At 42.1% G+C, this 144,179-nt stretch overlaps 3 protein-coding genes across 3 annotated transcripts in view; all 3 read right to left on the bottom strand.

Annotated features, from left to right (window-relative positions):
• FBN1 (fibrillin 1) overlaps positions 1-30,008 on the bottom strand; it is a 193,114-nt gene extending 163,106 nt beyond the window's left edge. Inside the window, 4 exon segments of the mRNA XM_070953865.1 lie at positions 6,219-6,317; positions 8,234-8,316; positions 29,688-29,716; positions 29,719-30,008. Coding sequence (XP_070809966.1) covers positions 6,219-6,317; positions 8,234-8,316; positions 29,688-29,716; positions 29,719-29,916 — 409 coding nt within the window. The 5' untranslated portion in view covers positions 29,917-30,008.
• A 17,424-nt stretch (positions 30,009-47,432) lies between these two features.
• CEP152 (centrosomal protein 152) lies at positions 47,433-89,375 on the bottom strand. Its single transcript, XM_070953413.1, has 28 exons — positions 89,338-89,375; positions 79,097-79,209; positions 76,511-76,602; positions 76,226-76,295; positions 74,965-75,294; positions 72,641-72,797; positions 71,658-71,798; positions 70,744-70,883; positions 69,236-69,436; positions 68,191-68,338; positions 67,628-67,719; positions 67,266-67,426; positions 65,971-66,160; positions 63,698-63,805; positions 62,207-62,337; positions 61,478-61,606; positions 61,232-61,367; positions 60,073-60,252; positions 58,545-58,790; positions 56,485-56,616; positions 54,729-55,370; positions 53,064-53,238; positions 51,711-51,890; positions 50,877-50,967; positions 50,659-50,762; positions 49,574-49,730; positions 48,998-49,101; positions 47,433-48,836 (listed from the first exon to the last, which is right to left on the bottom strand). The coding sequence occupies exons 2-28, from the start codon at positions 79,181-79,183 to the stop codon at positions 47,890-47,892; spliced, it is 5,271 nt and encodes a 1,756-aa protein (XP_070809514.1). The 5' UTR covers positions 79,184-79,209; positions 89,338-89,375; the 3' UTR covers positions 47,433-47,889.
• A 3,013-nt stretch (positions 89,376-92,388) lies between these two features.
• Positions 92,389-136,588, bottom strand: SHC4 (SHC adaptor protein 4). Its single transcript, XM_070953660.1, has 12 exons — positions 135,551-136,588; positions 120,687-120,757; positions 108,346-108,409; positions 107,410-107,529; positions 106,611-106,664; positions 105,442-105,493; positions 102,980-103,106; positions 100,992-101,169; positions 100,342-100,402; positions 97,398-97,517; positions 96,351-96,604; positions 92,389-94,186 (listed from the first exon to the last, which is right to left on the bottom strand). Exons 1-12 carry the CDS (start codon positions 136,136-136,138, stop codon positions 94,043-94,045), a joined length of 1,833 nt encoding a protein of 610 aa, XP_070809761.1. The 5' UTR covers positions 136,139-136,588; the 3' UTR covers positions 92,389-94,042.
• Positions 136,589-144,179: the final 7,591 nt, after the last annotated feature.

Here is a 144,179-nt window from a genome sequence, read left to right as displayed (position 1 = left end):
TAAACCACAAAGCATAACTAACCCAAAAAGTACGATGAACCCTTGGTATGTTTAAGTATCTTCCAAACTATGATTTAAGAAGATGCTGTGATTTTACTCACAGTTTAGGATTCAAGCATTGCAAAGATGAGATTAACTGAAAATGATTTGTTCCTTATTGCTTATCTCAGCTTTTCAAATGTACATAAGGGCCTTTCCTAATTTTAATCTTTCACAATAATAATTTTATATGCTAAATCAGATTAAATTCAAAAAAAAATCTGGTCTAAACTCTTGTAACCAATCCTATGGAAAGTTGGAACTTGATCTGGTACCTGCCAAAAGCAATACATACTTGGGATTTTATGGCAGGAGTGTCCAACCTTGGCAACTTAAAAACTTGTGGAACTTCAATTCCCAGAATTCCACAGCCGGCCATGTAGGAGTTGGACGTCCACGGGTCTTAAAATTGCCAAAGTTGGAGGTCTCTGCTTTACAGGTTGTCTTTGCAGAGAAAAGCAGAGAAATCCTCGCCAACCTATTCATTCACAGCATGCTAAAGGAAGATTCCCACCTTATGCTACGATTGGTCATAAGCTAAAAGTTCCCCTTGCACATATGTGTTAGTCGTTCCCAACTCTAGGGGGTGGTGCTCATCTCCGTTTCTAAGCCGAAGAGCCAGCGCTGTCCGAAGATGTCTCCGTGGTCATGTGGCCGGCATGACTCAATGCCAAAGGCGCACGGAACGCTGTTCCCTTCCCACCAAAGGTGGTCCCTATTTTTCTACTTGCATTTTTTTTTTGTGAGTTTTATTGGGTTTTAACAATGAAACAATTCTTACTCAACTCTTGTGCATGACTGTGACCATTTACATATCATCACACTAATGTTCTCCTCCACTCTATATAATTTTACGAAATCTACTCTCTGTTATTTCCCTTTTTTTCTATCTTCAATCCAATTATACCATTTCTCCCATATTACGTAAAAGTCCGAATCCATCATCCTTTCAGTTCCAATGTCATTTTATCCATCTCGGCGCAATCTAATATCTTTCTAATTATTAAATCTTCGGAGGGTATGTTTGAACTTCTCCAACATTGCGCAAATGCCAGTCTTGCCGCCGTTGTCATATGTAGAATAATATATGTTGTTGTTTTTCCATATTTCTTTTTTATTATTCCTAGAAGAAACAATTCTGGTGTATATTCTATCTGGAAGCCTGTTACTTCCTGTATCAAACTATGTATTTTCATCCAATATTTTTTTGTTTTGGAGCATAACCTACTTGCATTTTTTATGTGCTTTTGAACTGCTAGGTTGGCAGGAGCTGGGACAAGTAACGGGAGCTCACCCCGTTATGCGGCACTAGGGATTCGAACCGCTGAACTGCCGACCTTCTGATCGACAAACTCAGCGTCTTAGCCACTGAGCCATCGCGTTCCTCTGAATCTATGGTCAAGCCTGTCTATATGTTGTGAAATTAAAAGAGTTTACATTGGTCATAGCATGATATAAACCCAGCCATTGTGAAATCTGCAACACTCGGACAATTAAATCAATGGGACCTCAGGCCAAACTTTTCTCCTCTGTGCATCTACATATAGGTTTTTTTTTCTTAATGGCACTAATAGATTTTATGTTTCTCCAACAAGAAGCTTCAAAGGAGCTACTTTGGATCCAAACCACAAGCCCAAAAGCAGATTAAACATGTCCATTTTCTATTTGTTCTGATCCCAGCGATTAGAAGCCCACCCAGAAGTTGCTATCTACTTTTCTGAAAAATCGGCCTTTTTAATATTAAGCTACATATCATTCCACGTTGGTTCTTAGTAAGACTTAATTTTAGCTAGAGAAAAAAAAAACACAACCTTAAGAATAATTAGCTGGCAGACACCATCTATTCCATCCTAAGCTGATCAGGGGCAGGGGTAGTGATGGCCATAGCTTGAAAAAAGCTTCAATTAAGCTTTATAGCATTGTAGGAAAATAGGCCTGATTAGAAAACACATAGGAAATGATATCATCTGTCAGGCGGGGTAGAAACTTAAAACCACAAAACTGATTTCAATTAGAGGAGAGCGTGCCAAAAGCTAACTTCCATTCCCACATAATTATCAAAAAAGCCACTTAAATATTTTCAAATAAGCTTAGCAGTTGTTTCGATGCAGAGTCATAGATTCATCTATAGTCTGTGTATAGGTAGTCCTTAATTTACAACAGTTCGTTCAGTGACTATTCAAAGTTACAACACCGTCACTTAGCGGCCGTTTTGAATTTACAACGGTACGGGAAAACTGACTTGTGACCGTTTTTCACACTTATGAAGTTGCAGAATCCCCCAGGTCCCGTGGTCGAAATTCAGATGCTCAGCAACTGCCTTATATTTATGACGGCTGTAGTGTCTTGCAATCACGTGATCTCCTTCTGTGATCTCCTGACAAGCAAAGGCAATGGGGAAGCCAGATTCACTCAAAAGCCATGTTACTAACTTCACAACTGCAGTGCTTCTCTTAACAACTATCGTGTTTCCCCAAAAATAAGACCCTGTCTTATATTTTTTTGAACCCTGAAATAAGCGCTTGGCCTTATTACCATGCGCTCAAAAGCCCGGTTGGGCTTATTATCAGGGGATGTCATATTTTGGGAGAAACAGGGTAGGGCAAGAAAGGTCGAAATATGGGGCAAAACTCACTTAACAACTGTCTCGCTTAGCGACAGAAATTTTGAGCTCAGTTGTGCTTGTAAGTTGAGGACTACCTGTACATATATGTGAATAGCTAAAATGTTTTCCAGAGAGAAGGTTCGGAGTTTTCTTGATCTTTCCAAAGTGAGTAAGACTTCAGATCGTATCCTTTAACTATACTCAAATGCACGTTCCCACGCCAAAGAAAATTATTTCCTATGTATTCATTCACTGGCAAGTTAGATGCTGCACTTGAATCACCATTTTCAGTGGGATTGTTTGAAACTCCAATGGGTGGAGTTGTGATTGTACAATATGTTGAATCTTGTAAGTAAATGTTTACTTAATACTATTTTACGGTAAATGTTTTCTTTACTGTTACAGTAAAGTGGAAAGTATGGCATCTATTCAAATGAACTGTGTAAGTTTCACGGAAGGCCTCACGCCCCACAATCTCTCCGTGTTAGCCACTGGTAACACATCGCTAGTTTCAAGGATTTCAACATCAGCCTTCCTTGGAGGGCCTACAGAGTTTCCTGGGATGATGTTACCTAGTCTGGGTAATGAAACCGTCAACTTGCAAAGCTGCAAGAAAAGCACTAAGCTCAGAGACCACCAAGGCCTCTTCCTCCTCCCCTCCATCCTCCTCCTCCTCCTCCTCCTCCCTGCAAATCTCACTCCTTACTAGTGCTGATAATGTTACCTAGTTTGGGTAACGAAACGTCTACAAGAAAACCAGCAAGCTCATAGAGCACCAAGGACCCCCTCATTTCAACCCTGAGCTACAAATATTCTCCTTTATTGGAACAGACGCTGCTAGGAGGTCACAACAGGAGTGGGCTACGGGTTGGAAGCATCTGGCTGAACTAACAAGCTGGACTCTTGGCCAGGCTAGTGGAGCTGTTCTTCCATCTCATCCACAATCTCTTTGAAATCCATACGGAAGAACGGGATTGCGGGAAACATCTGTGAGGTCTAAGAGGATAAATGCAGAGGAGGATCCGGAAAAGGCATTCATGGCTGCCTTTGCCAGCCGTGTCTCAGCGCTGAGGTCCAGGCAAAGAACAGATGTAAAGTTTTAAGCATTTCAGGCTGTTGCTTAGTTGGGACAATGGTGGGGGGGAAAAAATCCTACGATGGTTAAAAATCTTATTTATCGACGAACCACTGGAAAAGTTTAAGGTTGAGCAAAGAGAGAGTTGAACATTTTCAAGTATCGCTTCCTCCAGTTGGTGTCTTCCAAATACAGGGTAGTCCTTGACTTGCAACAATTCGCTTAGTGGCCATTCAAAGTTACGACGCCGGTGAAAAAAAGTGACTTACGTGCCGTTTTGCACACTTAGGACTTGTTGCTTCATCCTCATGGTCAGGAGATCAAAATATGGACTCTTGGCAACTGACTCATACTTATGACGGTTGCAATGTCCTGGGATCATGTGATCACCTTTTTTGACCTTCCGACAAGCCAAGTCAATGGGGAAGCCAGATTCCCTTAGCAACCCAGTTACTAACTGAACTTCTGCAGTGATTCACTTAACAAGAAAGGTTGTAAAATGAGACAAAGCTCACTTAACAAATGTCTCCCTTAACAACAGAAATTTTGGGGTCAATTGTGGTCGTATCTCGAGGACTTCCTGTATGCTGGATTACAATTCCCCCTCATTCCTATGAGACTCAGGAAGATGGGAATTATAGTCTAAGAATCGGCAGGATATTTTCAGATCAAAAGCTTATATTTAGAGTGTTTTGATAACTAAACATTTTCCTGAAATTCCTTTTTTTTTTTTTCCTGGCATGTGATTAGTGAAGCAAAGGACCGAATTCGTTATATGGACCTAATTAAACGATGCACAAAAATAATTTAAAGGGAGCACCCCTGTAGTGCAAATAAACCCTCAAATAAAGAGAGATTAATTTATTAGATTTATGTCCTGTCTCTGGATCAAAAAGTACTGTATTCCACTGTGGCCAACAAAAAAACAAAAAAAAAAAAGGAAACAAAACCACAATTTAAAAAGAACGCAACTGTAAATACAAAACACTGGCCATCTAATAAAAGTAGAATTGGACTACTTATTTCACACAACACTGGGAAGTCAACCAATGTAAGCTCTAAACATTCATGCTGCTCGCAAGAGAAATTAGAACTTTCTATTTGCATGGTATTAATTTTATTCTACTTAATGTAAATGTTTACCCTACTTTTCGCTTTCTTGTGCTTTCGGCTCCTTTATGAAGCCATAAAACAGTTCCAGACAAGCATAATGCATTCTGAATGATAATTAATACCATTTACTGAAAAATTAGGTCACTGAACACCCCTATATATGCCTCTCGATTCTGCTTGGAGGCCTCTGGTAATGGATGACCAGATCTTACAGGGACTTTCATAAATTCTAGTTTGTTCATTCCTAAAACATATGTGTCAAGTGTGCTGAAGTAAAAAAAAAAAAAAAAGAAAAAGAAAAGAAAAAAATTAGAAGAAGGAATCAGAAACTGCCATGATAGGATATTGGTCATTATCTTTAACGTGGCCATAAGGAATGCTTGCAAGTAACTCAAACCTAGATCAGGGTTGTCCAACCTTGCCAATTTTTAAGACTTGTGGATTTCAACTCCTGGCTGGGGAGTTCTGGGAATTGAAGTCCACCTGGCTTAAAGTTGCCAAGGTTGAACAGCCCTGCATTAGATTCTCTTAGCTGTGGTAAACATACATCGCTGTTTAGTTATCTGAGCTACGAAGACAGGGATCTGCAATGTTAAACACTCAAGGAGCCATTTGGACCCATTTCCCACAGAAAAGAAAACACCGGGAGCCACAAAACCCTTCCCCGTGCCTGACTATTTCTTGAGCGGTCACAAAATTAGCCTATGTAGTTGAATTAAATGTTCTGTTTTCTTCTGAAACTTTTCTTTTCTTGGATTTATCCATGGTTGGCCTACAGAGGGTTGAACAGCTCAATAAATTGTGTGCCAGTGGGTGTTGCACATTGGCAGTTGTGACGCATATATTGAGTGACAGGGAGCCACAGCAGAGGCGTGAAAGAGCCACATGTGTGTTGTGTCCGAAGGTGCAAGTGCCTCTCCAGAGATTAGCTTTGTCCGTCACAGAGTCTGAATGGCCACCACACTCCCTTTTATAGCCTGTGGGGTGTGGTCCAGTGACTCAGCTTAATCTCTGGCATGCCTCCTTTTCTGCTGCTCACGCTTGTCTCTCTGATGCTGGTGTGGGTCCAACCACAATGTTTCTTCGTCACTATCTGACAGCTTGGAAACACCTGGCTCCTGGCCAATCTCTTCCCCTTCGGGAGACACCTGAGGCATTGCCAGAGAGGAGGGTCCTGGAGAGGGAGGCCTGGCCGTCTCCTCTCCTTCATGTTCGGAGCCTTCTTCCTCCGATAAGATAGGCTCGGAGGACAGAGCCACAACAATGTGGCTCCAGAGCCACAAGTTGCTGACCCCCGTACTAAGATATCAGGAAATAATGAACAAACTCGTCTACTAGTTTGACCATCCAAGCAGGGATGACCGATCCAAATAATTGAATGCATACCTGATTTTGAGCCGCAGGATGGAGAAATCTGGCCATTTGGACAGGTGCACATATTTGGCCTTGAGCAAAACCCATCTCCACAGGAATGTCTGCAAATCGCTGTAAATAAAAAAGGAAAGGATATCGCTTTCAGAGATACTGGCTGGATCTTCAGGACCCTTCATCAAAGTATCTTGATGCTATTATGCTATTGTGCTACTATCTTGTACATGTTTGACAAACTAATAAATAAATATTTACTAAGTCTGCACTACTATTAATCTTCTCATCGTTCCCACCACCCATCTCCTTCCACTTATGACTGTATGACTGTAATTTTGTTGCTTGGATCCTTACGATTTATATCGATATTGTTTCCTGATTGCTTATTTGTACCCTATGACTATCAGTAAGTGTTGTCCCTTATGATTCTTGACCAACGTATCTTTTCTTTTATGTACACTGAGAGCGAATGCACCAAGACAAATTCCTTGCGTGTCCAATCACACTTGGCCAATAAACAATTCTATTCTATTCTATTCTATAAATAAATAAATAAATAAATGATTTTGGACAAAAAAAACCCTTAAGAGTCAAAGTTCACATTATTTTTGTCATTGCTGCTGCTAAAGCCTATGCTTAAGAGAACTCAATCATAATATTTATTTATTTTATTTATTTAATTAAATTTCTATACCGCCCTTCTCCAAAAAGGACTCAGGGCGGTGCACAGCCAAAGTAAAAACAAAGCATACAAAATTTAAAAACAGTATTAAAATAATTAAATATTTTGGCCGTAAATTAAAACAACCCAATTTAAAATCAATTTAAAATTAAACTCAAGCCAGCCCAGCTAATTGAAATAAATAGGTTTTCAGGGCCCGATGAAAAATAGAGCTGGAAGGGACCTTGGAGGTCTTCTAGTCCAACCCCCTGCTCAAGAAGGAAACCCTATACCAGTGGTGGGTCGATCCCGGTTTTGTCCGGTTCTTGAGAACTGGGAGTAAAAGCGGCAGGAGGCTCCACCCACCCGCTTATACATCATAATGAACGATCTGCGCATGCACAGAAGCGCGAGCAAACGAAGCAAGCGCACATGTACACTCCTGTTGCAAACCGGTAGTAAAGTTAAGTAGAACCCACCCCTGCCTTATACCACCTCAGACAAGTTGACTGTCCAATCTCTTCTTAAAAACCTCCAGTGATGAAGCACCCACAACTTCTGGAGGCAAAGCTGTTCCACTGGTTAATTGTCCTCACTATTAGGAAGTTTCTCCTTAATTCCAAATTGCTTCTCTCCTTGATTCGTTTCCATCCATTGTTTCTTGTCCTTCTGGTGCTTTGGAAAAAATAAGTCGACCTCCTCCTCTTGGTGGCAACCTTTCAAATACTGGAATACTGCTATCATGTCCCCCTTAATCCTTCTTTTCTCTAGACTAGCCGATCCCAAATCCTGCGATCGTTCTTCATATTGTTTTTCTCTCCAGGCCTTTAATCATCTTAGTTGCTCTTCTTTGCACTTTCCCCCCCCCCCAAAGTCTCAACATCTTTTTTCTAATGTGAGCAAAACTGCAGTATTCCACGTGTGGGCTTAATAAGGCTTTATAAAGCGGTACTAATACTTCACGTGATTTTATATATACTGTCCGATGTCCTTCTTGACAAGCGATTGTCCAATCTCTACTTAAAAACCTCCAGTGTTGGTGCACCCACGACGTCTGGAGCAGTGGTGGGTTGCCCCTGGTTCGGACCGGTTCTATAGAACCGGTAATAAAACCAGAGGGAGGCTCCGCCCACCCATCCCGACATCATCAAAACGCTTCTATGTATGTGCTCGGCCCCGTTGCGAACCGGTAGTAAAGGTAAATAGATCCCTCCCCTGGTCTGGAGACAGATTTTTTTCACTGATTAACCATGCTTACTGTCAGGAGCTCCTTAATTTAACTGTATTTTAACTATTTTTGAATAAAAATAAAATTGAAAAAAGTAAACAAATGAGGAATTTCCTAATAAAATCAGCAGTAATAGCAACTTACGGACAATACATTGATTTCCACCGGGTAAAGTTTTCCACCCAGGACAACAATAGGCATTGTACCGTGATCCACAAACATTAGGTCTGTAAGAGAGAGAGAGAAAACGAAAGAAATTTTGTCATTCTTCAAATTCTATTTATGACTTCACAAAAACCATCATCATCTGGTCACTAAATTAACTTATTTTCCATGAAAATACACCATAAATAAGTTGGGTTCACGAAATATAGTAAGCTGCAAAATAACCAGTCATGGTTCACATCAACTTAGCGTGATACATGAACACGGATCTATAATATACATATTAAGCCATTATGAGAAATCTGCATTTTCCTTTGTAATTTCATTCACAGTTAACAATTACGCCGCATTTGTTAAAGAACTGTGAAGATTTATAGAAAACCATTATTTAGGATACCTATATAGGTCAATGATCAAATGTGCTTCGTAATGTCGCAAACATGTTTTGATACTTCCCATCATTTGTAGGTTACTTATTCATATCAAATGTCAGGTGCAAGTAGAGTAGAGTAGAGTAGAGTAGAGTAGAGTAGAGTAGAGTAGAGTAGAGTAGAGTAGAGTAGAGTACAGTAGAGTAGAGTTGAGTTGAGTTGAGTAGTGTAGGAAGGGTAGGGTAGGGTAGGGTAGGGTAGGGTAGGGTAGGGTAGAATGGAATAGAATAGAATAGAATAGAATAGAATAGAATAGAATAGAATAGAATAGAATAGAATAGAATAGAATAGAATAGAATAGAATAGAATAGAATAGAATAGAATAGAATAGAATAGAATAGAATTCTGTATTGGCCAAGTGTGATTAGACACACAAGGAATTTGTTTCCAGTGCACAAGCTCTATGGGGGTTATATACTTAAAATCAGATGTCAAGACACAAATACGTAACAGCAGAGTTTACATTATGATGTTACTGAATGTTTATCATCATTTGGATATAATCGTGGTTTGGGCTACAAGACATTTAGGGATAGCTAAACGTGTAGGTCCAGCAATTGAGCCCAAAACTTCCACTGCTAAGCAAGACAGTTGATAAGTGAGTTTTGCCACATTTTACGACCTTTCTTGCTGTTAAGTGAATCACTGAAATTGTTAAATTATTGAAAACATTCATTTAGTGACTATGAAGATTCTCAGTCCATCCAGGTTCATGGTTATCCCAAAGGTCCTTTTTTTTCAAGAGGCAACTGGACTTTCTGGTTTTTCTTGGAAGACGTTTTCGCTTCTCCTCCATGAAGCTTCCTTTAGTGACCGCTCAAAGTTACAACAGCACTTTAACCCTACCGATGCCGCATCCCCACAGTCACGTGATCAAAATCCAGGCGCTGGGCAACTGGCATGTGTTTATGACCTCCTGATCCGGTAATGATGGCGGCGGGTAGTTCGGAGAACCGGTAGCAAAAATTCCTGCCACCCCACAATGCCAGCTGAGCTGTGCAATCATCAGAGGCTTTTTTTTTTAATTTTTAAAAGCATTTTTTCTACAACCTCTTCGGCCGAAAAAATGCTTTTAAAAGTAAAAAAAAGCCTCTGATGATCACGCAGCTCAGCTGGGATCGTCAGAGACTTTTGAAAGCATTTTTTGTAGAAAAAATGCTTTTAAAAGCCTCTAACGATCCCAGCTGAGTTGCCTGATCGGCAGAGGCTTTTTTTCTTTTAAAAGCCTCTGACAATCCAAGCTGAGTTGCCTGATCGGCAGAGGCTTTTTTTCTTTTAAAAGCCTCTGACGATCCCAGCTGAGTTGCCTGATCGGCAGAGGCTTTTAAAAGAAAAAAAGCCTCTGCCGATCAGGCAACTCAGCTGGGATCGTCAGAGGCTTTTGAAAGCATTTTTTTTACAACCTCTTCACCGAAGAGGTTGTAGAAAAAATGGTTTAAAAAAAATTGGCCACGCCCACCCAGTCACATTACCCCCACCACCACCAAGCCACGCCCACAGAACCAGTAGTAACAAATTTTAGATTTCACCACTGGGAAGCCAGATTCATTTAACAACCGTATTACCGACTTGAAACTGAAGTGCTTCACTTAGCAACTGTGGAAAGAAAAGGTTGTAAAATGGGGCAGAATTCACTTAAGCTGTCTCACCCAGCAGCAGAAATGTTGGGGGTCAATTGTGGTCATAAGCCCAGCCCCACCTGTAGTTCATTTCAGACAAAGCTAATCCAGGCCATTGATGCATTCACCTATGAAAGATTCCATTGTGTTTCGATTTCACGCCTCTCCCCGTAGCTAGAACAGACCAAATTTGTTTGGAATTACCCTCTTATCGGTGCCAAACACGACTCCAGCGCTTCAGGGCAATAAGGTAAGCAAAGATATCAAACTCTGGTTTCCTGCCGAGGGGGGAAAACGAGATTTTTATCGCTAATAGGAAGTGGCTCTCGCTGCTGGATTCTGGGGAAAGCATACGATACACAATCGAATGCATGATGGAGTTGTTTTGGTCTAAAGCAGACTTGTAAATTCAGGGAAACGGCAGGGACCAAGGAAACCCGTTGTAAATCGACAAGGGACAACTGGGTTTCAGAAACAGGCCCTTCGAAAATCAGTTTGGCACTCTCTTTAGCTCGTCTATAATAAAATATATGCAACTTATGTGTATGTTGACATCGACAATGAATTTCACAAGAACGTCACCCAAAATGTTGTGGAATTTCATGCTCAAAGAGAAGAGGGTGCAATGGCTAGGAATCAGCCCGATTGTGCGTAATTTTTTTTTTAATTGTGAGAAGGATTACCAAATCAAGCGTTAGGAATCTTCCATTAATACAAAATGTACATCAGAATTCAGGAACTCCTCTGAATCTGTGCTCCTAAAAAAACCTGTTTCCCCTAAAATAAGACATCCCCTGATAATAAGCTCAATCGGGCTTTTGAGCGCATGCAATAAAATAAGCCCCCCCTCCCCGAAAATAAGCCCTCCCCGAAAATATTTAAACGCATGCGTGGCCAGTCCCCACCATTTCCTCTGGTTTCCTCCACGTGCCCCAAAATAATAAGACCTCCCCGAAAATAAGGCCAAGCACTTATTTTGGGGTTCAAAAAAATATAAGGCAGGGTCTTATTTTCAGGGAAACACAGTATTTCATCTGGTAATTTATATCTGAGCACTATTGAGGCGGCTTCGATTCCTCTTCTTGTGTTTGCTCCCTGTCCTGTTTTCTCTCCGGGTCTTTCCCCCTTGTTTGCTGGGTCCTCCGATAGCTGGAATCTCACCAAACTGAAGGGTTGTATCATAGAGAATCCTGCAGCAAGGCAGTGATGAAATACGCCATAAACTTTTAAGAGAGCAGGATGATCAGTAGACCAAATTCCACGGCTGTGCCAACTGTATCCTTTCTGCGCGATGGTTGGCTTTCGATCAGATGTCTTTATGACTTCCGCCTCCCTTAATCTGGCTGTCCCAGATTTTGTTTGTTTTTCCATTAACTAATTCTTCCCTTGCTTGTGGTTCTCGTCTGCACAATTTCCATTTTAAAAAAAGGGATACAGATACAGATTGACAGCCTTGGAAGGTATCTTGTAGGTCATCTAGTCTAACGCTCTGCCCAAGCAGGAGACCCTACACCATTTTTGACAAATGACAGTCCAGTCTTTTTTTGAAAGCCTCCAGTGATGAAGCTCCCACAACTTCCGAAGGCAACTTCTGTTCCATGGGTTGATTGCTCTCACTGTCAGAAAATTTCTCCTTATTTCCAGGTTGAATCTCTCCTTGTTCAGTTTCCATCCATTGTTCCTTGTCTTTGGGTGCTTTGGAAAACAGCTTGACCCCCTCCTCTCAGTAGCAGCCCCTCTAATATTGGAAAACTGCTATCATATCTCCCCTGGTCCTTCTCTTCACTAGACTAGCCGTGCCCAGTTCCTGTAACTGTTCATCATATGTTTTATTCTCCAGTCCTCTAATCATCCTGGTTGCTCTTCTCTGCACTTTTTCTAGAGTCTCAGCATCTTTTTTATAGTGTGGTGACCAAAACTGGATGCAGTACTCTAGGTGTGGTCTTACTAAGGCTTTATAGAGGGGTATTAGTACCTCACTTGATCTTGATTGTATCCCTCTGTTAATGTGAAAAGTGGTCATAAATCGCTTTTTTTCAGTGTCGTCGTAACTTCGAAGGGTCACTAAATGAATTGTTGCAGGTCGAGGACTACCTGTTTGTTCAATTTCAATAAACTTCTTGCCAAAAGCCAATTGGAAAGATGCAATAGTATTTAAGCAGCATTGCTTAACTTCCAGTACACCCGTTTTTCACCCTCCCCGAGCCTCCGCGTGTGCCTTGCTCTTACCTGCATCCAAAACGGGCTGTGTGGGGACTCCTGGGAGGGGCAGGGGGGTGGGCGGGGCCAGCAAGGAATGGGATTTGGTGGTTCTCCAAACTGCACAGAATCTTAGCTAGAGGTTCTCACGAACCCCTGCGAACTCCCAGCAGCCCACCCCTGCCTACTTGCGTCAAGATACTCCACTAGGAAAGAAAGGATCATCTATCCTACAACGACAATCTATCCAACCCAGCAAAATCCAAATTCTGAGCAAGAGACTTTGCTCGGCAGCTCCCAGAGAGAGAGAGAAAGAAAGAGCCAGACATAGGATGAACTATTACTAAGCAGATAGCTTTTTATTGCTACTACGCAAATCATATTTTTCGAGACTTGGCTGCAAAAGCCAGTCTTGGTGCAAACAAATTTCTGCCAGCTGCACCGGTTAATAACTTGAGCCTGCTTGCGTTTTTAGGATCTGCCTTTTCACCCTTTGGTGTCCAAGCAAAATTCTGCCAATTATAAACACGGGTGTCTCTTCTGGAGCTATTTGCTTTAGTCTAGAAGATTTAACACGAGCCAGAGCTGAAATTTACTACGTACAACAGCTGTTACAGAAGGCAGAATGCTTATGGGGGAAGTAAAAAAATAAACGGTGAATAGGTCTTAACATCACATTTCAAGGTGAAAGAAGAATAAACAAACAATGATGCTTATTTGTGCCTTTGCTGCTATCTTTCTACAAGGGTATCCATTTTCCTAGACCTGTGATGGCGAATCTATGGTACAGGTGCCACAGGTGGCATGCGGAGCCATATCGGTGGGCACGCGAGCTCAGCTCTGGCACGCATGCGTGCGCCAGCCAGCTGATTTTTGGGCCTTCTGGGCCCACCAGAAGTCAGGAAACATACTGTTTCTGGCCTCCGGAGGGCCTCTGGGTGGGGTGGGGAAGGCCGTTTTTGCCCTCCCCAGGCTCCTAGAAAGGCTCTGGAGCCTGGGGAGTGCAAAAAATGGGCCTACCGGGCCCACCATGCCATCGCGTTCCAAAAGCGGGGGGAGCACGGGTGGGCAGGGCGCATAGAATTATGGATGTGGGCACACGTGTGTGTGACCCTACCACGCTCGCCCCGCTTTTGGCATGCGATGGTAAAAGGGTTAGCCATTGCTATCCTAGACCATCAAAACACTTGCAAACCTTCCTTTCTTATCCTAGTGTTGTTTTTAACAGTCTGATTTACTGAAAAACCAAGAATCTGGAAAACAGACCCAGTGATGAAATCTGAACTGGTTTACTACCGGTTTGCTCTCTGCGCACCAAGCACGTGCTGTGCGCATGCATGCACAATACACACCAAATGAACGCTGCACGCGCACATGCACATTACACACCAAAAGGAAGCTTCGGAAGGTGAGTAGAACAGCTGGGGGGGGAATCAGCTGTGGTGCATGAGCTTGGGAACCTTTTTTTAGACTGTTTTAAAGCATTTTTTACTACCGGTTCTCCGGAAATGCTTAAAATGTAAAAAAAAAAAAAAAAAGTTCCAAAGATCAGCTAGTAGCATTTTTTACTAGCAGTTCGGTGAACCAGTAGCTTTTTTTACTACCAGTTCGGTGAACCAGTAGCTTTTTTTACTACCGGTTCGGTGAACCAGTAGCATTTTTTACTATCGGTTCAGCAAACCAATAGCATTTTTTACTACCAGTTCGGGAGAACTGGCCCAAACCAGTAGCATTTCACCCCTTAACAGGCCATCAGATTTGCAAGCCCCTCTCCCCAATTCCAAGTATGGAAAATAGCAATAGCACTTAGACTTATATACCGCTTCACTGTACTTTACAGGCCTCTCTAAGCGGTTTACAGAGTCCGCATATTGCCCCCCCAGCAATCTGGGTCCTCATTTTACTGACTTCGGAAGGATGGAAGGCTGAGTCAACCTTGAGCTGTTCAGAATCGAACGCCTGACTGTGGACGGAATGAGCCTGCGATATTGCATTCTAACCATTGCGCCACCATGGCTTCCTTCTTTTTCTTTCCCTTCCTTCCTTCCTTCCTTCCTTCCTTCCTTCCTTCCTTCCTTCCTTCCTTCCTTCCTAATAGCATTTAGACTTATATACTTCTTCACAAAACTTCACAGCCCTCTCTAAGCGGTTTACAGAATCAGCATCTTGCCCTCAACAATCTGGTTCCTCATTTTACCGAAGGACGGAAGGCTGGGTCAACCTTGAGCCTCTTGTGTTACCCTATGAAAAGGGCACTTGGTGCCCATGAACTCCCACGAATGCGTAGAATCTCCTCCCACCCGACTTTAGGTTTTGGTTCAAATTAATTAACAAACTTATACGTTTTTCCTACTCTGTGGGCAATCGGCACTTCTCATTGTAGGCGTGGATCTGACTTTGATGCCAAAGGATTTCAGTGTTTCAAGTTATTCCCTACCAAGGCATCAAAACTGCCATGTCTACAGCTGTGATTCCCCCCCCCTCCTTGCTTACATTTGAGGAAAAGCAAACTATACTTTTAATCAAAACAATTTGTCTCCCTGTCATCTTCTTTCTGTACACGGCAATAACTGTGAAACCAGTTGTTTTTATAATGACGCTAATTGCACTGTCATTATGCGATCAAATCCGTCTCTCAGATCATCATGTCTTGGAGAAATGCTATTCTAGAGAGCCTGAGAACCACTTAATTGCACAACATTACACACAAACCAACAATAACCACCTACATTTGAGATAGCATTGATCCTCTGGATAAGCAAAAACCAAGCTGTAGTGCCTGACCACAGTAAAACAAATATTTACCTCACAGAAAAACTTGGTGATTGCTTCTCTGGTCTCCTAAATCGTGACATATTTTTAAACACAAAACATTTATCGTGTGAAACGGATTTTTTCCTACTTTATCATTCCCTTTTATCTATCCCTGCTTTGCCTCTGCAAATTAGTTTGAAATTTCTACTCATAGTGTATCGATCTAGTACTTAAACTAACCATGAATCCAGGGCTAGTACTAGGGTTTTGTGGTTTGCCACATGTTATTAGTATGAGTGCATTGGTACTTTAATAGAATAGAATAACAGAGTTGGAAGGGACCTTGGAGGTCTTCTAGTCCAACCCCCTGCCCAGGCAGGAAACCCTACACCACTTCAGACAAATGGTTGTCCCATCTCTTCTTAAAAACCTCCATTGTTGGAGCATTCACAACTTCTGGAGGCAAGTTGTTCCACTGATTAATTGTTCTCACTGTCAGGAAATTTCTCCTTAGTTCTAAGTTGCTTCTCTCCTTGATTAGTTCCCACCCATTGCTTCTTGTCCTGCCCTCAGGTGCTTTGGAGAATAGCTTGACTCCCTCTTCTTTGTGGCAACCCCTGAGATAGTGGAACACTGCAATATAATTTCAAATATTTCAAATATTTTCCCTATATTCCATCATTCCAATCATAGATATTTAGTATTCAGCTGCCATTGCTACCGGTTCCGGCGATCCGGTAGTGATCCGGTCCGAAACGGGAGTATTTCACCCCTGCTCCGGAGTCTGGGGAGGCTGTTTTTGCCCTCCCGGAGGCTCAAGGAAAGCCTCCGGAGCCCGAGGAAGGCATAAATGCCTCCCCCCTCCCATTTTTGTTGATGCAGGAGGCCGACTAGGCCACACCCACCATGGCCACACCCAACCAGCATTTTCACCCTCCCAGAGGCTCGAGGAAAGCCTCTGGAGCCCGGGGAGGGCCAAAATGCCCCCTCCACCATAGTGCAAGAGGCTGACTAGGCCACACCCACCATGGCCACACCCACCCAGCAACCAGGCAGAGAACCCCTTGCTAAAATTTTTGAAGCCCACCCCTGCAAAGGCGTCTCCTTATTCCATTGCTTCTTGCAAATCCTTTCCCATACATATCCCATCCCACCATCCCTCCATCATTTGTAACCTCCGCTCATCCCTTTCTTGCTCCGTTCTTAACAGGTCCCAAAGGAAACACTTAGTCATTAATGAAGGAAAAGTTGTGAAAGGATTCCATTCAGGAGCAGAAGAGCTAAGCAGAGTCAAACAGTGGAGGTTTTTTTTTTCTCCTGCAGCTGTAAGGCCTGGATGAAAGTCAGGAATTCGGAATGACAGCTGGCATGGCCAAAGGCTTTACTGACCTCGGTTTCCATCACAGTGAGAGTAGCCAAATACGGTAACTGATATTACTCAACACGAGGGACCTCGACCTGTCACAGAAACTTCCTAGCAATGCTGGAATGTGAAGATTTCATTCAATCTGACAGAGGGGTGCCATTTTCACTGTCAAGGAAACAGGACAACAGTTCTTAAGGGCAGTTTTCCCTTGTCAGTATAAAAATCAGCCTTGTTTCTAAGAAAACGCTTCAGCTAGCACCGGCTAATAGAGGAAGCTTTACTTATTTAATCAATTTGAAGGGACACCCATCCCAAACAAGTGATTCTGGGCAGTGAACAATCATAGAATCCATTTAAAATTGTCTTGAAATGGTGTTGTGTCCCAGGCCCAAGTAGGTAATATTAGACGCAAACAGTTCCAAAAAAACCCCAGACTTTATTAGAACAGCTGAGAATTAACTCATTCTCAGTGTAGTCCAAACTAAATTAAAGCAAATTCTTCATAACACAAGTTCTTCAGTCTAATCACCAACCTTGGTATAATTAGGCAAACTGCCAAAGGCTTCTCTTGGCAAAAGTTCAGAAGCAGAAGACGCCGACAAGAGATAAGTGCAGCAAGACAAGAACAAGTCTATCAACGCTGTTTTCCGACAAAGAGCCCAAGAGCCGTTGCTGGTCTTTTAAGCCTTATGGGAGGGGCCAATCATCTCTTGGCCTTACTCCTGAGTTGTCCTCTCTGCTTTAGCTGCTCTTGCCTTCTGGCAGCTCTTCTCATACATGCACTAGGAACAAGCTCCTCCTGTTCCTCTGTCTCTCTACTGTCAGCCTCTGGAGGCTCCGGACTCCGCACATCACTCCCCAATGGCCCTGGCCCCATCTCTGCCTCCAATGCAGAGCCCTCATCCGGGCCTTCCCCAGCCTCCAAGACTGGCCCATTCTCCTTCAGCCTCATCGCTGTCTGACTCCGTTGCCAGCTCTGTGGACCACAACAAATGGTAGGATTTCCTGTCTGAACAGGGGGTTGGACTAAAAGACCTCCAAGGTCACTTCCAACTCCGCATTGTCCAAAAACATTTCCGTGGTCATGTGGCCAACATGATTATACACCATAGTGCACAGAATGCTGATACCTTCCCATCAAAGTGGTACCTATTTATTTACTCACATTTGCATGCTTTTGAACTGCAAGGTGGGCAGGAGCTGGGGCAAGAACGGGAACTCATTCTGTTGCACAGCACTCAGATCTCAAACCTGGGCTGTCAGCTTTCCAGCTTACAAGCTCAGCACCTTTAACTGCTAAGCCATCAAGCCACCCTTATTCATTTTAAACTTCTATCCAGCCATATATGAATATATAGAAACCAGTTCCATGTCAGGCTGGACAACCGCCACGTTGGATTCCTCACAACGCAACAAGCTAAAGGTGTGACTCTCCAAAAATGTGACCGATAACTCCCCATCTTCCTTATGACTCACTTACTAAACAGCTGACTGCAGAAGGGACATTCAATAAAGTCTTAAAGGTAAAGGTTAGGGTTAGGGTTAGGGTTCCCCTCGCACATATGTGCTAGTCGTTCCTGACTCTAGGGGGCAGTGCTCATCTCCATTTCAAAGCCGAAGAGCCAGCGCTGTCCGAAGACGTCTCCGTGGTCATGTGGCCAGCATAACTAAACCCCAAAAGCGCATGGAACGCTGTTACCTTCCCACCAAAGGTGGTCCCTCTTTTTCTACTTGCATTTTGTTTTACATGCTTTCGAACTGCTAGGTTGGCAGAAGCTGGGACGAGTACTTTTACTTTACTTTACTTTACTTTACTTTTATTTGATTTATATACCGCCCTACTCCCGAAGGACTCGGGGCGGTGAACAGCCAACAATAAAATACATATATACAAAATTTAAAAAGCAGAAATAAAATCGAATTAAATAGTTTGGCCCAGACAAATTAAAACCCCAATCAATTTAAAACAAATTTAAACTTTGAGTATTAAAAATATTAAAATTATTAAAATTGTTTAAAAAGAGGGAGAAAGTTAGGCCAGGCTCACCTGGTGGAATAAAAAGGTCTTTAGAGCACGGCGGAAGGCGCGCAGATCCGGGATCCTCCGTATCTCCGGGGGGAGCTCGTTCCAGATAGTAGGTGCCCCCACAGAGAAGGCTCTCTCCCTGGGGTCTCCCCCTGGGAGCAATTGTGAATGGGAGCAATTCACAAATTCTAGTTATCCAAAAACAACATGAACCTCTTATAGATATGTGATTATTAACTATCCGTCAGTCAGTTTAGGAGAGCATCTTTAAAAAACAAACAAACCCTGAGCTTTAACATTTGGATTTATTTATATTGTGCAGGTGGGGCTGAAATTCTTTGAAGTATCTGCAAGGACATGGCCTAACCCCAAACTGTTCGGTGACAAATAGCTGTTGAGCCAAAGATGGAACATTTTTCCATCTTTTCTTTAGACTTCTGTTTGTTGTTGTTGTTGCTTCCCAGCCAAAAAGCCAGCTTGCCATCTTGTTCTACTTGGGTACACAGCATGGCACTAAGTACGATGAAAGCTTCCAGTCAGGTGCACCAGCCAGAAGTAGCAAGGGGGGGGTGGAAAAAAATAACATTTGAGGTTTTCTCTCAGCCTAAACCAATATTTACCAGTATGGTAAGTCTGATCTTCGACAGCAGCCATTTAGTGGTAAGTAAGGGGTTGGAAATCGAAAAACCGTAAGCCTCAATTATAAATTGGAATATTAAAGTTACCGCTGAAGTATTCCAGACACCAACTTTCACCAAAGCGAGTGAGATTTGGACCGCAGGAGGCAAAGGCAGAGGAAGTTTTTAACTAAATGTTGTAGGCAATGGTAGGAGCTCTGCTCTATGTCAATTACAGCTTCTTAAAATGAGCAGAGTTTGTCCTACTTCAACTAATCGTAAAGGCAAGAAGCTACATTCGCCACGAATACAGAAAACACTCCTGAGATGTTGTCCAGCATCTTCTTTGGTTCTTGGTAGTACAGTGGTCTAAGGCACCCTGTTATTAATCTGGTTATTAAGACCAGCTGCCTGCAATTACTGCAGGTTCGAATCTCGCCAAGGCTCAAGGTTGACTCAGCCTTCCATCCTTTCTAAGGTAGGTAAATTGAGGACCCAGTTGTGGGGGCAATAAGCTGACTTTGTATAAATATACAAAAGGATGAAGGCTATTGCTGAGCACATTGTAAGCCGCCCTGAGTCTCCGGAGAAGGGCGGCATATAAATCAAATTAAAAAAATAAAAATAAAAAAAAAACGGATATCTTGCCTTTTCACCCACAGCGGAAGGTAACAAACAGGTAAATCAGTTCTCTGCAATTGTTTTCCCAACAACTCTGTGAGGTAAGGTAAAGGTAAAGGTTCCCCTCGCACATACGTGCTAGTCGTTCCCGACTCTAGGGGGCGGTGCTCATCTCCATTTCTAAGCCGAAGAGCCAGCGCTGTCCGAAGACGTCTCCATGGTCATGTGGCTGGCATGACTCAATGCCAAAGGTGCACAGAACACTGTTACCTTCCCACCAAAGGTGGTCCCTATTTTTCTACTTGCATGCTTTTGAACTGCTAGGTTGGCAGAAGCTGGGACAAGTAATGGGAGCTCATTCCATTACACGGCGCTAGGGATTCGAACCGCCAAACTGCCAACCTTTCTGATCGACAAGCTCAGCGTCTTAGTCACTGAGCCACCGCATCTCCCCCGTGAGGTAACTTGAGCTAAAACAGGATGGCTGGCCTAGAAAGCGGTCACGAAATTCCATGCCTGAGGTTAGACCTGAACTTGGAGCCTTGCTCCATCTTGAGTGCTCTAACCACTAAACCACATTGTTCCTATTCATTTAGGATTTGGGTCATGTTAGTTCAGCTGCCAGCCTTTCTCCACCCTCACGAACAAGTTATTTGCAGCAGTGGGGTCTTTTTTCATATGCTACCTTGATTGTAAAACCCCTGGCTCAAGGAGTTACGGGCAGACCTCGATATATGACCCACTGCTTAGGAAATGTTCGAAGTTACAACGGATCTCCCTAGAGCTACTTACGGTAGGACCTGGTTTCAAAGTTCCAATGTCCCCCATGATTGTGTGATCCCATTTTGGACACTGGACAACTGGTCCATATTTACGACCGTTTGCAGCATTCCCTAGTCATGTTACTACGATTGTTGGCATTTTTTTGCCCAAAAATTGGTGCTTATTTCCATTTCTGGCAAAAAAAAACCCCACCATTCTTTGGCTAAAATGGGTTCATTGAACGACTATCGCTTAACGACCGATACAAAAGGCTGCAAAATCAGGCACGCTCACATGGTGATCCACTTAACAACCGCTGTGACTTACAACCATAATTCCAGGTTCAATTAGGATCATAAGTCAAAGAGTACCTGTATTGGCCTCAGATTAACCTATTTTATTTACTCAGGTGTTTATTGCTTGGATCTTTAAAAAAAAATTACAATGTGCTAGCCGAGCATGTGGATATTTTAAACTGCCTTACTAGTATGTGTTTCATTTACACTACGCTATATTCCTAGGCAGCTCATTATTTAAACAATATATTTTTGCTTTGCTTTAATTATACTGTGAACTGCCCTGGGATAAATATTTTGGTGGGTGGTATATAAATATTTGAAAGTTTAAAAAAAAAATGCCAGCAGCTGCACCCATTCAGCGCCTGGTTCCTTTCAGCACTGATGTAATCAATAGGTAAGCCTATTTTGAGTACAAGGGAAGAGATTGATAAATGTGGAAGCCAACGGCCAAATTATGAAAACTGCTTAAGGGGACAGCTAATCTAATAGTTAAAAGAATAATCGAATAACAGAGTTGGAAGAGACCTTGTAGGTCAAGAGAAAATTATCTAATTTTTAGAATTTCTATCTTTCACTCTTGAATTTTCATCACACGTTGCTTACAGGATCAAAATTTTCATCCATTGTTTAATTGTTGTGGTTGGTATTGTTAGAGTTAAGAGGCAATGGGGTGCTACACTAATATAACCAGTAGTTCTACAGAGGAATTATTGAGTCTGCACCTCCATAACTATCTGGTTTGGTTCTGCAACCCAACAAGACAGACACAGACTTCAGAGGATAATTAGAACTGCAGAAAAAACAATGGCTACCAACCTGCCTTCCATTGAGGACCTGTATACTGCAAGAGTCAAAAAGAGGATTGTGAAAATATCTACAGACCCCTCGCATCCTGGACATAAACTGTTTCAACTCCTACCCTCAAAACGACGCTATAGAGCACTGCAGACCAGAACAACTAGACACAAGGACAATTTTTTCCCAAATGCCATCACTCTGCTAAACGAAGAATTCCCTCAACACTGTCAAACTATTCACTATGTCTGCATTACTATTACTATTAGTCTTCTCATCGTTCCTATCACCCATCTATCCTCTCACTTATGACTGTATGACTGTAATTTTGTTTCTTGTATCCTTACGATTTATATTGATATTGTTTCCTGATTGCTTATTTGTACCCTATGACTATCATTAATTGTACCTTATGATTCTTGATGAACGTATCTTGTCATTTATGGACACTGAGAGCATATGCACCAAGACGAATTCCTTGTGTGTCCAATCACACTTGGCCAATAGATATTCTATTCTATTCTAATTAATGTTCATGTCGCTGTTTTGATTTGCGTCTCTTGAACAACCTTTTGATTGGTTGTTCCTAATTTCTGATCATGTTTATCTGCGGTCTTCATAACACAAAAGCCTTATCTAGAAATTCATTCCATCTCTGGTTATGTGATCTGATTTTAACTAGAGACATCGGAGTTAGACCTGAAATTCTCTACCTACAAAATATATGTTCCACTATTGAATTATAACCTCTTGATCGATAAAACTTTAAAGTTACAGAGATTGCCCACGTATTGGTCTCTCCTGCCCAGTCCATAACTCTAATTTTTCTTCTTGTATAGTAAACGAACAAAAACTGAAGAATTATTCAGTACTTTTCATGATATCTCTGCCAGAACTGTCACAATCAGAATTAAAGGCTGAATTACAGGGCTCCTGAATTGATGTGTTAAAATGTCAGTCATGACTTAAAAACCCCAATGACTGGATTCACAAAATACTGTAAGTCCAGACAAGCCAAGAAACTAAATTATAACTCAGGGGGGTCTCCAAACTTGGCCACTTTTAAGACTTGTGGATTTCAACTCCCAGAATTTCCCATGGCTGGCTGAGGAATTCTGGGAGTCGAAATCCACAAGTCTTAAAGTGGCCAAGTTGGGAAACTCCTGTTATAGTTTAATGCAATGTGTGAATCTCATCAATGTATTTGACCCTGGTCCAGAAAAGAGGTTGGACGTTCCTATATTTGAACAAAGAATTCAGTTATTCTATCCTCCAGGAGGGGTTAAAAGAACAGTTGGGGAATCAGAAGTTTAAGACCACTTAACTCCTCTGAAAATTCTCAATAAACATCCATCACACATGTAAGAATCAAGTCAGATATTTTTTTAAAACCAGATGGATTTTTCTCTTCCACCACTACCCACCAGCCATTCTTTCTCTCAGAACTACAGTTACAAGAAAACAAAAGTCAACCAGCATCTGCTAATGATTTATACAATAATGCTTAGGTCTCCGAATATATTTGGAGAAGAATGAACTCTGAGAAAAAGGAGAAAGAATATGTATCTTCTTACAGAACTTGAGAATGTCGCCATCAATATTATTTTCCCCCAGTCGAGTGGAGAGTTAAGCAGATATTTAAAGAATTCCTTCACCTAAATGGATTGGATGTTTTAAAAAAAACAACACTATGTCTGTTTGTATCATGTGTTTTCCCATCTTGGTTAAATTTATCCAACATGCCGCATTCTCAATATTGAGTTGCAATATTTTCTGGACATTTTTCTATGGGGGAATAAAGTTGCATAAATCATTCAAACGCTGATCTTTTTAAAAAACAGACATCAATCTCAATTTGATGTATTCAAAATTATTCTCTGTCTTCAAAATAATTCGTTGTTTTAGGGATGGGAGTTAATCATAGAAACCTATTATGTTCACTTAATGATGTGAAGTGTTGACTTTCAAGAATACTAGGCTCAGAATTCCAATGCATTCCAAAATGTCAGAAAACTGCAATAATATCTAATGGAAACCCAAACTTGAAAACCTTGTTATGGAATCACAAAAGTGCTCACTTTTATGTGTCAGAAGACTCAAGTTCGCCTGCAAGTGCTAATTCACCTCTGAACACGAGTCCCAAATTCTCAGGCTATCTCAGAACAAACCCAGTGTTTGTTCAGTGTTTCCAGGAGCAGGAACATAGATTAAAAGATGAACTCTGTGTGTGTGTGTGTGTGTGTGTGTGTGTGTGTGTGCGTGTGTGTATGTGTGTAGGGAGAGACAGAGAGAAATGATCCAATATATTATTGTATACACTGTATACAGTATACAGGTGTCGCAGTGGTTAGAATGCAGTATTGCAGGCTAATTCTGCCGACTGCCAGCAGTTCAATTCTCATTGGCTCAAGGTTGACTCAGCCTTCCATCCTTCCGAGGTGGGTAAAATGAGGACCCAGATTGTTGGAGGCAAATAGGCTGACTCTGTAAACTGCTTAGAGAGGACTCTAAAGTATGTAAGTCTAAGTGTTATTGCTATACTGTATGGGGCTGGAGGCTAAAACATATGAAGAACGGTTGCAGGAATTGGGCATGTCTAGTTTAATGAAAAGAAGGACTAGAGTAGTGATGGCTAACCTTTTTGCCGTCACGTCCCAAAAGCGGGGGGAGCGGGGGAAGGTAGCGCACGTGCGTGCCCCACACCCATAATTTAATGCACCCCACCCCACCCCCTTGTGCCCGCCTCCCCGCACTCCCCCCGCTTTTTCGCGCGGTGGGCCCGGTAGGCCCATTTTTCGCCCTCCCCAGGCTCCAGAGGTTTTCTAGGAGCCTGGGGAGGGTGAAAACGGCCTTCCCCACTCCACCCCCAGGAAGCTGGAAACAGCCTGTTTCCCAACGTCTGGGAGGCCCAGAAGGCCCAAATATCAGCTGGCCGGTGCGCGCATGCACGCTGGAGCTGAGCTAGGGCAACGCTCGCGTGCCCACAGCTATGGCTCCACGTGCCACCTGTGGCACGCGTGCCATAGGTTTGCTATCACGGGACTAGAGGGTGACATGATAGCAATCTTCCAATATCTAAGGGTCCACCCAAAAGAAGAGTGGGGTCAACTTATTTTCCAAAACACCTGAAGGCAGAACAAGAAGCAGCAGATGGAAACTAACCAAGGAGAGAACCAACCTAGAATGAAGATATTTCCTGATAGTTAGAATAATTAATCAGTGGGACAGCTTGCCTCAATAAGCAGTGGGTGCTCCATCATTGGAGCTTTTTAAGAAGAAACTGGGCAACCACTTGTCTGAGATGGTATATACAGGGTTTCCTGCTTGAGCAGAGGGTTGGACTAGAAGATCTTCAAGGTCCCTTCCAACTCTGTTATTCTGTTATATCTAAACCCTTGTTTCTCAACTTTAATCAGCTGGGGAATTCTGGGGGTTGAAGTCCACCTATCTTAAAGGTACCAAGGTTGGAAAACGCTGCTCTAGGTAATGAAATAGCAGCCAGCATCCTTTCCTCTTAGTGTTTAGGAAAAAAGCTTTGACCCGTCTTTAAAAAGATGTTTAGAGTGAGTAAAAGGGCCAATGTGATGCCCGCCTGCAGCTCTTGAAAGCTGCTATGTCTTTTTCTTGGACGGCACAGCTCCCCTCTACAGCTTCCACGACCTGATGCCAGAAAAAGGGAGTGGCTGTTTTTTAAGACTGTAGATAAGGGCTCCCATTCATAACTCTTTTTTGGAATTAGGTCCAAGGCATTGCACAACCCTAAATCCTAGGCCTTGAAGATACTATAAAATATAGTTCACTTTATGTACACTTTGAATATCTTAAACAGCCTTGCAGTCTAGGGAAGGAAAGAAGGAAGGAAGGAAGGAAGAAAGGGGGAAGAAGGGAGGGAGGAAGGAAAGAAAGAAAGAAAGAATGAGGGAGGGAGGGAGGGAGGGTGGGAGGGAGGGAGGGAGGGAGGGAGGGAGGAAAGAAAGAAAGGGAGGGAGGGTTGGAGGAAGGAAGGAAATAAAGAGAGAGAGAGAAAGAAAGAAAGAAAGAAAGAAAGAAAGAAAGAAAGAAAGAGGGAGGGAGGGAGGGAGGGAGGGAGGAAGGAAAGAAAGAAAGAAAGAAAGAAAGAAAGAAAGAAAGAAAGAAAGAAAGAAAGAAAGAAAGAAAGAAAGAAAGAGGAGAGGGAGGGAGGAAAGGAAGGAAGGAAGAGGAGGAGAGGGAGGGAGGAAAGAAAGAAAGAAAGGAAGGGAGGAAGAGAGGAAGGAAGGGAGGAAAAAAGAAAGAGGAGGAGAGGGAGGGAGGAAAGAAAGAAAGGAAGGGAGGAAGGAAGGAAGGAAGAGGGAGGGAGGGAGGGAGGAAAGAAAGAAAAAAAAAAGAGAGAGAGAGAGAGAGAGAAAGAAAGAAAGAAAGAAAGAAAGAAAGAAAGAAAGAAAGAAAGAAAGAAAGAAAGAAAGAAAGAAAGAGTGAGAAAAAGGATTGGTGGAACTATAGACTTAGGGCCCCGTCAGAGGCGACAGTGGTATTTACTTCCTGGGCCCTTTTTCTCAGATAATCAATACAAGACTCTTAAGAAGTCCTAAATCATGTGCCCAGAAGAGTATAAACTATGCAAATATGCAAACAAGCAAATCCTCCCCTCAAACAAGGAAGACATAGCAATGTCACTTCAAAATGATGCATAGACTATAATTCATCTTTAAACGTTTCATTTAATCATTAAATGTAATTTTCAAAAAAGAAAAAAAGACAGACTTGAATTAAATCTACACAAGAGCTTATTCCAGTCTAGGACTGCAGAGTTTATTCTTTGCAAAGTAAACAACCACAATAAAGAATTTTTTAAAAAAAAAAACGTTCTGCTTTTGCTTCCTCTTAGCTACAGTCAAAGGAGGCTGGAAAGATTTTTTATTTTATTTTTTTCAACTTCTCTGAAAATTTGCTTTGCTCTTGGAAAAGTTTTGAACTTTCTGGAGCCTGAAGGATTGGGAAGGGGAAAGTAGTCAAAAGACCAGTGTGCAAAATATCACAAAATGGATCAGAGACCCATTTGATCTGCCCACAATCCAAAAACAAAAGGAAGTAAAAGTATGTAATTCTTGCAGCCCATCAGGAGCTTAATGTACTTCCCAAATGATGTTCTAGGATATACTAAAATGATGCCAAAAAAAAATTCAAATCACAACCTTATTTTTTTTTCCTCTTTGCATTACCAGTTCGAATCCGAGTAAGGGTATGGCTTGCTGATGAAAGCTAAAAAGCTTGAAATAGATCTATACTAGTCTCCCTTTATTTCTTTATCAGCAAAATATAAATATTTGATAGATAGATAGATAGATAGATAGATAGATAGATAGATAGATAGATAGATAGATAGGGATAGGGATAGGGATAGGGATAGGGATAGGGATAGGGATAGAGATAGAGATAGAGATAGAGATAGAGATAGAGATAGAGATAGAGATAGAGATAGAGATAGAGATAGAGATAGAGATAGAGATAGAGATAGAGATAGATAGATACATACATACATAAAGATATTCAGAATAACACAGCTGGAAGGGACCTTGGAGGTCTTCTAGTCCAGCCCAATATTCTCACACACACTTGGTCAATCTTCACCAAGTCACAAGAAGGGCCAGTGTAAAACAAGGCAACCACCAGCCCCATTTGTAACTATGCTCCTAAAATCTTCAAGAAAGGCCCACCAGAATCTCTAGATGCTTTGTAAAAAGGCATTTTTCCCCCCATTTTTTTTGGAACTGCCAGTAAAACTCCTGAACCTTGACCTTTCTGGTCCCATATTCAAATGCAAAATCCTGAAGGGAGCCCAAATTTGTCACTGCTGATGCATGGCCAAAAGAGAATGTTTCATATATAAGCCACTTAAAAGCAAAAATTGTATGAATGTGTTCTTTAGAAGAACATTCCCATAAATTCCACAGGACTTACCCTGACTTATTAAGTCTTAGCAGCTTTGTAGTTTAACCATAATACACAAGACCACAGCACAAAAAAGAAACAAAAACAAGATGCAACATTATAAACTCCAAATGAATCCACTTAGTGAAAGCAAACAGATATCCCAAGATTATTAACTGATTATCACAGAGAAGAGCCTGCCGAGCCTAAATATTCCTATTGTATTGTCTCAAGAAGAGACTAAGATATCCATTTGTCCTGAAGGGTACAAGGTCCCCTGCTTGGACAGGGGGGTGGACTAGATGACCTCCAAAGTCCCTTCCAACCCTACTATTCTATATTCTAAATAGGCACAATCCATAATTACCATAGTAGGATGGATCATTGCACATCAAAAACCAGGGAGAATGAATGAATGACCGGAGAATCTTTAGAACTTAAAAACAACATCTCTAGCAAACGGAACATAAACTTTAGTGATACAACAGTTTTGGCAATAACCCCCAATATTTATAGAGTAACAATAACTGGTGTTGAAATCAGATTTGTCTGCACTCCAAATGCATTATGGAAGCAAGCACAATACAGGGACATATGCACCTGTTTTAAATGTTTCTCTACGCCTCACTAAGTACCAAAAGATAACGCTAGATGTTGTCAGAGTTTAGCAGTTTATCTGTTCCTCGGAATTTAAGCAACTTAGCTCTGAAGGGCACCCAAAAAACTTCGCCAACTGATCTGACTATCCATTTCTCTCTTCTCCATGTTCACTACATACAAGAATCCCACATCTGGCAACTGTTTTCCAGGAATTTAGATTCACACATACAAGCACACACACACTTAAGCAGGGCAACCTCTTTTAGCAAGAATGCTGGCAAGTGAACTAGGAAATTCTGCATACAGAAATCCAGATTTTGCAATTCTAATTCAACTAAAATGTCTGATTTCATATGCATCCTGCCTGCAAACCATGTATTTCTTGAAATAAAAGGAAATGTAGTGCAATTTCTCAGCAGTCCCAGTCTGGAGACTTTTCCCCTCTTCTACCCCTTGAAATATTTCTAAGTTGAGCTTTAACCCCTTCCACGAATCCACGTAGCCCACAGCCTATCTGTCAAAACCAGGAAGGCAAATTGTACTTCATGACAACTGAACGAGATGGGCAGCAAATGAATTTGATCAATAAAGGGGGCCGTTGCAATAAAGGCGCATTCTCTAAGATGCTGCGGGATATCTTGGCGGAGGGAAGGCAAGTCGGGTTTTTTTTCACTAATTCAGGCCAGCTGACTGAGCCCCATTGGAAGCAAGCAAGGTTTCCTGGGACTACAGCTGTGCAAGTCTTGTCTTTGCCACCTCTGCATCCTTTTCCTAGCCACGTTGCCAGGGAGACAAGCCCAGGAACCTGCTCCCTTTTCCAGACAAACCCCCTTTCCCCCCGTTGCATCCTTCAGAAGCAGTTGAGCACTTCGGGTGCCTCTTCCATCCCTTTGGCAAGTCAGGTGGGGCAGAAAAATCTCCAGCCCTTAAGAAGCAAAGGGGGGGGAGGGAGGGATTTCTGGAAAGTTGGGTCCCGAGGATCAGCGGGTCCCCATTCCAGCCATCTCGAACCCTCCAGATGTGCAGGAGGAGAGGCAGAAGAGTAAAAACAGTAACAATTGTTGGAAGGGACTATTGGAGGTCATCCAGTCCAACCCCTTGCTCAGGCAAGAGACCTGCAGTAGGGATTCGAACCTCCCGACCTTTCTGATCGACAAGCTCAGCGTCTCAGCCACTGAGCCACCTTAGTCAGGCAGAAGAGCTCTTTGACAGCTTCCCATCTCCACATCTGGAGGCTGTACAAGCTGGATTGGGATTCTGAGCCTGGGAAAGCCACCAGAGAACCCCGCTGCGGGATTGGGGAGCAGGGCGGAGAGCTGTGTGTCCCCCACCCACCCACCCACTCCCACACTACAACGACGGCTGGTCCTGCCCTTCCCTGACGACCCCATCCCCTCCCCCTCCCAACCGGTCTCCCAAGCCCCCCATCCTTACCCTTTCAGCGCGTCGTGCCCCAGCGGCGCCTCCCCGCCTGCCCTCTTCTCTTGGCTCTGCTGGCCCGGCTGTTGGTCTCCTTGGCGGCGGAGGCGAAGGAGGAGGCGGCGGCGCCCTCCGCGGCTCTCAGGCTGCCCTCGGCGGCGATCCCATCGCCCGGGGAAGGCGAGGCGAGCAGCAGCCCGGAGAAACCCCAGGCGACGGTCACCAGCAATCTGCCCAGCCGCATCTCGGCGGGGGTTGGCGAGGATGCCGGGCTGCCTCCTTCTTCTCCTTCTCCTCCTCCGATCCTGCCTTGCACGGCTGCCCCTCTCGCCCTGGGATCGCGCCCGCGCTGCTGCAAAGGGCTCGCTCTTCGCCCGGCTCCTTCCTTCCTTCCTTCTTGTTCTTTCTTGCCTCCCTTCTTTCTTTCCTTCTTTCCTTCCTTCCTTGGCTAACCCGGGGACGCTCAGCTGAAGCTCTCCCTGCCGGACCTGGGGAGGGCGGAGAGGGAAAAAGAAGGGCGAGAGAGCCCCGTTAGACGTCCGCCTTGGCAAGAGAGCCCAACCCCCCCCACCCCCATCCGCGAAAGCAACGCCCCTTCCCCAAGCGGGCGCCCTCTGCAAAAAAAAAAAAAAAAAAGGATGTCCGCGCGCGCTGTCAGCAGCCTCGGGAAGAAGGAGAAGGAGAAGGAGAAGGAGAGAAGGAGAAGGAGAAGAGAAGGACGAGAAGAAGAAGAGGAAGAGGAGGAAGAAGAAGGAGAAGAAGAGGAGGAGGAGGAGGAAGAGAAAGAAGAAGAGGAAGAGGAAGAGAAAGAAGAAGAGGAGGATGAGGAAGGAGAAGGAAAAGAAGAGGAAGAGGAAGAGGAAGGAGAAGGAGCAGAAGAGGAGGAGGAGGAGGAGGAGGAGGAGGAGGAGGAGGAGGAAGAAGAAGAAGAAGAAGAAGAAGAAGAAGAAGAAGAAGAAGAAGAAGAAGAAGAAGAAGAAGAAGAAGAAGAAGAAGAAGAAGAAGAAGAAGAAGAAGAAGAAGAAGAAGAAGAAGAAGAGAAGAAGAAGAAGAAGAATAGGAGGAGGAGAAGCGGCTCCAGGCTGCGCTGCCCCGCCCGGCTCCTTTTTTTCCTCCTTCTTCTGCTTCTGCTTCTTTTGCCCCACCGTCCCGGGGAAAGAGCTGCTTGCACCCACGGGAGCCTCCGCCGCTGCCGTTGCCCGCTGCCTCTGCGCCTCTTGCAACGGGGTCCCGCCGCATCCAGCGCGCTCCAGCCCTTCGCCCGTCCGCCTCCCTCCGCTCGCTCGCTCTGCCCTTCGCCCCGCTTTTCCTCCGCCACCTCCACCTCCTTGTCCCCTCCCCTCTGCGCTCTCTCTCTCTCTCTTCCCTCCACCCCTCTCGGGCTCTTCTCTCCCCCCCCCCCCAAACACACACCTCCTCGACTCCCTCCCCCTCCCCACCTCTTCAAGTTATCGTCCGCGCCGAGCCCGTTTCTCTCGCGAGAGAGAGAGAAGAGGAGGACCAGAACACAGAGCAAGGGGGAAAAAAAGGAGGAGAAGGAGAAGAAGAAGAAGGAGGGGAAGGGAAAGGAGAAGAAGGAGGAGGAGGAGGAGGAGGAGGAGGAGGAGGAGAGGAGAAGAAGAAGAAGAAGAAGAAGAAGAAGAAGAAGGAAGAAGAAGAAGAAGAAGAAGAAGAAGAAGAAGAAGAAGAAGAAGAAGAAGAAGAAGAAGAAGAAGAAAGACCTATTCCAAAAAAATGGGAGGGGGAGGAGAGGAGGAAAGAGAGAGAGAGAGAGAGAGAAGAGGAGGACCAGAACAAGAGCAAGGGAAAAAAAGGAGGAGAAGGAGAAGGAGAAGGAGAAGGAGAAGGAGAAGGAGAAGGAGAAGGAGAAGGAGAATGAAGAACCTATTCCAAAAAAATGGGAGGTGGAGGGGAGGGGGGGAAGAGAGAGAGAGAGAGAGAGAGAGAGAGAGAGAGAAGAGGAGGACCAGAACAAGAGCAAGGGAAAAAAAGGAGGAGAAGGAGAAGGAGAAGGAGAAGGAGAAGGAGAAGGAGAATGAAGACCTATTCCAAAAAAAATGGGAGGTGGAGGGGAGGGGGGGAAGAGAGAGAGAGAGAGAGAGGATGAGAGAGAGAGAGAGAGAGAGAGAGAGAAGAAGAAGAAGAAGAAGAAGAAGAGAAGAAGAAGAAGAAGAAGAAGAAGAGAAGAAGAAGAAGAAGAAGAAGAAGAAAGAAGAAAAGAAGAAGAAGAAGAAGAAGAAGAAGAAGAGGAAAAAAGAAAAGCTTCCACCCCCCTCCAACCTCTCCTGGGCTCTTCCTGTGTGCATCCTTTGGACCAGCAGGAACCCTCCAAAGCAGGGGTCTCCAAGCTTGGCAACTGGAGGACTTCAACTCCCAGAATTCCCCAGCCAGCAAAGCAAAGCTGGCTGGGGAATTCTGGGAGTTGAAGTCCTCCAGGCTTCAAGTTGCCAAGCTTGGAGACCCCCTGTTCCAAAGCAATGCGCTTAGGGAGGGGGAGAGAGAGAGAGAGACGCGGGGACAGGACGAGTCGGGGGTCTAGGAGCTACCAACAATCCGCAGTTCCCCCTCCTTGCCCTCTGGACTTGCTAACGGCTGCCAGCCAGTCCTCTTTGGAAGGCTCGGATGGGGCACCCGCACCCAATCTCGTCTGGGCGGCCTGTTGACGTATCCATGAGCCTTAAGATGCTGAGCTAGAAGACCAGGCAGAATAGCCCCCCCCTTCCCTCCTAGGCCCTTCTACTTGCACCAGAGCTGTCCGGGACCGGTTGAACCCCAAGTTCAAACCAAGTGGAATTGGGAGGGGGTGCATTAATACACACACACACACACACACACACACACAGGACCTCTGCTGTCCAAAACTTTTCTTGCAGGCCCCCCCCCCCCAAAAAAAGCATCTCTACTGAATGGCCATAGAGACAGATCAGGGGCAACAAACACCAAAGGAAAAGTCAGCTCAGGTGTATATTTACCCCGAACTAGGGATGATCGCATTTGACCTTTTTTAGATTTGCATCCTAGGATCAAAGATTCCTAAGTTTGATACCTGTTATGAGCTACCACGGTAGAAAAAAGCCCATACCTGTTCCCAACAGGTGAGGTTAAGAGAGTCCCCTTTTTACTAAATAAATGTAGAAGTAGAGGTAGTGTTACAGTCAGGTAGTATCTACCCTACCCTACCTATTCTATTCTATTCTATTCTATTCTATTCTATTTCTATTCTATTCTATTCTATTCTATTCTATTCTATTCTATTCTATTCCTTATTTCTATTCTACTCTATTTTGCTCTACTCTACTCTACTCTACTCTACTCTACTCTACTCTACTCTACTTACCCTACCCTACCTATTCTATTCTATTCTATTCTATTCTATTCTATTCTATTCTAATTCTATTCTACTCTACTCTACTAACTCTACTCTACTCTACTCTACTCTACTCTACTCTACTCTACTCTACTCTATTCATCTATCTATATCTACCTATCTACCTAATCTATCTGCCTTATCTATCTGTCAATCAAATTTTCATCCCACCCACCTCCCCCTATAACAGAATTTCATTTTTAATGTGTGCCAGATTACCCACAGAAAAAAATGACAATAAAGGTTATCTATAAAATAACAACGCTGGGTGTTTATTCCAGAGTAACTGAATCTGCAGCTGAATGCATAGATTTCAACCTTCCTCAAAGGGCTGGATTGAGCAAAGAATTCCAAAATACGTTTTTCATCAAGTCGATCCAGCTACAGCTGGAATATCACAAGGTTCCCCCCAGTTTAAGTTGGAACTTAATGAGAATATTATTTATTAAATCTGTAGGACTTGGAAGTGCTTCGTTTTGGCGAGGTGGTGCCTGTTATACATGCTATAAAGTTGTTTAAGACCGATAGATACATCAGCATACATGCCTCTTAATGGAAGAACTTGTAAGCTTTGGCACCAGGGACTGCAGAGCGTGTTGTTTTTATGCTGTGTCCTCACATATGTAAAGAATTGGTCCCCGTGGAGAAGTTGCTTGCATTTTGGAAAACCACAATAAGCCGCTCCTATGTCACTTGCAAAGCCCTCACAGTCTTAATGTTCTGGAGTTGTTTACCAAACAACATGACACACGAGTTCCCACCCTCCTCGTTTAGGAGCCCTGACATATGATGAACTCTGTCTCAGGGTCTTCGCCTTAGCAAGGCTCTCAGATCACTTGATCTTCTCCTCAAGCCTCAGATATCCATGTTGCAGAAACTTGACTTTGTTGGGACCAAGGAGGCGCCAAGCATTTCTTAGAAGCATGGGCAGAGTTCATGCTGCCTTTTTGAAGAAATGAGTGTCTTGGCTTTTGTCAAAGGAAGAGCGGCTTTTGCGTAGCCGTTATCTGACACCTAAAGTTATAGACTAGTGATGATGATTTTTTTCGGCACCGAGGGCCAAAAAGGAAGTGCGGTGCACATGCGTGGGGCACCAAGTGCCGAAAAGGGAGCACTTCGCATGCACGCATGTGCTCATCAGGGCCACAACCAGGAAGAGAAGTTGCCCAGGGGGCATGCTTGTGCCAGATAAGGTACTTCCGGTTTCCGGCGCGCGCATGATCCTGCGACTCAGCTGAGCATGGTGGAGGGGGGCGCAGGGATTTTTGCTACCGGTTCTCCGAACCACCCACCGCCATTGCTACCAGATCGGGCGATCCGGTCCGAACCGGGAGCATTTCACCCCTGGTACAGAGGGACGCGGTGGCTTGGTGGCTAAAATGCTGAGCTTCTCAATCGAAAGGTCGGCAGTTCAGCGGTTCGAATCCCTAGTCCCGTGTAACGGGATGAGCTCCTGTTACTTGTCCCAGCTTCTGCCAACCTAGCAGTTGAAAAGCAGGTAAAAAATGCAACTAGAAAAATAGGGGCCACCTTTGGTGGGAAGGGAACAGCGTTCCGTGCACCTTTGGCGTTGAGTCATGCCGGCCACATGACCACGGAGACGTCTTCAGCAAAATGCTGGCTTGCTGTCTGAAGAAGCCTAGGATAGTGGATGTGATTTCACTGAGCTATGGCTAAAAACTTGATTTACGTAGGAAAATACCCGGCTGAAGAAAAATACATACATACATACATACATACATACATACATACATACACACACTTTTAACTGTATTTTATTAATCATTGTTAATTATAAATTTATTAACTTCTGCTTCTGTTTTTTAGCCATTTATAAAAATAAGTCCCATGTTCAATAATACTCTGATTCCTCTTTGTCCAAGCACCCGAATTTTTGATCAAGTGACCGTGGGGATGGTAGAGCAGTCGTAAGTGCAAGGACCGGTCGTTAAATCCCTTTTTTCATTGCTGCTGCAAGTTCAAACAGCCGCTAAATTCTATGGTGGCAACTTGAGGAAGGTGGGTTTGTTTTCATGAAGGTTTCTTGACAAAGCAAAAAAAAAATGACTGGCTCCCTATAGCACACCAAGCCAACTACATTCATGGCTTAATGCAACATCTGGACCCAACCTCACCCATACTGTTTCCCACTGGGGATGGGTGGGAGTTGCAGTTGTGTACCACACCTCTTGGCTGCTTATTGCTCATCCAGGAACCTGGGCTATGAATCCAGAATGGCGAACCCCTTTGCCTTCTCCAGATGTTGAGCAGTTTAACACCTCCCAGTCTCCTGGTCACTCTGGATGAAACATCTCCTTCAACAGGGTTTGGGGATTCCCACCCTGACACACACACACACACACATCAAAGGCATCTGCGCCGCTGCTGCTCCCTTCTCAGCGCCCGAGCAAAATAGCCAACCCTGTTTTCTGCAGCCGATTAAACGGCACCAGATGTGCACGTCTGTTCCATGCCACATCTTCACTAGCCACAAAGCCAGTGTCAGACTCACAGGAAGGCCCTTTGTTCTGCTTTAAGACACGGCTGCCAAGAAAGCAAAACGATGACCCTTGCCAATGGAGCGTTCCCCCAACGTTCAAACCCTCGCACTCACAAGGAGGCTGTCTCCTCGGGGTATGGCTGGGGTGGGAAAGCCTTTTGGAGCGAGCTCGGAGAGCAGAACCGCGGTCCCTATCCTGTCAAAGGAATGCCTGCAGGCCACGAATTCTGGTTAAATTAAAAATAGACTGCCGATTGCAAAACGTGACGTCCCAAGTTGACTTCCGTTGTTCAGAGACAAGAAGCAGCGATCGCACGATGCCATTTGCCAAAATTCTTCGCTGCGAGTAGGCAATATATATATATATATACACAATCTAGGCCTGCATATCATCATGCAATCTGCAAAAAAAAAAAAAAAGGAGGAAGAGCCTACACCTTTTGGCATCGGTTCCGGAGTTTGTCTACATTTCTTTCCTTTTTTTTTTTAAATTCCCACCGGCCTGAGATGACAAAATCAGGGAGTTTGTCAAGTTGCAACATACCCAGCCAATTTGTACATTAACGGTCACTTTAGGGAAACCTAAGAGCTCATTTGGGATTCTCAGCAGCTTCTTGGCCTCAAAAACATCGATCTGAGGGAACCACAATTATGCGGATGTAAAAGTCACCTCAGATACCCCAGCCAGCGCATTATTTGGGGGTGAAAGGGGACCTTGTAAATTCAGGGTGGAATTGGATTCCAAAAGAAGTTGTTTTCGGTTCCTCCAAAACGTAATAAAAATTTCCACTGCTGGTCGCTGTGTAAGAGGATTTTTCTTTTCTTTTCTTTTTTCTTTTTTTTAATTTGATTTATATGCCGCCCTTCTCCGGAGACTCAGGGCGGCTTACAATGTGTTAAGCAATAGCCTTCATCCTTTTTGTATATTTATACAAAGTCAGCTTATTGCCCCCACAAACTGGGTCCTGTGTTACTTAACATTTTATTCATTGCCTTGTAATAGTCCTTCTCTAGATGTCTACTGAGATTCTCAGTCATATCCAGGTCATAGTTGTCCCAAAGGTATTTTTCCTTGAAGGCGTTTCACTTCTCATCCGAGAGGCTTCTTCAGTTCTGACTGAATGCCGGAGGGATGGAAGGATTTATATTCCTTGCAGTCATCTAGTCGTTAGCTGTGGAGGATGGAATAAATCCTTCCAACCCTCCTTCGGTCAGAACGGAAGAAGCTTCTTGGATGAGAAGCAAAACGTCTTCAAGGAAAAACAAAGTCCAGTTGACTTCTCTTATGTTCAAAATACCCACTGGTAACATAATGCCCGCTTTGGAAAACAGCATTTCAATTAAAGCGAGTCCACAATTGTTCCGTCTGACAAGTCACAAGAGATTAATAGTGGCATGTACCCATGAGGTATGTACTCATTCTGTTCCTTTTTTATTATAAAATGTAATGTATTAAGCTCTCAAGGATGTGAAGAATGACAATTACTGTTAGGGTGCAAGTTGAAAAGAAATTCATTAAAAGTAAGATCCATCTTATTTATTATTAACTCAATGGAGTGCCCAGCAGTCTTTTTAGGAAAAAAAAAAAACCATAATAAAACATTTAAAACCGAGATAGCAATAGCAATACCACCTGGACTTATATACCACTTTACAGTGTTTTACAGCCCCCTCTAAGCAGTTTAGAGAGTCAGCCTCTTGCCCCCAACAATTTGGAATCCTCATTTTACCCATCTCAGAAGGATGGAAGGCTGAGTCAACCTTGAGCCGGTGAGATTTGAACTGCCAAATTGCAGGCAGCCAGCAGAAGTAGCCTGCAGTACTGCACTCTAACCACTGCGCCACCTCTCTCATAAGCAGATATAAACACCAAGATTAATACTAGGCTAATAGTCAAGCAGTAAAAAACATCCCAATCAAGGAATTGCCAATTCAGACCAAAAGTAAACAACAGCCTAATCAAGGAACCATCAAAAACACTGACAGGGCAAGCTACTTGTATATAAACAGAGAGCGAACCCCACTCCCTTCCAGCACTGATGATATTACCTCGTTGGGTCACGAAACATCTGCAAGAAAACAACCAAGCTCAGAGAGGATCAAGGACGCCACAATCAAAACATCAAATTTTAAACCTTCTAGCTTATACTTAGGGATGTGGTGGCTCAGTGGCTAAGACGCTGAGCTTGTCGACCGAAAGGTCGGCAGTTCAGCGGTTCGAATCCCTAGTGCCGCGTAATGGAGTGAGCTCCCGTTACTTGTCCCAGCTTCTGTCAACCTAGCAGTTCGAAAGCATGTAAAAAATGCAAGTAGAAAAAATAGGGACCACCTTTGGTGGGAAGGGAACAGCGTTCCGTGCGCCTTTGGCGTTTAGTCATGCCGGCCACATGACCACGGAGACATCTTCGGACAGTGCTGGCTCTTCGTCTTTGAAAGGGAGATGAGCACCGCCCCCTAGAGTCGGGAACAACTAGCATATATGTGCGAGAGGAACCGTTTTCTTTACCTGTAACTTGTACCTAGATAGGTAGAGGGCTGAGAAAAGGGCACTGGAAGGATGCACTTAAAAACACGCCTTCTTAAAACTGTGCCATTATTCATAGATGCTATGTGGTTGAGGCTCACAGGCAAATGAGATCCATCTTACTAATTCATTTCTGCATTGCTGTACCTGGAGAAATTCCCATTTTGAATTTACAATACTCTGAGGTCTGATATAAGTTTCAGTTCCAATTTCTGTAAACTGAAACAAAGGCCATCCTAGTTCAGACAAAACAATGTCTATAAGGTTCTAATTAAACAGACGGTCACAATTAGAAGTAAAATGGTAGCAAATGGACAAAAGTGGGGGTTGCGTTTAGCATGTCGTACTAACGCAGACTAATATTCAGAGTTAACTGAAATACCATCCTTTGGGAATTCACATATCGATTTGACAGCCAAACTTGAATCATCAAGTGACGAACTAATAAATAATTATATAAACCAGCTTGCAGTCTGAATATCATTGTTCAGAATTTCAGAGTAAGCAATCGTGTGGTTACAGAAATGCCCAGATCTTCAGACAGCCTGCAAACAACCAACTCAACCACATATAACCCGATATAATTAGTTTTCCTCTTTTAGGAGGTTTTTTTTTTTTAATGAAACAATGAGGTATTAAGTAAAACCATCCAATTTGGCAGTAAAGAAAACAGCAACATTTATCTGTTTTGCATTTGACTGAATAAAGCTGTAAAAAGCCACTTTCGGTCAATCTCCTTAGAGATGAAACATGTTTTTTTTCCCCCTGATCTGAGGACTGACAGCAAAACAAACAGGAATGGGCTGCTGTGGGTTCGGGAGAACCTCTAGCTAAGATCCTGCGCAGTTCAGAGAACCCCCAAATCCCACTCTTGGCTGGCCCTGCCCACCCCGCCCTGCCCTTCCCCGGAGTCCCCACAAAGCCCGTTTTGGATGCAGGTAAGTGCAGGGCGCGTGAAGAGGCTCGGGGAAGGCAAAAAACGGGCCTACTGGAAGTTTGGGAAGACCAGAAACGGGCATGTTTCCGACCTCCAAAGGGCCTCGGGAGCCTGGGGAGGCCATTTTCGTTGAGAAAAGCCTCCGGAGCCCGGGGAGGGCAAAAATGCCCCCCCCCGCCATGGTTCAGGAGGTCGACTAGGCCACGCCCACCATAGCCACACCCACCCAGCAACCAGGCAGAGAATCCCTTGCTAAAATTTTTGAAGCCCATCCCTGAAAACAAATCTGGAAATCATTTATCATTGTAATTCTTGATAGTGGGGACATACGAATGTAATGTGGAACAGAGATTCCGGGGATCGGCCATCACATGTATAATAGATGGATTTCTAGACAAAACTTAGACAAGGACGTTATCTTTAAAACTGGAAACAGACAATATTAGACAAAAACAAAGAAAAAAGAACAAGTTGCTTGGGTTCATCCTTTATGTTTGTTTTAAACCTGGTTTATTGAAAAAGACCGTATGGCTCTGTTCACACATCAAGCATAATCGTAAAAGATGGCTTGCACACCATTGTGGTTAGGTTCCTTCCGCAGGCTAAGCCCGAGCTACACCGCATTTTGACACGAACCCCGCCTAGGATCCTAGAAAACCATCCCCAAGGAAGGAAAAATCAAACCGGCTTATCTTAATAGGAGCTCACATTTCTCAGAATCTGTCTTCAGCTGCCCTAAGAGTTATTCAGCCCACATAAGAAGTCAATTAGAGTTTTGTGATTTTTTTTTTTTTCTGGGTCCATTGGGATGGCTGTGATGATGTATTCGGCTGTTGCCTTGCCCTGCTGCTAAAACAATGCAGATGACAGTATATGAGATAATAGCATGAACTGTGCAAACCACCTATCAATTAACATGGCATTTTGGGTGAGAGCTCATCCATTTCTTTGTGGGGGGGCTGGGGGTGTTATTTTATTTTACTGTTTAAAAGTGTCACTGGCGAATTTGCCAGAAGGGAATACCGGGCTCGTATTTGCTGAAGAAATTGTCCGTTCTTTGCCTCAGAGCTTTTTGAATTCCTTCCAGTGCAAAATATCCTCAGCGTTATCCCAAACGAGGGAGGGAGGGGTGGGAAATCCAAAATTCCTTCTTTCCGCAAAGGTCAACACGAACAAGTTATTTAGCTGAAGCAGAATGACAGCAGAGGGGGAAATGTGGTTTTGTCCTGGGGTTTCATTTTTAAGAAAAAGAACTGATGATCTGGAAGCAAAGTTAGCAACCCCAAACTCAGATAAAAAGCTAGCTCAGTTTAGGTTTGGTAGATTGATGGTTTTGGTTTCTAAGGACAGATGCTCAGTGGTACGTGGTAAAAAATCTTAAATTCAGAGGTTTTGATATAGGCCAGGGGTCTGCAACCTTAAACACTCAAAGAGCCATTTGGACTCATTTCCCACAGAAAAGAAAACACCGGGAGCCACAAAATCCTTCCCGTGCCTGACTATTTCTTGAGCGGTCACAAAATTAGCATACGTAGTTGAATTAAATGTTCTGTTTTCTTCTGAAACTTTTCTTTTCTTGGATTTATCCATGGTTGGCCTACTAGGGGTTGAAAAGCTCAATAAATTGCATGCCGATGGGTGTTGCACATTGGCAGTTGTTACACATATTTTGAGTGACAGTGAGCCACAGCAGAGGGGTGAAAGAGCCACATGTGGCTCCAGAGTTGCTGACCCCAATATAGGCTAAGTTATAGGCTAGTTCAGTGATGGCTAACCTTTTCGGCACTGAGTGCCAAACCTGGGGTGCGCGCACATGTGCACACCAGAACCCAGAAGGGAGCAGCTGGCCGGGGCACATGTGCTCCAGATCATCTGTCCAATGTGCATGCACACTAGCCAGCAACTCCCTCCTGGGTTCTGGTGTGCCCATGCATGCTAGCCAGCTGGTCTTTGCACATATGTGCAAGGGGAACCTTTACCTTACCTTACCTTATGACAAGACAGTTCAAAAGCATAGAACAGGGGTCTTAAACTCAAGGCCGAGGGGCTGGATCTGGCCTGTGGGGTGCTTAGATCTGGCCCATGCGGCCGCCCTGGAAATAGCAACGGACCGACCCACCGTGCCTCTGCCAGCAAAAACAGAGCTCAGGAGAGCTGCGTGCTGCACTCCCAAGCTCCATTTTCGCTGGCAGTGGATTGCAGGAGACCGTCACAGCTGAAAACGGAGCTCGGGAGCCCGTTTTTGCTGGCTGAGCGCTCGGGCCACCGCAGGCACCCCCGACACGAGTGACGTCAAGCTGGCCACGCCCCCCCCGGCCTCCCCAAGGTCAAACACAACCCTGATGTGGCCCTCAATGAAATCGAGTTTGACACCGCTGGCATAGAAGGAGTTCAAAACATTGAAAGATTTTACAAAGAACTTTGGTTATGCTTCCAGCAACGACAGAATCCTATTGTCTAGGCCAGGCAAATTCTAATAATCTTATATTACTTAAGAGACCACTCCTTATGATAAGTTCTGAAGAGCAATTTACATTACTGTACACCAGATCACTAGTCCAGATAACTTGGATTGTGATTGGATCATCCCAATCATAAAACTGATGTTATGGGGAAAATAAGAGAAAGGGAACATTATTTTTGCCCTCTTGAGCTCCTAAATAGCAGGTGGGAGATACATCTGATAAAATACTAAGAAGCCTCTGCTATTAAATTCTGTCCTTTTAAAATAAAAACATTAGGAATTCCCTGTGGGACTTTTGACACACAAACATATATTCTAGAGCTAGTTAATTACATTCTGGCTTCAACCACATGTTCTACTGGAGAACATATTCTGAAAACGATTGTGTTCAAAATTATGGCAACCAGATGATATGGGGAATGGGGGTACATGTATGTATCTTATCTCCAAAAGACATTTGAAGCAGGAATTTCAGCAAATACAATTTATCTCACTCTACATAGCAAGGTGCACTTACCTAAAGCCATCTTCTGCAGAACTGCTGAAACGGCTTTGCACAGGAGCATCTTAGCCAGGAAAATAACAATTGTTGAACAAAGACTCTGGATCAAAAAGTTGCACAGATCTTCACCATTGGTGACTCATCTCCTTACAGCATCAAAGCCAAGACCTTTCGATCGACAAAAATTTTCAAAAGTCAATTATTTCTGGAAAGAAACCTTGTATGACTGAAATATCTGCCTGAGCAACTGGTATTCAACATAGGCTAAATCTTGACTAGAGGGGAAGTAAACTGAGAGCAAGCTTTTATCAAGAGCTGAAAAGCTTCACCTGAAGAGATATCTGTGCCCTCAGAGGCTAAAGGAAATCTTAAATTATGTGGATATGTGTCTCACCTGGGCTTTAAAAAACCATGGAAGTAAATTAGTTCTCTGAAAGCATGTGTTAAATTCTCATGTTTTCATGGCAGTTGGAGGTTAGATTTAGTGACTTTCCAAGTTTCTCCATGGTGCAGAATATAACGAAGGCTAAAATTAAACCAGATTATATTTTAATACCAAACTCAACTGAATCAAAGATTTATAATATATATTTGGGAGAACAAGTGGGACAGAAGCTACCTTCCTTCTTGTGACACAAATAGAGAAGTGGTAGAATGCCCAGATATGCAGAATTTTAAAAATAATAAAGTTCTTCAGGTCATTTTTTACTTCTGATGACTTGACATACATGTCCAAATAAGTCTTCTTGGGAACAGTATGGAAGTGGTTTGACATTGTCTTCTTCTGGGGTGGGTTTTTGCCTTCTCAGATTAGTTGTAGCCTTGGGATTTCCTGATTAAAAAGAACACTGGAAATTTGGTTACTCTAAGGGACTTAGAGATAAAATATGGTGAAAGTAAGTCTACTTTCTATTTATTTACAGGCTCTTGAACTGTCCTTCAAAACATGTTTCCTGTGATGGCTCCTAAAGAACAATAAAGCATCACCATGTGGATATGGCTGAAGATTATACAAAACAAAAAATGTTCTTCGTATTACCCCAAATTCCCCCAAATCTAGTTGTATTTTTTTTAAAAGAGACTTAAGACACATTTTTTTTCAAGAGATATTTTCACTGTTAATCAGGGGCTGTGGGTAAAAGGTACTCCTGGCCCAAGAAAATTCACAAATTTGTGACTTCACAAATAAGAACTCACGTGTTCTTATTTTAAAGCCCAATATTTTTGGGTGGAATTTCAGGCACCGATTTGAGTAAGGGTCCTTTCTCCAATTTAAATCCCTTTTTTGAAAAAAGAAAACTCCATTAGGCGTGTACATTAAAAGATTCCAAGGGCAGGTGAAAGTTTCATATGAAGTGGTAAGGCAAAGGTTAAAAATCCAGAAATGTAGAGACCTCCATCTTCCTTTATGAAGTAAATTAGCTAAAGTAACTTCTTTAATCAAGCTCCTTTAAACTGGAAAAAAAACAGGTTATTAAAATTAAGCACAGACTATTGTGTTCTTACCTGATATTATCCTCAAAACCTTAATACATCAAGATTCTGAATAAGTCTTTTCAAGATCAAATGGAACATCTTCCAGCTACCCAACTAAAATTTATAATCAGTTTATCCTGAGAAACTTCTACGTAGGGATTGCATTACCAGTTTTCTATATAACAATTTGTTGGTTCAACAAGTATCTTTATTTTAAGCGGCTGTACCAGAAAAAAAGTTGTGTGGCTATTTCAATGACTTATTAAAGCTTATATCATAATGTAATTTACTCTTTAAGCTGTCGTAAGCTTCTGTGAGTTTTGTTGCACAGGGCATTTTTTCAAGGGAAAAAAAAAAAGACAAATCTGTGTAACTATCTACCAAAATCATTTTTTTTTTAAATCTCTTGAAACTGAGACTTTATTAACTGGACTGGTGAGACCATTCTGCTTCCTTGCTTTGAACCTCCATCCCATAAGCTTAGGAAATAGAAAATGCGAGTCGGATCAAATCAAAACTTTTATTATGGCCTTTGGGTGAGAGAAGCCTGCAGTCAAAGCACATAAACTTCAAGACCGTTATTTAAATTATTTCTTAATATGCACGAATTGTTAACACCTACGATTCTTCCGTACCTCGGGATAATTTGCTTGGTGATGGTTTAGATGTTAAACTTTGTGGCTTGCAGAATTTAAAGCTGTCCTTCCCCCCCCCCCCCCACTCAGTGGGTGTTGTTACTGTACAAATAAAAATGTGGGTCAGCCAAATTGGAACAATGAATTAGGAGTTTCCCCCGAGTTTCATCCCTTTCAAACTCCTACTTGACCCGAAGAGTTGCAGCTGCAGAATCAGGCCTTGCATTCCTTAAAACAACATGTCAGCTGTGGGAATAGGCGTTAACGGTTTCTCGTCTCTACCCCAATCAAGTCCCTTGCTAATGAGATGATTCATCTCCACGGGAGTGTCCCACTGATGTAGCTCAAGTAACATCCATGGTATCGAAGAACGGGGATTACAACGAACCCACCTCGCTGTGGGAACAACAGACAATTCCACGTTCGTCTCACTTGGCTAGCAAATAGTTTTGAATGCTCTTATTCCGGTACTAGACACTCCATTAATTTCGATCAAAACCTTTTGCCTAACCCACAGCAATTTCCTGCCAGTTTAGAACTGTTAGTAGTGCCACTTTATCATGCCTTGGTTAACGTCGCACTGAGAATGCTGCATCCCGTTTTGGTCAACACAATTTGAAAACGATGTTGAGACTCTAGAAAGAGCGCAGAGAAGAGCAACAAAGATGATTAGGGGACTGGAGGATAAAACATAGGGAGAATGGTTGCAGGAATTGGGTATGTCTAGTTTAAAGGGACATGGTGGCTCAGTGGCTAAGACGCTGAGCTTGTCGACCGAAAGGTCGGCAGTTCAGCGGTTCGAATCCCTAGCGCCGTGTAATGGGGTGAGCTTCCGTTCCTTGTCCCAGCTTCTGCCAACCTAGCAGTTCGAAAGCACATAAAAAATGCAAGTAGAAAAATAGGGACCACCTTTGGTGGGAAGGTAATAGCGTTCTGTGAGCCTTTGGCGTTGAGTCATGCTGGCCACATGACCATGGAGATGTCTTCGGACAGCCGCTGGCTCTTCGGCTTTGAAACGGAGATGAGCACCGCCCCCTAGAATCAGGAACGACTACTACATATGTGTGAGGGGAACCTTTACCTTTTAAGTTTGATGAAAAGGACTGGGGTGACATGATAGTCTCCCAATATTTGAGGGGTTGCCACAAAGAGGGAGTCAAGCTATTATCCAAAGCACCTGAAGGCAGGAGAAGCAGCAATGGATGGAAACTAATCAAGGAGAGGACCAACCTAGAAATAAAGAGAAATTTCCTGACAGTTAGAAAAACTTTATTTAATTTATTGGTTCGATTTACAGAACAACTAATCAGTGGAATGGCTTGCCTTCATAGGTTGTGGGTGCCCCATCAAGAAGACATTGGACATCGTCTGAAATGATATAGGCCAGGGTCTCCTCCTTGAGCAGGGACCTGGACTAAAAGACCTACAAGGTCCCTTCCATCTCCATTAGGCTGGCTGGAGAATTCTGGGAGTTGAAGTCCATGTCTTATAGTTGCAAAGGTTGGACACGCCTGATTTAAACCATTGTAAGTTGAAGAACTGCCTGTTTAAAGGCAAACAGACTTGGATCTGCCACACAGAAGCAAAGTGGCAATGAGAAAATTTAAAATAGTAGGATGGAAAATTAGATAGACGCTTATTCTTTTGTTGGCCTTCAATCCAGAGACTTTATTCACAAGCCATGCTCATTTTTAAAAATCCTGGCTTATTAAGCATATTGTGGTAGTCCACCAGCAGCCTGTGGAGCTGGCAGCAGAGTAGGACAGAGATGAGGCTGGGAAGGAACATGGGCCAGTCCTGGAGTCTGGGGAAGGCTCGGACAAGGGCTCTGCATTGGAGGTAGAGATGGGGCCAGGGCCATCTGGGAGTTATGTGCTGCCTCTGGAGCCTCCAGAGTCCGACATCAGCGAGGCAGAGGAACAGCAGGAGCCTGTTCCCAGTGCACGCATGCGCAGAGCTGCCAGAAGGCAAGAACAGTTAAAACAAAAGGGACGACCCGGGAGTAGGGCTTGGAGATGATTGGCCCCTCTCATAAGACTTAAAAGAGGAGCAAAGGCACGTGGGCCTTTGCAGGAAGCAACGTTGTTAATTCTGTGCAGTTTAAAGTCTGAAGCTTTGTTTGATTCTGGACTTCGTGTGGCTTTGCCAATTAGGTCTTTGGCAGCATGTCAAGGGAGATAGTAGGTGATTATCAGCCTTATCCCGAAGGACTCTTTATAACTATTTGGGACTCATCTGTGAATGAACAGAATTCACAGCTGTTAAAATAAACAGGTTTGACACATCAGACATATGACACGGCACTTTCACAATTTGGATTATCATGAAAACGCCACTCAAAATACATACCTGAAGACCGTCTTCATGGGGAATAGGATAACACCAACAGTAACAAGCTACGAAATCTGTGAATCATTTTTTTATAGTTGCATGAAAAATTAATGCTGCTAATGTGAAATATTGTTATATACTTGTTATTTTCTTTAAATGTTGCCTTGAGATGGCCTTGCCAACCACTAGGCGGTGATAGAGGGCCATAAAAAACCCCACTAAATTTGTTGAAAATTCACAAAGTTTAGGTCAACGGGGTGGGGGAACCCTTCCATGCCCACAAACTAATTAAAGGTTATGCTAAAGCCAAAGAATTAAGAAAGAACCTGCAGTTACTTTCTAAGACAAACCAAAATCCTGATTGGATAATGATAAGTGTTGCTCTCAAATTCATAACTTTTATAATAATCATGAGAAAAATCCCTCCACTGTGGGAAATCTACATTAAATTGGAGCAAATGGGAACCACCCATGTCCAGTCATTCATTTCTATCGATGTAATAATAATTGTAGAATCTCATGAACCTGGAGGGGGGTTTTTTTTGATTGGATGCTTCCTTGAAATCTATCCACTTTTGCTAAATACAAGTAGTCCTCCACTTATGACAATTGAGGCCAAAATTTATGTTGTTAAGTGAGAAATCGGTTGAGTTTTGACCCATTTTACATCTTCCCTTGCCACATTTGTTAAGTGAACCACTGAAAACAACTTCAGTGGTTCACTTAACAAATGTGGCAAGGGAAGATGTAAAATTAGCAGCATTGCACGCTGCAATTACTGCAAGTTCAAATTTCACCAGGCTCAAGGTTGACTCAGCCTTCCATCCTTTCGAGGTAGGTAAAAGGAGGACCCGGATTGTGGGGGCAATAAGCTGACTTTGTATAAAAAAGAACACCGCTTGGGGGGGCCCCAAAAGCCCTACTAAGCAGGTATATACAAAAGTATGAAGGCTATTGCTTAACGCATTGTAAGCCGCCCTGAGTCTCTGGAGAAGGGCGGCATATAAATCGAACCAATAAATAAATAAATAAATTGAATCAATCAATCAATCTATAGAAAAAAAGGAAGTATTAAGTCATCAACAAAAAGAGGCTGTCAGCTTTTGGGAGGTGGGTGGGGGGGAGATTGAGGGTTGATACATTAGGCCCACAAAGTATTTTTGCTTTATTTTTATATAAATAAAATGTAAAAATTTGCATTGGACTGCACACTAATCTCGAGTGCAAAAATAGATAATTCCCTGGGACACAATTCAATATTACCTCGCCATATAAAGAAAAAACCACACACCCCAGCACACACATACACACAGAGAGGCAATCTAGAACAATAACGTCAGAGCCCACACGTAACAGTCAAAATATAAAAGAAATAAACAAAAAACGCTCAGAAAAGCCATCACCACACGCGTTCTCCACATCCTTTCGTTTAAATATATTTAAGCATCTCCTCTTTTGTCCGAGTTTCCCGATGTCGGGGATTAATCAAAGTTGACCTGCGGGCTCTCAAAGCCGCTGTCTTGTTGGCAATCCATCACCCTGTGTATGTGTTTCCTGGATTGTAGCGCATTATAGTTTTTTCCGGCTGCGGAACTCAGCACAGCGTTGTTCGGATGGGCGCTGGCAGGACGGACGGTGCCCAAGTCCGCAAACGGTGTACAACTCGAATTCACGGTCAGATGGCCGTCGGTGCAATTTATGTTTTGATTCTTGATAAGTTCCTTTTCGTGATGTCCACCCAGACGGGGTGAAAAAACAGAAGTGTCTTCCTTGACCTGGGAACGGGTGTTGGTCATGGGAAGCGCTGAATGGGAGTCTAGAGGCCCCCTGGGATATATCTTTGGATGGTGAAAGCCACCGCTGTGGTTCACATGAAGAGTCTCGCTTAATAAGCTCCAGTCAGCAGAAGACCCTTCATCTCTTACGGGAGTCTCTTGGACTTCAAAGCCAGGGGTTTTCCCAGATGTTGCCGCCTTCCACTGTCTAGCCGACGGGCAACATCCAACCTCTGTTCTTCGTGGCCTTTCGTTTAGGCGCTTATACTTTTCGCCAGGTGCTCCAAAGTCAAGTCCATCCACTGCAACGGGATGAGCACCATGAAGCTTTCCTTGAGGCACGTGAGAAGCAGCATTCTGGAATGTTCCAACTCTACACGGTAGACCTGTGCTTCCAAGTTCTTCCTCGCTGAAAGCTTCTGCAGGTGCAGCACCAACTGAAGGCTCGTCCAACTGCTTAAAAGCTTTCCTGGCCATCTGGGTTTGAGAAACTAGGCGTGGCTCGTTTTCGGCATCAAGCTGCGGTTGCAAGCTACGAGGTGTGTGTCTTTTGCCCGCGCTTTCATTGTGTGTTTGACTTTCTTTTGGGGTGGACTTACAATGTTGAGTGCAATTCGTTTGAGGTTGTTCAGCTTTGGAGTTTTGGGGTAGGACTGTAAGGCGACACGGAAAGCAAAAAGGAATTAAAACAAGCACATCCAAACTTCCCACAAATAAACTCAACATCCCCTATGTGGTAAATATTACATTCTCTCCTTATTTAAAAAAAAAAAAAAAAAGATGGCACATGTGAAAATTAGACATGGCAGTATACCTGAGTGTGGGGTTTTATTTAGTGCTGAGTTCCGAACAGGAGTTTCTAATATTTTAGCCATTGTAGCAATTTTGCCAGCAGCACATATTATTTTCTTTTCAGCCCTGCAAAAATAACAAGATTTTTTTTTAAAAAAAAATAAAAAATTCCAGTCTTTAAAAAGCCTTTCTAATCAACTAAGAATCCAAATAAGAACAAAAACGTTTGACCTTTTCTTAAAATGTTGAAGAAGGAAAGATTTATTCTTGCTACAGGGCTCCCTTTTAGCTTTATATCCATTCAATTTTAGGGAATTTGTGACATGCTGAATGAACCCGCATGTCTATATGAGGCAGAGAGGGAATGAAGGAATACATGAATATAAGAAAATTCAATGTTATTTTCTATTCAAAAGATAACAGATCTCTTTTCTTTTTCTTTTTCTCTGTCTCTGCAGCTCACCTGAAATAGTTGCATGCACTATACAGCCAGAGCAATATAAACCAGAAAATCACTTAAAAAAAAAATCAATCCACAAAAACACCTTGAGTTTGCTGAGAGTTCTCTTCACATCTAGCATCATTTGAAATGCCTCACCCTTCGTGCTTGTCGTTATCAACCAGAAGCTGTTGAAGACAGATAAGATAATATTTGCGCATTTTTCGGGCAGTCTCCTGCCGTTCCCTTAAAACTTCAGCTTTTATGATTTCTGCTGCTCTCTCCTTGCTTTCGTGGATGTAACGAAGCATGTCACCTATGAACAAACAATGCCGATTTATATTTGGTGATGCGCATAAAGCATAGAATCGCGATGGGCAACTTTCACTGCATCAGTATAGTGTGGATTTATACATAGAATTGGGAACAGTACCGAATTGTTTTGATGAGAAGACAGAGAATGAGGTTATTCCATGTATGTAGACAGGATCAGAAATTTCCTCTTTCTTTCTTCTAAGCTGCTTGCCCTTGGTACCACTACAAACACAACTGTTTACGTGTTTCACCAGTAGATACTCAACAAGACTTGAAATATGAAGACTAGTAGTGGAACTTAGAATAACTTTATTGTCACTTTGTCATGGTGGCGCAGTGGTTAGAGTGCGGTACTGCAGGGCTACTTCTGCTGCCTGCCGGCTGCCTGCAATTTGGCAGTTCAAATCTCACCAGGCTCAAGGCTAACTCAGCCTTCCATCCTTCTGAGGTCGGTAAAATGAAGACCCAAATTGTTGAGGGCAAGAAGCTGACTTTGTAAACCACTTAGAGAGGGCTGTAAAGCATTGTGAAGCAATATATAAGACTAAGTACTATTGCTATTGAATATACACTAACTGACATACATTAAAATGAAATTTCATTGCATACAGCTCTCAAAGGGTCACCACCTACAAAATACATTACAGTAGGTAACATATTAGAGGATTCCATACCATACATGGGCAAATGCTAAAAGGGAAGATCAAAGAACACGAGGCAGACCAGAAGAAGATTGGAGAGACAGGATCAAAGACACACTACAACAATGGTTGACACCGCCAGAAGAGCAAGAACCAGAACTCTGTGTCTCCTTGGCACCCGAAGCAGTAAAAGAGGAATTAAAGAAGAGAAGAACATATTAGAATTTTCCCTCTGTTGTAAGAACAGGGTGAATTGATTATGGAATCATCTTCTTCTTTACTACTTACTTTTAATTTTGCTCACTGTTTTAAGATACTGGGAACGCATCTCTTCCAAAGCTTTTCCATCACACGAACAACTAGGCTTAGAGATACAGCCTTCTGAGGACGACCTGGCAGTACAGGAAACAGAATGCCCAAACCCAGAATGAAGTTACAACTGCCCAGAAAGTTTATTATTATATTAGAATAAAAAGTTGTTATTTCTCTTGTATTGTGAGGGCTACCTGGGAGGAATATTGACACATTTCAAATCATCAAGCTGGTTCTTCATGGCAGAGTTTTCTTCCATGAGGGCTTTCATAATTTTTTCATTCTCTAAAAAAAGACGAGAGAGGAAAAAACCTTTAGGTGTTACATTTCACGTGACGTTACATAATAACCAGCAATTTGTTTTTATTATGATTTAGAATTCCAGTGGATTGTTATTCTACTAGTAACCTTTTGGACCTAGAAGGTTGTTACTCTTTAGAGAGGTTCTCATCAAATTCACTGGTAACAAAATATTGTAGTTATTCCAAGGTTCATAACAAATGCATGCCAAAACCCTCTCTATTGGCCAAATCACTTCATCTGAAAAAAGGGTGTAATATAATAACTGGGGAAAATGATACAGAACTTAACATCAAAATTACTAATAACATGACTCTGAATTGGCCGATTGCAAATGTTTTCATCCTGGAAAGAGTTATTAAACTCCTGGGAGAATGATAGGTACGGTAGTTATTTTTTATAAAAGCTATTTAACAAGTCCGTTGAAAACCTAAGTATAATTATTATTTTCTATAATAAAACATTAGGTTACTTTAACTTTAAATAAGTGTAACCGGGGTTTATTTTACATGTCAATCAATTATTAGGTCATAGAAACATCATGTTATTATATTGTGCTTGTAAGAATAAGGGATAATGTTTATATCACATATATATTTTCAGAAACATTAAACTACGTAAGAATGATGGGATTCTATTTTCACATCATCAAACAAAGCATCAAATTAAGCGCGTGCACACGTGAACTGTCTCTTCCTATTTAACATCAACATGTAAAAGATACAGACCTTGAGCTTGTTCACACTTTGTTTTTTGTTCCTTCACCGCAAGCTGGAGATGCTTGCAAGCTTTGTCGAGTTTCCTTTTCAAATCCTCACATTCTTTTTCCTTTTTTTCCAGCTGCTGTCGATAATGCTCAAAACAAACTTCGGCTTGCGACAACATATTTCTTTTTTTACATTTACCATCTGCACCAACAAATATCAGAAGTTACTGGTCACTTTTGGGCTGACCAAACAACCGAAAAGATAATCCTACCACCAGATTGTAGTTATTATGGATATCTTTAGCTGTTGTTTTAGAAGAAACTTTTCTGGAAGCTGCATAGTTTCGTCATGTACACCCATACTGTAAATCTATTCCTGGTGTTCGCTTTTTAACAATGAAGAATTAGTAGTGAATTTGAACTAGCATTCTTGAGGGAGTTCCAGTTACAAGTGTATAATTCGAGGTTTATAGTGTACAAAGCCTCAGTCTTTCATACACTTACATAGCCTTTGGAAAACCATAGGAGAGAATATTTTGAAGTTTAGCATTCATTGACACCCACCAGAAAATTGGCCAGGACTACCAGCTCAGTACTTAATGAAGGAGCTCTCTAGATTTTACTTTACAAAGATGTCATCCAGTGCCTGACACACTGAATAATATTTGTGGACTCTCCCAGCTGTAACTCTTAACATAATAACATTATTCCCAAAGTATTCTTTAATACCTGTGCAATTCTCTAAACCAGGTGTGTCCAACCTTGGCAACTTTAGGACCCGTGGCTGTGAACTCCTAGAATTCCCCAGTCAGCCAGCCAGCCTGGCTGGGGAATTCTGGGAGCTGGAGTCCACAGGTCTTAAAGTTGCCAGGGTTGGACACCTTGGTCTAAACTGTCTCTCTGTTGGCTAAAAGTAAAGGTTCCCCTCACACATATGTGCTAGTTGTTCCCGACTCTAGGGGGCAGTGCTCATCTCTGTTTCAAAGCCGAAGAGCCAGCGCTGTCCGAAGACGTCTCGGTGGTCATGTGGCAGGCATGATTCAACGCCAAAGGCGCACAGAACGCTGTTACCTTCCCAACAAAGGTGGTTCCTATTTTTCTACTTGCATTTTTTTACATGCTTTCGAACTGCTAAGGTTGGCAGAAGCTGGGACAAGTAACGGGAGCTCACCCCGTTACGCAGCACTAGGGATTCGAACCGCTGAACTGCCGACCTTTCAATTGACAAGCTCAGCGTCTTAGCCACTGAGCCAACAGTCCGCTGATGTTGGCTAGTACAGCCAATTGTGACTAGGAACAACTGAATTGATGCATTAGGTAAAAATAGAATCAGCAAGGCTCAAAGTAAAGCGAGGAAACGGATGCAATGTAATACCAAAATCTATTTCAGTCTCCTGTAAAGGTGGATGTTTTCTTAGCATCCGCTGGATTTCTACTTGCTGCTCAACATTATACATGGAACGTCTGAATTTGTCTCCTGGCTCCCCTTCACCGTTCTGCATGCAAGAGTCATCTGAATCTTTGCAATCGGAGCCCAGATCTTCATGTTTCTAGAAAGGAACACATAGAAAGAAATTTTTACAAGAATAGACAGCAATTCAGAACCAACAATCAATCTTGTATTCCAAGGGGAAAAAAATCGGGATAGCTTTATCTTAATACCAATAACAACTGCTCCTAATTACTGGTAGTCCTTGATTTACAACCACAATTGGAGCCAGAACTTCTGTCACTAAACAATTTGGTGGTTACGTGAATTCTGCCTGATTTTACAACCTTTTCTGCCGTGATCATTTCTGTAGATTAATTGATTTATTCTAGATCAGGGGTCAGCAACCCACGGCTCTGGAGCCGCATGTGGCTCTTTCATCCCTCTGCTGCGGCTCCCTGTTGTGGGTCGGCTCCATAATTGATATGGCTTTCGGTTAGGACAGGTAGAGGAAAAAGGATGCCGTGCTAGGAGGAGACACTACGGTGGGAGAACCAGACTTCCGGTTGCCTCCAGAACTGATCAGGCCGGGGGGGGGGGTGAGGGGGGCTTCCAGTTAGGACCTTTGTGGCTCCTTAAGTGTTTAAGGTTGCCGACCCCTGGTCTAGATGAAATAAGTGTCTTTAGTTATTTGCCTAAATTTGAGTGATGCCATGCTGTGGCCTATTTCAGACAACCTCCATTTTAATAGCTCTCGAAAATGCCCCTCCCTTTTCTGAGAGAAAGTCAAAGATTCAAATAAACTACTAACTGCTGAAAAAGAAAAAGACAACAGCGGAAAATAAGGTTAAGCATGTTTCACATTTAAAACGTCAGCCTGCAATGAAGGATCAATCAACGTGTTCCTTGTTCCTAGAAAAAAAATCTAAGAAAAGCTGGTTTTCAAACTGATCTCTCCTGGCTTTTACCTAATCCTACTTGCTTACCACATTCAGAGCAGAGAAGCATCTGGTTTTCTCCCCAATGAAGAAAGATTAGCTATATACATCTGGCACAGCAAAACTGCATAACTACACCTTCACTTTTCTTTCTGAGGCAAAGAGCAGCTCAAGTTGAGAATATGTTCAGTTGTGACATGTCAGGAGTGAAACTTTTCCTCACAATAAAAAGTGGGGGAGTGGAAAAGTGGAATGCAAGGACAATATGTGGAACCCGGTGACATCAAGAGCATCAATCTCTCAGCAGAGAATCTAGAACCTTAAAAAGTGTTGCAGGTAACTGGCGTACTCTTGGGTATACATTGGTTATATATATTTTTGTCACTTTTAATTTGCTTTGTTATTCCCTTTCCAAGTTAGTTTGCATTTTTTAATGTTTGACTTTGGAATTTAATAAAGGTACTATTAGAAAAAGATTTGCGAATATACAGATTCTTCTGCTTTAAATATATTTTTGTATTATATGGATATGATAGATATCAGTATTATTATTATTTTTTACTTTCATAAGCCAACCATCCCATTTTCCCTAACATTGCTCTGCTAAAACATGGAAAACAAAGGCCCATAAAATCAAAATACCAATCATTTTCTAAGGCCATGTTAAAGTTACCTGGTTCCATTTTTTCGTTGCTTTTTCAAGAATGGCATTGACCGTGCTTCGGTAGGCTTTCTGCAAACAAAATGTCAGTTTGTCTTTGAACTGGAGATGGATCTGAAGAGGAGGAGAACCGTTCCATTTAGTTTCCCAAGTACGCTCACAGCTTGCACACTGGACCAAATCCTTGTGGAGGTCATCTAAGAGAAGTTCTACCTGAACGAGAATCCTGTCCTCATACTGATGGATTTCATTTTGAAGTCTCTTGGCTTCCTGAGCAGCCCATTCCTGTTGCTTCCGGACAAGGCACATCTTCAGCTCGGCCTCTTTTTGATCCAGCAATTCTTCCTTTTGATTTTCAAGGTCTTCTTTGGCCTTTGCAAACATCTCACCGAGTTTCACTTTCTGGTCCTGTAGAAGGGCGTGGCACTCTTTTTCGTTCTGGTCTTGCATGCTGAGAATCTCCTCTTGCTTTTCTTTAATCCACTGAGAATGAGCTTTTGCAAGCTCTGCTTTAATAAGCGACGGGATCTCGTCTTCCTTCAGCTCCAGCTCCCTTCTAAGGGACAGCATCTTCTCTTCAAGCTCTTGGATTCTTCTCTGGGCTTTCTCGTTGTTCTCAAGCTGCTTTTTCCATTTCTCTTCAACAGCTGATACCTAAAGAGGCCACACAGAAGTCGGTCAGCAATGCCTTAAATGCAGGGGGTCTCCAATAAGACTTGTGGACTTCAACTCCCAGAATTCCGCAGCCAGCCACTCTAGGAGTTGAAGTCCACAAGGCTTAAAGTTGACAAATTTGGAGGACAACCCCCTCCCACCCACCCACCCACATGTGGTGTAATGCCTAAAGCTTTCTCTGGATGCTTTTTCATGGATTGGGGGTGCCATAACTCAAGTTTGAAATTAACGTAGGAGGGCGGCTGTCCAGGAGAGTCAGGCTCCTCTCTTTTCTCCTCCAGCCTATTTCATTTGTGATCATTGTGGTTAGTACTGGTGTTACCATACTTAACTATTAAACCCTAGTCATAGCTGGAAACAAATCTGAAGTTGGTACTTTTAATGGTGGTGTGGGGAAAGGATATGGCTGCACTATTGAAGACAAGTATGGTGCTAGAGAAGACTCCTGCGAGTCCCTTGGACTGCAAGGCGATCCAACCGGTCAGTCCTAGAGGAGATCAACCCTGACTGTTCTTTAGAAGGCCAGATCCTGAAGATGAAACTCAAATACTTTGGCCACCTAATGAGAAGGAAGGACTCACTGGAGAAGAGCCTAATGCTGGGAACAATTGAGGGCAAAAGAAGAAGGGGACGACAGAGAACGAGGTGACTGGATGGAGTCACCAAAGCAATTGGTGTGAGCTTAAATGGACTCCAGAGGATGGTAGAGGACAGGAAGGCCTGGAGGAACGTTGTCCATACGGTCGTGATGGGTCGGAACGACTTCACAACTAACAACAACCAATTGAAGACAAGAATAAAGGACTCTCTAAATCAAGTAGCTATTATTAACAAGCTGGACAGCATTACATTTACATTGATTAAAGGTTATTTGATAAATATTTCCAAGGGCATCTTAAAAGCTCTGAAAGTAGATACGGCAAGCTAAACTTGCTCAAACTCACTTTATTTAATTCAGAAGGTGGAAAGTTTAAGCAGCTACCCAGGCATTTGTCTGGTCCCATCAACTGACTTTCATAGTTTTTCAGCCCTAAGGCCAATGTAGTAAAATACAAAACTGTCATATAGTCACGATGAATCCATTCTCCACTACCTTTTCTGCTGCGCTGATTTCGGATTCCTTCTCCCACTTTTCTTTGGCTAGCTTCAAATGATTTTTGTACTCCTCAAGATCCGTAAGTTCTTGCAGCCACAGTGCACGAGCTTTCCTCAGAGCCAATTCCACCTACAAAGAGTAAGCCAAGGTCAAGAAGAAGCCGTTTCCGCAAGAAAAAAGCAAAAGGAAAGAAAAACCAAGTTTTGGGTCGGTTTTAATTACAGGTAGTCCTCGACTTACAACTTACAACTGAGCCCAAAATTTCTGTTGCAAAGTGAGAAGGTATTTGTTAAGTGGGTTTTGCCCCATTTTATCACCTGTCTTGCCACAGTTGTTAAGCGAATCACTGTGATTTTGTTAAGTTAGGGATACGGTTGTTAAGTGAACCTGGCTTCCCCATTGACTCTGCTCATCAGCTTGCAGGTCGCAAAAGGAGGTCCATTGCAACCGTCATAAATATGAATCAGTTGCCAAGCATCCCTTGGCAGAATCTCTTGGGAGTTGGGCGGCATAGAAATATGATTAATTAAATTAAATTAAATTAAATCCCAATGACAATGGGATGTTGCAAATGGTCGTAAGTGTGAAAAAACAGTCCTAAGTCACCTTTTTCAGGTCTCTTGTAACTTCGAATGTTCACTAAATGAACTGCTGTAACTTGAGGATTACCTGCAACGCACATACAGTTATGTTGCTTGGATTGAGATAGTTAATAACTTACCCCAAGGGGTTTTTGGGACCCAGGCTTGCAATATCAAACCTTAAAGGCTTAAGAGAACAGAATTATAACCAATGCCAAGTGCTCCACTCAACAACCCTTGTTTAGCAATGGAAATCCTGGTCACAATTAGGTATGGCTGTTAAGTCAAGGATGACCTTAGTCGTGTTTTTTTAAGATTTAGTCCTAAAGCAATTAGTGCTGCAGGCTACATCCACTGACTGCCGGTTGCCAGCAGTTCGATTCTGACCGGCTCAAGGTTGATTCATCCTTCCGAGGTCAGTAAAATGAGGACCCAGATTGTTGGGTTTGTGATACGTTGACACTGTATTTAGATTTCTATACCGTTTTACAGTGCTTTACAGGCCTCTCTAAGCGGTTTACAGCAAGGGTGTCAAACTCGAATTCATTGAGGGCCGCATCAGGGTTGTGTTTGACCTCGGGGGGCAGGGGTGGGCGTGACCAGTTTGACGTCACTCATGTCGGGGATGCCTGTGGCGGCCTGAGTGCTCTGCCAGCGAAAACGGGCTCCTGAGCTCCATTTTTGGCTGCAACAGCCTCTTGCAACCCTCTACCAGCGAAAACGGAGCTCCATTTTTGCTGGCAGAGGCACCAGAGGCCATTCCTTTGATGTTTCCAGGGAGGCCCTACGGGCCAGATCCAGCCTCTGAGCCTTGAGTTTGACACCCCTGGTTTACGGTGTCAACGTATCACAAACCCAACAATCTGGGTCCTCATTTTACTGACCTCGGAAGGATGAATCAACCTTGAGCCGGTCAGAATCGAACTGCTGGCAGGCGGCAGTCAGTGGATGTAGCCTGCAGCACTAATTGCTTTAGGACTAAATCTTAAAAAACACGACTAAGGTCATCCTTAAGATTTAGTCCTAAAGCAATTAAGGGTTCAAGGCTCAGAGGCTGGATCTGACCCATGGGGCCTCCCTGGAAACATCAAAGGAATGGCCCGTGGTGCCTCTGCCAGCAAAAATGGAGCTCCGTTTTTGCTGGTAGAGGGTTGCAAGAGGCTGTTGCAGCCAAAAATGGAGCTCAGGAGCCCGTTTTCGCTGGCAGAGCACTCAGGCTGCCACAGGCATCCCCGACATGAGTGATGTCATGCTGGTCACGCCCACCCCGGCTCCCCCCCGAGGTCAAACACAACCCTGATGCGGCCCTCAATGAATTCGAGTTTGACACCCTTGCTGTAAACCGCTTAGAGAGGCCTGTAAAGCACTGTAAAGCGGTATAGAAATCTAAATAATTCCTTGACACTGATTCACCTTGTGTATCTTTTGGTTTTATCTGGAACCCCTTAAAAATAAAGCCGTACGTCCGCCTGTCACCTGAGTGGCAATGCTCTCGTGATAGTTCGCTTCATGCTCCCTCAACGACTTTTCTTTTGCTTTCAGAGCCTCCCGAAACGACGCCGTTTGCTCCTCTACCGCCTCTGCAATCACTTGGCGCAGGGTTTCCTCCGTTTGGCTGCCATGATCTGTGAGTTCCACCGCGGCTCTCTTGGTCTCTTCCAAAGCCTGGGTCAGTCTTTGTTGCCATTTTTTTTCAACTTCCTGACAAGCCTGCTCTTGGGCCTGTAGGGAACAGAAGACTGCGCTAAACAAAAGATAAATTCCGTATGGAAAATCTTTGGGGGGGGGGAGCCTAAAAAAACCAAGAAGGTTTGGCTTCTTTGTTTGTTTGTTTTTCTAGTAAGCAGAAAGAATAGGAGCTGGAGATTGAACTTGCCCAGAGAAAGGATTGAGATGTTTTCAGAGAATACCGTACTTTTTGGAGTATAAGACGCACCTTTTTCCTCCCCTAAAAGGGGGTGAAAATTTGGGTGCGTCTTATACACCGAATGTAGCCCCCCCGCCCACCCACTTGCCCCCACCTTTTGGCCTCTGCCTCCCAGCAATTTACCTCCTTGCAGCAAGCAGCAAGAAGAAACAGCCCATTTCAGCTTCAGCAGAGTCTAATTAGCATAAGTTGATTGTCCCTTGGATCGGCCTCCCGACTCTCAGCTGTTTCAGGCTGCAGGGATTGCCCTTGCCTATTGCTGCGTGGGCCTCTGCTGCTTGCTGCAAGGAGGTAAATTGCTGGGAGCAGATATTTTTTTTTCTTGTGCTAATCAAGCTATGCTGAAAACAAAAATGAAAGTAAAGCAAGCTATTTGCTGTTTGCTGCAACAAGCCAAATTGCTGGGAGGCAGAGGCAGATTTCTTTTTCTTGTTTTCCTCATCCAAAAAAGGTAGGTCCATCTTATAGTCCGGAGCGTCTTTTACTCCGAAAAATACTGTACTTGCAAAACATTAAGTGAGGGGTCCTTGGTGCTCTCTGAGCTTTCTTGCATATGTTTCATTACCCTAACTAGATAACATCATCAGTGCTAGTAAAAAATTAAGTATCAAAGATCCACGAGCTTCCTTAAAATCAAAAGGATACCCATTTTATACTAGAAGAAGCTGAATTATATCTGCCACTGAAAAAGTGATTTCCTGCTATGTTTTTAAAACCCAGGAATAAGCTCTTCAAGAGGAGGGGTGCGGTGGCCTAGAGGTGGAGCTCTCGCCTCACAATCAGGAGGCTGTGAATTCGATCCTAAGTAGAGGCAGATATTTCTCTCTCTGGGCACAATGAGAATATATCTGCTGAACAAAATTCCGCATTGGCGACAGGAAGGGCATCCGGCCAGTAAACGCTCTGCTAGCTCTTTTCAGTTGCCCAGACTCCACCTCGCAAGGGATTATGGGGTCATTAAAAGAAGATGAATAAGCTCTTCAAGATCCAGGTGAATTTCTTCACAACCCCACCCACCCAGTCTGTGAAACTACACTGGAAGCTCCCATTTGGGGGATGGTAGAAGCATCAACACACCTCTTTCTGTTCTTTCTCCCAAATGTTTTTGGCAAGTTTCACTTCACTGTCAATACGCTGCTTTACGTCGGCTTCTTTTTCCTTCTGCCACTGGTTCTTCGTTAGTTCCAGGGAATTCTTGTATGTTTCTTCTAGTTCCTTCCTTAGTTTGTTCAAAGAATCTTCTTTTTCCACCAGTAACTGTTAATGTTAAGAGTAGATGTTAGGACATCATTCAGATAAGAGGTTGTATTGATTAAAGAGGTAAAAAGTGAAGACCTCTGGCAGTTCCCCTCATTGCACAAATTTCTTATTGCATATATCAGGGGTGTCAAACTCAAGGCCCAGGATCTGGGATCCGGCCCGCAAGATGCTTAGATCTGGCCTACCGGGCCAACTTGGAAAAAGCAAAAGACCAACATGCATGCCTCTGCTAGCAAAAATGGAGCTCCATTTTCAGTGGCAGAGGGTTTTAGGAGGCCGTCACAGCCAGAAACAGAGCTTGGGAGCCCTTTTTCGTTGGCAGAGCGTTCGAGCCTCCAGACACCCCTGACATAAGTAACATTGAGCTGACCATGCCCACCTTAGCCCCCCGAGGTCAAACACAACCCTGATGCGGCCCTCATATGAAAACGAGTTTGATACTCCTGGCATATGTTAACATACTACCTCTTACTCAAAAGCATTTCTTCATCCTATTGAAGTGGGATGATTACACTAGGAGCAGTGGTGGTGCAGTGGTTAGAATGCAGTATTGCAGGCTAACTCTGCCTACAGCCTGGCGTTCGATCCGACTGTCTCAAAGTTCACTCAGCCTTCCATCCTTCCGAGGTCAATTATTGCAGTAACAATTGCAACAGCACTTAAGACTTATATACCGCTTCACAGTGTTTTACAAGAATCCTCTTCTAAGCAGTTTATAGCGTCAGCACATTTTCCCCAACAATCTGGGTCTTCATTTTACCGATCTCAGAGGGACGGAAGGCTGAATCAACCTTGAGCCAGTCAGAATCAAACTCCAAGCCTGTGGAAGAGTTTTCCTGCAAAACTGCATTCTAACCACTGAGCCACCAGGGCTCCTGGTGTAATCATACATCCCACTAATTAGGGAGAGGTTTTAGTCCTGCTATTTTGCAACCTCTCTCTCTGCACAATAAACTAAGGCTATTTGGGCCTCTACCTTTTCCTCCCTCTGCTGCTGCTCTTGTTCAAATGCTGCTTTCAGAATGGCGGCCTGCTCATCTTTCTCCTTGCAGACGGCGAGGTAACATTCTTTCACTACAATCATCTCTTTGTTCAGGTCATCGATGTCCAACCTAGAAAAAAGTGAAACAAAACAACCAAGACGTCGTCAGGTCACGAAACCTACACGAAGAATAAACTTATTTCAGATGTTTCCATTTTAACTGTTCAAATAAATTCATACTTTAACTGAGCAATGTTCTCTTCGTAAGCGTGGATGAGTTTTTCTTTCTCTGCGGCATGTTTTCCTGCAGTCTCCTCAAGGAGCTTTTTCTTTGTGTCTTCATAATGTTGCCAGTAGGTTCTTTCACACCTGGAGGAGGAAAGGGAAAAGCTTAATGTATTGCTTGGAAAAGCATGAGAGATCCAGGGCCTAAAGGTAAAGGTTGCTCTCGCACATATGTGGTAGTTGTTCCCGACTTTAGGGGGCGGGGCTCATCTCCGTTTCAAAGCCAAAGAGCCAGCACTGTCCGAAGACGTCTCCATGATCATTGTACTTGCATTTTTTACGTGGTTTTGAGCTGCTAGGTTGGCAGAAGCTGGGACAAGTAATGGGAGCTCATCCCGTTACGCGGCACTGGGATTCGAACCGCTGAACTGCCAACCTTTCGATCGACAAGCTCAGCGTCTTAGCCACTGAGCCACCGCGTCCCATTTATACTGTCCCAGGACAGTATAAACGCAGCTTCACCGGCCACATCCATCCAAATTTTGAAGAACACAGTACAAAAAAGATAAGTGTATTATGATAAAGATGCTGTCGTCCAGTCAACCAGCAAAAGCTCTCCAGAAGAGTTTCTATTTTACCAGTTCTCAGAAAGCAATTCCATGGTGCCAAACTTGTTTCCAAGGGAAACAATTATACAAGTCCAGGGATATGACACAGAAACTTCAATTTTCCCCACCAAGTCACCTGTCGAGGGCTTCTTGTTTATCCCGATCAGAGTCATGGATCATCTGCCTCATTTGACTGCACAGGTCTTGATTAGCATTTTTTAGATGCTCCTTGCCTTCCAGAAGTTCCTGAATACGTGCATTGTGACTCTGATGAAAGAGAGACAGTATTAAACATGACCTCATATTTTATTCTTTTGAAACATATTTCCAGGCTGCTGCAATCAAGATTGTTTTTGGCAGCACGCAGGGTGTTAATGTGGCATTGCACTTGAATTATTAATCTTTCTGGCTTTAAGAATTATGTATGATGAACAACATTATCAGACCCTTGAGACGGGACAGAAAAATTCATAAGATTCCTATCTAGGCGGTAGATGCAAAAAAGAATTACAGTGAAGAAAGTAAGCAGTTGTAAAAAAAAAAAAAAAAAAAATTCTCAGAAAATGCATTTCCCTTTGGAGAGTGTGTAAAATGCCGCTCAAAACAAGTCATTATTCATTCTAGGTGTGTTGCATAAAAATGGCCCTCCTCAACATCAGAGATAGCTCATGTTTTTAAAAAAGTGTTAGAAATAAAAGGTGCTTCAGACTCCTGATTTTTTTTTTTTTTTTTTTTGCTACCATCAGCTAACACGGTTCTCTGCCTGCAACATAATGCAAATCAACGTTTTCCAAATTGTGGCCCCTAATGAATCGAGGTGTTAATTCCATGGGTTTCCAGCCATATATCTATCTAATGTTTGATGGAACTTCAGCTTGGTTAAGGACTCTCCAAAGCACTTGAAGGCAAGACAAGAAGCAGTGAAAGGAAACCAATCAGGGAGAGAAGCGGCCTAGAATTAAGGAGAAATTTCCTGACAGTTAGAACAATTAATCAGTGGAACAACTTGCCTCCAGAAGTTGTGAATGCTCCAACACTGGAAGTTTTTAAGAAGAGATTGGACAACCATTTGTCTGAAATGGTATAGGATTTCCTGCCTGAGCAGGGGGTTGGAGTAGAAGACCTCCAAGGTCCCCACCAACTGTTATTTTATTGGTTTTCCAAGAACTGTTATGAATGCCATTCTACAAACAGGCATTTCTGTGCATAGAGCAGGACTGTCAAACTCTCGGCCCACGGCCCGATGCATCACTCGCTGGCCATGCCCCCGCCTGGTTTAGCGATTGGGGGAAAAGTCCCAATATGTCATGTGACGCAGCCATGAAGACACGGGTTTGACACCCCTGGCATAGAGGATGCTATGATTTTCGTGAGAGGGACACTTGAGGCCTATCTTTGTGAACTGTGGCTTTCTCTCGCTTTTCATTCTGTCTGAAGGTGTCATGTGTTTTAATGGTCCGCCTGCAGCTCTTTAGCTTATAGAAAACTAATTAACCTTAAAACAGATTTGTCTGATTTTATAAGACAAATCCTCTCGTTTTATCTTCAAATTGGATCACAGCATGGGAATATCTTATCCAATCAGACACTAACGATACTTCATCCCGAGACATGAAAAAAAAAGTACCTCAATCTCCTGTTGCATTTCCTGGTTTTCCTTTTTGAGCCTCAGCATTTCATCGGAGGAACGACACTCTGTGGAATCAGATGGACTCTCCATGTTTTTCCCTTTGGCCTAATATAAAATAGAAGTTCAGAGAACACTTTGTTAGTTCTCGATTGAAATCGCTCTCTCATCAGAAGGCATTTTATACAACCAAGAACCTATCTTAAAAATGTATACAGTCCCACTCCAATTTATTTATTTATTTATTTTATTAGTTCAATTTATATGCCGCCCTTCTCCGGAGATTCAGGGCGGCTTACAATGCATTAAGCAATTTGTAGGAGATGATAAAGATAAGATAGTATTAGGCTGTGTTAAACATTAGGCTTTTTTCTTTTAACTATTTGGTGTAGAAGAAAGTTGATGTTCCATGGAACAAGGCAAGGTTAATGGAGAATTGGGCAATATGTCTTGCTATCTGAGAATAATCTACTTCAACTTTCTGTCCTCTTTCTGCTGCAACAGAGAAAGCAGCAATAAAAACACAGCAAACAGGATAGGAATGGGTAGACAATTTTTTTTTGTCTTTTAATGACCCTGTAATCCCTTGCATTGGGATGGAGTCGGAGCAACTGGATGGAGCTGAGTGTTTACTGGCCGGATGCCCTTCCTGTCGCCAGATGCCCTTCCTGTCGCCAATGTGGAGTTTGCAGCAGATATATTCTCATTGTCCCCAGAGAGAGAATTATCTGCCTCTATCTAGGATCGAACTCACAGCCTCCTGATTGTGAGGGAAGAGCTCCACCTCTAGGCCACCGCACCACTCAGGAATGGGTAGACAATGTTTACTACATTACTCTCCAGATTCAAAAATGCTCCAATGGTACAATAGACAAATAAGGATCTCTAAAGCTCAGTTGTTTCCCCTCTAGATCAATATGCCTTTACATCATGGGTCACAGTTTGGATCTCAGTGGACATTCAAGTGTAGTCAGCCATATCATACACTAGCCGACTAAGCCATCCATCCAAACTTCAGCACTAAATAACTGATTCAGGAGTCGTCAAAATCAGGTGACCACGAGTAGATAAATGGGTACCACTTTGGTGGACAACTTCACAGGGACGCAAAAGGAGCTCCCAACTGAGCATTCCCCCCCCCCCCCCAAGCAATGGTGATGTTACCAGCAAATCCTTTCACTACAGAAGCATTTCGGTGCTTCCGATATGGAAGTATTAGTATCACGTACAGATCATAGCTACCCAAGAAGGCATTTTTGCCAAGGATGAAGAATTACAAGGAAAAATATATAATGTTTTAACGGGATGTCTGAAACGTGCTCTAGCTTTCAAAGCACATTTCTCAAGAAAAGAAAATGAATGTTTATTGCTTACGTGATTGGTTGAGTGTTTGCTACTTCAATTATATCTTTCTAACCCCTTGTCATCGTTCTTTTTCTTCCTACAGCTATCCAAATTCTCTACTACAAGGCTGCTTTCTCTCAGTGAGCTTTCTAAGCTCTGAGTAAAAACTGTCTCCCTCCATCAGGTTTCTGGCATGAGAGTACTTATAAAACAAACAATTACTTACAAATTCACTTTTTTGTCAGCAAACAAAGCAGCAATTTTGTTTCATCACTAATGTTTCTGGGGTCTTTTACTCAGATGTTAGAAACCTGTGGCTTAACTGAAATTCTCAGCAGTCTCATTCAGCAAAGTCAACAATGGGAGCTTTCTGGAGTTTGAAAGTCAGCAACATCTGGAAGACTTCAGGTTCTCTACAGTAATCTTTTCTTGGGGGATTTCTGCAGCAGCAGTTTATTCCGCTAACAGCCAACATCCTGTCTTCCAAATATTAATTCACAATTCACTGCAATATTTCTTGTGTATTGCTTATCAAAACAAGTTGTCCACCCAAAGCATTCCAAAGTTGTGGTGAAACTTGTATTTTGATCAAAGCTACTCCTGGGGGAAACTGAGGCAAGGTCAGTCATAACTGAGCTATGCAGCTACAATGAGAAAAAATGATTAGGTTGAATAAATTAGAAATATCACCCAATCTGGCCCATAAGAAAAATTTCTAGTAATTCCAATTCACCACAATCACTGCATTTTGTCCAATAAATAAAAAAACAAACAAACCCAGAGCTAAATTGCTAACTTTTTAATGTCTATATGAAAGAGAGAGAATGGGTAATCTTCATTATGGTCACTAGCAGCCACTTTCATAAAACAGAAAATTATATTCATATCAAAGTTATTGACATACAAAATAAGTAACGCCTCTCACATACATTTGATTTTACCAGCTGCTGCTTCAGTTCTTGTATGATCTTGTGACAATCTTCAAGCTCGTTTTGCAGTCGAGAAATCCGGCTCCTCTTCGTTTTGTTACTGCTCAGTGACCGCTCCATTTCAACCTTCAGCTCTAAAATTATTTCATCTTTAGAAAGTCCTTTATCTGTTTCTTTATTCAATGAACAACTGTCAAATATTAAAGATAAGAGAGGTGAGAAGTGAAATCATACAGATTTTATTAGAAATTCTGAACTGCATAAAATTACTACCTAAGGTTGCACATAAGCTACCCCGAATTAAAAATTCTATTGTCATAATTCGCTTTTCAGCCACACTGAAATCTAACTGTATTTAGACAATGCATTCATCCACTGCAGAAAAATTACAGTGCTCTGGCTCTCGGATATCAATAATTGTTTCATCTGCTGTGTGAATCTAGCTATTGTAGGGTTTTTTTTTTTAAAAAAAAAAAAGCAATCAAAGCAGCAATGTCTTAACATGACATGTAAACCAGGTCGTAACGGGCTTGCTTAATTTTCACTTGTGTGAACCCAAACAATTATGGTTGAACAAACCATGGTTAAGCATGGAGATGGAGGCAGTTATGTCTTATTTTGATCTAGAACTATTCTTAAATAAAAAGGTAAAGGTTTACCTGTCAACCATGTCTGGCTCTAGAGCACGTTGCTCATCTCCGTTTCTTGGCTGAGGGAGCCAGCGTTGTCCAAAGACATTTTCTGTGATCATGTGGCCACCATGACTATATGCCAAAGGCACACAGAACGCTATTACCTCCCCACCAAAGTGGTACCTATTAATCTACTTGCATTTGCATACTTTTGAACTGCTAGGTGGGCATGAGCTGGAGCAAGGAACAGGAACTCATCCCGTCACACAGAGCTCAGGTCTCAAACCCAGGCTGACAGCTCTCCAAATTATTATGTTAATTCATTCCATGGTGCTTGAAGGAAGTTTCGAAAGGTAGTTTATAAACTTTTTTTTTAAACCAATACCCTAAGTGGCATGCTACTGGATACTAAGAGCTTAAGAGAATACAACATACTGAAGCTATGTTATAAAGAGAATATATGTACCAAAATGTCTCCCATTTTGTTTCTTGAAGGAGACTCCGTGAAAGTTCCCAAGTAAAATTATTTTAGCCTGAGGGGGAGGGGGAATTATTTGCAAATGCAATAATTGGAAGAAGCTGAGAAAATGGAGAAATATCCACTGTGAAAGTTCCTTAATACCTATTTTGCTTTAAATGACAAAGGCATTAATCTGTAATTACCTCTGTAATCTTGTTTTCTTGTTGATTTGCTTAATGCCCAAATCTACGTATGAATCCGTTAATTCCACATTCAGATTTCCACCTGGATCGTTGAGAAACACACCATGTTTTGCGGCTGATTCATATAGAACAATTTCTTCTTTTAGTTCCTTTATCTCTTCCTATAAAAAGGGGTACTCAGTTAGTCAGATAAACGGGAAATAAACTCAAATCTCACTTTGAGCACCATGGAATAAAACAATCATCTACTTTCCATAGATTTATATTCTCCAATGGAAGCATTTCTTATATAGCACTTTTAATTTTATACTGATCCACATGAATTCATTCCTACAATATTTAAGAAAAGAAAAAATACGCACCTGAAGAGCTTTGTTCATTTCATTGCCTAATAATTGTGCAGAGTGAGCTTGTTGAAGTTGCAGACGTAGTTGATTTGTCTCCGTTACTAAGCCTGAAAGGAATAAGAATGAATTTATGAATATAAATTCGTCACTGCTTATTCACTTTATTAGGCAAGACTAATTGCAGAAGAAGTTTGAAATTGCAACTTCCATTCTTCCCTTCCTAACATGAGGCCTCTGGCGCCATTAGATTTTCAGCAGCTGCTATTAGAATGTCATTTTAAGCCAGAGGTAGGGAAACTATGGCCCTTTCATGACTTGTGGACTTCAATTCCCAGCCAGAGCATGGCTAGCTCAGGAATTCTGGGAGTTGTAAGTCCACAAGTCATAAAAAGGCCATAGTTCCCTGCTCTTTTTTTAAGCGAACACACACAAAAGTAGAATGCTGTGTTTGACACGTTAGTCATCTAAGAAAATTTAAGAATTGTGATTAAACTAAGCTTTCAATGATGACTACTGCAAAGGTGACTATTTAAATATAGTTGAGGATGTATTTTTTTAAAAAAGCAAAAAGAACACACCTGTTTGTAATAAATTTGCACACTGGTTTTGGCTTTCTTCTAGACTTCTTGAGAGACGATTTATTATTTCGTTTTTTTCTAATTTACTTCCTTCAAGAGTTCTTTCAAGCTGTTTCACGTGCTCCTTTAGATGGCAACAAATTTCTATCTGATAAAAGATGGAGCACAACGTATAAGCCTTCGAATATTTCACTTACATATTCATCCAATGAACTTTACTATTCATTTTTACTTCCCTAATGTTCGACTTCTACCAAAACATCTGTTCCATTGATGTCTATTTTTCTGTAGCAACCAGAACTCAGAAAAGCTACATAGCCCTTTAGAAAACGTTCAGGTCCCAAGTCACAAAGAATAAGGTATATCTAGAAATAAAAGTATTAATTTATTGTCTATATTATAAAATATGTTTAAATTAGGAATATAACAGGGAGCCAAAGATATTTTAGAGGCCTTTTTTCAGTCTTTAAAATAGACAAGCAGACATTCACTCTGATATATGCTCTTATTTTACTCCTGCTCATACTGAAATAAAGCGTAATACAGGTAGTCCCTGACTTACGACCACCACTGAGCCCAACATTTCTGGTGCTAAACAAGACAGTTGTTAAGTGAGTTTTGCTCCTTTTTACGGCCTTTCTGGCGCCACAGTTGTTAAGTGAATCACTGCAGCTGGTTAAGTTAGTAACCCGGTTGTTAAGTGAATCTGCCTTCCCCATTGACTTGGCTTGTCAGAAGGTCACAAAAGAGGATCACATGACCCCGGGACACTGCAGCCGTCATAAATATGAACCAGTTGTGGAGTGTCTGAATTCTGATCATGTGTCCATGGGAATGCTGTAATGGCCGTTAAGGGTGAAAAACGGCCAGAAGTCACTTTTTTCAGTGCCATTGTGCTATCGCTAAGTGAACTGTCCTAAGTCAAGGACTATCGGAATTAGCAAATGAAGATTTGGGGCTATGAAGCTTATTGAGCAGAGAAAACCAAGTTCCTTCCAGTGAATGCCTTATGAGGGTATTTTCATCTTGTGAGGAAGGATCTGACCTGCTCCTGGAGGGATGCATTCTTCACATCGAGTTTCTGTTGCAAAGATGAAGCCTGCTCTTCCAGTTTCTGGTTGAGTGCGGCAACGATAGCCTCGTGTTGCTCCCTGGCACGCTGAAGAGCGTCAGAACGGCGAAGTTCCAAGAGCTGCTGCTGCATACTTTCCATGGCAACTTCTGCCACTTTGGATTGTTTGATCAGCTGCAAACAAAATAATGCAACGGCAATAGCACTTAGACTTAAAAGCTTCACGGTGCTCTTACAGCCCTCTCTAAGCGGTTTACAGAGTCATATTTGCCCCCAACCATCTGGCTCCTCATTTTACCCACCTCGGAAGGATGGAAGACTGAGTCAACCTTGAGCCAGGTAAGATTCGAACTGCCAAATTGCAGTCAGCCGGCAGTCAGCAGAAGGAGCCTGCAGTACTGCACTCTAACCACTGTGCCACTGTGTCTTGATGCTAGGTTTTGAAATTTCTTATAATGTATTTCCTATAAATAAAGCTCTTTTCTAATATCCTTATTAAACGTGCTTCAGTAATTTCTCAGACCAGATTCTCACTTCCAGGAAATGTACATCCTCAATAGCAATAGCACTTAAGACTTATATACCGCTTCATGGCGCTTTTACAGCCCTCTCTAAGCAGTTTATAGAGTCTGCATATTGCCCCCAACAATCTGGGTCCTCATTTTACCGATCTTGGAAGGATGGAAGGCTGAGTCAACTTTGAGCCGGTGAGAACCAAACTGCTGGCAGTTGGCAGAATTGGCCTGCAGTACTGCATTCTAACCACTGCACCACCATGGCTCATAAAGATATGGGATTTAATTCAAAATGGAAACCTGGGCGCCTTTAACATAATATAAGCAAACTCTTGATGTACAATCAATATAAAGGTATTAATAGAACTACATTAGTGGCAAATCTCTTTTACAGCATGCTGAGAAAAAAGACACAAAGGAAAAACAATGTCTAAAAACATGGCCTCACACAGCTATATATACAGTATATATATATATCGTGATAACTTTGAATGGTTGTTAAACAAAACAGTCACTAAGCAAGGGGTATCTGTATTGTCTTTACTCCAATTTGGCTGTAGGTCAAGTATTGTTGGGGGAGAAATGTATTCAACTATATTGCCGCAACCTCAAAGTTTGAATACAATTATACTCACCTGTCATGAATGTTATGGTTAAGCATGGTTTGCTCCCTGGGCAACACTCCAAGCTATAAACAATAGCTATGTTCCTAACAACATGTTGAGCTTAAATCAACATAAAATCAACAAGCCACATAATACCTTAACTCAATGCATGTTGGTTTTCCAATTTCCAATAATTTCATCTCCATGTTCAGCTTTTCAGAAGACAGAATGTACTCTTTGGTTTGCTTGAGGAATAATGCTCTGCACCTAACATTTTTGACCTTTTACTGTTTCATGTTTTGAATTGAATTATTTAGCAAGCAGTTTCAAATCCCTTACATGATCATAAGTATTACCTTACCTGCTCCTCGTTAGCTGTCAGAGTCTGAATTTGGCTTTCAAGAGCTTTTATTTGGCCTTCAAGTTGAACTTCCCTTTCCTTGCTATTTTGGTAGAGCTTTTGACTTTCTTGGAGGCTAAGATACATGCCATCCTTTTCATCTTTAAAAAAGGGGAAAAAAATATTTACATTACTGTTCAGTTACTTTTTAACATTTGCAACATACCCTTTTCAGGGGGGGAAAAAAAACCCTAAAATAGAAGACTATACGAAATAGCACCTATTTCAGAATTCTGAGATTTTAATCTCAAATTTATGGCATTTTAGAAAATGTTATTATTTATTACCCAAAATAGTTAGTGAATTAAGTTTGAAGAAATGTTCCACATATAACAAGCAAGCTAGCATCTTTAATCCAGAAAGATATCAGTACTCAAGCAAGCGCCCCTAAGATTTAGTTTAGGAGGCAATTCCCCCAAATTACCAGAGGATATTGCACTGTGGATCAACAAAGTAGCACGTTCAATCACTGGGGTGGGCTGGGGTATCCTGTTATGCATTGTTTTGGAAAAAATATCAACTGTGCATGCAACCACTTGTCTTAAGTTTAGCATAAGCAGGAAGGAAAGCTTACTTATTTCTCTCAAGATTTGCTACATTTCAAACATTGTTTCTTATCAATCAACGACAAGAAAACTTAAGAGGGTTTAAGTTAATAAAGGCCGTTAACAAGTGGGTTTAATTTTAACAAAATTAAGTGAAGGAAACGGGAAGCATCCTGTATCTGTTCTGGATTAGGGTCTCCTGCTTAAGCAGGGGGATGGACTAGAAACCTCCAAGGTCCCTTCCAATTGTTATTCTGTTAATACATCATATAACAGAAGTTGACATGGCCCAGGTATACTTCTGCAGGCTCATCTCTTGGACATATTTACCTTTCATAATTGCAAGCTGATGGGACAGGTACCTAATCTGTTGTGCTCTTTCTTCCAGCTGGTTATTAAGTTCTCCTAAAGTTCTTTCTTTTGCTTTATTCAGAACCTGCAGCTGAAGAATCTGCATGTTGTCTGAAGAACCTGCAATTCACATTAAGTTTCCCGCACGTCAGGCATACAAATATACAGGGTTTTCTCAACCAAATGCACAATTCAATAAAATCACCCGAGGGCAAGAATTTCTTCTTGACAGAAGTACATAAGTCTTGTTGGACAAACTTTGCTAGATACCGTATTTTTCGGACTAAAAGACGCCCTCCCCCCCTACCCCCAAAAAAGTGGGTGGAAATGACTGTGCGTCTTATAGACCGAATACGGGCCCGTTTTGGCCTCCCAAACCCTCTGTGCGTCCCATTTTCACCCTCCCCGGCCCCCAGAAGCACTTTGCAGACCAAAAATGGGTCCGTTTTTGGCGAAAACGGGATGCGCAGAGGCAAAAAACTTTTTTTCTTGTTTTCCTCCTCTAAATCTAGTTGCGTCTTATAGTCCAGTGAGTCTTATAGTCCAAAAAATACAGTAGTTCTTTTAAATTAACATGTTTCCCCAAAAATAAGACCCTGTCTTATGTTTCTATGAACCCTGATATAAGTACTTGGCCTTATTGCCATGCATGCAAAAGCCTGATTGGGCTTATTATCAGGGGATGTCTTATTTTGGGGGAAACAGGGTATATACTGTGGTTTACTTAGGTAGCAGAAAGGTGAGAAATTCAGTTATTTATTCCAGGTTAGAGACTCAAAGCATTGTAAGTTGTTGGCAATTTGGTGCTTGGAAAAACAGGCTGCCAGGTTCTTTCTCGTGAAAAGCCTTTTTTTACCAGACTCACAAAAGAGATAAAAAAAACTTTCATATCAATTACCTGATTCAACAAAAAACTAGGATTCAACTAGCATCAACACATATAATAAAAAGCATATACTTACTTTCACCAGTACCCAGAAATTCTTGTTGCATTTCTTCAAATGCTTCTGCCTCTGATGATATAGGGGTTGCTTTTTGAACATTCTTCTGGTAGGGTTTATACACAACTTTGTAAGGCTCCAAAGACTGGCTGTTGGTTTCTGTACTACCGTACTGCAACTTTAACAACACAATTTATAAGTGCTATGTACTTGTTTAGTTTTAATTAAAAAAAGCCGATAGATTATGTGCCATTTATTTATTATGAAATTTATTTGCCACCTGTCTTGTGTCAAATGATTCTGTCAGTATCATTTCCTAGTGACCACCTATTTTTTTTTCTCCACAATGCCCATAGTAAAAACAGATAGATAGAAGTATAGCAGAGTTCAAATAGGATGCCCAAGCGGCTCATTAATCATTCTGCAAAAAATGAAAATGTTTTTCTGCGTAGCAAGACAAGCTACTAAAATCAGAGATCTTTATTTAAGAAAGTTTATGAAGCCCACTGGGGCCTACAATCATTCTTGGAGATAACCATGATGCCAGAAGCTGCAGCATGTCAGTTTCCTATTTTTAAAATTACATTTTTTTTTAAATAAAAGAAAAAAAATCTGAGGTGAACAGCCTGGTAATTAACAGATGAAGTATCAACAGGAACAACAAACCAGGGTCTCAAGCCCTACCCAAGCTAATCAGGATGCGTTCTTTCTCAAACAAGCTCTAATTTTGTATTCAAAAGTCATGAATGAAGACCTTGACAAAATGATATTAAAGTATTTATGGCATGGAAAAAGAGCCAGGATTAAACTGAAACACTTGCAGGACACTAAAGAAAGGGGTGGTCTGGGACTACCAGATTGGCAAACCTATTACATTGCAACAGCTTTAACTTGGATTAAGGATTGGATGACACTTAAAGATAAAAGAACACTAGCACTAGAAGGATTTGACCTGTCAAAAGGTTGGCACGCATTTCTATGGGAAGAAAAGCCCAGACAACATGAACACTTCAGGAGACATTATATCAGAGGAGCACTGGCAAAAATTTGGACTGAAATAAGGAGAAAACACTACGACAAAATCCCAAGATGGCTATCAACCATGGAGGCCCAAATCTACCCGAACACAATGGACACAGACAGGATGAAAACCTATGACGAATTGTTGAACACAGAGGGAGATATGAAAACAAGAGAGGAACTGAGACAACAAGGCACGGATATTGATTGGTGGCCGTATTTACAGATAAAATCAAGATATAAAAGTGATATGGAAAAATTTGGAATCCAAAAAGAAAGAAATGAATTAGATAAAATTATAATGCAATCAGATGACAAATTAATAACTAAAATATATAACTATCTATTAAAATACAAATTGGAAGAAGAAGTGGTGAAGGAAAATATGATTATTTGGGCCAAAAATTTTGGATATAATATTAACCTAGAGAATTGGGAAAAAATATGGAAAGTAAATACTAAGCTGACAATGTCCGTGCCCTACAAAGAAAATACGTACAAGATGTTTTATAGGTGGCATCTCCCCCCTGCACGGTTGGCAAGGATGTTTCCCAATACTAATCAGAACTGTTGGAAGTGTAAAATACAGAAGGGGACCTACTACCACATGTGGTGGTCATGCCCCAAAGTCAAAAAATTTTGGAAAACAATTCAAAGTCAGCTGGAAGAAATTACCGCCCAAAAAGTACCCCTCAGACCAGAAACTTATCTATTAGGTATACTGACAAAGGACTATAAAAAAGAGACACAATATTTGATAATACATATCCTAACTGCAGCTAGAATTGTCTTCGCACAAATGTGGAAATTGGAAAACACGCCACCAGAAGAAAAAATAATACAAAAAATTATGGAATGTGCAGAAATGGACAAATTGACCAAAGAAATACAAGGAAAAGAAGATATAGACTTTTACTTAATTTGGCAAGAATGGTACAAATGGTTAGATAAAAAAGACACGAAATAAGAGATTACCACCCAATACTACAAAAATAAGTAAATAACAGGAAATATCGTTATATAAACATTGATACAAGATGAAAGATAATATATATAGATATATTGATATATAATTACCGAAGTAGCTCTACTTTCAAAGTTCAAGTCATGCGACTTGATTTCATTGTATAGTTAGTTTATGTCTAGTTTGTTTTAATGTTTATGTCTATATGTGTATGTTTGTTTACAATAAAAAATTTTAAAAAAAAAAAAAAGTCATGAATGAACAACGCAGAAGTTATAATTCCATTTTAATTTAATTCCGGAACTCTAATTACTACAATATGAAAACCGGGACACAACCAAATAATGAAAGATCATCCTACCTTCAAGGGTTCCTGGTGAGAATCAACAAAGTTTGTTACAATGCCATGCTGGTTACTGAAGTCTTGCTGGTGGCCATTTGTGAAGGCTCGAAAATTGGGCGGCAAGGCGTACACCCCGTTTTGTGGGTAATGGCTGGGGGCTTTGAAATCATCTCCAAGATAGACATCTTCAGATCCGTTTTCACTGGCCCTGCCAGAGATCTCAAACATGCTTTTATCTTCAGCCTCGTTATGATGGACAGGCCAGTCACTCGCACACATTTCACTTGGGGTGTGTCCTTGGTCATACACAAAGCGGTCGACAAACACATTCTGGTCGGGCCCATAATCCTGAGAATAAACAGTTTTAGTGATTACTAGTGAACACCATCTCAGTTAGATAACGTGACTAGTATTAACATACCAGTTGTGTGAATAAAAGAGGGAACACATAGAGGGAATAAGAACTAATAAAATGTTAAATTTACTCGTTTATTACATGATCCTTCAGTTGAAGATGAACATAACTGAGTAGAAAGTTGGACTAGAAGACCTCCAAGGACCCTTCCAGTTCTGTTATTCAGTAATTGCCAGGATAGCAACCAGCATAAAAGCTCTCAGGTGCAGCCTCAGAAAGAACCACCAGTGTTATCTATCACTTCAGAAATTTAACAGATTCCTCCGTGCCTTCAGCAGTGACAGAGTTTCTAATATACTGCTTTTACTGCAAAAAAATGGGGCTATATTCAGAGATGCATCTTCCTTGAGAATAGCCAATGTTGGGCTATATAGCGCAGGAAGTGTTTTACAAAATTACCAAATTTCAATTCTATGAGAGTCATGGGTCCTGGATTTCAGACGCATTCTGTAAATTAGCCCATTTGTGGTACCTTGGTTCAAAATTGGTTGCCCTGTGATGCACCATTTCACCCTGTTAAAGGTTACATATAGACAAACAGGAAAGGACAGAAGAGAGAGAGAGAGAGAGAGAGAGAGAGAGAGAGAGAGAGAGAGAGAGAGAGAGAGAGAGAGAGGGCAGAAGATAGATATTGATAGATGTAGAGATGCAGAGAGATAAAGATACAGATAGATATAGATAAATGTTAGATGACTGATAGATGATGATGGCATACAAGACAGACAGACAGACAGATGGATGGACGGACGATAAAGCACCCTATTCAGCTTCTAACAAATCAGACGGAACAATATTTTAATATTCGTTCTGGATGAGCCAGGAGATCCTTTAAGCTTCTACAAAAGCAATTCAAATAAAACTCACACTTGGTGGGTTTGTTGCAACTGGTCGATCATTCCATTTGGCAGCATCCTGATCCCAGGGTTCATGCACTCTATACAGAAAAAAGGGAGGTTTAGAAACCCATTTGTTTGTATGTCATCACACACAAAAACTACATTTTTCCTGATACATTTCAGAAGATAATGTGTACGTGCCATTTGAATGCAATTTTGTAATTACAACATTTTTCAGAGGAAGAAGGGTGTGTGTGTGTGTGTGTGTGTGTGTGTGTGTGTGTGTGTGTGTGTCAAGGGACAAGTTTCTTACTGCTCATGTTCTTCAGGTGCACTGTAGTCAGAAAGCTGATCTCCGCTGTCTTCTAGCATGTCATGAGGAAGGTCTGTCAATAGCTGTTGTAGCTGAAAGGAAAACACAAATATGGGAATAAGGGGCAAATATCTCGTACTAAAACACATCTTGCCTACTCTCTAGACTTTAATACCAGAGGACTTTGCATTAAAAGAACCACCTTAACAATGTAGCTACAAAGGCAGTCTAATGGTTGCTATTTGGCTGTTCTGCCACAAATGTTTCTTAGAGAGCACAAATAGGTAAGGTAAGGAAGGAGATTATAAGGAACACGGTGGCTCACTGGCTAAGATGCTGAGCTTGTCAATCGAAAGGTCAGCAGTTCAGCGGTTCGAATCCCTAGTGCCGTGTAACAGGGCGAACTCCCGTTCCTTGTCCCAGCTTCTGCCAACCTAGCAGTTCAAATCCATAAAAAATGCAAGTAGAAAAATAGGGACCACCTTTGGTGGAAAGGTAACAGCGTTCCATTCACCTCTGGTGTTTAGTCATGATGGCCACATGACCACGGAGACGTCTTCGGACAGCGCTGGCTCTAAGTGCTATTGCTATGAGCCAGGATATGCAATTAAAGTACCTCTGATTAACTATTTCATTCTCAGAAACAGTCAAGAAGACTAGGGTGAGCCAATCTTAATTCTTTTGTGTGAGCTTTCCCTTCCCCAGTGGTGCTGATCCCCCTTCTCAACCACATAGCGGCTATCTGTCTCACACATCCAAATACTGTTTAGTAATATCGTGGCACATATTAAAAACATGGTATTGTTGTGAGAGACGGTCTTTCTCTCAAAGTTGGAGTAGATGCTAACATTCAACTTACACTTTTTAAGCAGAAGGTAGAACGGAAATAGTATCAAATATGTGCAGGATTAGTCTTTTGGGAGGAAAGGCAACAGATTGTTCATGTACAATGTCCTTGACCTACAATTCATTTAGTGACCATTCAAAGTTACAACGGCACTAAAAAAAGTGACTTATGACCGTTTTTCACATGGCCAGTGTAGCATCTCCCTGGTCATGTGATCAAAATTCAGCCCCTTTGGCAACTGACTCATATTTATGACGGTTGCAGTGTCCCGGAGTCATGCAATCTCCTTTTGTGACCTTCTGACAAGCAAAGTAAGTAGGGAAGCCAGATTCACTTAACAACCATGTTACCAACTTAACAACTGCAGTGATTCATTTAACAATCGTGGCAAGAAAGGGTACAAAACGGGACAAAACTCACCTAACAACTGGTTTGCTTAGCAACAGAAAATTTGGGCCCAATTGTGATCATAAGTCAAGGACCATCTTATACTATATTCCCACCGCAGTTCCCTCCATTTCAGCTATTTGCTATTCAGTTTATTTTGAGCAAATTAAATACATTTTCAAAAAAAACCCTTCTCAACTTACTTGGTGCAAAGAGTCCTGAATAGAATATACCTGTTCTTCTAAACCTTCTGTGAGATTTTGGTACATAGAATGGATTTCAACTAATACATCTGTGCAGTACATTTTCTTTTTCTCACAACAATACTAGAAAACTGTATATAATAATATAAGTGGTTATCAGATCATAATCTACCACGTTCCTTTCCGATGGAGCCTTTTACGTGTTTATTAACTGGGGGAAAAGAAGCAGCCTAGAAATAAGATGAGGACAAACTAGAGTAATAAACTTTAAAGTTCCTGTTATCAAAACCTGGATAACGCCTGGCACCAAAATTAGCAGGAAAATCACTGACTTTTCTAATTACTTTCAAATAAATCTTATTTTACACTAACACAATTAAACTCGACACAATGAGGGAAACATCTAAAGTCCTGCCCTATCTGTATTAGCCTTTACTTTTATACACTAATTATAATGAAGTAAGAAGGGGGAAAAATTCAACTTTATAACAATTACATCAGCTATTATACCACTCCATAATTCTCCGGGACCTAATCTATTTCAAACAGCTTTGCTAAAATAAAACAAATCTATCTTCAGGCCTTTCTGTGATATATTAATCTTTCTAATGTCCTGTACCAAAAATATAAAATTCTAAGAGGAATCCCTGAGATGCAGCAAAATGCTTAACAAGAGACATTTTCCCAGCCCTAGCTTTCAGAGAATAAAATTAAAACTTATTAAGATACTCGTATTGAACTACTGCATAAAACACCATACATGTCTCCATGCTACCCACATTACTAAATACTCCAGACAAGAGGCATAATTCAGTTTGTTGCAACAGCAGATAACCTGGAGATGTACAGAAGCTTTAGTCAGAAGAAATGAGCAAGGGATTTTTATTCAGATTTTAAAGGAGCAGCTCCAATAAGGCTGACATCATGAGAAACCGAAGAGTAAATTCAAGCAGATTATGATGTCACAGAAACGTTATCTTTCCAATACAGCATTAGCTTTAATGAAAAAGTAGCTGGTGAAAGCTTCCAGAAGTAAGTGATGTTTAACTTCTCTAAACTGAATCCAAGTGAAATTATAACAGGTAAAGATTTGAAAGCAGGCAGGATTGCTAACACTTCCAACAAATTTTGCCAACAGGTAGTTCTTACCTCTTGCTCCCTAGCATAATCCTCTTGGTCATATTCGTCCTCTTCATGTTGCATCTGTAAAGCTGCACTGTCAAAATCCAGCGACATTGTTCCCAGCTTGTTTCTTGGGCCACCTGGGAAAAATAGCTATTTTAAAATTCCATGTGCAATTAATTAACCGTATAAGCAGTGGTGGGATTCAAATTTTTTTACTACCGGTTCTGAGGATGTGGCTTGGTGGGCATGGAAGGGGAAGAATAATGTAAAATCTCCATTCCCACCCCACTCCAGGGGAAGGTTACTGCAAAATCCCCATTTTCTCCCGATCAGCTGGGACTGGGGGGGGGAAGAGAATAGATGGGGGCGGGGCCAGTCAGAGGTGTTATTTACCGGTTCTCAGAACTACTCAAAATTTCCGTTACCAGTTCTTCAGAACTGGTCAGAACTTGCTGAATACCCCTCTGCGTATAAGGCTTTGGTAAAAAAAATGCCAAATCCAATGTAACATTTCAGTCCACAAATATTTTGTAACTCTTACTTTGTTTCCTACAACTTTTAATCACTGAGCTCTTGGTTTTCAGGGTACTTTCTATAGGAAATTTGTGCAAGCAGATACTGTACAGGTGTTACCACCTGCGTTAAGTCACACTTATTGAAAAATAGGAGCTATTTATAAGATTTTCCCTTCCCAATTCATCGATCACTTATTTATATATCAATAACCAGTTTGTGAAATAAAATACAAATAGAGTTTCTTGTATCAAGGCACAGAAGGTTAACCGAATCCTTCTGGCTTACTTAGAATGCATAGAAGAGGCTAAAAACTAGAATCTTGTAAAATTAAATCAAGAAAGCTGCCAAACCAACTCAGTTCAATGGATCTCCTTCAGATGCAGCATGAGAACAGTAACAGTAGCCTATTCTAACTCGTAACAGTGGGTATTTATTATTATGGGGGTTTTGGCTTTTTCTTAGATGTTTCACACCCATCCAGAATTCTTTGGGATTGAGGTGGATTAGAAATATGGTAAAATTAATTATATATTGGATTTAAATAATTATATAAATAAGTGATAAATTTCCAACTGTCAATAACAAAAGACCACAGCTTGGATCCACACATATTCTATGCAGATACCTTATGACATCCTACATCCTACATTTGAGAAGAACTTCATGCAAATGAAGGCCAACACCAGCCAAAGAACTGGGGGCTGTGATTTCACAATGCAGCCCATATAATAATAATAATAATAATAATAATAATAATAATAATAATAATAATAATAATAATAATACCACCGTAATGTATCTAAGGGGTCCTTGGTGCTCTTTGAGCTTGCTTGTTTTCTTGAAGACCTTTCATTACCCAAACTAGTAATGTCAGTGCTAGTAAGGAGTGCTGTTTGCTGTCAATTTATATATTCTAGTGTCTTGCCTTTCTCTGTTTCTTAATTGGGTATTGCTGACTTGATTGTTGGACTGAAGTTAACCTTTCAACCCTGAGCTACAAATATTTTCCTTTATTAATAATATATCTGGCTGACTGTGCAATCAACAATGGTCGGAAGAGAAAGAACTGGAGAAGGCCATAGAATACAATGACCTTCAAATAGAAATGGAACAATTGTGGGAATAGAATAGAAATAGGATTAGAATAGGATTCATTATTGGCCAAGTGTGGTTGGACACACAAGGAATTTGTCTTCGGTGCATAAGCTCTCAGTGTACACACAAGCAATATGTGATAAATCATGATCATAGTCATCATAAATACAAAGATATGCAATACAATAAAATATAAATACATAAATACATACGTATGCAAAGATAGCCCCAATAACAGGCACCGTGGGTGCAATTCCAAAACATCTGGAGCATCACTTTGAACACGTTGGCATTGACAAAATCACCATCCGTCAACTTCAAATGGCAAATCTATTCAGAGCAGCTTCTATCCAAACACTGCTTATCCCAGAACTTTGGAAAGGACTCAGCAGGTGGATAATTTAGTATCCATGACTATCACTAAGTGTTGCATCTAATGTTTTAGGATGAATGTATTTTTACAGTGACTATGATCATGATCTATCCCTATCCTTGCATGCACACAAACAACAAACTCTGCTAAACAGCTCATTCCCACAACACTGTCAAAACTGTTGAGTAAGGCTGTACTACTATTCCTGTATACTTCTCACCTTTCCTATTACCTATCTCCTTTTTTACTTATGACTTTTTTTGCTTGTATTTCTACGATTTATATTGTTTTATTTAGTTTCCTATTAGGAGTTACATTGCTTATTCAATGGAAGGTCCTGCCTTCCATTGAGGACCTGTATACCGCACGAGTCAAAAAGAGGGCTGTGAAAATATTTACAGACCCCTGACATCCTGGACATAAACTATTTCAACTCCTACCCTCAAAATGACGCTATAGAGCACTGCACACCAAGACAACTAGACACAAGGACAGTTTTTTCCCCAAACGCCATCACTCTGCTAAACAAATAATTCCGTCAACACTGTCAAAACTATTTATTAAGTCTGCGCTACTATTAATCTTCTCATCATTCCCACCACCCATCTCTTTCCACTTATGACTGTAACTTTGTTGCTTGTATCCTTATGGTTTACATTGATATTGTTTCCTGATTGCTTATTTGTCCCCTATGACTACCATTAAGTGTTGTACCTTATGATTCTTGACGAACGTATCTTGTCTTTTATGGACACTGAGAGCATATGCAACAAAGACAAATTCCTTGTGTGTCCAATCACACTTGGCCAATAAAAAGATTCTATTATTCTGACTTCCGGTTGGTGAATCCCAGCGAAATGGCGCTGTGACAGCGATCGCTGCTTGCAGTGCCACCTTTTTGTTGCGTTTTGGGGTCCCTTCGAGGCGTGGGAGCTTGGAGAGCTCCGCGGACGATAGCGGGGTGTCAGCAGGCAGAGCGGTGAGGAGCAAGCACTCTCTGCTGGACCGACTACCGCTGTCAAACTAACGCGGCGCGTCTGCTTTAAATGGCAGACTTGAAGCTGTGATAGCCAACAAAAGGCAGGAAGCAAGAAGATTTCGGTGAAGTTGGTGCCTATTATCATTCGTACTACTATCCCTTAAACACGCTCGGAGTGAGTTCAATTGGATTGTGCTGGCTGCGTCTGATAAGAAGGATCCTGGAAGGAATTGGCGGCGATTGTGAGGTTGGAGGAGATTGGTGGGAGATGAAATCGCAGACGTGCTGGTGAGACTGAGGACACTTTTAGAAAGGGAGACGGAGCCTTCAGTGGATTGGATTGATACTTTGTTTCGAGCAAACAAACTTTGGAAAGTTAAGAGTGTGGAATAGACTAATTGAATAAAGGAACTGGATTTTGGAAGTGCGGTAGCTGTCAGGACTAACAATAAGATTGTCTCGAGCTGAGAGACTGAGGAGCACTTGGGGAAGATAACGTGGCTGATGAAATCTGAATGACAATGCAAATGGAGAGTGATTGAACTTAAGAGCAACGCGAAGCAGATCATACAGCAAAGCGTGCCTGCTGCATCATTGTAAAAGAATTTTTTTTTATATTTTTTTTTGGTTGCTTTTCCCTTCTGCTCTTTTATGACTGAGAGAAGTTATTGAGCAATTAATCAACTAATCAATTAATTAATCAACGAGTTGGGCAAATAACAACAACAAGAAAAAAAAAACATTAGAAAATTTATATATCTTTAAGTATATATCTATATTAATATTATATATATTACATATTCCATTTTAGATAATCTTAATTAATTGTGAACTTATTTAAAATTTATTAAGTACTTTTTAGATTTTTTATTAAGGAATTTATATACGCTATAATCTTTTATATTCTATAATTGGATTTTTCCCTTTCTTCTCCTCCTTTCTTCTTTCAATTATTGATTCTTAATTTTGATTAGCTCTTTATAACTTAAAATATTGAATATTGAGATTGCATAATTAATGATTTATATGTGTACTTAGATTGCTCAAGAGATATTAGAAAGTCACCAGTGCTTAAGTGTTAAATAAGAGTAGGTAAAGATAATTTGCTTAAGTAGTGGTAGCAGGTGAGAGGGTTATCTTAGTTCAAATTAGTTTAACTATTAATTGATCAATAAGTGACTTATTACAAGATAGGTTTGTGCAATAGATAAAAATTTGAATTATTGATTTATTGTATTACTAAACAATATTGAATAGTGGAACGGAAGGGAACGATTTAATATAAATTCATTTGATAGAGGCAGTTAAATATTGGTGGATGACAATTTGGAAAAACATTGAAAATATAACAAGAAAACAGAAAAAGATATTAAAAGAGATGAGCTTCTCATCCACGGTGACAAAAACAGGAAAGAAAACATCCTCAAATCCCACGATCACAACGACATCACCTGCTACACAGAAATTGACTGAAGGTTTCTCAAAAATGGAGAAATCAGGAATGCTACCCACAATGCAAGCAATGCAATCAACATTGACAGCAATACAGGACACGATGATTATGTTACAAGAAAAAATGTCTAGTAATCATACTGAATTGAAGACAGATATTAGGGCATTAGATCAAAAAATGATTGGTATACAGGAATCGATACAAACTAATACACAGAAGATTAAAAAGATGGAAGTTAAAATGGAACAACAGGAAAAAAATTTAGATACGGTTGACCAAAAACTGATGGAACAGAACAGGGAATTGGCAGACTCAATTACCCAATTGGAAATGGATCGAGCCTCCTTCTATCTCCGTTTCCAAAACATTGCGGAAGATAAGGAAGAAGATCTGTGCCAGGTGATGGCAGAATTAATTGCTGGGGTGTTGCAACAAGATAAATTGGATATTATAAAGGAAATTGACGAGGCGTACAGGGTCCAGACAAATTATGCACGAAGAAACAAATTGCCAAGGGAGGTGCATATAAGATTCGCAAGGAAGAAGGTAAAGGATATCCTCTATAGTGTGGCAAGAGATGAGCCAATCATGTATAAGGGAAAGGAGGTGATTATACTTAAACAAATCCCAAGGAGGGTAAGGGAGATAAGGAGAGATTATAGGTTTTTGGCTACTCAATTAAACAAAAGGAATATTCTCTTCAGGTGGATTTTACCAGAAGGCATGTGGATCACATGGCAAGGGAATAAAGTTAAGATAGATAGCTTAGTAGCAGCTCAAGAGTTCCTGGATCAATTACGAGCGTCTGAAGAGGATCAAAGTAGTAAGGAGGAGTTAGAGGCAGAAACATCGAAAGAAGAAGTAACCCAGCAGATAAGAGAGAAAGAAGGGATATCGAAGGAAAAGGAGGAGGAAGATAAGGATAGTAAGGAGACAAAGAAAGACCAAAGTCCACAAAGAGTCACACGTGCCAAGAAGTATTAGGATAGTATACAAAAATTAAGAGATGGATGATTGGAAATTGATATCGGTTAACGTAAATGGCCTAAACGATAACAAAAAGAGGAAAATTTTTTTTACAAAATTAGCTAAACAAAATATGGATATAGTGTGCCTTCAAGAGGTCCATATTAAAAAGGAAAATCAAAAATATTTGGAATATAAGAAATTGGGGAATCTTTATGCATCCCTAGCTGATAAAAAGAAAAGGGGAGTAGCATTGTACATCAAGAAGGAAATAAAAGCCGAACTAAAATATGCAGACCCGAAGGGAAGGGTATTAATGGTGGAAGTTAAAAGAGGCAACTGTCCAATCTTATTAACAGCAATTTATGCCCCGAATGAAAACCTAGGAGACTTTTATAAAAAATTAGGAGAGAGATTAAGCATGATGGATAAGAGCAAGATTTGCATAATTGGCGATTTTAATGGGGTAATAGATTCAAATAGAGATTATAAGGGGACCAAAGGTAAAAAGAAAAAGAGGAAAAATTTACCAAAACCATTCTTTGATATGGTAGAAGAATTCAATCTAGTGGATATTTGGCGGGTTCTGCACCCATATCAGAGGCAGTATACATATTATTCTAATCCTAAGAAATCTTGGTCTAGGATTGATATGATGTGGATAAGCAGAGATATAGGGTTAGATATTAAGTCAACAGAAATCATGCCCAACATTTGGGCAGACCATAATCCATTAGAGGTTAAATGGGAATGTACGCACAAGAGAAGAAATACAAGATGGAGATTAAATAATCAATTTCTAAAGGACAAGCAAAATGTTGAGAAAGTAAAAAAAGAATTAAATTTATTTTTTGAAGTAAATGAAAAGGAGGCAACATCTCGAGGTATCATATGGGATACAATGAAAGCGTACGTAAGAGGACTAGCAATATCGTATAGTGCACACAGGAATAAGGAAAGAAGAGAGAGGCAGAAGGCACTGATAGAAGAATTAGGGAAAGCCGAGAGGGAACTACAACATAAACCAGATAATAAGGATGTTAAAGAAAATTGGATGGTTATACGGCACAAATTAAATGTAATAGATCAAGAGGAATTGGCGTACAAAATGAAACGAACCAAACAATATTATTTTGAAAATGCAAACAAACCGGGCAGGTGGCTGTCCTATAGGTTAAAAAAAGAAAAAGAGAAAGGCATAATTCATCAATTGGAAGACCCGGAAGGCCACCTCAACAATAAACAGGAAGATAAATTGGAGATTGCCCGAGAGTATTATGCGGCTCTGTATGCGGAAGAACAAATTCCTAATGAAAAGGTGGTCCAATACTTGTCAAAAGAAAGTCTTCCAAAAATCGGGGAAGAGGATAAAGAAATACTTAATAAAGAAATAACGATGACAGAATTAAGAATGGTAATATCAAAACTTAAAAAGAACAAATCCCCAGGCCCAGATGGACTTCCAGGGGAATTTTATAAAAATTCGGATTTGGGAGAAATTTTGTTACCAAAGTTGTTAGAAATTTATAATGAGGCCCTAACAGAATCCAAAATTCCAGAATCATGGAGAGAGGCGTATATTACTCTCCTCCAAAAAGAAGGAGAAGACCCAAAATTAATTAAAAATTACAGACCGATATCCCTCCTGAATACGGACTACAAAATCTATATGGGTATTTTAGCAGGAAGGCTAAAAATAATTTTGAATAAATTAATACACAGCGACCAAAATGGATTCCTCCCTGGGAGGCAAATCAGGAATAATACAAGGATGATAATAGACATATTGGAATACTATGAGGAACACCCGAACAAAGAAATGGCATTGGTCTTTGTCGACGCCCAAAAGGCATTTGACAATCTTAATTGGCAATTTATGAAACAACAAATTATCCAAATGGAATTCGGATCAAATTTTGTCAATACGATATCCACAATCTATCAAAAACAAAAGGCTAATATATTACTGAATGGAGAACTAACTAAGGCTTTTCAAATTAGAAAAGGGGTCCGACAAGGGTGCCCTCTATCCCCACTTCTATTTATCTTAGCACTAGAAGTATTCTTGAGAAAGATTAGGAACAATAATGAAATAAAGGGTCTGACAATTAGAAAAGAGATATATAAGACACAGGCATTTGCAGATGATGTGGTATTAATCATGGAAGAACCATTAGAATCAGGCACTAAAATTCTGGAAGAATTGGGCAATTACGGGGAGGTAGCAGGCCTTAAATTAAATAAATCCAAAACTAAATTATTAACAAAAAATATGACGGAGGCAAGGAAAAAAGTACTGGAAGAATCAATGGAGATCCAAATCGCCAAGAAGGTAAAATACCTGGGGGTCTGGATTTCATCAAGGTGCTCGGCCCTTAGAGAGGATAATTATTTACCATTGATTAGAAATATTAAACAGGATCTGGAAAAGTGGGGAAGACTACAGATATCATTATTAGGCAGAATCGCGGCAATAAAAATGAGCATATTACCCAAGTTATTGTATCTATTCCGAACGGTCCCTGTTAAATTAGATAAAAAATTCTTTCTGGAGCTCAATAGCATCATCAGGAAATTTATTTGGGAGGGAAAGAAACCAAGGATAGCAATTAGGAATTTACAGGACAAGAAGGAAAGAGGGGGTTTCGGATTACCTAAATGGGAGTTATATCAAAAAGCTGCAAACCTAGTATGGCTGAAAGAATGGGCAACCCTAAGAAATAAAAGACTGTTAACTCTAGAAGGGTATGATCTCCAGAAGGGTTGGCATGCATATCTCTGGGATACTGGGAAGAAGATAAAAACTTACTTCCATAGACATAAAATAAGGGAGATCTTGATACAAATATGGGGAGAGATGAGACAGAAGCACTATAGGAAAATTCCGAGATGGCTTTCCACCATGGAGGCTATAATATATCCAAATGTATTAGAAATGGGTAAAACGTTCAGATACAATGAATTATTAGATGGGGGAGGGAACCTTAAAACAAGGGAAGAATTGATGGAACAAGGTATTTCTATAGACTGGTGGCCATATAACCAAATTAAATCCAGATATAAAAAAGATAAGGAGGAATTCGGCATTGAAATGAGCATAAATGGATTTGATAAGATATGGATGGGTACGGACGACAAAATTTTAGCTAAATTATATAATTATTTATTGGAGTATGATATGGCAGAGGAAGTAGTTAAAGAACCGATGTTAGCATGGGCCAAAAATATAGGACAGAATATAAATTTGAACGAATGGGATTCAATATGGAATAATAACCTTAAAATGACAAAGGCGACGGCTTATAAGGAAAACCAATACAAGCTGTTTTATAGATGGCATATGGCCCCAGCCAGGATAGCGAAGATCTACCCCAATTCGAGCCCTAAATGTTGGAAATGTGACCATCAGCAGGGTACTTTTTATCATTGCTGGTGGACATGTAATCAGGCACAAAAATTCTGGAGGATGATATGGGTGTGGATTAGAGAAATAATAAAAGAAAATTTTGATTTTGACCCAAAAGCTTTTCTCCTGGGAATTTTGAAAACTGAATATGCAAAAAAGAAAAAGTATTTAATTATACATATTCTGACAGCCGCTAGAATTTCCTTTGCCCAGTATTGGAAAGAAAAACAAATACCACCTCAAGAACATGTTATTGGAAAAATATTGGAGTGCGCCGAAATGAACAAATTGACTTCAGAAATTAATGACAGAGAAGATTCAGAATTTTATAGCGTGTGGGACATGTGGTACGAATGGATGGGGGAAAGAAATAAAGAAGGTAATAGAGATTAAATTTTAACTAATTAACAAAATCTATATGAATAGTATTAGATTTAGTCTGAGGGAGCTGAGCACTATTATTTTTAAGTGTTTGAAATTAAATCTAGCTCCAAGAAACAATATCAACAAAAGACAAGCAATAATGTATGCAGATGTATATATGTATATAACTGCACCAATGAACCGAAAATGTACCGATTGTATTACTATATGTTATAATAAAATCTAATTAAAAAAAAAAAAAAAAAAAAAAAAGATTCTATTATTCTATTCTATTCTATTCTATTCTATTCTATTCTAGTCTAGTCTAGTCTAGTCCAGTCCAGTCCAGTCCAGTCCAGTCCAGTCCAGTCGTCCAGTCCAGTCCAGTCGTCTAAACTCTGCTCTACTCTCTACTCAGTATCCTGAGACTATCACTAAGTGTTGTGTCTTATGATTCATGATGAATGTATTTTTATGATGGCTATGATCATAATTCATCACTTACAGCTTTTATGTACAATGAGAGTTTATGCACCAAAGACAAATTCCTTGCCTATCTAATCCCACTTGGCCAAGAATTCCAATTAATTCTAATAAAAAAGGCCAAATACAGGCTGAAACATCTGCCTGGTAGCCACCTAACCCATAATATCTAATCCTCCCAGATCAATAACTGACACCCCCCCCCTTTTTTTTTTTTTTTACTACGGCCACGTCTGCGAGCATCTACAGGAGAGAATCCACGCTCCCCCCACCCACCCACCACGCAGCTCCCAATTTCGGAAAGCGCATGCGTTGTCCTCACGACAGTCAAGGTTCTAGTCCGCAGTGAGGAACCGGCCTGTGTGCGGAAACTTTTTTTTTTTTTTTTACACACGAAAAACTGCCTGCGTGGAATTTTTTAAAAAGTTTTTTCTCCGAAGATGGGTCGTCAAGGAAACCACGAAGCGCCGCGGGAGGGGGAGTCGGAGGCCTCATTTCCATAGCAACCACCGGTAACCGTCACCCGGGGCCTTTCCACAGGGGCCCAGCCGTCCACGTCCCCCAGGAGCCGGGCCTCACTCCCCGCCCGCCCCACACGCCCCCGCCTTGAACAGCAGCCCGGCCGCCTTACCTTCTCCTCGGCGCTTCGCATCCCCGCTCGAGGGCCCTGTTTTCCTCCCCTTCCGCGTGACACCCGAACCCCTCTGTTCCTTCGGGGCGGGGTCTGTGCTTATGGACGACGCACCCACCCAATGAGACGAGACGTCATCCTGTCGGGTTTTGCGTTGAGGAGCAGGGAAAGGCGGGACTTTCGCATTGTCTGCTTCCCCCCCCCCTTAAGCAAGTTCGGTTGCCTCGCGCCGCTCTATTGCTTTTGAAAGCTGGCGCGGGCGGTGGCGGGAAGAGAAAGTTGATCAGCGATTGGCTGAGAGATTTAGCCAATCGGGAGAGTGAGGGATGGGCTATTGTAAGTTAAAGTCCTTTAAATTAAATGCTTTTATTTAATAAGGGTGAGCAGAATAGTGCTTAAACTTGAGATTGATAAACAAAGCAAATAAATATTTTTATTTATTGATTTTATTAAATTATTTTATTATTTATTTATTTTATTTATATAAGTCTTTTCTTTTATGTACACTGAAGAGCATATGCACCAAGACAAATTCCTTGTGTGTCCAATCACATTTGGCCAATAAAAATTCTATTCTATTCTATTCTATTCTATTCTATTCTATTCTATTCTATTCTATTAAAATAAGCTTTTTTCCAAAGCACCTGAAGGCCAGACAAGGAATAATGGATGGAAACTGACCAAGGAGAGATTCAACCTAGAAATGAGGAGGAACTTTCTGACAGTGAGAACAATCAACCCATGGAACAGAAGTTGCCTTCAGAAGTTGTGGGAGCTTCATCACTTGAGACTTTCAAGAAAAGACTGGACTGCCATTTGTCAGAAATGGTGTAGGGTCTCCTGCTTGAGAGGGGGTTGGACTAGATGACCTATAAGAGGTCCCTTCAAACTCTGTTAATCTGTTAAGGTAAATAACATACTAAAGGCATAGATTAGGGTTGTGCCCCCCCCCAAATTTAGCAATTTTAAGAGGAGTGGACTTCAACTCCCAGAATTCCCCAGCCAGAATTCTGGGAGTTCAAGTCCACTTCAAGTTTGAAAAACATTGGCATAGATTTAAAAACCATACATACGGAGCTCATTTATCTTGAGCATTAGAACTGAGGGGTGAGGAGGGGCAGGTTTTCAAAACGTTAAAAAAAATCAAAAATATTAGAATGTGCACAAATGAACAGATTAACGCTTGCAATTGAGAGAGAACAAACTGAATATTATACAATACGGGAACTATTTTATCAATGGTTAGAGAATAAAAATGGAAGTTGGAAATAAAAGAAGGAGATTAAAGTAGAAAATATAAGATAGAAGTGTAAACAATATGACGATTGTTACTATTAGGGTTATTAGGATTATTATGCTTAATATTATTATTAGATTCTTATTAGAAGATATGTTAAGAGGGAAAAATGAATAGGTTTACTATGTTCAATATTACAATTGTAAGATCAGAGAATTAATATCAAAGTAATGAATGCTGTTGTAAATCTTGATGGTTATTCATAGACACACTGTTTAAGGGAAGATAGAATATTTATATTAAAAAAAAAATTAAAAAAAAAAAGAATGGATCTCTTCTGCAAAAATGACCCAAAAAACATTTCACACCCATATAAGATCCTTTCCAGGGATATAGAAAGCAAATTACCCTCAGCAAGCAGTTGTGTTAGATTTTTTTTTACTAACTGGTAAAAAAAGATTAAGTCAAAATCTATTGTTTATGAAACATAATAGTTGATTGCACTTAATGTGTGCATTAAGCCAAATGCAAACTAAGTGATGGCTTAATACAAAAGTATCCATTTATCTGATTCTTCCTCTTTTAATCTACACCCATATTACGTCTTCCTGATCCAGGGGTGGGTTCTACTTACCTTTACTACAAGTTTGCATTGCACCCATGCACGCTTTTCTGTGCATGCGCAGATCACCTATGATGACGTCCGGGTCAGTGGGTGGAGCCTCCCGCTGGTTTTACTACCGGTTCTTGCGAACCAGTTCGAACCAGGGGCAACCACCACTGCCCTGATCGCAGATATTACTGATCACTCAACATATTACACATTGATCGTTATTTGGCAAGCCGCGCATTGAAAGTGGGACAGAAACCATGCCTCTGAAAACAGATCCACAGACAAAATTTATTTGCAAACATTATGATCGTAAAGATGAAACTGCTGCTGTATGGATAACATTCTAATTTCCAGGGATGAGAATTGAAGGAGAGAATTACAAGTCTATTGCTTGGCCAACTTTTATAAATATGAATCTGATGGCATTGTGTGTGTGTGTATGTGTACACATATAAATTTGAAGATACCCTGAGAAAACTCTATTTTGTGTCTATCTATCACGTGCAATGCAATACTAAAGGTGTGCATTTAAAAGTAAAATCCATTCCTGCTACAGCTTAATAAACCACAATGTACCAGTTCTTAACTGCTTGCTTTTAAGCAGGTAAAGAAACTAAGAAAGGACATGTTTATATGATATCTGAATTTAGGATTATTTTTGAGTCCATGCAAGTGCTTGTGGTTGGCTTAAAATCTAGGTGTTGGCCCTAGTTCTAACTTTCAACGTTACCCCTCTTCTGCTTACACACTGCGAGGAATGGATCAGCTCTACGCTTGTTAGCATCCTGATTTAGGAAGCCAGGATTCCTGGCTTAAACTGGCATGCAAAAATGGCCCTTGAGATTAGCAATACCCAGCCAAGGTGAGGGTGCTTAAGTGTTCACTTCAGAAATTCAAGCACTTGTCTGGGATACCTGCTCTTGGTATGGGGTTGGATTAGAAGACTCTAAAACCTCTTCCAATTTCCTCGAGTCTATTCTGTGATTTTCGAATCTGCCCTTAAGAGCAAAATCTTAGCATTGCTTCAAACAATGCTGGATTCACTGATAGCATTCAGGTTTCTTTTCAAAGCTGCAAGGAATAGATTTGCAGAAATCTCTTTCTCTCCACAATATATATATATAAAAAACAGAACCACTCCAAGGCATATTGATTTACAGAATATTTCCAGTTGAAAACACGTACAGGGATAATGCGGCATGAACATTTATTTTTAAAAAATTCTTTTCGTAACTAATATAGGAACAAATGAAACCCAATCCCACAAAATACGGAACGAAGGAAAATAGAAAGCGTGCAACTAAAAAAAACAAAATAGCTTCTAAACAAAACGATGTATTCGCTTAACCCTGAAATATGATGTATGATTGCTTTCTTTTATTTCAAGCTCCCCATACTATTTGCATCTGTCATTTTTATTTTTGCTGGTTCAGTTCCAGTGTCTTTACCTACAGGCCAGTAGGCAAACATTTTGCAGATTAAGTTTTTGCAAACCCTTTGGCATCCTGGTAGAACTGCAATATATGATAGGATTGCATAATAAGTCTAAATCTACCACATTGTTAGCGTCCGCTTCAAAATGATAACTAATTTCCATCTATAAACTTAGTAAGCATTGCCGCCTCATTTAAAAACTAGCAACCTATAACTGGTCCAATTAGCAGTTAGCATCAGGTAGATTGGTGAGGATCTTTAATAATAAAATAATCTGTTTATTGCTGACTGCAAATCCCTTAGACTTTGTTGCATGAAACAGAAACAAAAATAACGATTTATGGTTTTGCTGATTAGACAGAATAAATTATAGGGGGGGAAGAGTTACACCGTAACCACAGAGCAAGAGGTAAATTTATAATTGTACTTATAGGTGTTTCAAACATCGGGAGCAACTTTTTTCTTTCTTTTCTATTCTGTTTACTTTTTTCTTTCATGCACTTTTTAGCTGGTTCTTTAATTTCTCTTCTTTTTCTCATTCTATATTCATTTCTATTAGTTTTTGCCTTCTATTCTTAGCATCTTTAATAAAAGTATATTTTACAAAATGAACTGAGCTTTTGATGCCTGTTGACATCATGGACACACAAATGTCATTTCCTTGGCAGCAAGAGACACGTGGTTTCCGTGGTCCTTTTCAGAATGTTTTTTGAGTTCCCAGATCGAGCTACAGTGCTGAGATTTCCTTGAGGTCTCTCATCCAAATGCAAATCAAGTTCAGTCTTTCTCAAGCTGCTTGAAATCAGCCCAGGAACGACTCAAATTTATTTATCAGCTAAAAAAAAAAAACCCACAGCTCTGGTAAAAATATGAGTCATTTTCCCCAAATCTCTTACGTTAAAAGGCACATCTTCAAGTAAGTTTTGCTTCGGGAAGGTTGGTTTGTGCTTTGACATCTTTTTCTGATCTCTTCAAAATGTTTTCTGAGTACCTCTGGCTCTTGATTTCTTCCCAGCCTCTTGGTCTCTCCAGGGATATGTTTTGCAAAAGTAAAATACTTGTCGCTAGTCAGATGCAACATAGAGGTGGGATTAAATTCAAATTTCTCAATTTCCGCCCACTCCAAGAACGTTTGGACTCCAGCTCCCAGCATTCCCCAATCAGCCATGTTGACTCAGGAATTCTGGGAATTGAAGTCCACACAACTTAAAATGGTTGAGGATGAGAAATATCGATTAGACAAACGCATTGGACGGAGACCTAGACAAACACACAAATCTGCAACCTCATCAAGAGGCGTCTCCTATTCTTTGTCGAATTCTGTGCGCAGGAAATGAATCCAGAATAAGTCACTAGGGATGTTGAGGAGACGGTGACAAAAGAATGATCTTGAAAAGAATACGAGTCAACAAAATTATTTCTTAGAAGGCAGCTGCCCCTAACCCTTTCCTTACAGGCTGGCAGAGCCTTAATTCACTTCCAGAGGAGATAATTGGCAACTTGTTCTCCATATGGTAGCGGATAAGATGATCCACATTATCGAATGTATGATCTTTGGTTCTAACCTGGAAAAAGAAAAAAAAGAGCATCCAAGAATTTAGTAAGCATCAGGTCTTCAAATTCTGCAATATCTGGGGAGGCTGTTTTCGCCCTCCCGGAGGCTCGAGGAAAGCCTCCAGATCCCAGGGAAGGCAAATGGTGCAGGAGGCCGAATAGGCCACGCCTACCATGGCCACGCCCATCCAGCAACTGGGCAGAGAACCCCTTGCTAAGATTTTTGAAGCCCACCCCTGGTGTTAAGGTGGGGAAGAAACCAATACACCACTTACTTGTATGTATTTGATATACCTCTGTAACAAATAATAAAACTTGAATAGGACCTAACCAGTTTGTAAAGTCATTATCAGGGGTGTTTTTTTAGTGATGAATGGGTCTTGTGATTCAAAAATAATGGCCTACAAACATAACTAAAGATTCTTGTTTATTTGAAACACACTGTAAAAGGAGACTGGGTTAATTTTTTCGTGCGTTTGCAACTTTCCTGGAGCTTAGCGAATTTTTGGATTGCCCCAAATCCAAGTTTTGATATTAAAAGTATACTATGTTATGGTTGACCAGCAATCCAAGACAAGAGCATCTACAAGGGCAGAATGGGCCAAAGAAGACTTTAGGATTGGATCACAAATCACAGCTATCATCTTGATTTTTGTATTCCCTTCATGGATATCCCTGATTTGAAGGTCATTAGTATCTTTTTAACAGAATGTCTTACTTTATGACCATAGCTTTGAGGGGTCCTTGGTGTTCTCTGAGCTCGGTTGTTTTCTTGCAAATGTTTCATGACCCAAACTAGGTAACATTATCAGTGCTAATGATCAGTGCTAGTGATTAGTGCTAATTTATGAAATTAAAGAGCCTTGGTGGCGCAGCAGACTAAAGCGCTGTTAAGTAACACCAACTGCCTGCAATTACTGCAAGTTCAAATCTCACCAGGCTCAAGGTTGACTCAGCCTTCCATCCTTTCGAGGTAGGTAAAATGAGGACCCGGATTGTGGGGGCAATAAGCTGACTTTGTATAAAAAAGAACACCACTTTGGGGGGACCGAAAGCCCTACTAAGCAGGTATATACAAAAGTATGAAGGCTATTGCTTAACGCATTGTAAGCTGCCCTGAGTCTCCGGAGAAGGGCGGCATATAAATCGAACCAATAAATAAATAAATGGTGTTACCTAATTTGGATCATGAAACATCTGCAAGAAAAGAACCAAGCTCAGAGAGTACCAAAGGGCCTCTTCATTTCAACCCCGAACTACAAATATTCTCCTTTGTTCTTCAGATGCAATCCTCATTCAAGGAAAGCAAGTAAAATGATGATTTGGTTGCCACCGGGTTAGTTGAGAAAGGCAATGACAGAACTGAGTCAAAAGCATTCAATTCTCAAGGAATTTATTCTGCCCCCTTCTAAAAAAAGAAAAAAACCCACACGGCTGTTTCTTTCCATTGTTCTTCTATTCCAAGCTGATTGGGGAACTCTGGGAGTTGAAGTCCACACATCTTAAAGTTACCAAAGTTAAGAAATACTGGTGTTGAAAGTAAAAGTGCTATTTTGTTTAACTTTATCATGCCATTTTAATCCTAAAGCTTCTTAAGTAATGCGAAATTAAATGCTCAATACCACAGAATGTTTCTTATTATAAAGCTATTATAAATCACCCTGCCAACAAAAGTGCGTATAGTCAAGGCTATGGTTTTCCCAGTTGCAATGGATGGCTGTGAAAGTTGGACCATAAGGAAGGCTGAGCGCCAAAGTATGGAGGTCTTTGAACTCTGGTACTGGAGAAGACTCCTGCGAGTCCCTTGGACTGCAAAGTGATCCAACCAGTCAGTCCTAGAAGAGATCAACCCTGACTGCTCTTTGGAAGGCCAGATCCTGAAGATGAAACTCAAATACTTTGGCCACCTAATGAGAAGGAAGGACTCGCTGGAGAAGAGCCTAATGCTGGGAAAGATTGAGGGCAAAAGAAGAACGGGATGACAGAGAACAAGGTGGCTGGATGGAGTCCCTGAAGCAGTAGGCATGAGATTACATGGACTCCAGAGGATGGTAGAGGACAGGAAGGCCTGGAGGAACATTGTCCATGGGGTCGCGATGAGTCTGACACGACTTCGCAACTAACAACAAATTATAAATTACATTCTGAATAAAACAATGTCTCAGTTGTTCCTACCTTGCCTTCAGGATCCACCAACAAGAGATGTTTCACTTGTCCTCCTTGCAGCCCACTCAGGACGTATTGGCCAGGTGAGGTTGTACTTTCCCGTACCAGGAAGTCTCCATTGTTTCTTAAGAGAGTCTCAGCTTGTCTCCTGGATATCTTCCCGTGATAACATTCTTCATTCCAAAGAGGTGTCTTTGCATCTGTGATGCATCCGAGGCCTGCCATGTCACCAGATCCTTTCTGCTCTGCAGTTTCCGAGGCTTCTGAAAATGAAATAAAAGACATAAAGGTAAAGGTAAAGGTTCCCCACGCACATATGTGCTAGTCGTTCCTGACTCTAGGGGGCGGTGCTCATCTCCGTTTCAAAGCTGAAGAGCCAGCACTGTCCGAAGTCGTCTCCATGGTCATGTGGCTGGCATGACTAAACACCAAAGGCGCACAGAACGCTGTTACCTTCCCACCAAAGTTGGTCCCTATTTTTCTACTTGCATTTTTTACGTGCGTTCGAACTGCTAGGTTGGCAGAAGCTGGGACAAGGAACGGGAGCTCACCTTATGATTCTTGATGAATGTATCTTATTTTATGTACACTGAGAGCGTATGCACCAAGACAAATTCCTTGTGGATCCAATTATACTTGACCAATAAAAAATTCTATTCTATTCTATTCTATTCTATTCTATTCTATTCTATTCTATTCTATTCTATTCTATTCTATTCTATGGAGAGAGACACAAATCTGTTGTTATTCTGTAATAGAACAGTTTGGCTCCTGAAGTCGTGAGTGCTCCATCACTGCAGCTTTCAAAGGTTGGAGAGCCACAGGTCTGAATAAAAGATCTAAATCTCTTCCAGCTTTATGATTCTATTCCGTGACCTTGGCACTGCCTTTAGAAGGAAAAGCTTAGCATTGCTTCAAACCACACTGTGAATTCCTTTATAACATTCGTGTTTCTTTTCAAAGCTGCAAGGGACGGATTTGCAGAAATAGAAACGGACTTGAAATGAGGAGCTGGATTTGCAGAATTCTGTTCTGCAGGGAGGGTTCTGGTCATACCTGATGCAGCTTGTAAGTTTTGAGTATTGATATATCGAGGGTCATCAAAAAGATCCACTTTGCTGCTGCTTTTCAGCAATGGAGCATCTTGATTTGCTGCCTGAGTGGGTTTGCTGATATCTGCAATTAATCATCACAAGGAGATCTTTCTTTAGTTTTTTTTAAACCCTCAAAAGCTTATTCAACAGCACAAAATACTACCAAGTTAACCAAATTAATGCGAGTTATGTTATCTCACCAAGAAAAGATAAGGATGTCTGATTTCCTAGTATTCCTAGTATCCTAATAGTAGTACCTACAAAAACCCTATGTCTAACATGCTGTCTGTCTTAAAGAAAAACCACTGTTAAGGAAAATACCTAAACCATCCCATTCTGACTTAAATATAATTACTACCGGTATAATACTATCAATCAATCAATCAGAATAGAGCTGGAAGGGACCCTTCAGATCTTCTAGTCCAAGCCCCTACTCAAGCAGGAGACCCTATACCCGTGATGGCGAACCTATGGCACGCATGCCACAGGTGGCACGCGGAGCCATATCAGTGGGCACGCAAGCGTTGCCCTAGCTCAGCTCCGGCATGCATGTGGGCGCCAACCAGCTGATTTTCAGGCCTTCCGGGCCCACGGGAAGTCAGGAAATGGGCTGTTTCTGGCCTCCAGAGGGCCTCCGGGGGGTGGTGGGGAAGGCCGTTTTTGCCCTCCCCAGGCACTAAGGAACCTGGGGAGGGTGAAAAACAGGCCTACCGGGCCCACTGGTCATCTTTTTGTCGTTGCGTGCCCAAAGCGGGGGGGGGGGCGCATGTGCAGGGGCAGGGAGGCATTAAATGTTGTGGGCACACGTGTGAGCGACCACCTCCCGCTCCCCCTGCTTTTGGCACGCGACGGCAAAAAGGTTAGCCATCACTGCCCTAGACCATTTCAGACAGGTGGTTGTTCAATCTTTTCTTAAAGACCTCCATTGATGAAGCACCCACAACCTCTGATGGCAAGCTGTTCCATTGGTTAATTGTCCTCACTGTTAGGAAGTTTCTCCTCAATTCCAGGTTGCTTCTCTCCTTGATTAGTTTCCATCCATTGTTTCTTGCCCTGCCCTCTGGTGCTTGGGAAAATAATCTGACCTCTTTCTCTTTGTGGCAGCCTCTCAAATACTGGAATACTGCTATCATGTCTCCCCCTTGTCCTTCTCTTCTCTAGGCTAGCCAAACCCAGATCCTGCAACTGTTCTTCGTATGTTTTTGTCTCCAAGCCTTTCATCGTCTTACTTGCTCTTCTTTGCACTTTTTCCAAAGTCTCGACATCTTTTTTGTAATGTGGTGGCCAAAACTGGATGCAGGCACTTGTGGCCTTACTAGGGCTTTATAAAGCGGTACTAATACTTTTTTTTTTTTTTTTTTTTTGCAATGTGGTGAATTCTAATCAGTGTGATTAGAACTCATTAGAAAAGTGTGTGCTGCATTAGCATGACTAAGAACATGGCCGGAAGATTATGTAAACAGGGCTAATGGAATAATGATTGGAGGTGGAGGGAAGCATTTTTCTCCTTCTCTTTCTTCTTCTTCCTTACAGATGCTTTAGTTTCTACTGAATTCCAGTAGCACCCTCCTGAGGAAGTCTCAGGTGGCCTCAAAAAGAAGTCTTGGGGGTTCATAGGTCCAGTGGTGGGATTCAGCAAGTTCGCACCTATTCGGGAGAACCTGTTGTTAATTTTCTAAGCAGTTCGGAGAACCAGTTGTTGGAAGAAATCCTATTTTGTTTTTTTTCCACTTTACAGGGCTAATCCTGTAAGGAAGGCAGGAAGGAAACATTCTGGTGTTATTTCTAGCCTAACCTTTATTGCCCTGCTTACAGAAACTGCCTCTCCGGTTAACCCTTATTACATTGTAACAGCTAAGGCGAAGCGCCCATCGACGTGAGTGATGTTGAGTTGGCCACGCCTGTTAGGATAAGGTTTGAGCCTAACAAGTTGTCCAGGCAATATATGTGTTCTGTGACTTTAATATGAATATGTATTGTGTGACTTTAAAATTTTCCTGCTGAGTCATTGTAATGCTGAGTCATGCTGTAATTAGATAATCACTGGTTGTAAACATATTTAAGAAAGGCACTGTAAAGTATTCAGTTGATGATATGCTACTATAGTGTGTGGAGTTGCTATCATTGCGCTATCATCGTTGGATGGATCTGCTACCATCGTGGTTTGTGAACCAGAGTTATTATTGTTGTTATTATTCTAACCAACTACTGTTTGTGTGGTAAGAAGATTTTTGTATCACTGGACTGATTTAACTGGCAAAGACTTGGATTGATTTAAAGACTATGAGACTGTTTTTTAACTATAAAGTAAACTTTTGATAAATCAGTTTGCACATCTCTTATTCATTGCTCTCAGCAACATTTCTCTGTGCTCTACACTCTGCTGGTTGGTAACACAACAACAATATCCTTAACAACGCCCACATAGTCACATGATCAACAAGCCACACCTACCCAGCTAGTCATTAAGGCAGAGAACTGGTTGTTAAATTATTTGAATCCCACCACTGCATAAGTCTTGACTGTCCCCAAGAAGTCCTCATGCTCTTCCACCTTTGATGGGTCCTGGGAGACTCATTTGGTGGCTTATTGAACCAGATCAAAATGGCAATACCTTATTCTAGGTATTCTATTCTGGAATGTGAACGTGAAGCTGTATAAAACCCAGCTCAGGATATGCCAGTTGAACAGAAGATCTTTGCACTACTTCTCTTTGCCTGTAATTTAGTGCCAGGCATGCTGAATGGAGGATGGTTCGTTTCAGTTGGTCTCCTCCTGTATTAGCTATTGGTCAAGATGGAGGCAGTTTTGGAGTACAAACAGATTTGAGACTGGATTCTATGATCATTTCCTTTACCAAGACAAGAAGGCACAAAGCAGCTCTCTGTAAGATACAGGCAACCCACCTAGTGCTCTGTGCTCATCCGGGCAGTTTTCATAAAGCTGCTTAGAACTGGGACCATCATCCTAAAACAAAAAAGGAAAAAAGAAATACAGAAGCAAATTACTACGAGGAATTCTCAGCAGATTCAGATTCTGAACAGTAGTAGTGTCAGGCCTGGAAGCCATCTTTTTCGCTGGGCCTTCAGGCCTGCCACATTTACTACTGTGGGAAACTGGGAGGGGGAATTGTATGGAGCCAGGGTGATTTATAGTCATAATAACATTCCTTTCTCAGAGAGTCAAGGCCATCTTGCCCTGCACCTGGACGACTGGATCTGGGAGGCATCTCCAGTTGGGACGGTGTTTGGATTGCACCATCATGAGATGGACATGTGGATGTTGGGCAAGGACGTGGACTTTCCTTTGGGTGGGGAAAACCTGGAAGCTTTCAGATTCGGGTTTTCCCAGATGTGCCAATATGACATCTCTAATAAAATGGAACTTTGAGGAAACTTAAGCCTTGGAGTTTTCTATCATTGGGGGCGTTACTTGGAACCCTGACAGGTAGGAGATTAACTCAAAGAGTTCAGACTGATTATTCCAGAAGGCATGAAATATATTCTAATGTAAACCTGGTGTGATTCTCAATGAAGCTGATTACACATATGCTTACTCCACTTTGTTGCTGCTCAGTAGGGATGGGACGGTTGATCCTTTCTTCCGGGATTATCTTCAGCCTGACATCAGACAGCCCACCTACAGGAGGTTCCTTCCCAGGAATTTCATTATAGTACCCACAGTCTTCCTTCTCTTGAATATTCCAGGTGGATCCATCAAGATTCACCCCTTCTCTGTGCAAAAAACCAAGCAACAGCTGAAATAGCAGCACCACACTCAGATTTTTAAAAAGCAGCTGGGTAAAGTAAGGAAGCCAGTCATCACAATGAACTATGAAAAGCCTTCTCCTTATTTGGAACTGTCAAGAAGTCTAAAGCTGATTATGAATGCATGGCGGCCCCTTCGCATCTCCTCCTCCCAACGACACAAACATTGGTGATCTATGAGCTGCTTCTCATAGAAGTTGGGAGAACACTGGAGGAGCGATTCTCTTGTTAAAATTGGGGGGGGGGGGTAGGAGGAAACAAGGGTGAGGATAAGGGTGGGGATATAAGCGTCCCTCCCCACCCGCTTTATAGTTTGTCTTCTGAAAAGAACAACTTGTGTTGAGTTCTTGATTTTTAATTTATAAGGACATAATTTGATGAACAGACAGGAACAGGAAAGGAATATGGGGCCAGGAAGTTTGATTAGGAGAACATGACTCAAGAATTTAATTATGTGATTCACAGGAACTGGAAAAGACATTTTCCATCTGTTCGTCTCCCGGGGGCAGAGGGATCAACGCTGAATATAACAGTGTGAGAATATAACAATGTCTTCTCCAGCCTGGTGCCCTCCAATTGTCTTAGGTTTCAGGCAGGGGTGGGCTTCAAAAATGTTAGCAAGGGGTTCTCTGCCCGGTTACTGGGTGGACGTGGCCATGGTAGGTGTGGCCTAGTTGGCCTCCTGCACCACGGCAGGAGGGGGGGGCGTTTTTGCCTTCCCCGGGCTCTGGAGGCTTTCCTCGAGCCTCCAAGAGGGCAAAAATGGCCTCTCCAGGCTCCGGAGGCCCTCTGGAGGCTGAAAACAGGCCTGTTTCCGGCCTTCCCGAACTTCCGGTAGGCCCATTTTTCGCCTTCCCCAAGCCTCTGCACGTGCCCTGTATTTACCTGGATCTAAAACGGGCTGCATGGGGACTCCTGGTAAGGGTGGGGCGGGGTAGGCGGGGAAGGGTGGGGTGGGGCCAGCCAGGAGTGGGATTTGGGGGGGGTTCTCCAAACTGCACAGAATCTTAGCTAGAGGTTCTCCCGAACCCCTGCGAACCCCCAGCAGCCCACCCCTAGTTCATGTACCAAAGGCCTATACCTCTCAAACGATATGAATGCTGAAATCCAACACAACTGAACTCTTAAACTGGAAAATAAATCTGATCCAGCTAGCAAAACATTAAGCAATACACAGCACAGCAAGTAAAACCTTTCATGGTACGACTGCAAGAAATCCCTTTCAATTTGAAATCTGTAATTTGTTTCCCTTTCGGAATCGCAAGTTTGGAATCCCAACTTAATGTAACACGATTAATTAAATAAATGTGAATTTATGTTATTTATTAACCTAGCCTGCTGTTCTTCCTCCTGTCTCCAAGGCCATTCGCACATTAGATGGTCCTCGATTTAGGATTACAACTGAGTCCCAAATTTCCGTTGTTAAGCGAGACAGTTGTTAGGTGAGTTTTGCCCCATTTTACAACCTTTCTTGCCCCAGTTGTTAAGTGAATAACTGCAGTTGTTAACTTAGTTTCATGGTTGTTATGTGAATCTGGCTTCCTCGCTGACTTGGCTTGTCAGAAGGTCACAAAAAGGGATCATGTGACCCCGGGACACTGTCACCATCATAAATACACGCATCTGAATTTTAATCACATGACCATGGGGATGCTGTAAACGGTCATAAGCGTGAAAAACGATCACGAGTCGCCGTTGTAATTTTGAACGGTCGCTAAATGAATGGAAGGACTACCTGTGCCATTCCAGCTGCCTCCCAATTTAAGCCTTTGCTTACCTTTCTTTGGAAGCAATCAAAGCAGGAGGAGTTTTCAGGTATTGTTTGAACCGGAGCTCAAAAGCTTGTCCGATGGTATTGATGACCTCTTGAGCGATTCCAGAGGGACATTCCAAAATATGGCATGCTGGGAGGGAAAAAAACAGCCACAAGGAAAAGGGATGTGAAAGAAACACAGGTAGACCTTGACTTATGGCCCAAAAGTTGGGGCCCAAAATTTCTGTTCCTAAACGAGACATTTGTTACCCTGTTTCCCCAAAAATAAGACCCAACTGGAAAATAAGCCCTAGCATGATTTTCCAGGATGCTCGTAATATAAGACCTACCCCCAAAAATAAGCCCTAGTTAAGATCATCAGCCAGACGGATGCAATTAGTATCGTATTTTCCCCAAAAAAATAAGACCTAACCAGAAAATAAGCCCTAATGCATCTTTTGGAGCAAAAAAATAATATAAGACCCGGACTTATTTTCAGGGAAACATGGTAAAAGTGAGTTTTGCTCCATTTTACGACCTTTCTTGCCGCAGTTGTGAAAAGTGAATCACTACAGTTTTGTTAATTACACGGTTGTTATGTGAATCTGGCTTCCCTGTGGACTTTGCTTGTCAGAAGGTCGCAAGGACGCTGGGACCGTCATAAAGATGAGCCCGTTGCCAGGAGTCTGTCATGTGAGGTCGCTTTTTGAGCGCTTGGCAACCGGCTCACCTGTATAAATGCTTGTGGGGTATCTCATTGTCTCCTGTGACCTGTGATGATTTTTGAGGGGGTTTTGCTGTTTCCCGCCATTTCTGACAAAAAACACTCACTGGGTAAAATGGATTTGCATAACAACTGTGGTGTTTGCTTAATAACCACTGCAAAAAAAATGTTATGAAATTGGAGCCTGACTAAATGGCTCAGGGGCTAAGACGCTGAGCTTGTCAATCAGAAAGGTCGGCAGTTCGGCGGTTCGAATCCCTAGTACAGGTCTCCTGCATGAGCAGGGGGTTGGACTAGATGACCTCCAAGGTCCCTTCCAACTCTGTTACTGTTACATGAGGAGAACCGTCGAACAACTACTGTGACTTACAGTCACAATGCCAGGCTCAATTAAATTAAATTTGAAAAAAATACAAGAGACTACTTGTAAGTTTAGAATCGCAACGGAACAGACTCAAGTCTTTCGCTTTTTCCTTTTTGTTTTTTTTACTGCATTTTGGATTTGGAAAGTGTGGCTTGTAGGATTCAGGGCGATTAAAATCTAATTCATATGAAGGGCAACTGTTTGAAAAGGCTGCAGCACAGAATGTTCCAGATCAGTGGTGGGTTGCTCCCAGTTCGGTCCGGTTCTTGCGAACCGGTAGTATTAGCGGCAGGAGGCTCCTCCCACCCGCCCTGACGTCATCACTGATGATCTGCGCATGCACAGAAGCTTCCCGCTCCTGTTGCAAACCGGTAGTAAACATAAGTGGAACCCACCCCTATTCCAGATACTGTACCGTTATGCCTTTTGGCTTGCAAAAAAAACCACATTTTGATAGTTTGCATAGTTTTTGCTAATTCCTGGCCTGTAAAGAACGTTACACTGAAAATCTGATTGAGACTGTTAGGAAATTGTTATTTGTCTAACTAGTTAGTCAGGCAATATATAAACCAACAATGTATGTTTGCAGTCAGAAAGGTATTATATTGCTTTAAGACTGTATTGCATCATCCTGTATCCTGATTGGCTAAGCTCTGTAGCCAATGTACTTAAGGGAAGTCATGATCATGGCTTGTGTGGATACTACACCGTTTTACCTGCTTATTTGCTGTAACTCTCTACCTGATCTCTCTGCATGATCACTGTTTGATCATAGCTACATGTTGTTTTCTACTATTTATTGAATGTTTTGATATTGAACTTGTTCCTGTTTTGAAACTCAGGAAGAACTGTTTTATTGTGTATGACTACAACTGGTAAGAAGACTTTGTACTTGAAATATCCCTGGATTGATCTTCTAACTCTCGTCTTATCTGTGGATGACTTGGATTGTTTTTGGACTTTGCTTTACTTTTTCTAAAAGTAAAAGACTACAACAACTCAGTGTGTTTGTGTGTTGACTGTGATTGTTCACAACCACTCCCAGTCGCTTTTCATGCGTTTACTCAAAGGGTACTCTGCTCAATAACCCACAACATCGGTTATGAGCCAAGAATATCCTTAATAGAGACTTCCTTCGTTCCGAGCCACACTTCCTCATCTTAGCCATCAGAGGGCACTTTTATAACAATAAATTAGGAAGAATGACTGCAAATAGGTTACGAGCAAAGCTCCGTTTTTTTAAATTATTATTTTTTAAATAAGAAAGTTTCCCACTGAATTCATACTTGGGCGATAAAGATAGAGAAGAAATTAAATATGTTTTTTAAAAAAATAACTTTCCCAATGAAAAGATGCCATCACCCCCAGATTTTTTTCTCAAGAAATTATTGGGTTTACCTCTTTGATTAACAGGATCTTTAGCAACGTAGGCGACATAATCCCTAGTATCCTAAAATGCACATAAAACAAAAGGAATAAGTATTTTTTAATATTGATGTTATATTACTAAATGGCCAATCTACATCTACTAGGTTTCAATGGTCAAAGAAAGGAAGGTTACAAAAAAAAGATAATAAAAAATTAAAACGAGAGGAAGACCGAGAGAATTGCATTTTCGAGTGACAGGTGTTTTTCACTCTAATCATCATTTTCCTCAATAGGCTGCCTTCTATCATTGAAACGTATTCCAAATTTGATGAGATTCAGCTCTGCCACTAGTTCTGTTAGCCCCCATTCATAATTGTGTTTCATTTCCAGCATGTTCTTCATGACCTCGTAGACAATCCTCATTCTGTCAAGGACCTTGGAGTACTCATCTCTAATGATCTAAGTGCCAGAGCTCACTGTAACAGCATTGCCAAAAAGGCATTAAGAGTCGTTAACCTAATCTTGCGTAGCTTCTTCTCTGGTAATATTCTACTGCTAACTAGAGCATACAAAACATTTGCTAGACCAATTCTCGAATACAGCTCATCTGTCTGGAACCCGCACTGCATATCAGACATAAATACAATTGAGCGAGTCTAGAGATATTTCACGAGAAGAGTCCTCCACTCCTCTGCTCAGAACAGAATCCCTTATGCCACCAGGCTTGAAATTTTGGGCTTAGACAACTTAGAACTACACTGCCTTCGGTCTGACCTCAGCGTAGTACACAAAATTATCTGCTACAACATCCTACCTGTCAGTGACTACTTCAGCTTCAACCACAACAACACACGAGCACACAATAGATACAAACTTAAGGTAAACCACACTAAACTTGATTGCAGAAAATATGACTTCAGCAACAGAGTGGAATGCACTACCTGACTCTGTGGTTTCTTCCCCCAATCCCCAAAACTTTAACCTTAGACTGTCTACTGTCAACCTCACCCCATTCCCAAGAGGTCTGTAAGGGGCCTGCGTAAGCGCACCAGCGTGCCTTCCGTCCCTGTCCTACTGTCCCCATTTATTCGTAGCCATTTCATGTATTCATAATCATGTTTATACATGATACTCTGCTATCTTATACATGCTTGACAAAATAAATAAATTAATAAAATAAATAAAACCTCTATACTTACTGGATCCCCTCCAGAGGCAAATGAAATGGACTGCATATGATGATTTGCAATAATCTGGGAAGGAAAAAAGAAGAAATCTGTGAAGTCCATGTATAGCTTAACCAGAAACGATTGGAAAAATATCTCTGCAAAGCTCATCATATTCAGAATTCATAAATTCTGCTTACAGACCACCGGAGGTAGTCCGATAGAAGCACCCAAAAGCAGAGAAAAAAGACCAAATGCTCAGAACAGATAAATTCCTCCAACAGCCATATATCCCCAGCTTCTGGCTATTGTATGAAACGCAAAGTCTCCATCTGCACACCCCTGAAAGATCCTATAGAGATGCATATAATCCCTGGCCCGAAAGTTGAAGACTTGTGGCCTACAGTTCCCAGAATTCCCCTGGCTGAGGAATTCTGGGAGTTGAAGGCCACAAGTCTTAAAGTTGCCAAGGTTGGAGACTCCCCTGGGTTAAGACACTGGACTAAAAACGAAGAGAAATGAGTTTTAGTGCCACCTGAGGCACAAAGCCAGGTGGTTAACCTTGGGCCAGTCACTGTCTGTCAGCCCTAGGAAACAGACAATGGCAAATCACTTCTGAAAAGCCTTGTCCCAAAACTGCAGGGACCAGTTCAGATAGTTGCCAGGAGTCAACATTGACTCAAAGATAGGGAAAAAAAACCAAATTAACTTTGTTAGGGTATTGCAATAGAGTGCATTCAAAAGCAAAATGATTCATGACAAGTTATAGCAAAACATTAGATCTGCAGCCCATGCTTCTTGGATCAGAGCCTGAAGGACCAACCCTACCTACCTGCTGGCTGTCAGTGTTCAATAAAGTAAGACTGGTTGTTGAGATGGTCAGTTTTATATGTGTGCCAGAAAACTGAAGATTGCTTTTGCCAAGCACAGGAGAAAGAAATTTAGCCGGAGGCTGTAAAGACAAGCAGAATGTTGATTTCTTATTTCATATGTCACCTAACAGAAGTCAATGGTTTCATTTTTTTTTTTTATTTGATTTATATGCCGCCCTTCTCCGGAGACTCAGGGAGGCTTACAATGCGCTAAGCAATAGCCTTCATCCTTTTGTATATTTATACAAAGTCAGCTTATTGCCCCCACAAACTGGGTCCTCAATTTACCTACCTTAGAAAGGATGGAAGGCTGAGTCAACCTTGAGCCTTGGCGAGATTCGAACCTGCAGTAATTGCAGGCAGCTGTTCTTAATAACAGGGTGCTTTAGACCACTGCACTACCAAGGCTCTTTGCCAGATGTTTGCTACAAGGTTCCTACCAGAAGTGTCGTGGGACACCTTAAGTCTGTGATGGCGAACCTATGGCATGCGTGCCACAGGTGGCACACAGAGCCCTCTCTGCTGGCACACAAGCCGTCACCCAGCTTAGTTCCACCCCGCATGTGCACACGCCTCCCGCTGGCCAGCTGATTTTCAGGTCTCTGCCACGCATGTGTGGGGCGTGTGCAGGAAACACGTGCACATGCCTGGAGGGTGGGGCAGGGGTGAAATGCTCCCGGTTCGGCCCAATTCAGCCGAACCAGTAGCTATGACAGCTGGTGGTTCGGAGAACCGGTAGCGATGGCAGCTCGAGGCTCCGCCCTAAGACTCATCCCTAAGACATGCAGATATATTTTATATATGTTGATGGTTCAAGGAAAAGGTAAACCTCTTAAGGCCCAGAGGGAGTTTTTTTCCTTCAAAGAAGCTACTTGGCCCGTCAAAGATAGATTTACCTTCCGTTTTTTGGTGTTCCCATGTATTCCTGGCACAGCTTCACACAGACGACTTATTGCTTCCCTGGAAAAACAAAAAATGGAAAAAGGATTTACATCGAAAACGGGGGAGAGAGAAACTATCCATGAAGGATCCATGCAGCATTAAATAGAACTTCAGATTCGCCTTTCTTTCTGAGATTTAAATTATTTGTGGTCTTAGGATAATACTGTCAGCACTTCAAGCTGCATTTACTCTAGTGATGACATAAGAAGGAGAAGCGGAGGCGTCTGGAAAGGGACGTTTGATTTTTCACCTACTTATTTTCCCTGGAGATAATATCCCCTAGGAGATGGGATGGGAAGGGGGAAATTCCTTTGAACTGGAGCAGTAGATTAGGGGTAGAGGGACTTGGAAGATGGCCAATGAGTGCAGAGGAGTGGGGAAAGGAAAGGGAGGGTTTTGGGTCAGGAAGTCAGTGTTGGCTACAATGGAGTCGGAGTTAGAATGTCGTGCTTAATAAATGGGAGTTTTTCATCAAAGACTTTGTTTGAAATGCAATTTATTTGAGACGACCTCGAAACCTGACAAATACTTTGTATGTTTGGAGCCAGTGGGGCACATGGCCGTCACTAATCAAGTGCCTTGTTTTGCTTCATTAGGGGTTTTCTCCACTATTGATGTTGCATAGCCTTCCCCAGCCTGGTGCTTCCAGATGTTCTGGACCATCTTTTCTCTAAGAGCTGAAAGCCTCAATATAGACAACACTTCTTCCAATTCTGCCCCCAAATCATCCTAGAAGGTAGGTTTGGATGAGAAAGGAACAGTAACTGGCCGAGGGTTAGTTATCAGCTACCTATCTGCCATCTATTTATCTGCAATCTAGCCATTCATTCCCATCCATCCATCCATTCAATCCCATCAACCCACCCACCCATCCATCCCCATTCAACCATCTCTACCCACCTACCTCATCCATCCATACCCACCCCCACCCATCATTGATCCAATCAATCCCATCAACCCACCCATCCCCATCCATCCATCTCTACCCATCTACCCTACCCATCTATCCTATCCATCCATCCATCCCCATCAACCCACCCACCCATCCCCATCCATCCATCCATCCATCCAATCCCATCAACCCACCCATCCACCCACCCATCCATCTCTACCCATCTACCCTATCCATCCATCCATCCCCATCCATCCAATCCCATCAACCCACCCACCCATCCATCCATCCATCCCCAACCATCCATCAATCCAACCCCATCAACCCACCTATCCATCCATCCCCATCCATCCAATCCCATCAACCCACCCACCCATCCATCCATCCCCACCCATCCATCAATCCAACCCCATCAACCCACCTATCCATCCATCCCCATTCAACCTCTCTACCCATCTACCTCATCCATCCATCCATACCTACCCACCCACCCACCTATCATCCATCTAATCCCATCAACCCATCCACCCATCCATCCCCACACACCAATCCCCATCCATCTATCCATCTTTGGTTTTGTAATGGTATGGGGGATGGGAGATAGGAGGCAGAGCCTAAGAATGGACAATGGTCTGACCAAAGAAATTTGAGTCTGAAGGAGAAGAGGTGACAAAAGTGTCTCCAAAGAGACCTTCCTTCCTTTTGGGCAACATAAAAGTGAAGGAAAGGAGGGATGCGTTCAGAAAGGTAAGATTCTATTAATGTAAACCTCCAGAATAGAGCGGAGGTGGCATAGTGGTTAGAGTGCAGTACTACAGGCTACTTCAGCTGACTGGTAGCTGCAGTTTGGCAGTTCGAATCTCACCATTCTCAAGGTTGACTCAGCCTTCCGTCCTTCCGAGGTGGGTAAAATGAGGACCCAGATTGTTGGGGGCAATACGCTGAGTATGTAAACCGCTTAGAGAGGGCTGTAAAAGCACTATGAAGCGATATATAAGTTTAAGTGCTATTGCTAAGTGGGAAAGAAGGAAGGAAGGAAGGAAGGAAGGAAGGAAGGAAGGAAGGAAGGAAGGAAGGAAGGAAGGGAGGGAGGGAGGGAGGGCATGGTGATGCAGTGGTTACAATGCAGCATTGCAGGCTAAATCTGCCGACTGCCAGCAGTTCGATCCTGAATGGCTCAAGGTTGACTCAGCCTTCCATCCTTCTGAGGTGGGTAAAATGAGGACCCAGATTGTTGGGGGCAATAGGCTGACTCTGTAAACCGCTTAGAGAGGGCTGTAAAAGCACTGTGAAGCGGTATATAAGTCTAAGTGCTATTGCTATTGCTAAAATAAGGGTAGAGCTAGCACTCCAGTACTCCTTATCTGGATGACCTCACTAGGCTAATAGGTTTAAACACTGAATATATTTTACTACAGCTTTGAAAGCAGGATTATATCCTTGCTTTTTTTTTTTTTAAATGATGCAATTATATGGATTTTATTATTACACTGCCGCCATCTCTCGGGTGCTCTTAGGAAAATAGCAGGATGTAAATAAATGCATTCATTGCAATGGAGCTCAGCTTCACTCCCATCCCATAAACAGCTAATGAGAGAAAAAAGCCTTGCCAGATTCCTCAGCAATTAAATTGGCCTTTATTAAGGTTGTGTTTTTTTTTTTAAACCCTTTATGAAACCCACCCAGGAGCCCAGGAGTGAATGGAACAGAGAGGCTGAATGAAATAAGGGGAACGTGGAGGCAACCAACATTTGGCAAAGGATGAATACTCCGTTGCTTCCTCCAGAACCCACTGGGTAGAATGAGTAAGGCCCAAGCAACCCCATAACAAGGATTCTCATTCTTGAGAGGAGAAAAATATCAGAATTTTGGGAACTGCTATCCCGCACGGTAATTTTCCACTCGCAGGGTTTTAAAAAAATGGCTCCCAAATGGTTCTCACTATTGTCCAACAGAACATTGCTTTTCCAATAGAACATTGCTCGCTAAACACTAAAGGATCTTTGTTGCTGTTGTGTTGTTGTTCAGTCACTAAGTCGTGCCTAAAACTCTCTGTGACCCCATGGGCCATAGCATGCTGGGCCACTCTGTTCTCCACTGTCTCCTGGAGTTTGTCCAAATTGCATCAACATTATCAGACCATCCTATCCGCTGCCGTCCCCTTCTCCTTTCGCCTTCAATCTTTCCCAACATCAGTGTCTTTCCCAAGGAGTCCTCCCTTTTCATTTTGTGACCCAAGTATTTGAGCTTCAGCTTCAAACTGAAGACACTCCCCAGTCATCCGACTCCAGGTGCCAGGGCAATGTGTCCTTGACTCTCTGAGAAAGGAATGTTATTTTGACCACATATCATCTATACTCTATGCAATCCCCCCTCCCATTTTCCCACAGAAGAAGATGTGGCAGTCCTGAAGGCCCAGACGTAAAATATGGCTTCCAGGATTTACAGGATCTGTCCTTCCAAGGAACAATCAAGGTTGATTTCCTTCAGAATTGATTGAATTTGATCTCCGCGTAGTCCAAGGGACTCTCAAGAGCCTTCCCCAACAGCACAATTCTACAGCATCAAAGAATCTTTACCCCTGACCAACTCATGGTCTGTTGGATAGATGGAACTCACGCACTGTACTAAATTAAAGACAGCGTCATTCCATAGACAACTATTAGGTGGATTCACCCAACGTGTAAAAGAATTAAGCATAGGTTACAAATTATATGGGAAACACACAGCAGCCTTAACAACCACTAAAAACTCCCACCTAAGTTCAACAGTGCAGAAGGGTTTCCAGAGAGAACTCAAAAATGGAAATCAAGATGGCGGCTACGACTACATGATTAAAGTCTCACCACTTTCTTACATGGGAGACATGCAAAATAAATTACATGCGGCAGAGTTGACTAGCTGTCAGGATTCCAACGAATGCCCTAATTAACTCATGAGCCTAGAGCCAAGTTTGAAAAGAAATCCAGTTCTTTATTAGGAGCAACATGTTCGCAGCTACCCAAGTGTAGTCAACTCTGCTGCACGTAATTTACCGGCGGGGTGGGTGTGGCTAGGTGGTCATGTGACTGGGTGGGTATGGCCAACTCAGTGTCACTCCCATTGAGGGGCACCTCGCTGGCCTCTACTCACCCCTCTCCTCCCAGACCCTCCTCGCCTGCCCGCCCGGGCTCCTTAGGGTCCCAACAGGAAGCAGTTGTTGGAGCTAAGCAGCCACCACGAGAAAGAGTTGGCAAAACAGCTCAGTTCAAATTGGATCTGACCGAGAAGGAGGCTCAGCAGAAGCACCTCACTGAGGACTAGGAGCATAGGCTTTCCAAGCAGAGGGAAGACCTGCGGGAGTGCAAGGCCAGGTACCGGCGTCTGGAGGCTCAGTGGGCTGAGATGGTCAGCCAGTTCCAGGCTATGATGCAGTCCCACTGGAATGAGTCCCTCCAGCTCTTCGCCACCAGTGGCACTTCCCTCCAGCCTTCGCCCAAAGCCCCACACCAGGAGGCTGAAGCAGACCCCAAGTCAGAATTTCTCCCCCCCCCGACCCGCACAAAAAGACCCCGAAGGGGGAAAATTCTCTGCAGCAACAAAACATTCATTGCACGCAGTGGTGGGATTCAGCCAATTCGCACCACTTCGGGAGAACCGGTTGTTAACTTTCTGAGCAGTTTGGCAAACTGGTTGTTGGAAGAAATCATTAGGGCAGAGAACCGGTTGTTAAATTACTTGAATCACACCACTGATTGCACGTATCCAGCCCAGGGGCTGTAGGACCCCTAATTTAGTGCAAGATAAAAAATGCAAATAATTTTTCTGCGGATCACCAAAATTTTCTCGTGGACCACCAGTGGTCCACGGACCACCAGCTGGTGACCGCTGCTCTAGAACAAGGGGTCTCCAAACTTGGCCACTGTAAGACTTGTGGGCTTCAACTCCCAGAATTCGGGAAGTTGAAAATGACAAGTTTTAAAGTTGCCAAATTTGGAGAAACCTGCTTTAGAAGATACCAGGCTGGGGAAAAAGAATTCTAGTCTGCATTTGAGGAATCGGTACCCCCTTTGTCCCAAAACACCAAAAAGTCATTGGATAACTCTTGGGTATCATGGAATTTCTGCTCCCACAATGCCTCCTCCTCCCCTCCTTCCAGGATTGTGTGCCTCTAGACAGAGGAGAGTCCAGCATTGTTCCCTGGAGGAGAAGCAACTCGGGAACAACACTGCTTTACTTTGTTTATTGTTTTGCCAAGTTCAGTGGAGAGCAAAGTACGTGGGCTGATGTCAAGGAATAAGAATCCCCTTGAAGTTGGGCTTTTAAACCTCAGAAGTCCTGCCTTTTTACCCGCAGAACAGAAAGGGATTGTACGCAATAACAAAGTTGAATGTTTAGCCATTGAGACAAAGCTGTCTGACCGAATCGGTTCTGCAATTTCAGAAGCCTCCTATCTCAAGTGATGTTCTCTGGCTGTTTCCAAGGCTTAGACCTGGGTTCACACATCAGTATCAAGCCAAGATTGGGAGTCTCTCATCAAGCCTGATGGGGATTGTTTTCGGCTTTTGTGAACCTGGGCACTGCGGTTGGACCACAACCAAAGGTTTAATCGACAACTGTTCGTTAAAACATCTTTTGTATCAGTGGTGAAATCCAAATTTTTTTACTACCAGTTCTGTGAGCTTGGTGGGTGTGGTGTGGCTTGGTCGGCGGGGCTTGGTGGGCATGGCAGGGGAAGGATACTGCAAAATCCCCATTCCCTCCTCATTCCTGGGGAAAGGATATTGCAAAATCTCCATTCCCACCCCACTCTGGAGCCAGCCAGAGGTAGTATTTGCTGGTTCTCTGAACTACTCAAAATTTCCTCTACCGGCTCTACGAACTACTCGAAATTTCCGCTACCAGTTCTCCAGAACCTGTCAGTACCTGCTGGATTTCATCCCTGTTCTGTATGCAATTTGTAAACCCAACTTATGTGTATAGTTTAGCAAATGTTCGGAACGCAGCCATTTTGGTGTGAAAGCTATGTTTTATGGTTTAGTGCAGGGGTGTCAAAACTCAAGGCCAGGGAGCCAGAGATGGCCAGCAGGATGCTTAGATCTGGCCTGCCTTGGAAACAGTGAAGGACCGGCTCATGGTATCTCTGCCAGCGAAAATGGAGCTCGGGAGCTCGTTTTCACTGGCAGAGTGCTCGGGCCACCACAGGCACCCCCAACACGAATGACGTCAAGTGGCTATGCTCACCTTGGCCACACAGCTCCCCCTCCCCCCCGGTGAGGTCAAAAATAACCCTGATGCGGCCCTCAATAAAATTGAGTTTGACACCCCAGGTTTAGTGAGTAATTGACGCTCTGTTGTGTTGTCTTCAATCCCCTATTGATACTTCAGTCGAAGTTATAAAATCATGAGTAAAAATTGCAAGGTTACCATAGCACATTATGGTTTCACGTGATGTTCAAACCCAGTCTTCATATAATATTCCCCAGGTTCTCATTTGACCACACAGAGGGACCCCTGCCAAACAGACAGAGGATATTTACTGCAGAAACAGGGCTAACTGTTTTAATATAATCCCACACAACAGGATGCCCTCGTTTAACTCCGGAAAAGGCAGGCTGCCTACTAAGGCTTGTATCTCGGCTAAAACCCAAAGCACGTGGGTTTGTGTTTTGATTGTTCCGATTCCCCTTTTTTGGGAAACGTGTAAATTAAAACTTTACAAAAGTGTTTTAAAAATGGGGAAAGTAGCTTGAAACATTTTCATTCTAGCTTGCTTCTGAGTGTTATAGTTGTAGATCAGGGGTGTCAAAGCTTGGTTTCATTGAGGGCCACATCAGGGTTGTGTTTGACCTCGGGGGGAGGGGGTGGAGTGGGCGTGGCCAGGGTGGGCATGGCCAGCTCAATGTCACTCATGTCGGGGGCACCTATGGTGGCCCGAGCGCTCTGCCAGAGAAAACGGACTCCCGAGCTCTGTTTTCGGCTGTGATGACCTCCTGCAACTCTCTGCCAGCAAAAACGGAGCTCAGGAGGGCCACTCGCGGCCCTCCCGAGCTCCGTTTTCACTGGCAGAGGCACTGCGGGCCGGTCTTTTGCTGCTTCCAGGGCAGCCCTGCAGGCCAGATCTAAGTACCCTGTGAGCCGGATCCGGCCCCCAGACCTTGAGTTTGACACCCCTGTTTAACAAAAGTCTCCTAAGAAATATGGAACATTTGGATGTTCTTCTGAGGAAGATGCAGTGAGCCCCCCATTACTCTTCTTCTCCTTTTATAAAAACTCTGAATGGAGAGTTGCTCCCTCAGATGCCTAGGAGTGAACTGGCCTGCAGCAATCACATAATAACTTCTTCCATACATCATGCTTGGCTACCCAACCATTATACATTGGGAACTGTGGCTTATGCTTTAACAGAAGGCACGTACCTAGCCCCTATGATTTATAATAACTGTTATAGCCTAACAGGTTATACAAACACAGCCAATTCTAGTCCCATAAATCACATGGCATAGTCTGATACTCGAAACCCTTCCAATTCATTCATGAAGTGGTTGTCCGTAATACAGTTGGATTATGGTACAAACACAGCCCTTGCCTGCATGGCTCTATGATGGATTTCAAATGTCACATCTTTATTGTCTGTGCACAACATATGTACAATGAGATCGGTTGAGCTCCCTCAATGCACCCCCCACAACACAATACAACTCACAGTGAAGACAGAAAATCCCTAACCCAATAAATCATATTAATAAAACACCCAGTCCTATTGTACCAGTATGGATAATTGGACATGGGATCCAAGCACATACAGAAGTTACAGCCTCTAGATGCCTCCCATCCTATGAAATATTCTATCTGATCCAATGTCTTCAGGAGATTGGGTGAAAGAGCCATTCCACTGCACTTTCTAAGGTCCAGGCAGAAAATATTTCAGTGTGCATGCTGATATCCTGTTAAACAAGTGGTACATGTAGGAGGAAGACAGGCAGAGACAGGGGTTGGAGTCAAGAGAGGAACCAGCCTCCAGTCTGTACGTTCCCACAAAGGTCTAAACCCAATCCCCCTTGAATTCCATTGACGCTTATCTAGGGCCAATTTAGTGTTGACCATTAGTTGACTAGATCCTTATGCATAAAGCATGAGGAACGAATCAGCTTAACTGGAATTTGATGTAGGGCCTCAATTCTTCATGCCTGACAGTGACAAAATCTTTGGATAGGGCACTTCCTTTGCCAGATCGGAGCAAATGTATAGCTAAGGAAAATGGAGGTGGGTGGCAAAATACAAAATTATTTTTGTCTTTTGAGACAGGTAAGACGGTGCCTGGTTATTAAAAGAAGCTTTTGCATTAAAAGCGGAAACTCGAGCAAAGATATTTAAAAAGGAATTGTTAAAAGCTTGTGCTGTTTAAAGCTTCTGCTTTACACCGTTTTAATGCAGCCTTAATGGAATGCTCTGTTTCAGAGATGGAAGCATTTGATGGCTACAATTCACTTGGGCATATCATTAAGCTGTTTTAAACAGTGAAATATCAAACTCTTAAATAAACACGGCGCATCCTTCTCCACAGCATTAAAATCCCGCAATACTGGGAAGCAAAAACAAATCGTTGCTTGTGCATTAAAGACTTAACTCCCCATAATTTAGAACGCTTCTAACGCCTTATTCTGCATACATGGCGCAATATAGCACAGGTGGAAAATATTCCTTTGACGAGCACTACACAAACAATCAGTTGAAAGCCATAAGATGGGTAGGGTTCAAGAAAACGCCCTGTATAAGAGCTACGGAACATATTACTATCTTCGGTGGATTTGTCCAGCTGCAAAAAAATTCTGGGCTAAGATTAAGAAATGGTTAGAGAAAATCATAGAGCAACCTATGAACGGAAAACCAGAGACATTCTTATTAGGGATATTTACTGAAAAATACACCAAAGAAATAAAATATTTGATTTTACATATTATAATAGCTGCCTGTATATCATATGCACAAAATTGGAAAAGGGAAAATATACCAACAGAAGAAGAATTGATTTAAAAAATTCTAGAATGTGCCGAGATGGATAAATTAACAAAAGAGTTCAAAGAAAAGGAAGATACGGAATATTATATAATCTGGCACAAATGGTATAAGTGGTTAGAGACTAGAAATAATGGATAATAAAAATAGGGGTGAAATATGAAAATGGAAAGAATGAATATGGCAATGTATAGAATGTAAAAAATCAATATGATTGTTAAGAAATACAATGTAATTAAAAGAGAAAGGGACAAGAAGAAAATGGAATAGTATAAAGGGAAACGGGGGAGAATGTAAATATTAGAAGAGGACCACCACGAAATATCTGTTAAAAGAGTGTGTGTGTGTGTGTGTGTGTGTGTGTGTGTGTGTGTGTGTGTGTGTATAGTGTGTTTTGTATTTATCATATTGTGTTATAATAAAAATAAAAATTTTAATAACAACAAAAAAAAGAAAATGCCCTGTTAGCAAGTTGTAGCTGTTATTATCTCGACAAAAGGAGAGAAAATGAAGATTTGACCAAAAAGAATGACTTCTGCTAACCAAATCAAATGAATGGAATCAAATGAAAGCAATCCATCTTTAATTTTTTTTCCTTGTTTCTATCCTATCTTGTTTCTATCTTGTTTACTTTCTTACTCCCTCAAGCTTTCTGCACATCCGGTTTCTGATTTAACGTTGCACAGTTCTAGCTATCTTGGTTTATTCAGCAAATTGTGGTCAAGACACACTATGGTTGAGCGATGAAGCAACTCAGCCAATTGAATCATGCAGGCATGCCATGAAACACAACAGCAACTTCAAGCAATGCTGAGTGTAATAAGGAAACAACTTAGTCACTCAGCTTTCTGTAATGTCAAATGTTCCCTTTGCCAGTACATAATTCAAGGAAATTCAGAAAGTTCTCCAGATGAGATCTCAACACAATATAGTTTTTGCTTAAAGAGCCCTTGGGCGACTATGAGTTGTCTTGACTGCTTCCTGCTGCGGTTTTGAAATATTCATGTGGCAGACACGATATTAACAATGACCAGTATATTCGTGAAATAATTTCCAGCCTCGGGCTCTTTGCTGGCTGCTGAGTTGAAGTCTGAAACCGGGGGGCACCGGAATATGACATTTACTTAATGCCAACTATCAAATCCCAATCTCCCTCTGATAGCAATTCAGTCACTGGGTATGGAGATGAAACAGGGGACATGCCAGAATGATAAAATAAACAGGCTAGGCTAGATTTTCAAATTCTCACGCAAAGAATGTTTTGAAATTCTTTGCATTAAAAGCCAAGCCAACTGGATGGCCTGCTGTTTCTCAAAACTTTAGCTTTGAACCACCCCTAGTGACAGAACCTCGATTTATGACTGTCATCGAGACTGATGTTGGTTCTGCATCATCCCCATGGACGAGAACTTGAATGCGGAGCTTGGCTTACAACTATTGGAATGAATACTATTGTTAGTATAGGTAAAGGTTCCCCTCGCATATATGTGCTAGTCGTTCCCGACTCTAGGGGGCGGTGCTCATCTCTGTTTCAAAGCCAAAGAGCCAGCGCTGTCCGAAGACGTCTCCGTGGTCATGTGACTGGCATGACTCAACGCCAAAGGCGCATGGAACACTGTTACCTTCCCACCAAAGGCGGTCCTATTTTTCTACTTGCATTTTTTCAGTGCTTTTGAACTGCTCAGTTGGCAGAAGCTGGGACAAGTCACAGGAGCTCACCCCATTACGCGGCACTAGGGATTCGAACCGTTGAACTGCCAACCTTTCGATCGACAAGCTCAGCATCTTAGCCACTGAACTACCGCATCCCATACTATTGTTAGTAGTGTTTCAGTAACTGCTTGTAATTTGTTGGGCAACTTTAAAGCCAGATATTTTTTTGGGGCAGGTGGATACATCTGCAGTTAAAATCCGCCCCATGTAATATGCTGTTCATTGGAGCTTCTGTCTTTGGTAGTGATTCTATATACAGTATATGTCCTGCTTCAGAAAAACTGGGTAATGCATCATTTATGTGGCTAACTATTAGATATTTATTAGCCTGAACTGAGTTAAGGACAGAGATGGTGTTTTATTTATATTATCTGTCGTGCTACTGATAAATTGAAAATTAGTTTCTGAAAGCTGCTTTTTCAGCCCAAGAGCAGCTTAATAAAACATGAGATGCAGTTATAATTAAACTAACATGTTTTATGTAAAACGAAAACAACTGATTACATTCTTAACAGGGATTTTTTTAATATAATGTGTTAGTCCAATGCAGGGCCCAGACTGGGGCTAAATTTGTGAAGGTCCTAAGAAAAAGGAAAACATTGAATGGATGTTTTTCCTCTGTAGGAGTTTTTACTGGTTGAGGGTTTTTTAAAGCAGCAGGTGTGTTTGTGTGTGTATTCATTATATATTGATTTTTAATTGTTATATCCCTGCTTGAGGATTGAATTGTTAATGAAAAGTTAGGAGTTATATGTAGATACATAAATAAATATAAATACTTATATACCGGAATAAATTTTTCCTCCAGCTTTCCGCCAAGGAGTATTTTATTGATTTTCTCCCTGGATTATCTACTACTGTATTGTAATGCATTTCTGTACAGAGTATTATGAATGAGTCTTATCTGTTTTTCCAATGTTTTTGTCATTCAAAACATTGGAAAAACCTCAAGCAGGGATATAACAATTAAAAAGCAATATATAATGAATACACACACACAAACACACCTGCTGCTTTAAAAAACCCTCAACCAGTAAAAAAAATCCTACAGAGGAAAAACATCCATTCAAAGTGATCAATAGCAAAACTTCATTGATTGACTGATGACCTGCAACTCCAAGCAGAACAAAGCCAAGAAAATCAATCCGAAAGGATCTGATGTTTTAAATCAGGAGAATAAGAAGAAAATAAACTATATTTCTGCCTGCATAGAAATATAGAAGGTTTGAATCAGGGGTGGGGCTGCTGGGGGTTCGCAGGGGTTCGGGAGAACCTCTAGCTAAGATTCTGTGTAGTTTGGAGAACCCCCAAATCCCACTCCTGGCTGGCCCTGCCCACCCCTCCCCTTCCCTCCCAGGAGTCCCCACATAGCCTGTTTTGGATGAGGTAAGTGCAGGGCGCGTGCAGAGACTCGGGGAGGGCGAAAAACGGGCCTAACGGAAGTTCAGGAAGGCCGGAAACGGGTCCATTGCCTGCCTCCAGAGGGCCTCCGCATGGGGAGGCCGTTTTCTCCTTCCCGGAGGCTCAAGGAAGGGCTCCGGGGCCCGGGGAGGGCAAAAAGCCCCACCCCCAGTGCAGGAGGCCAACTAAGCCACACCCACCATGGCCACGCCCACCCAGCAAGCAGAAAGAGAACCCCCTGCTAAAATTTTTGAAACCCACCCCTAGTTTGAATAGGATGCTGTAACTTACCTGGTTACTTGGGTCCGAGTGCCAAAATCCAAAGACCTCATTGATTGCAGGACTTCAATGCAGCCCATATACTAAATATTGAAAGAGAGAGAGAGAGAGAGAGAATCACAGGTGTTGAAAAAGTAGAAAAACAAAGAGAACAATGCCCTAATCGAAAGACCACACTGTTTAAAATGACCGTTGATACTTCAAGGATTTCATTGGCGCTTCCTGATTTTTAGAAGTTTCCATTGTTCCCACCGATGGGCAAGAGTCAACCTAGATTGAGAAAACTGGAGTTCATATTTTCATGCCATCGTGAAACTGGGAAGATTTGTATCCCTTCCTTTTAAGATGGAATGTCCATACTCTAAACCCCTTCAAAGAATACTGGAACAATCTCCCAACTGTATTAATTTGGACGTAATCTATTTACTCAAACTGATGCACCACCAACCTCCTGAGACTCCATGTGACTTACAGTAACGTAGATAAAACATACTTCCGTCATACAAATGCGAAATGAAAATAGAAATGAATAAACTTCATTTAAAGATGGTAGACCCAGCCCATAAGATCTTGTCCAACGATTCTAAAAAAAAATCTGCCTCCTAGGGCTCATTTAAACCATAGAGAAGCAATTGTCAACTTTGAGAGTTTTAAGATGTATGGATTTCAACTCCCAGCGTTCCCCAACCAGCCTGCTGGCTGGGGAATGCTGGGAGTTAAAGTCCACACAAATTAAAATCTCCAAGGTTGAGATACACTGCCATAAAGTCCTCACACCACAAGTAGTATTCAGCAGGCTCTGACCAATTATGTAGAACCGGTAGCGGAAATTTTGAGTAGTTCGGAGAACTGGTAAATACCACCTCTGACTGGCCCCGCCCCCATCTATTCTCTGCCTCCCGAGTCCCAGCTGATCAGGAGGGAATGGGGATTTTGCAGTAACCTTCCCCTGGAGTCGGGAGGGAATGGAGATTTTACAGTATCCTTCTCCTGCCACACCCACCAAGCCACGCCCCACCAAGCCACGCCCACAAAACCGGTAGTAAAAAAATTTGAATCCTGCCCCTGCCTCACACCCTGAAATGAATTACTGAGAATGATAAGTGGGCCTTTTTTGTGAGGTAAAAGAGTTCAATGACACACAAACCATAAATTGACCAGTAACTGGACCCACATGACATACTAAGGCACAAATTGAAAAAAATATATATTTTCCTCTGTCCTGTGTGATTACATTTCAAGTTCTTTTTATCTCTCCTACAAGACTGCCAGATGAAGGACCCTTCTGAGGAATTACGATAGCGGTAGCTATTTCCTAATAATGTAAAAGCTACAATATAATAGTAATTGGTACTTCCGGGAGCATGAGGGGATAAGATTAATCTGGCCTAGTTTTTTGCAGACAATTGCATAGGAATGATTTGAGGAGGGGGGGGGAAGCTATGAAAGATGATAATATATTTTATTTAATGACCAACACTGTAGTTACCGTAAGTCTCGGCCAACCATTAGTAATCAATTACAAGAAGGGAGGAAAAGATCATGGCCTGAAGGCTTATGTAGGTTGCAAATCAAGTCTTTGAAAATCCCCTTCAAGGTTAGATATCCATTAATCAGCATTTACGGTCTCTGCTCTGAAAAGGGAGGTTGTGCGGCGGTATTTTTTTTCAACGCCTGTGGGCTTTCAGGCTTCCCCCCCCTCACTCACTCCACCTTCCCCTTAAGAACAGCAATCTTGCAAACCGGCTGGCTGCGGTTTTGCCACCCTTGATGAAGGCAAAGATTCGGAGGAGTAGGTGAGTCACAGGCTGAGATCATATGACTGTGAGTAAGCTCCCCTCAACATATGCGTGGGAGGCTCAATTCAGCAAAGCCTTGTGTGGGAGGGGGGGAGGGGAGGGAAAGTAGGGGGAGAGAGGAAAGAAATCGATATTGAGGGGTTGCCATCAATGGTCCTGATTGGAAGTTCATCTTATCAGACGCTCCCTAAAGGCCACAAAAGCTGGAGTAAGGAAAAGGTAGGAACAAGGTGTTTTGAAAGAGATCGTCAAGGGACTTTTAGCATTTTGGATTATTCAGGATTGTATACGCCCAGCTGTGAAAAGGTTCCCCTCACACATATGTGCTAGTCGTTCCCGACTCTAGGGGGCGGTGATCATCTCCGTTTCAAAGCCGAAGAGCCAGCGCTGTCCGAAGACATCTCCGTGGTCATGTGGCCAGCATGACTCAACGTCAAAGGTTCATGGAACGCTGTTACCTTCCCACCAAAGGTGGTCCCTATTTTTTCTACTTGCATTTTTTTACGTGCTAGGTTGGCAGAAGCTGGGACAAGTAATGGGAACTCACCCCATTACGTGACACTAGGGATTCGAACTGCTGAACTGCCGACCTTTCGATCGACAAGCTCAGCGTCTTAGCAACTGAGCCACCGTGTCCCCATTTTCCCTAGCTGTGTAGGGAAGTCTTTCATTGTCTAGGAAATGAAAAGATAACAGTAAAATAAAGGTTTCCCCTGCTCAACTCTAGGGCTTGGTACTGATTCTTGAATTCTTGAATGAAGAAGATGTTTTCCATAGTTATGTGGTCAGCATGGCTATATGCCAAAGGCGCACACCCACCAAAGTGGTATCTATGAATTATCTACTCATGTTTCATGCTTTCAAACTGCTAGGTGGGCAGGAGCAAGGGACAAGAGCTCACCCAATTGTATGGCTCTTGGGTCTTGAACCTGAGCTGTCAAGCTCTCCAGCTGACAAGCTCGGTGTCTTTAATCATCACACATCTGGTCTAAGGACTTTCAAGTCTAACCAACTAATTAACATCTAGAGAAGAAGTAGGGGTGACATGATAGCTGTTTTCCAGCAATTGAGGGCCTGTCACAGAAAAGATGGGAGTTGGGCAGGACAAGAAGTAACATGTGGAACAGGGATGGGTTCTACTTACTTTTACTACCGGTTCACAACGGGGCCGTGCGCATGCACAGAAGCGTTCTGATGACGTTGGGGTCAGTGGGCGGAGCCTCCCACCGGTTTTACTACCGGTTCGATAGAATCGGTCCGAACCGGGGGCAACCCACCATTGGTGTGGAAGATCATTAAAAAGGGATCCAACCTACCGTGCTTCCCCGAAAATAAGACCGGGTCTTATACTAATTTTTGCTCCAAAAGACGCATTAGGGCTTATTTTCTGGTTAGGTCTTATTTTGGGGGAAATACAGCACTAAATGCATCCATCTGACTGACAATCTTAACTGGGGCTTATTTTGGGGGTAGGGCTTATATTACGAGCATCCTGAAAAATCATGCTAGGACTTATTTTCCGGTTGGGTCTTATTTTCGGGGAAACGGGGTAAGGAGAAATGTCTTAACAGCGAAAAGAATCAATGGAACAGCTTGCTTCCAGAAGTTGTGAGTGCTCCATCATTGGAAGTTTTCAAGAAGAGATTGGACAACAACTTGTCCAGAATGATATAGATCTCCTGTTTGAGCAAGGAGTTGGATACGAGACCTCCAAGGCCCCTTTTCCAAGTCTATTATTTTATGTTTTATCTTGCAAAGTTCCAAAGCTTGACCGTCACGATTGAGGAGGTGAGCTGTCATCCGTGTCTTATCCAGAAGTCATACTTTTCCCTTCTCCAGAAATACAACCAGGGCTGGATGAGGTCAACCAGGTTTCACACCCGAGCAAGGTGGAGAAACAACCAATCGCATCATGAGATGACATCAAGGAGACGGCGAACAGACCCACTGCTAAATATCTGGACACATCTCAACATTTTGTTTTTTGTTTTTTTAAAGAAATGCCTCATGGCTGAAGAATAGCAAAATGCAGGGGTGAAATCCAGCAGGTTCTGGAGAACCGGTAGCAGAAATTTTGACTAGTTCGGAGAACCGGCAAATACCACCTCTGGCTGGCCCCAGAGTGGGGTGGGAATGGAGAGTTTGCAATATCCTTCCCCTAGGAGTGGGGAGGGAACGGGGATTTTGCAATATCCTTCCCTTAGGAGTGGGGAGGGAATGGGGATTTTGCAGTATCCTTCCCCTGCCACGCCCACCAAGCCATGCCCACAGAACCGGTAGTAAAAAAATTTGGATTTCACCACTGGCAAAATGGTATTTGTTGCCCTCAAAAAAGGGGTTACCTTTGTCTTTTCTACAACAATATAGACACTTTTTCAAAATTAAGACATCCAAAAGAGGGAGGAAGATGTGATTAAAGGAAGTTGAGGTCTACAATTACTTCCCTGACCTTCCACCCTTTCATTACTCCCTTTCTCCATGTTTAACTTTGCCACTCTGGAGTGATGGCTTCCTTCACACAGGTCTGAGAGCAGAATGGCACTAAGGAAATAATTGGGGTGGGCCCCAGAGGGACAAAACTCATTTCCAGGTTGGCTTCACTTCCACTTTAGAAACAGGAGAAACCATACAGATAATCCTCGACTTACAACCACAGTTGAGCCTAACATTTCCGTTGCTAAGTGAGACGTTGGTTGAGTGAGTTTTGCCCCATTTTCTGACCTTTCTTGCCACCGTTGTTAAGTGAATCACTGCCCTTGTTAAGTTAGTAAGCACAGTTGTTAAGCGAATCTGGCCTCCCCCCATCGACTCTGCTCGTCAGAAGGGGATCACATGACCCTGGGACATGCGACCGTCATAAATACGAGTCAGTTGACAGGCATCCGAATTTTGCTCATGTGACCACAGGGTGTATGGTCACGTGACATATGAATGATCATATGTCATTCTTTTCAGTGCCGCTTTGAACGGTTATTAAATGAACTGTTGTAAGTCAAGGACTACTAAAGCATATAAAGAACGGTTGGAATAACTGGGTATGTCTAATTTGATGAAAAGAAGGACTAGGGGAGACATGATAGCAGGGTTCCAATGTCTCAGTGGTTGCCACAAAGAAGAGGGAGTCAAGCTATTCTCCAAAGCACCTGAGGGCAGGACAAGAAGCAATGGGTGGAAACTAATCAAGGAGAGAAGCAACCTAGAACTAAGGAGAAATTTCCTGGCAGTGAGAACGATTAATCAGTGGAACAACTTGCCTGCAGAAGTTGTGAATGCTCCAACACTGGAAGTTTTTAAGAAGATGTTGGCTACCCATTTATCTGAAGTGATGTAAGGTTTCCTGCCTAAGCAGGGGGTTGGACTAGAAGACCTCCAAGGTCCCTTCCTCCCACTCTGTTATTCCATATTCTGTATTTTCATTACAACTTCATGGGACTCATAACTGGAAGAGGCCAATAGGGGATAAAACTCAGTTTTTGGGGAGTCCTCAGGACTTCTATTCTGCTCCCTAAATCGAGATTTTGAGAAAGGGAAACGCATTCACTGCGAGTGAGAAAGGATGTTGAGTTTCGGCAGGCAATAAAATATCTCGGGGGGGAGGGGGGGAGCTATTCGCAGTTCTCACAGCTGTTCAGCAAACTGGTTGCTTAGTCAGAGAGCTGGGATCTCAACACAACTGCCAGTCCTTTTACACAGAGGTCAAGCCTCATGACTCACGGAGAGTAATTACAAAGGAAGTGGAGGGAGCCGCTAACCTCCCCTCTTCTTCCCCCTCCGATAAGACTCAGAGCTGCCAAGGTCTCTGAGGAAAACACGAGTGTCCGGTCCTATGACTCCCCCAACTCTCCAGCTCCACTGTTATAATTAAACGTTTGCATCCAGCACAGGCGAGCAAGACAACAGGGAGAAACTAAAAAGCCATCTTCTTCCTTCCTGCATCGTAGATGAGTCCAAGAAGCTCTGAGTCATAGGAGTTCATTGGATGCCCAAGAGAGATCAGCATCCATGGGACGGGAAAGCTTTTGTGTTTATGTGGTCTTCTCTACAAGGCAGTGGTGAAATCCAATTTTTTTTTTACTACCGGTTTGGGGCGTGGCTTGGTGGGTGTGGCAGGGGAAGGATACTGCAAAATCTCCAGCAGCCCACCCCTGGATTTTTCCCAAGAGTCCATGGACTCTTTTGCTCATCCTCCTTTTCCTTCCCCAACCCTATTTTCCAATTGAACTACATGAAACAATAGAGATTTTTTAAATAAAAACAAAGCATGATGCCTCAAACCAGGAGTCTCCAGCTGCTACTTTTGAAGAATGCTAAAATAACCTCTCTTTTTATTTTATTTTTTTCTTTTTCACAAGGGTCCCACTTTTCATTTTGGAACATTATTTTCCGTCTGAGAACCACGAACCAGAGCAAAGAGAGACCCACTGAGGTGACGATATCACCAGAAATTTGTGAAGGCTGAAACATTCTGACCTTTATTTTTAGACGTTTGTGGGAAGGTTGTGGAAAACAGGTGTAGGAAGTTTTGCATATTGACTCATTTGCAACGCAGAACAATTCTTCAGAGCAATTGTGCCCAGCTTGACACTTTGGATTAGGGCCTATTTTGTATGCATGTCGGTATCTGGGTGGGCAAGAATGAAGACAGAGGAAGGCAACGCTTTGGGATTTTATAGAAGAGGCAGTCAGAGTTCCACTTGGTAGAAGAATAGCCATGACTGCCTCGGAGAAGATAGTCAAATCTGTGATGTATGATCCATGAAACACCTAGGTTTACAAAGATAAGGCTCCTGCAAGTCACGATATTCCCTGTGAGGCTCTACGAGAGTGAAAGATTGAAAAAGCAGGATAGGAAGACTGATGCTTTGGGGCCCTTGATGTTGGAGAAGATCCTGAGAATAATATGGACAACTAAGAAAATAAACAGAGTCATCAAATATATCAACCCAGAATTCTCACTTGAAGCACAAATAGGTAAAGGTAAAGGTTCCCCTCGCACATATGTGCTAGTCGTTCCCAACTCTAGGGGGCGTTGCTCATCTCCATTTCAAAGCCGAGGAACCAAAACCGAGACCACGAAGACGTCTCCGTGGTCATGTGGCCGGCATGACTAAATGCCAAAGGTGCACGGAACGCTGTTACCTTCCCACCAAAGGTGGTCCTTATTTTTTCTACTTGCATTTTTTACGTACTTTCGAACTGCTAGGTTGGCAGAAGCTGGGACAAGTAACGGGAGCTCACTCCATTACGCAGCACTAGGGATTCAAACCGCTGAACTGCCGACCTTTTGATAGACAAGCTCAGCGTCTTAGCCACTGAGCCACCGCGTCCCTTTTGAAGCACAAATAACCAAGCCCAAATTATCCTAGTGTCCTTTAGACACATGATGCAAGGAGGATGGACTTAGTTGACAATGGCAATGTTGGAAAACTCGAAAGACCATCATGAAGCAAAATCCATCTATGTGGTAAAAACAACTGTATGGCCCACAATCAATCAATCAGTCACTTAATCAGTAAAATGATTGGATGAATGTTTTTGGGATGAATGTTTGTTGTTTTTAATATAAGGGCCAAATTTTTAATATATTTTAAACTGTTTTTAAATCTTGTGGGTATATGTTGTTTTAATATGGCTGTACACCGCCCTGAGTCCTTTGGGAGAAGGGCGGTATAAAAATTTAATAAATAAATAAATAAAATAAATAAATCCAAACAACGCTAAGAGTTTTCTCGCTGTTTTAGAATGTCCTGTTTATGAAGCCAACCAACTTCAGTGGATAAAGCCGATAAGAGCTGTGGCAGCGCAGTGGTTAGAATGCAGTATTGCCGGCTAACTCTGCCCACTGTCAGGAGTTCGATCCTGACTGGCTCAAGGTTGACTCAGCCTTCCATCCTTCCGAGGTCAGTAAAATGAGGATCCAGATTGTTGGGGAAAATATGCTGTTTGTTCTGTCCCCATCCCCACACACACACAAACAGCCAGCTGGGGGTTAAAGAAGTACTCGGCACACACAAAGTTTGTTATCAGGAACTTGGCAGCAATACGATAACCGTCTGCCAAGTGCTTTACTACAAGAAGAGGGAGTGTTCCTCCACCAGATAACACCCACAAATACACACAGTTTTCAAAACAGTCCAGTTCAAACATGAAACCTTCAGCAGATCAGGCGTTGTACAAAGTGACTAGCCAGAAGTTAGCTTTGTCCGTCACAGAGTCTACATGGCCACCACACTCTCTTATATAGCCTGTGGGGTGTGGTCCAGTGACTCAGCTTAATCCCTGGCACGCCTCCTCATCTGCTGCAAACGTTTATCTCGCCTTCGTTGGCGTGGATCCAGGAACGACTTATCACCCTCATTGCTGTCATCGGAGACACCTGGCTCCTGGTCAATCTCCTCTCCCTCGGCAGACACCTGAGGCATTGCCAGAGAGGAGGGACCTGGAGAGGGAGGCCTGGCCATGTTCAGAGCCTTCTTCCTCCGATAAGATGTGCTCGGGGGTCGGAGCCACAACACTGTTGGGGAAAATATGCTGACTCTGTAAACTGCTTAGAGAGGGCTGTAAAGCACTGTGAAGCGGTATATAAGTCTAAGTGCTATTGCTGTAAAAAAAAAAACAATAGAGAAAAATCTATGTTTGCATAGAATGCAGCAGTAAGTCATTTGGGAATGCGGTCACTATGAGCTGGTTCCTGGTTAGATTTTAGTCTTTGTCCCCATTTTTCTTCCATTCCTAAAAAGATTGCTATTTTTAAAAAGTGCACATAATTGAATGTTTTCATCAACCACTATCCACATCATTTTAAAAACCTTGCAGGATGAGTTTGGGGTTCAGGACAGAAAAAGCTCAAAGCAAACAGGAAGTGTCAAAATAACACCAGTAAGGTGTGTGGAAAATGTGGTTTTCAAGAAAAAGAGACAAAAATCACTCATGCAACAAAGATCTTTCTTTTAGCAGGAAGTGAAAGTGAGTGTTTGCATATAAATAAAGTTGCCCAGATCACCTGGTGCTGGTTGTTTTTTTTAAAATGGGGAATTCCACCAGCAATTTCTCACTGTTTATGTACAGTATATGGGGTTTTTAAAAATCACAATTCTTTTTGTAATATGATAGAAAGAATAAAGTATTAATGTCCATAACAAAAACCCATCATAGATTAGAATAGAATAACAGAGTTGGAAGGGACCTTGGAGGTCTTCTAGTCCAACCCCCTGCTTAGGCAAGAAACCTTACACCACTTCAGACAAATGGTTATCCAACATCTTAAAAATTTCCATGTTGGGGCAATCACAACTTCTGCAGGCAAGTTGTTCCACTGATTAATTGTTCTAACTGTCAGGAAATTTCTCCTTAGTTCTACGTTGCTTCTCTCCTTGATTAGTTTCCACCCATTGCTTCTTGTTCTACCCTCAGGTGCTTTGAAGAATAGTTTGACTCCCTCTTCTTTGTGGCAGTCCCTGAGATATTGGAAGACTGCTGTCATGTCTCCCCTATCCTTCTCTTCATCAAACTAGACATACCCAGTTCCTACAACAGTTCTTCATATGTTTTAGCCTCCAGGTCCCTAATCCTCTTGGTTGCTCTTCTCTGCACTCTTTCTAGAGTCTCAACATCTTTTTTTACATCGTGGCGACCAAAACTGAATGCAATATTCCACGTGTGGCCTTACCAAGGCATTATAAAGTGGTATTAACACTTCACGTGATCTTGATTCTGTTCCTCTGTTTATGCAGCCCAGAACTGTGTTGGCTTTTTTGGCAGCTGCTGCACACTGCTGGCTCATATCTAAATCATATTTGCTATTTGCTTTTAATTAAACGAAATGACATTTAATTAACATTCTGCCCCTGAGCTAATTTTTTTTTTTTTATGTTTAGAGATCAGAACCATAAAAAATTCAGTGTGGGTTATATTATTATTGTAACAGCTGAATTACAGATTGGGTTTGCAATTTTTAGCCTGTAATAGTTTCTTGTATTAAACCTGTATGTTGCCCAGCGTTCCCAATAACCCTGAATGACCTACCACAATCAAGTTATACTAAAGTAGATAAACTATGAAGTGATGAATTGATTTAATTATGAAAATAATTGAAATTGAGAGATAAATTAGATGGACCCAGTTTGTGGGGGCAATAAGCTGACTTTGTATAAATATACAAAAGTATGAAGGCTATTGCTTAACACATTGTAAGCCGCCCTGAGTCTCTGGAGAAGGGTGGCATATAAATCAAATTTAAAAAAAAAAGACAATTGAGTTTTTATATTCTAATGAAATAAGATACTGGATAGTGTTCATTGTTTATTAAGAAGAGATTAAGATAAGAGTTTATAACAGAAAAAGGTGATGTGAAAGATAAATATGATGATATATATTATGGTAAAAGGGTAAAATGAATGATAGAGAAAATATGAAATGACAAACTGGTTCATTTAAGAAAATAATTAAGAGATGAACCTGAAATATTATGTTATAACAAGAAATTAGAAATTAAGGATGGAGGTGATAGTGTTTAAGTTAAAGGGTTTCAATATGAAAATGGAATAAGAAAAAATAAATTGTCAAAAGTTAAAAAATGTGATGGGAATTTTGAGAAATATATGTGACAAAAAGGAGAAATAAAATAAGGAAAAGAAATAAGGTTACGGAATTAGCAGGTGTAGGACGTATGGTAATATTGTTTATGTGTTAAGAAGAGATCGAAAACAAAATTAAAAAAGTAGAGAAAAAGAATATTATGGCAGGAATTGAAATATATAAATTGTATTTGGGGAAAAAGTAAAAAAAACGATTGGAAATATAAAATATTATAATTATAAGTTGTACAAGATTGGACTCGGTCAATACTCTATTCAGAAAATATGTATTGTTTGTTTGTTTACGTGTTTGTTTGTTTTTAAAAAATAAAAAAACCTTTTTTTAAAAAAGTTATGCTAAAGTAAAATAAAATAAAAGGATATTGCTCGTTTAAGCAGAGGCTGGAGGGGCGTAATAATGGATTCCTGCATTTCCACATGAATCCACCTTCTCCGCATGAGAATATAAGATGGAATCTTGTATGATGCACAATTGAGACGGCATTGCACAGGCGAGAACCTGCATTTGGTTAAAACTGCTTTTACTGAATAGCTGTTGACTTCACAACACATTAAATATAATGGCTTTGGCTTACGTTTTGTGCAGATGCAGTCTAGAAGAAGCTGTCTCACCTCCTAACTAACCCAAGCTATTTTGGACCGGCAATAACACATCATAAATCTAAAATGAGGTCATTGTCTTCTTCTATGTGAGATGCCCAATCCTTTATTATTATTATCATTATGATTTGAATCCGATTAATTTGGATATGAGCAAAATAAGACCACTGCTGGTAGAGTGCCAAAATGGTAGATACGTTTCTCCCAGGGGGTGGGGGAAAGAGGACAGACAAGGGCAGGAACTCAGGAGGAATTGCAAACACCAATTTGTGCAAAAAATAGGTAACGGAATCACAAACCATCTCCCTGCAGCAGGAATAGCAATTGCACTTAAGACTCGTGTACTGCTTCACACAATGCTTTTTACAGCCCTTCCTAAGTGGTTTACAGAGTCAGCATATTGTCCCCCAACAATCTGGCTCCTCATTTGACCGACCTCGGAAGGATGGAAAGCTGAGTCAACCTTAAGCCGGTCAGGATCGAACCACTGGCAGTGGGCAGAATTAGCCTGCAATACTGCATTCTAACCACGGCACCACCACGGTCCGTCCTTCCTTCCTTCCTTCCTTCCTTCCTTCCTTCCTTCCTTCCTTCTTTCCTTTCTTCCTCCCTCCCTCCATCCCTCCCTCCCCACTTAGCAATAGCACTTAGACTTATATACCGCTTCATAGTGCTTTACAGCCCTCTCTAAGCGGTTTACAGAGTCAGCCTCTTGCCCCCAACAATCTGGGTCCTCATTTTACCAACCTCGGGAAGGATGGAAGGCTGAGTCAACCTTAAGACGGTCAGGATTGAACCGCTGGCAGTGGGCAGAGTTAGCCTGCAATACTGCATTCTAATCACGGCACCACCACGGTTCTTCCTTCCTTCCTTCCTTCCTTCCTTCCTTCCTTCCCTTCCCTTCCTTCCTTCCTTCCTTCCTTCCTTCCCTCCCTCCCTCCCCACTTAGCAATAGCACTTAGACTTATATACCACTTCATAGTGCTTTACAGCCCTCTCTAAGCGGTTTACAGAGTCAGCCTCTTGCCCCCAACAATCTGGGTCCTCATTTTACCAACCTCAGGAAGGATGGAAGGCTGAGTCAACCTTAAGACGGTCAGGATCGAACCGCTGGCAGTGGGCAGAGTTAGCCTGCAATACTGCATTCTAACCACGGCACCACCACGGTTCTTCCTTCCTTCCTTCCTTCCTTCCTTCCTTCCTTCCTTCCTTCCTTCCTTCCTTCCTTCCTTCTTTTCTTCCTTCCTTTCTTCCTTCCTCCCTCCCTTCCCAGTTAGCAATAGCACTTAGACTTATATACCGCTTCATAGTGCTTTACAGCCCTCTCTAAGCGGTTTACAGAGTCAGCCTCTTGCCCCCAGCGATCTGGGTCCTCATTTTACCAACCTCAGGAAGGATGGAAGGCTGAGTCAACCTTAAGACGGTCAGGATCGAACCACTGGCAGTGGGCAGAGTTAGCCTGCAATACTGCATTCTAACCACTGTGCCATCAAGGTGATCGTTTAAGTTCCTGCTGTTAGGCTATATAACATAGGGGGCAGAGGTTTCTATGGGACCAATTTGCTCCCTTTCTCCTCTTGAACGTGGCTGAATAACCCTCATCTCGAACACAAAGCCATTATTTATCTGCTTAACTGTGGTATTCCTCCATACAAGAAGTCCTTGGTGCTCTTTTTCTTTTGCAAGGTTTCTGGGACAACTGTCAGCTTTTTCCATGAGGCTTTTAACTGTTCAAGGTACAGTGATAAACTCATATTACCCCACGTCTTCTTCTCTCAAGGAAAGGTCATATGCCAGCTAAGCCAATTTTATCCTGCTGACAGGGGACTAAAAAAAATAGCAAGATAAGCAGCCACAACTATGCAATCAAAGTCCCAGTAGTAGAGAATATTTGCAGCTCAGGGTTGAACTGTGAAGTCCTTGGTGCTCTCTAAGCTTGGCTGCTTTCTTGCAGACCTTTCATTACCCAACTAGGTAACATCATCAGTGCTAGAAGGGGATGGGTTTGCAAGGAGCAGGAAGAAGACTGTAGGGTCCTCGGTGCTCTCTGAGCTGGGTTACTTTCTTGCAGACCTTTCGTTACCCAACTAGGCAATATCATCAGTGCCAGAAGGGAGTGGGTTTTTTTTGTGGAGTGGAGGAAGAAGAGGATTGTGGGGTCCTTGGTGCTCTCTGAGCTGGGTTGTTTTCTTGCAGACCTTTCATTACCCAACTAGGTAATATCATCAGTGCCAGAAGGGAGTGGGGGTTTGCTCTCTGTATATCTGTCAAAGCCCGTTCTTTTTACATGCATTTTTAACAGCCTCTCTGCAACCACCAATTTAGCTTCGGTGTAACCTCCAGCCCCATTTTGATGCTTCGGCACTGAACCTCAAGGAGAATGTTGACGTCTTGGGAGATGCAATGTTTTCTTTCTTTCTTTCTCTTTCTTTCTTTCTTTCTTTTTTCTTTCTTTTCTTTTCTTTTCTTTTCTTTTCTTTTTCTTTCTTTCTTTCTTTTCTTTTCTTTTCTTTTCTTTTCTTTTCTCTTTCTTTCTTTCTCTCTCTCTTTCTTTTCTTTCTTTCTTTCTTTTTTTCAATAGAAGCGACACAATAGCACGTTAAGCTTCTTTCATACACCTATTTTCTACAACTTCTCCATAGACTTCTAAACATAAAGAAAAGGCCCAAACATTCCGTTTCATTCAGTCCGGTGACATCACTGTCTAGATGGCTCTCTTTTCCCCTACCTACCCTATGGCTCTCGTTCTGAAAATAAATTTTAATAAAATGAAATGTAGAGTCCCTTTGGTAACAAAAAAAAGCTACCCTGTCCTCGTTTATACACATTTTTGCTTTGTTTTCTAGATTATCCTAGTCATCCGGGTTGCCTTTTGAATCCTGGAAAATGAATCTCCTTGGGTTGTTTTTATTAACCTGTGAATGGCAGAATTTGCTTAGACCAGTGGTAGCGCTGTACGTTTTATTGAAATGCTTACTACCCATGATTAACCGAAGCATTGTTTTTCCTCATTGACCCAATTTAATGGGTTTGCATTATGCACTGCCCAATGACCTGAAAGCACGTGGGCTGCGTTCGAATCATAGTTAGGCTAACCTAAATATTCACTAGTTTGCATTTAGTTGTGCTGCACAAGTCTTCCTGTGTCTTTGGGTGGTTTTCTTTTTTTTTTTTAAAGAATCATTTCCTCAACATGGTAAAGACTTAGCTAGATACTGTAATTTTTTTCATGCTTGTTTCCATGTTTCTTACAAGGTAGTTCAAATAGGGTATCACACCAAATAAGACAGCATCTTAATTACATCTGTAATTACTCTGTAAGAGTAGTCACATTTTTGCCCGGTACAAAGGGAATTTATTGTTTATTTTATTTATTTATTTATTGACAGAGCCTAAAGGAGGGGAGGATTTGAAGGCATTTTTAGCCAAATGTGGGGGAAATAACGAAACAAGAGTCATTTGAGGGTTTCTCCCACCACCACCCCAATTCTCATTTTGGAATCAGACTTCAGCATATAAAACGAGGTGGGCTAAATATTTGCTTACTTAGAAGGCTAGCAGCTGAAGTGTAATACAGCTGGTCCTCGACTTACGACCGCAGCAGAGACTGGAACTTTGCTCACTAAGTGATGCAGTTGCTAAGTGAGCCGCACCCAGTTTTATGACCCGTTTAAGCCAAATCGCCACAGCTGTTAAGCAAAACCAGCTTCTCCCATTGACGAGGAATAGGCACGTATTGCATAGTTGATAAACCTGTTAAGATTAAGAGAGGACTGCATCCTAATAAATTGCATTAATTCCAAGGAGGCTTATTATAGACATCTTGTTAAATGTATTCGCTCATCTGAATGAGAAAAAAGATCCAAGGAAGGCTACTTACCCGGGCAAAGTTGGATATCCCAGTCTCCAAGCTGGATTCAGCCTTTTGTCCAAGATCTTTGCTTGGTTTAGAAAGGAAGGCAGAGTCTCTCACAGCTAACAAAACACAGTTCTCTTGAATGTTTGGCTTGGACCTGAACGCCTTGTCTGGGTCTCCCAGGGAATAAGCAGAAGACAAGGAGTTGCTTAAGCCGATTTCTGGCACGGTGGTATTGGTCTGGACAGTGACGCATTCCGTGAGTTTAAACCTTGGCACCTCTTTCGTCCGTAAGCAGAAGTTCTTCAGGGTTGGCAAGGTGGAAGGATTGGCCAGCTTAACGTTCGCCATGCGAGGTACCAAGGTGCACAAAGAAATGGAGCTGTCCGAGGTACCAACTGGGACATCTTCAGTGAGTGTGTTAGACGTAGTGGAAGGAGAAGCTGAAGAGGCCTTCAGGCGAAGAAGATCTCTCGACGTGTCTTCCTCCAGTGAGGTGAGGGATTCATTTCTGAAACGACTATATTTAGTCCTGTGGAGCATTCCTGGTTCTTTTAAGAATCCTACATCCAGTAGTTGTGCACTCGAGCAACAGAGAATGGGTTCTCTCATAGCCTGCAAAGTTTTGTAACTCAATCTCCTGGTTCCCCCACCTTTAACTCAGCTGCCTTCTTATGAGTGACCAAAAAAAATACGGAACCAGACAGATCAAAATAATTTTGAATAGAAAAAATAAGAAAACAGGGTTTCTGGTCACTGTGGGTGCTCTTAAAACATCTCCGGAATGTTTCTTCCTCTTCATCAACCCTGTTTCAGTTTGCCCGGTCATTTAATTGTTTGAAATTAAATCAAAGTGAAACCCATACGAAGAAGCCCAGATCCCAAAGCTATGTCTGTTTCATCTGAACAGGTAGAATAATTTCAAGCAAGCAAACGCCAAATTCTTCTTAGTTTCTCAGCACTCAATGCCACGATTCTGCGTAGGATTAATGTTAAAGACTCGGCTACCTTAAAAAAATAATAATTAAGTATTAAAAGACGAAGACACAAGAAATCTCTTTCTTGAAAAACAACAGCAAGATATATATTTTTAAAAAGAAAGTAGCCTTGTTCCGAATTGATTATCAATGACTTGATCAGTTGAGGTGGGAAAAAGTACTTCTCTGAAATTAAAATGAAATCCCGACAAAGGCAGCTCGAAGGAAAAAAGTCCAGCTTAACGTGTTCTATGAACAAAACTCAGTTTCTGCTTGCAAAAAAAAAACCCACCTTGCTCGTCCTTAAAGACCCCACAGTAGCATAGTGAGCCTCAAATACTCCGCAGAGATTGATATTCTGGCACAGCAGAAAAACCATCAGTCAATGGAAACATTATCAAAAAGTCTCTCCATCGTTCTCTGGAGCCATCCCTTCGCTCTTTTTCCTAATCTCCAGATTAGGATGACCGATTCCTTTGAAATGTGACAGAAAGAACGTTGCCTTTTCTCATCGTCTTCGTCTCCTTCTCCTTCTCCTTCTTCTTTTTTTTTTATGAATGAAGTTTTCTGAATGGATCTCACTGTGTGCAGGCTAAATAAACCTGTGAATGAAGCTGAGAATGGCTGTAACTGACTGGCAATCCCAGGGGTGTTTTAAGTCTGCAGCCAATCGGAAAGGAGCCTGATGACTCACGCACCATAAATACACGAAACTAGTAGCCATCCAAAAATGTGACTTTTGGCAAAGGGGGCAGCTTTCACTGTACCGGAGGTAGCCAGTGATTGGGGGTGGGAGGAGGCATCCTTGGCACGAGATGCAATTCATATATTTTCTCGATGAGAAGAAAAGGTAGAGAGCTCCTGATTTCTGCAATGCACCAGCCGGAGCTTAGCATAAAGAAAAGGCATTAGTTGATAGGATAGGGTGGGGGTGGGAGAGAATGATGATGAATTGGGGTTTTTTTTTCCCCCCTGTTTCTTTTCTTTTTTTTTTTTCTCGTTAAGAAACAGAGCTCCTTTTTATCGACTTTCCGTTCCATCTAGAATGGCACTTCCTGTGCCGATCAAATTTACTGAGAAAGCAGATTAGAAGAAAGCAGCAAACACACAGGAAGCCCGGGACCCGAGCAGGGAATTCAATAAAGTGCATCACATCCTCGGAAACTGCAAGCCATCGCAAGCATTAGGAAGGAAGACGAAAGGGCACCTGGGGAGAAGGGAGGGGGAGGGGAGGGCGAGATGGGAGGGGAGGGGAATCCTGCAGCTTCATCGCTGGGTATTATTGGCATTGTTATATATCTATATCATCTATATCTATATCTATATCTATATCTATATCTATATCTATATCTATATCTATATCTATCTATCTATCTATCTATCTATCTATCTATCTATCTATCTATATATTTGTCTTCTTAAGTTTTCGCGGGTGTGCATATGCAAAAAATTAAAATCTTGGGTGTCTTCCCGTGTCATTATAAATAAGTTGGTTAAAATATTTAAAATCCTGGTTAAAATCCCAGCTTAAAATCTTCTAAAAATCCTTACAGAGCACTCTGCAAGGTCCTTTAAAACCTCAGCTAAAATCCTACCAGTGACTTTAAAAGTTTTTCTTAAAGCAACGTTTCGACAGGCTCACAACCCTGTCATCTTCAGGCTCTGTTTCATGTAGAAGCTATGGGTTCTCTGTTGCGGAGCCGGAGCTGGATTTTATATATATATATATATATATATATATATATATATATATATATATATATATATATATATATCTGGATATATAAATATATATATATATATATATATATATATATATATATATATATATATATATATATATATATATGTTATTTCTCTTTAGCCAAGATTTTGGTTTACGTAGGAAGAACCTGGCTAAAGAGAAATACACATAAAGCTTACGAAAAGGAGCTCAAAACTTGGCAGGGGTATATAATAACAGTCGGAGTTCCTTCTTTTTTTCCGTGATGGGGAAGAGGTAGGAAGATTGAGACTGCTTGAAACATCCAACGCTCTCCAGGAAGGTGACCGAGGTGATGGAAGGTGTCTCTTTCTCCTCTCCAGCCCCCCTCCCCGCATCTGTCACCTTCTGTCTTCAAATCTAAAAACATTAAAGGCATTGAACTTGGGATGTTTTCCCAGCAAAAGAGATACTGCAACCCTCTCCTTGCAAAACCCAGAGGGATTGTTCAAGGAAACAATGGTCCCTTAAGCCTTTCTCCATTCGAAACCCAATTTAGTCCTTAGTAGAAAAATCTTAGGGGGGTGGGGAACAATGTTCTCAAATTTAGACCGATTTTAGCAATTTTTCCTCTCCCCTCCTTGATGTTGTATTATCTTGGGATTGATTCTGATTCATCACAGGGCACTTCTCTCTCTCTCTCTCTCTCTCTCTCTCTCTCTCTCTCTCTCTCTCTCTCTCTCTCTCTCTCTCTCTCTCTCTCTCTCTCTCTGTAGTGAAATTCTCTCTCTCTGTGGTGAAATTCAATTTTTTTTACTACCGGTTCTGTGGGTGTGGCTTGGTAAGTGTGGTGTGGCTTGGTGGGCATGGCATGGGAAGGATACTGCAAAATCCCCATTCCCTCCCCACTCCTGGGGGAAGGATATTGCAAAATCTCCATTCCCACCCCACTCTGGGACCAGCCAGAGGTGGTATTTGCCGGTTCTCTGAACTACTCAAAATTTCCGCTACCGGTTCTCCAGAACCTGTCAGAACCTGCTGGATTTCACCCCTGGTCTTGCCTTGTCTACTACGACAAAGTGCTAGGACTGAACGAAGCAAATCAGTCTCAGCCTAGCTTTTACATGGGGAAAGGTGGTATAAATTCTGGATCAGTGAGCCGCTCGGGTGAAATTCATTCATATCACTGGTGAAATCCAATTTTCTTTACTACCGGTTCTGTGGGTGTGGCTTGGTGGGGGGTGGCAGGGGAAGGATACTCTAAAATCCCCATTCCCTCCCCACTCCTGGGGGAAGGATACTGCAAAATTCCCATTCCCTCCCCACTCCTGGGGGAAGGATACTGCAAAATCTCCATTCCCACCCCACTCTGGGGCCAGCCAGAGGTGGTATTTGCCGATTCTCCGAACTACTCAAAATTTCCGCTACGGGTTCTCCAGAATCTGTCAGAACCTGCTGGATTTCACCCTTGGGCCATATGCTGCTCAGAAGAGGTACATTCCCTTTCCTCGGGGGAAAGTACACTCAAACCACACAAAAAGCATCATTGTTTGCAAGTTTTACCCAACGCTGAATGGCTATTTAACACAGACGGTTACTCCTACCCTGTGAAGCTTCACATGATCCCAGAAAACCCCCATTCGGGTTTTACTTGAAGGCAAGCAAAGCTCCTTTTCTCCCTCTTTCCAGTGATGCAAGCAAGAAAAGGGAAGGAGAAACATCAAAGGAAAACTCACCTACCTAGAGGCACCAGTGAGTGGGCTTGGGGTGTGGGAGGAGATACTTAATAATAACCCACTGTTTTTCTAAGTCACAGGGTGCTGCACATGTGAAATGAAGGGTTTTTTTTTTTTAATAAAAAAAAGCCTTTCCTTTAAATAAAGGAAACAAGCAGTAGCTTTCTCTGTCAACGGGAGGAGGGAAAACCTGGCAGAAGTGGAAATAATAATTGATATAACTTTTATTTTCAGTTTTGAAAAGCTTAACACAGGCCTCACTTGTCCAGTCAGATGTTGCAAAATGCACTGGATTTTTCACACTCCTAATGTCAGGCGGGAAAGACCAGATCCACCTGTGAAGGTTCGATTAAGCTGACTTTTATTGCTAAAAAAAAAAAAATCTTTGCACAGGAATCTTCTGAACTAAGGCCAGCACCTGGTTAGAGTTAGGCAAGAGTCAATAGAATTCAAGGACGGTTGGAGTTAGTTCTCTTATGGCTACGTAGGGATTCTAAGATAATCCCTCTTTCAACTCCACCCCCAGGTTCTGCCAATTCCTTCTCCTGTACCTAATTAGAATGAGCATAAGGTAAAGGTAAAGGTTCCCCTCGCACATATGCACTAGTCGTTCCCGACTCTAGGGGGCAGTGCTCATCTTCGTTTCAAAGCCGAAGAGCCAGCGCTGTCCGAAGACGTCTCCGTGGTCATGTGGCCGGCATGACTCAATGCCAAAGGCGCACGGAATGCTGCTCCCTTCCCACCAAAGGTGGTCCCTATTTTTCTACTTGCATTTTTTACGTGCTTTCGAACTGCTAGGTTGGCAGACGCTGGGACAAGTCACGGGAGCTCACTCTGTTACGCGGGACTAGGGATTCGAACTGCTGAACTGCCTTTCAATCGACAGGCTCAGCGTCTTAGCCACTGAGCCACCACATCCCTTAGAATGAGCATAGAGAGCAGAAAGGAAATTGGTACCATTCCATTGGATGGAACATATTGTCCGCTTTGTTCTTAATTATATCTAACCTGAAGGGCACAAACCAGACCCCAAAAATTGAATATCTATTTACATCTCCCAGAAATATTCACAGCAGATGTTGGTAAGCTAAGAGGGTCTCAAGACCATGATATTTAATTATACATATAATATACTCACCTGTAAAGTAGAATATTGGATGAATCTTCAGTGGATTCTTTTTTTTTCTCTGATCTGCAAAAAAATAAAAATAAAAATGGATGAAACATGATGAGCAAATCGTAAGAGAAGATTGACCTACTCAAAATGGGAATATGGGCCAATGATATCATCTTCCCAGTTTTACCCAGCAATATGAATGTCCTTATTTAAAATTCCAACCATGTTGGAAATTCCCAGCTTAAATATGCAGTTTAACACAGATTCCAAGAACAATGGGGTTTTTTTTGGACAGAAAGTTGATCATAAGGAAATTTCCAGTGGAGCTTTATATGAGGAAGTTCATCTACGTCAATGAAGATACCTGTAGTAGGGATGGGAACAGGGGTGGGCTGCTGGAGGTTCGCAAGGGGTTCGGGAAAACCTCTAGCTAAGATTTTGTGCAGTTCGGAGAACCCCCCAAATCTCACTCCTGGCTGCCCCCCCGCCCCCGTCCCCCCAGGAGTCCCCATGCAGGCCCTTTTGGATGCAGGTAAGTGCAGGATGCGCGCGGAGAGGGCAGAAAACTGGCCTACCGGAAGTTCAGGAAGGCCGGAAACAGGCCAGTTTCCGGCCCCCAAAGGGCCTCCGGAGCCTGGGGAGGCCGTTTTCGCCCTCCTGGAGGCTCGAGGAAAGCCTCTGGAGCCCAAGGAAGGCAAAGATTCCCCCCTCCCCCCCACCCACCGTGGTGCAGGACACTGCTTAGGCCACGCCCACCATGGCCACGCCCACCATGGCCACGCCCACCCAGCAACTGGGCAGAGAACCCCTTGCTAAAATTTTTGAAGCCCACCCCTGGATGCGAAAGGTATCACAGATGATGGAATTTGACATCTGCCGGTTTAACGTTTCCTTTGTAAAATTCCATAGACATGATAGGGCAATAGCACAGAAATGATCTCACCTGGAAGCTCTTAAATATTGTTTGGAACTGCAAAACAAGCTCAGTCCGGATACCTTCAACCTGGATGGATGGCCTGCAAAGGAAACGATTAGGAGACCAAATTTAGCTTTACTCTTCCTTGCAAACATCTTATTGTTAACCTAACATATGAAGTAAGACCAACCAAACAGCTTTCTAACATTGCTAGTAGCACCATCAGCTTCAGTGCACATCACCTGTACACCACAGGGGTCCACCATTTGCACTATCATGGTTATGCATGATAACTATGCATCTATTTATCCAGGAAAATATAAGTTACTGGATTCACAGACCATTGACTGATCACCATGCTTTATATAACACAGCAATTGAATTCATACTACGCATTATGCCAAAATAAGGGGGTAAGGTAAAGGTAAAGGTTCCCCTCGCACATATTTGCTAGTTGTTCCCAACTCTAGGGGGCGGTGCTCATCTCCTTTTCAAAGCCGAAGAGCCAGCGCTGTCCAAAGACGTCTCCGTGGTCATGTGGCTGGCATGACTCAACACCAAAGGCGCACGGAGCGCTGTTATCTTCCCACCAAAGATGGTCCCTATTTTTCTACTTGCATTTTTTACGTGCTTTTGAACTGCTAGGTTGGCAGACGCTGGGACAAGTCACGGGAGCTCACCCCGTTACGCGGCACTAGGGATTCGAACCGTTGAACTGCCGACCTTTCAATTGACAAGCTTAGTGTCTTAGCCATTGAGTCACTGCATCCCTTAAAATAAGGGGGACTGGAGGCTAAAACGTACGAAGAACGATTGCAGGAACTGGGTATGTCTAGTCTAATGAAAAGAAGGACCAGGGGAGACATGATAGCAGTCTTCCAATTTCTCAGGGGCTGCCCCAAAGAAGAGGGAGTCAAGCTGTTCTCCAAAGCACCTGAGGGCAGGACAAGAAGCAACGGGTGGAAACTGATCAAGGAGAGAAGCAACCTAGAACTAAGGAGAAATTTCCTGATAGTGAGAACAATGAATCAGTGGAACGACTTGCCTCCAGAAGTTGTGAATGCTCCAACACTGGAAGTGTTTAAGATGATGTTGGATAACCGTTTGTCTGAAGTGGTGTAGGGTTTCCTGCCTAAGCAGGGGGTTGGACTAGAAGACCTCCAAGGTCCCTTCCAACTCTGTTATTCGATTCTATTAAAAAAAACAAAATGAAATAGGATGGTCTATTGTGATGGATAAAAGGTTTCTATGGAGTATTGACTTTTGATATCACGATACGATTCGGAATATTTTATCTGAATCCTTCCAAGCATATCATACTGTATATAGCACATTATATTACTCAAAACGAGTAATCTATCGATGTTGGCTTTTCTGGAAATCATTCTCACATTCACAGTGGACTTGAAAGGGCCCCCCTCCCCCACAAAACCAGTTAAGGAAGCCTTGCTAAATTGGGACGGATATACTGTAGAGTCCGTCTTGCTTATTTGCTTCGGAGATGGTCTTTCCTGGAAAGTGCCAGATTCCAGAAAAATGCACGACTGCGAAGGCAGTTTTGGCCTAGAACAAAGACCGTCTTCCCCTTCTCCCCAAAGCTGTGAAAACTCTGCAAAACCATGCGCGTTTGCACCGTGCAAGGTTTCGCCGACCTCCCTCTTCCCAGGAAGGGCGGATGCCTCCCCCATCACATGCATTTTTCTCATGTTAATTCTCAGCGTGTGGGTGAGAGAGACACCGCAGTCACATTTGCTGCCTTGTGAGTGAGGGGCGGAAAGAGAATCAGAAGGCATGTGCTGCTGTCACCACCGAGGAGTGTGCTTGATGCAGGAGACCAGAATCACGTTAGATGCCGGGCGCCTGCTCAACCAGAAGGCGGATTCCTGATGAAACATACATACATTAAAAAGTTTCCCCTTGCTGCCAAGTGGAATGCAACGTGCTTATTGGCTTTTTGGGGACTCGAGGATTGCTGGTTTGTGTCACAGTGCAGTTTTTTGGGTTTTTTTAATGAAGCCAAGAGCAATATTTATTGCAATCAGAGACTTCCTGTCCCTCATTCAGCTGTTATATTATCACAAAAAGCTTTACACAGCCTTCCCTTCCTGCTGATTGCCTTTGAATTGCTACTTCTCCAGTTTTAGGGCGATAGACACGAACAGCTTCACTACACTGCATTTTCCCAGAGTGGGAGATGGGAGGGGA

Source organism: Pituophis catenifer, unplaced genomic scaffold, assembly GCF_029215685.1.
Source record: "Pituophis catenifer annectens isolate HBS135680 unplaced genomic scaffold, rPitCat1.0.hap2 SCAF_14, whole genome shotgun sequence".
NCBI classification, from domain to species: Eukaryota; Metazoa; Chordata; class Lepidosauria; order Squamata; family Colubridae; genus Pituophis; species Pituophis catenifer.
This window is presented reverse-complemented; position numbering and strand designations above follow the sequence as displayed.

Bases quoted from the DNA above. Each gene is read 5' to 3' on its own strand.
- CEP152 (XM_070953413.1), bottom strand. From the start codon at position 79,183: ATGTCGCTGGATTTTGACAGTGCAGCTTTACAGATGCAACATGAAGAG. The intron at 60,253-61,231 runs GTAGAGGCCCAA...TAACATTAACAG, and splicing joins AGCAGCAGAGGGAGGAAAAG to TTACTGGTGGAAAAAGAAGA. The intron at 56,617-58,544 runs GTGACAGGCGGA...TACTCTTTGTAG, and splicing joins ACGAGAGCATTGCCACTCAG to GTGGAATTGGCTCTGAGGAA.
- SHC4 (XM_070953660.1), bottom strand. From the start codon at position 136,138: ATGAGAGAACCCATTCTCTGTTGCTCGAGTGCACAACTACTGGATGTA. The intron at 105,494-106,610 runs GTAAGTATAGAG...TGTGCATTTTAG, and splicing joins TTGCCTCTGGAGGGGATCCA to GATACTAGGGATTATGTCGC. The intron at 103,107-105,441 runs GTAAACCCAATA...TTTCCCTCCCAG, and splicing joins AGATCCTGTTAATCAAAGAG to CATGCCATATTTTGGAATGT.